The sequence below is a fragment of the Peromyscus maniculatus genome, chromosome 1 (assembly GCF_049852395.1).
Source record: "Peromyscus maniculatus bairdii isolate BWxNUB_F1_BW_parent chromosome 1, HU_Pman_BW_mat_3.1, whole genome shotgun sequence".
Lineage (NCBI taxonomy): Eukaryota > Metazoa > Chordata > Mammalia > Rodentia > Cricetidae > Peromyscus > Peromyscus maniculatus.
In genome coordinates, this window is record NC_134852.1 from 76,806,065 (window position 1) to 76,950,243 (window position 144,179).

Sequence of the window (144,179 nt, forward strand, 5' to 3'; positions counted from 1 at the left end):
TAGAAAAAGCAAGAGAGTGGTGACCGTCACTCGAACTGGCCACTGGAGCCGAAGAGATCGTTCTCTTTACTGCTTATGTTCTACATTCCCCGCAGGGAAAAAGGAAAGCAATGTTATTATGCGTCGCTTCGTTCTTAGTCCCTACACAAATGTCAGGGCACGGACAGATGAGGCTGCAGGAACTAGAACTATTTAAGAAGAAAATGGAATTTTTACTTAAGGATATTATGTGTGCCGAAAGGGGGAAGTGTGGACTGAGTGCCAGATGGGCGAGTCATTTTTATATTATCTTAATTTTTCATTCCTTAGCAGTGACTCCCCCCTTTCTGCTTGTCATTTACACACATGCTTAGGAGGGGGAGGACCAGGCATCCTGCCCTCGGCCCGGCAGGAGGTTGCCCAGGGATGCCTTCCTTATTCACAGTTCTTTCTGTTTGGCTATTTCTCTGAATGCTTGCTTCTGGCTGTTCCTCAAAACCCATGCAAAGTCACCCGTGATTATGCATCTCTGCTCGGAGTGTGGGCCCAAGAAGAGGAGGACCTGTGCCATGATGAAAATCACCCCACAGAGTCTTGTGGGCATGTCGTGTCATTGGCCGAGTGTTAGGAGCTAACCCTGAGCTCAGTGGCTCATTGGAATGACCTCACAGGTACTGAGACAGTCAGAAACCCCTGGCAAGGGGCAGGTGCTCGTGAGTTCTGAAGTCTTATCATAATTTTTTTCCTTTTCTTTTCTTTCTTTCTTTCTTTTTTTTTTTTTTTTTTTTGGCTTTTTTCGAGACAGGGTTTCTTTGTGTAGCTTTGCGCCTTTCCTGGAACTCACTTTGTAGACCAGGCTAGCCTCGAACTCACAGAGATCCGCCTGCCTCTGCCTCCCGAGTGCTGGGATTAAAGGCGTGCGCCACCACTGCCCAGCCGTCTTATCATAATTCTAATACACAGCCAGGACAGGAACTATGACTGATAAGCTCCTTAGTCGCGTCACTTCTGGGAAATCCTCCTGCTTTCTTCTAGTTGACCCCCTAGCTTTGCAGCCTTCCCACTGGCACCTACGTTTATGGAGCCTTGTACCATCTTTAAAATTGCAGCCTTGTTGTCTTTAATGTGCTATCTGCTCTTGAGAGTAGGGACCATCATTAAAAAATTTTAATTAATATTTCGACACAATCATATAGGCATATATTTTATCACATTCACTCCCCCATATTTCCCCCAACTCCTTCTCTCTCTCTCTCTCTTTCTCACACACACACACACACACACACACACACACACACACACACACACACAAATCAATCTCTCTCTCTCTCTCACACACACACACACAAATCAATCTCTCTCTCTCTCACACACACACAAATCAATCTCTCTCTCTCTCTGTCTCTCTCTGTCTCTCTCTGTCTCTCTCTCTCTCTCTCTCTCTCACACACACACACACACACACACACACACACACACACACACACACACACATTTTAAAGTAATTCACCTAGCCCAGTATATGCTACCTGTGTATCCACGGGTGTGAGGCCACCCAGTGGTGAGTGGTTGACCTACCAGGGGCCACACCCTTAAAGAAAACCAACTTTTCCTCCTGGAGTAGCCATCAACTGTCAATGGCTCCTTAGCTAGGGTCAAGGACTCTTGAGCCCCTGCCCATCCATGCTGGAGTGCTGACTGACTTGATCTTCTGTAGGTCTTGTGCAGACAACCACAGTTGCCTTGAGTTCCTGAGGGCAGCTATCCTGTCCCGTCTAGAAGACGCTGTTTTGGTCTAGTCCTCTTGACCTCTGGCCTTTTCTGTGATGGAGGAGGAACCATCTCTATACACTGTGTTCCACTGATTTGTTAATAGTACTCAGTAAATAGGCATTCAGAATTTTTACTTACTTTTATAAATTATAAATTGGTTGTATTTTTAATTGGAATATATATATTTCTACTTATGTGTAAAATATATATAAAGGTTTTCTTTTTAAGGTACTGAACTAAATGCTTGGGGGATATGTTCTTTCATAAAGGAAGTAGGAATAGATGACTAAATGTAAATATATTTTACAGCTAATTAAATTTGCAGTTTATTCATTGAATATGTTCCTTATTGAAGAGATCCTTATCTACATAATCAGCCCTCTGTATTCCTGGGTTTTGTACTCACACATGTAAACAACTGTGGATTGAAAATTTTAAAGGAAAAGGTTGCCTCTGTCCTGAATGTGTATAGACTTTTTATTGTCAATTATTCCCCCAGACAATATAGTATAAAAGCATTCACATTGCATGCAACATTGTAAGTGGTCATGATTTATACATGGGAGGATGCTTACTAGGTACATGCAAATGCTATATCATTTTACAGGAGACTCGAGCCCTGATGGGTTTGCTCTCTGTAAAAGACCCTGGAATCATCTTTGCACCTTTGACCTGACACACATATTCAGATGCCAGACTGCCTGGAGAAGCAGCTTTTGTTCTGAAGGAGTTACTGAGAGCTGAACTGAATTAGGACTTGGAGAACCATCTCTCTGACTCATTCATCAAAAATGAGCTAGGGATTTCATCTATGCATTACAAACTGGAATAAAAATGACCTCGTGTAAATAGTATGGGATTTTTTTCCAATGAGAAATGACCCAATTTAGCAGTGCAGAGTGAAGTTAGCTTCCAATGCTCTCTGGACTGAAAGGACTGTTTTCTTGGGTGACTGAGCCCAGCACCAGCGTCTATCAGAGGAGCCGCTGGGAACTATAGTGCTTGAATAAACAGTGTAAGCCACAAGCCAGCTGCTTGAATCCCACTGGTAAGGACCACGCTCACCCCATCTACCAAAAGCATTCTTTCCATGCAAGACTTAGCGGTGAAAAGAAACAAAGGCCTGTGCTGTCAACTACAGGTGTCATGAAGAATGGCCAACTTCAGGTTTGTCCAATGCCATCTCCCTTTTCTTTGAAATTTCCTAGTTGGCTATGAAAACTATTTCAGATCCTTGCCATATTGTTTAACTCAAAGGCAATTATGGAAGAAATCAAGGAATCAGCGCCTCTTCTCCAAAGTTCACATTTTACTTAACCCAAAGAACATAACCTTTGAGATTTTGTTGGGATTTAGCAGAAGTAATGATGGGAAGGACAAGAATGTATCAAGAGTAATTTATTCTTTGAGAAAGAAAGAAAGAAAGAAAGAAAGGAAGGAAGGAAGGAAGGAAGGAAGGAAGGAAGGAAGGAAGGAAGGAAGAAAGGAAGAAAGAAAGAAAAAGAAATCACTGCTAAGGTGAAGCTTGACCAATGTGGAATTTAATAGTACCATCTAGTGGTGATATACCTCCATCCTCGTATTAAGTGAGGATCGTGGTTCATTTAGCCTCCAACTTACAATCCAGTCAATAGCTTATCACACACACTGACTGTAAATGCAGGAGGGTGGAGGGTGAAAGACATCTTTTATTTGAATTTTGCCTAAGGAGATGAAGTGAGTTAATATAAGGAACATCTGTAGCTCATAAGATACAATATTAAAATTTAAATGCTTCCAGGGATCAGGCATATTCTATATGGGTTCTCAATAAACTGCAGTTTTAAATACTGAATAAGCACTGTAGCAATTGGTTCTGGATTCTGTCATGAAATTCTGAGTACTTTTTTTTCTTACTATAAAGAATTGTACATTATATATTTTTTCCAATAAATGTAAGATGAAAATAAACTTTGGTATGCTGTGCATTGCTAGAAAGCGATGATCTTTGGTGGGTACGGAGGGCTTGCTGGCCAACCTGCCTAGAATTGCCAAGTTCAGTGAGGGAACTCTTCTTCAAAAATAAGGTGGAATGATGGAGGAAGACATCTAACATCTGCTTCTGCCACCAACATCCCCCAGAGCACCCCACATGCACATGAACACACCACATCACACACATCATACACACATGAACACAGAGATACCATACACACACACACATATATCTACACACACAGACACCACATACATACACACACAGAGAATGAGAAAATGGGGCCATATCCACACAAAATAAGATTCAATGTGAATTTGTAATTTTATCTCTTTTCAAGTATTTTTTATAAAGGTGACACTGGCTATTTGGTATGTATGAGCCTATAATTTAGTCTATTAGATGCCACTACAATGATAAAGGGTCTGAAAAGGCAATGTAAATATTCAGGTGTGTGTGTGTGTGTGTGTGTGTGTGTGTGTGTGTGTGTGTGTGTGTGTGTGTGCTTGTGCGCACACATGTGTGAATGCTTATGAGTGGAGCCCAAAGCCTGGTGTCTAGTATCTTCCTAGCTCTCCATGTTAGCTACTGAGGGGAAGGTCACTTGCTGAACCTGCCAGATTCTGGTAGTTCCACAGCCAGCTTGCCTAGGGGTCTCCTGGGGATCTCCACCTCCCACTGCTGACTACAGAGGGAGCTCCAGGTTCTCCCCGCTTTTCTGTGAAATCAGAACACCTGTCCTCAAGCTTACCTGCCAACACTTTTTCCACAAGCCATCTCCCCATCCCATCCCATGTATTTCTTTAGGATCAATTCTCACATCCTAATTTCCTTAGGATGAAAGAAAATGCCAGTGTTTAAATATTTCTATAAAAGAGCAAGAGCAAGAGCCGTCAAGATAATACAGCTTTCATTTCTGAAACAGCCGCACTTCTAAGCCCCACTACTTGCAAGGAAATTAGCTAAAATTACATGGCCCTTGGAGGAAACTAAGGTCTCAGAGCTGCAGTAGTGCGGCCGCTAATAACAGATGCAGTTTCCCTAACAGCACCGAGAACTCCTTCAGGGCAGGCTTTATTTTCTCCATGCTGCTTGTTATCCAGGGTCCCTCGGGGACGTGTTTGTGAGCAGTGGCAGAACATTCGCCAACTGCTACAGTAGGAGGAAAGTTGTTGGCTCACGGTCTGTCTTAGCACAGACCCAGAGTCGGACACAGGCTGTTTTTTCCCCCGTCACACAGCCCTGATTCTGCCCTTTGGGCTTGGCTGCATCCCTATCTGCTGCTTCCTTCTTAGCAGATATTTTTCTACCAAAGCCTACACAGCTGCATCAGGTCTGCACTGGGTATTTTCAGTTATGCTCCAGCTGCCGCCCCGAGCATCCCTTCACCAGCCTCAGAGCATTCCCGACACAGGCCTGGGGTGGAGTCTTCATCTCCTCATCTCATGCTTTCCTCTGCCTCGGTTTGCCTTCTCCTTTGGCAGCCCCTCCCCCAACCCCTGCCATCCACTTCCTGATAGAAGATGCCTTGCATAAAATGTTATGAGACTTTATATGTCCAGAATATTTCTCTAGCTTACCCGCATGCCTCGCTAATAGTTTCACTGATCTGGGAATGACTCTCAGTGTTCCTCACATGTGGCCCCTGTCTTTTCCCAGGCACAAAAGGGAGCCGTGCCTCCAGACTCTTTGCAACTAGATGATCTTGGTTTATCGAATAAAATTATGTTAAAGGTATGTTGTCTCCAGATCAAGGGCATTAATACCTCCATCTCCCCCAGGATCTCTTCCCCGGTCTTGGGATCTCTGGACTCCAGGTTTAAAAAGAACTATCAAGATGGGAGGAGCCTGGACACCAGAGCCACATGATGGAGGAGGGCCTGGTGCTCACCTACATTGTATCCAGGAGAAGTAAGTGATGTGCTAATCTGCAAAGGTGTCAGGAGTCTTTCCAGTTGCAACGTTCTGTGCTAGTAAATTTTAATCACTGTAACGCGATACTGGAGAAACCCCTTAGGTAGGAAGGGCCACTGTGGCTCACAGTTCAGAAGGTTCACTCCAAGTCTTGCTCCTGCCATTACTTTGGGCCTGTAAAGAGGCAAGAGCGTCTTGGGAGCTCGGTAGTTAGAGGAAGAGGCTTTTCTCATGATAGCCAGGAAGTAAAAAGAACGAGGAAAGGACCAGGCAAGGTGCATCCTCCGAAGACACACTCCAGGTGACCTACTTCCTCCCATCAGGCCCCACAGTCCACAATCCTCCCCCCCCCCACAAAGTCTATTCAGATTTTGAATCCATGAATGGATTAATCTATTGATAAAGGCAGAACCCTCTTGACTCACTCATTTCCCTAAAGCCCCACCTCTGAACACTGCCTTTTAGGGGAAGAGTTCCCATCCAAGCTGTAACACTTGCCTCAGTAGAATAAATACTTGTAACGCACAAATTCATATGAAGAAAAATTCAGAATGTCTTGAGCATCACAAAGAAAATTCACACTGAAATCTACATTTTCTGAAACATTGTCAGAAGTGGGGGGTTAAGAATAAGGATAAGGAGGGGCTGGAGAGGGGGCCCAGCAGTTAGGGGCATTGGCTGCTCTTCCAGAGGATCTGGCTTCAATTCCCAGCACCCACGTGGCAGCTCACAACTGTTTCTAACTCCAGTTCCACCTCATCTGATGTCCTCTCTGGCCTCAGCAGGCACCAGGCATGCATATGGTACACAGACACACATGCACACAAAATATCCATATGCAAATAAAAATTAATAAATGATTTCTCAAAGTGTAAGGATGATGGAATTCAGGCAAGTATACCAATTAGATTCTCTCTTCCTTTTTTTTTCCATATAGAAGTAATTTGACTCTAAAGTCAAAATAGGAAGGAAAATGGTTAATTCCATATCTCACACCTGATTCCAGGACAAAGTATAATTGATCACACAATTATATGTAAAGTGTAGTACCATAAAGTAATGGTACTATTCTTTTTAATTTATTTATTTTTATGTTCCCTGGTGTCAGGTCTCCTGGAATTGGAATTACAGACAGTTGTGAGCTGCCATGTGGTGTCAGATCCCCTGGAAGTGGAGCTACAAATAGTTGTGAGCTGCCATGTAGGTGCTGGAAATTGAATCCAGGTCCTCTGGAAGAGCAGCCAGTGCTCTTAACCACTGAGCCATTTCTCCAGCCCAGTAACAGCACTATTAAAGTAAATAATAATAATACTCGTTTAGAATAAAATACTGGCCAGGTGCAGGACACCTTTACTCACAGCTTTGGGAGACAGGCAGGCAGATTTCTCAGTTTCAAGACCAGACTGGTTTACATAGTGAGACCATGTCTCAAAAGAATTAGAATCAAATACCATGGAAGCTCTTCCTAGATATGACATAAAACCTAGGATTATCAAAGAAGAGCTGATGAGTCCATTACTTAAAAATAAAGGGGGAAAGTCTACATTCAAAAACTTTACATAGGAAAAGTCAGAGACAAGTGGTGAATCGGGAGCCAAAGTTTCCAAAGAGTAATTTCATGGCTGTCTGTCCACTTGTGAAACTGTAACAGGATACCTGTGGCTGGATAGTTTATGACAGATAGATTGGCTCACAGTTCTGGAGCCTGGATGATCAAGGCCCTCTCATCTGGGAAAGGACTTCATCCTTGTACCATGGAGTGATGGACGGCAAAAGGGACCAAACATGCCCTTTTAGAACAACCTCAAGCTATCATGGAGGTAAAGTGCTCAGGGCCTAATCATGTCATAATGGTCCTGATTCTTTTTTGAAAGTATTTTTATTTTATTATTATTATTAGTGTGTGTGTGTGTGTGTGTGTGTGTGTGTGTGTGTACATGCACACATACACACTCGTGCCTACACCTGTGTGCAGGTAAAGGTGGTGATCAGAAGACAATGTCAATCCCCTGGAGTGGGAGTTACAGCTGATTATAAGTGTTAGGAACCAAATTCCAGTCCTCTGCAAGAGCAGTAAGTGTTCACAACTGCCGGGCCATTGCAGTCAATCAAATTCCAGCCTGGGTCTTGGAGGAGATTAATGTTCAAGGCATACCATGATCCAACATGCTACTGAAGATGTGTAAGAAAAAGGCCAGGACACAAACACACACCACACATCACGCACGCACGCACGCACGCACGCACGCACGTACAGTATACTTAGGTTTACATGCCTACTTAGGTTTCTACTGTTGTGATAAATATCATGATCAATAGCAACTTGGAGAGGAAAAGGTTTATTTTGTTGACACTTCCAGGTAACCGTTCATGACTGAGGGGAAGTCAGGGCAGGAACTCAAGCAGGGCAGGAACTTGGAGGCAGGGATTGAAGAGAGCCCATGGGGGAGTGTTGTTTACTAGCTTGCTTCTCATGGCTTGCTCAGCCTGCTTTTTTATACATACCAGGCCCTCCTTTTTTATACTGTCCAGGGGTGGCACTGCCCACAGCGGTCTGGGCCCTCCCTCATCCATCCTTAATTAAGAAAATGATGCCATAGACATGCCCATAGGCCAGTCCGATAAAGATAATTCCTCAACCAAGGTTCCCTCTTCCCAGCACAGGTGACTCAACACATACTGCTCTCGCAAAGGACCTGAGGTCAGTTCCTAGCACCCACACTAGGCTCCTCACAGCTGCCTGTAACTCCAGGTTCAGGAAATCCAGCATCCTGTAGCTTCCTAGGGTAGCTATCACAAACACCCCCCCCCCCAAACACACACACTACTCCACACCACACACACACACATATCAACCACACACCACACACACATACACACACATTACACCACACCACACACACACCAACCACACACCCCACACATACACATATATACACACACTAACCACACACCACACACACATACACCAACCATACACCACACACTCCACACACACACACAAACACACATACACATATACCACACACACACCAACCACACACATACACACACACCACACATACCATACAAACATATCACACATACCACACACACACACACACACCACATACACACACACCACACCACATACATACCACACATATATATACCCCACACACACACCACACATACACACATCACATATACTACACACACACACACACACACACACACACACACCACACATAACACACACCTCACCCTACCCCCACTTTTTAAAACACAAACTTAAAAGAAAAAGAAAAGACCAGTAATCTAACAGAAAATGTGCAAAGCATATGAACAGAGAAAAATGGAAGACAGATGGATCTTCAGAGATGAAATCATGTTTGGTCTCACTCTAAACGAGAACTTTCCACATTGGAACTACCTACAAAGGCTGTCGCTTCTACCCTAGCAAAGACTCTCCAGTGTGACAGCACTCTGTGTCACTAGGCTCCTGGGAAATAAAACAATCATACTGTTTGAGGACTGTAAACTGGTGGAAGGCTTTACAGGGCACAGTTAGCTAATATCCATAAAAGTTAGGCATGCAAACGTCCTCTGAAGGCAGTTCCCCTTCTAGGAATTTATTCATGTTATAGACATAGTTGTGAGTCTCGTCATGACAGCAAAGACATGAGAAAAGCCAGACTTCAGCCAACAGGCGACGGTTTGAACAATGTCACCACAACAGGTAGTAAAGCTCTGTGTAACTGCAGAACTAAGAGAAGAATAGAAGTATCCTATTCATCGTTACTGTATACTGCTGAGCATGAGCACAATTCTCATAATCACTTCTTCTGATTAGCTTCTTCAGAGCAGCAGGTTTCTACGGCATTTTCATACTTTGTTATGGTGGACTCACCCCCATGTTTATTTCCCTTCGTATTGCCCCCCTTTCCTCAATGTGCCCCCCGTTATTCCCCTTCCACTTTCATATCACATGTGTTCTATTTCGTCCTCAGCTTCTCCCTCCCTTTTCCCACATCGGGGTCACTTTCTAGTTTCCTGGACTTTAGGAACAGTTAGTCCCACCTAGATATACACACTTAACATTTAGAAGCTAGCGTCTGCATATGAGAGGGAACTTGTGTTTGTCTTTCTTGAGTCTGAGCTGCCTTGCTTCCTACAACGTTTTCTAATTCTACCCATTTCCCTGGAACTTGTATTCTTCTTTATAACTGAATAAAATTCTGCTGCATATATGTACCCCTCTCTATTGTCCCTCTATTACCATTTCCTCCTATTATGAATACTGCAGCAATGGACAAGATGTGCCCCCCCCCCCTTTATAATTTCTTGATAGCTGCTTCATTTGGATTTGGCTTCTTGCTTTTTTTAGAGCTCTGAGGCATGTCATTAGGTTCTTTGCTCGAGATCCCTCTGATTTTTGAGTGTGAGCACTTAGGGCTACGAACTTTCCTAGTGGGACTCAGCTGTATCTAGCAGGTGGTACCCTTGTTTCCCATTTGAGTTTAGGAAAAGTTTTATGTATGTCTTCCCTATGTCTGGGGCTATTTTTCTTTAAGAACGAATTTTATATATGCAGAAAACAGTTTTGTAATGAACAAAAACATTTTTGTAACCAATGAAAGTAACTGTAGCTGTTCACAGGAGGTGAACTAAATAACGGAGGAGATGGGAGCGTGGCCGCTGCTCATGCCTCGGTTCCCTCACATTTTAAGTCAGGTAATATATTGTTTTTCTACAAGGACAGTTAAAGAAAATTAGAAGAGAACAATGGGAACCTGTGGTCTACCCTGCAGTGCTGCTCACTGTGCAGGTTAGGGGTCGTATGTAGGAGGGGCGCCTGCCGAGTCTAGCAGGTTAGGGGTCGTATGTAGGAGGGGTGCCTGCCGAGTCTAGCAGGTTATGGGTTGAATGGATGAGGGGTACTGCAGAGTCTAGCAGGTTAGGGGTCGTATGTAGGAGGGGTGCCTGCCGAGTCTAGCAGGTTATAGGTTGAATGTATGAGGGGTACTGCAGAGTCTATCAGGTCACAAGTCGTATGTATGAGGCATGCCTACAGAGTCTAGCCTCTGGGCAGTTTTAGAGACTCGCCTTCTATGGTGGGTAGATACAGTGTCCTGTACTCCATACAAGGGCGTGGATTTGGCCTTCTCCTTGCTGATCTAACATTAGGCTGATGTAGTCTGAAGGACAGAAGTCGTAACTGGTGAGCATTAAGAGAACGGTGAGCCTTCTAGCTGATTGACCAAGTTCACACACTTATCCTCATCCCTCCTAAGACCCATTGCAAGACCAAAGAGATAGAAAGGGGCAGGAGAAGCTAAAGCCACCTTGGCGGTCTTGGAAGAGGGTTTTCAAAAGAGATCAGAAGACACAAAACTTCTTAAAGAAATAGAGCAGATGGAGGTAGGTTGGTGGCAGGTCTAGAATTTGTGTCTGGATTAAATCTGCCAGCATTGATTAAGAGTAAAAGAAGAAATAGTGCTAAAGGTAGTGTTCTGGATGGGTTCTGGGGCTGGGGCAAGAGCCAGGGCCTTGGGCTGACAGTTGCTCTGGGGGATAAAGAGGATCCATAGGGAGAAGTCAAGTGATGGCAGAATCATCACTCTACCAGTCACCCGATCCACTGAAATGCAGAAAAGCAATCAGCGCTGCAAGCAAGCGCGGTTTAACAGTTTCTCAAATAAAGAGACAAGTGGGTGTGTTTCGTAGAGAATTGGCCTGACTAAGCAGAGACCCGAAAGGATGCATAATGAAGTGCTTCCTGAATGCAGTGCAAAGTAAGGCGGAGGGACAGCCCTCAGCAGTCATAATGACTGTGACTCGTGCTTCTGCAGTACTTGGGTTCAAATCCCACCTGATTTCAAACCTTGGGTAGGGCACATGAAGCACTCAGACCCTCTGTTTCTTTAGCTTCTGGGAGCAAGCAGGGGGATTCCCTCCTAGGATAGGCTGGAGAATATGTGAAGTGATGGATAAATCGCTCCGGAGAATGGCTGAGGTACAGGATACAGAACTGCTTAGCTATTGTTCTGCTATTAGTGTGACTAACAGACTGTTGGGCATATGAAAAATAAATTATAACCACAGCTATTTACAAAGGTATGCATAAAATAAAATGCTGAAGAAAGGCAGGGGAAAATGATGACAAAAAGTCATGTATTTATAAAAAAAAAAAAAACAATAAAAGACAAAACCCAAAAACAATGGAATCAGAAAACTAACTCAAAACCCAAAGTAATAGATTTTATACTTATAATTAAAAACACGGAGACAGTACAACAGCCTTGTACCTTTATGACTGAACAACAAGTTAATGAAATATATAAAATATTTTATATTAATAATATAAAATATTCAAGTCAATAGGCAAAATTAAAGAGTTTAACAACTTTCTCAGGAAAGGACTAAATAGATAAAAAAAATAAGCAAAAGAAGTTTTAAATATTGAGATCAGAAATTTGACTCAGTAGTAACAAACATTTTTAATGCAATATGCAGTATAGAGCATGCATTCTTTCTAAGTACATATGAAATATTTATAGAAATTGACACAGTCTCAAACCAGAAGGCCTACATTTCCTTCCAAATGTGGAAAACATTCAGGCTTTTTTTCTAATCACAATGCAATAGTAACAGAAATGAGAAATAACGCAGAATAGAACATCCCCAATCTAAATGAAAAAAAAAAAAAAAAAAAGAGAAAGCAAGCTAAAGCAATCTGCACCTTGAAATAAAAGCAAAACAAAGCAGAGGATCCTTCTCTCTTGGGTGCCACAGGAAGTCACAGGTGGCATTGCCCACAGTCTAGTGCACAGAGGAGTGTGTCCAAAAGTCAGAAGACAAAGAAACAGACAGGGTCTCTAAAAGCCGGCAGGCAACTCCAAACATAGAGAGCAGCCAGGCATGGCACATGACCGGAATCTCGGCCCCTGGGAGGCAGAGGCAGGAGGATCAAAGGTATCCTTGGCTGCTTAGCAAGATAGAGGCCAGCCTGCACTACATATGACCTGTCTTTAAACAGGAACAACAGACGAACGCTAAAGGGGAAACAATATAATTTGATAAGCCTCAAATCAAGTTCTTTGAAAATAACTAAGAAAACTGGCAAACCATTGGTCATCCAGTCAGGGAAGAAACAAAAACAAACAGAAAACCCCCAAACCATAACCTTAAAGAAATGAGAAACTTTCAAATTGTAGCTGACCCCACAAAAACAAATGTGAAAACTGGAAGAAGTGAGGATTTGTAAGAACTATCAATGATCTATTCTAAAGTATTCAGAACGAATTCTTAATCCCTCTGTTGAAGAAACTGGAAAGCACTCAGAGGCCCTACCCTAAAACAGTACCTGGGTTCAGGCAGTTTATGGACTGATGCTCCTGAGCTCTCAGGGTCCTGGTGACCTTGATGTGCAAGTTGTCAGGGCTTATGGGCAGATGGGACATTCCCTTCTCATCCCCAAGTCTAGGCAAGTCCTGATGCTCAAACTCATTTGAATGATAAGCATCTGGGGTAATGCATATGCTAATTAGCTTGATTTAACAGTTCCATAGAATGCATATTTAAAAAAACATTGTGTATGCAATGTCTACATATGCAAATCTCGTCCCTTTAAATAAGTCAAAAGGAGACTCACTTGCAGGGAACAGTGGAGTCTGCAGGTGAATGTATTCAAAAGGCTCCTTCAGCCCTAGAATGCACAATTGGCATGTTCTGGGTTCAGTCCCTGAAAACAGACTTAAATCAAAGCCAGACCACATCTCAGCACAGCTCGACCCTTTTTTAAAATTTTTTTATAAATATGTTGGTGGATTAATTAACTATGTTATACTTTTAAGAAACAATCTTTAATGTCTTCTAAAGTCCTGGCAACAGTCCAGTTTCCCTAATTATACCAAGATTTCTTTCCTTTTTTTTTACTGAAAATTTTTCCCATACAATATATGCCATGTTTTTTTTAAAGCATTCTCTATTTTATCTGTTAGTACTTTTTGAACCAAAGAGGGGGTCTATATTAGCTGTGGATAATCTCTCTTTCTGTGGGGCCAGAGACTTTGGGTGTTCCGTCTCTTTTCTAACTGTTTAACCTTGGTGGCTAGGCTGAAAGCCACATAAGCAAATAGGTAACGACTCATCAACAGTGTAAAACAGGCCGTATGTTTAGTTCACTCCCAGCCTCTATTAGTGAAGAATTCCGTATTTTGATATATTTTATTAAACCTCTGCCTGAGCTCTTGTTCAGTTTTTTTTTTAATTTTATTTTATTTATGTATTTATTTTTTAGGTATGAGTGCTCTGTTTGTATCTATACCTGAATGCCAGAAGAGGGCATTAGATCTCATTATAGATGGTTGCTGGGAATTGAATGGAAGACCTTTAGAAGAGCAGCCTGTGCTCTTAACCACTGAGCCATCACCTTGATCAGCTGTTGTTTTGTTTTTAGCATCATAAGCATGAGCTCTCTTTCTTTTTTCTTTTTTTTAATTAAAAAAAATTTTAAGTCACTTTACATACCAACCACAGATCGATTCCTCTCTCATCCCTCCTCCTGCTCCCCGCCATCTCCACCTAAGCCTTGAACACACACACACACACACACACACACACACACACACACACCCTGCCAGCCCACCCCTCATCCTTTTCTCCAAAAGGGTAAGTTCTCCCATGGGAGGCCAGGAGAGCCTGGTACATTCAATTGAGGCAGGACCCAGCCCACCCCACAAAGGGTGAGCAAGGTGTCCAACCATAGGTAATGGGATCCAGAAAGCCAGCTCACACCCTAGGAATAGATCTTAGCCTGTCTCCTATATTCTTCACATAGCTCCAGAAACTAGGGGCGTGCCAGTGAATAAAACCAGCTGTCCTCAGGGAGGCATCATTTCCTGGAGCAAAAACACATAGAGCACACTGAAGATACATGTCTGTGAGATTAACCCCAAGAAAGAAACAAAGCAGAATGAAGGCTGGATGGGGCTGGGAGCTGGGCTGGATGGGGCTGGGAGCTGGGCTGGATGGGGCTGGAAGTTGGGCTGGCTGAGGCTGGGAGCTGGGCTGGATGGGGCTGGGAGAGGCACTGCCTTCCATGTCTTCTCATGGCCTAGCAACCAGGGAACACCATCCCAGGCCCCTTGGGCTCTAGAAATACAAGGCAGATCCTTTTTCCTTTTGTGTGTGTGCAGGGAGGTAGGGTTATGGGAAACATCTGGGGGAAGGGAGAGAGAACAAGACAGAAAGGGGTCCTGTGTGTCCTGAGAAGCCGCAGAGTGCGGGGACAGAGCAGGGCCTTACACCATTTAATGTTATGTATTTACTATTGCGTGTGTCTGTGTGTGAGGGCTGGTGCCTGTGCCACACCATGCATGTGCAAACACATTTGAAGGTGTTTTCTCTCTTCTGCTGTACGTTTCTTGGGATTGAATGCAGTCATCTTGTTGGCCCAATTTTTTTTTTCTTGTTTGTTTTTTTTTTCAAGGCAGGGTTTCTCTCTGCAGCCCTGGCTGCCCTGGAACTCACTCTGTAGTCCAGGCTGGCCTTGAATTCAGAGATCTGCCTGCCTCTGCCTCCTGTGTGCTGGGATTAAAGGCGTGCGCCACCATTGCCTGACGTCTGTTGGCCTGACTTCTAAGGGAAAAATATACAGTTAAAGTATTTTAAAGAAAAATCACATAGTCGTGGCCTAGCTGAGCTTATCTTCAGAAAGGATAAGGGGGAGGGTGTGGGATGTGGAAGAGGTAACGGGGAATGTACAATCTCATTTCAAACTGGAGTGCATGACAGGTGAGTGTCTGGGAAAAAATGACACTTGAGAGGAGAATGAGTCCCCTTCTAATACCCCCCTCCTAACTGCATACACTGGAGTTTGAACTGTCCTTTCTTCCTAGCAAACCCAAAAGCACACAGAACTGCTTGTCTGCCCACCTTCTTCAAAAGGAAGAGCTCTTATAACCCTAATCATTCTTAAACCAAAAGCAGATTCATCTCATATCCCACTTTCCCCGACACCCAATTCTATCACCACATTTTTTCCACTCTGAATGAACTTCAATCTATTTTCATTGTTTTGTGCCTTCTTTCCAAGGCCCCTCCCCCAAACATTCACCCATACCCCATTCATCAAATAGTCCCCTACAGCTATTCCTTAGGTCCTAGGAGCAGACCCAAGGATTTGTAAGTCAGAATTGCCGTCTCCTATACCCACACCTCCTTGGGTCCATCAAGTCAAGCTCTGATTGGAATGATAACACAACACAGCCTTGTCTTGTTCTTCCCAGCCTGGAAACACTCCAGAATACACACCCTCAACAGGCTCCCAGATAGGCTACAATAGGGTGGGTTTTGAAATATGACTCCCGGGGAATTAATCCGCCAAGGAGTCTGGATCCCAGGCATATGTTGAACATATGTTGTTGCCATGGTAACTGTGCTTCAGTTTGCTGGACCAGGTTGGCTATGGCTTGACTGTTTTCTACCCACAGCAGATTTTGTGGTAGACAGGAGTGGGAAATAGGTCTCTTTATTCATCCTCAGTCTTAAGAGCTAGGGTGGCCACATTTATCTGTGTGGGTCTTAGATATAGTGCTCTTTATTGAGATACACAGGGTTTTTAGAGATGATGGGGTCTCCAAAAAGAAGAAAAAAATGTAGAACCTAGAGGAAGTCACGCCCTCTTTGAACCTGTTCCTAAACCTGGGGCTTCTGGATAACTTCATACAAGGGAGATGAGAATAACATGTTGGAAAGTCCTTGTGGATTTTGCAGACTTGTATCAATGATAAGAAATGTCTCAATATTCCATGGATGTATCTAGTCCAGTGGTTCTTAACCCTCCCAATGCTGTGACCCTTTAATACAGTTCCTCATGGTGTGGTGACCCCCACCATAAAATTGTCTTGTTGATACTTCATAACTGTAATTTTGCTACTGTTATGAATCATAATGTAAATATCTGTGTCTTCCGATGGTCTTAGGTGACCCCTGTGCAAGGGTCATTGGACACTCAAAGGTGTCGTGACCCACAGGTTGAGAGCCACTGATCTAGACTCTGAATTATCAAGTCACCAAAGGGACACAATTCTTGAGTTACAATTTTAGGTATAAATTATGACCAGCATTGTGTCAATGCTTTTTCCCAATGCATTTAGGTTTGCGGGGTGTGGCTCAGTCTTGGATATTGCAGCCTTGTCTAGATGAGGTCTGTCACTGGCCTCTCATTGGTAGATCCTAGGTCCTAGATACAGTTGCCTTGGTGAATTCATACAGATATGTGTGGGTAGGGACAGGCTCTTCAATTTATTGTCTCCTCCTAAAAATTGAGGTTATCCCCACAGACACTTCAAGTGGGTTGTGGCATGCCCTGACCTCTGTTTTCTTTTTCTCTCATGTATGCCTCTACAAGCAAGGAAGGCTGCCATTGTTTGGGCGACTGAAAGAGCAGGAAAAGAAGAAGCAAGTATCTGCCGTGTCCCAGTTAACTCCATTCTTTCTTAGCCCTTCAGCCATAGGAGAAAAATCATGTTTCAGGTAGCTGAGCAGGGATGAGGCCCTCTTTGAAGGACTCCTGCTGGCCTACCTTTTATGATTGGTACTGTGGGGGAGGGGGTGTCAGCTCCTGTTCCTCTGCCTTCCGATGGTGAGCTCAGGGAAGTAGGAGAGCATGTGGTTTCACACCGAGGGCATGGAGGGTGGCTTGTACAATGTCAGCAATGTGTGGGTCCTTGAACGTCCTCTAACAGGCCAAGGGAATTAAAGTTGAGTTTGATGTTAATATAGTAAAAACCCACTCAGGAAAGTAACTCGCAACTCCCTTATAAAATTAGGCCCCGTAGTAGTAGTTCATAATCTAAACAGGATGGTGTGTGTGTGTGTGTGTGTGTGTGTGTGTGTGTATGACTTATCTGAATTAATGTTCTTCTCACGAGCTGTTTTGAAGGGATGATGATCTAGAAACTTTATAACATACTCTCATTATTAGTGTGATAACCCAAAGAGGTGGAAGAGGAAGTTTAGGACACTGAATTCAGAAAGAGAAATAGTTGAGACTTGTGCCAGCACAGAGCGAGCCCAGGTGAACACGTCTAGAGTCCTCCAGCGCACTTTGTAGCCCACAGGCACCTATATTAACCCAGATACTCAGAGAAAAGCCGGCGACAGATGTGGAACTTAGGAGTGAAAGGAAAAGAAAAATAAAAAGGTACAGCAGCCCTTCCCCAGGAATCAGAAAGGAAGCCAAGTTCAAGGGACTGCCTTGGAGCCCCGGCTTCTATATACTTGGGATCCAAAACAGATGTGATTGAGCACTGTTTTTATTTCCACTTATACATACAAACAGAATGGGAGAGAGAGGAAGGGAGGGAGGGAGGGAGAGAGAACAGGAAGAGGAAGGGAGAAGATCAAATGCAGTTGAACAGCAGAATTTTTTGTTTTCAAAGGAAAGTCAGTCTTTGTTCTGTTCATCTGGCCTTCAGCTTATCTGAGAAGATCCACCCACAAATTGTGTCTTCTAGTTTATTTGAAATCTAACAATGTAAATGTGCATCCAATTCAAATACAGTTGGCAGAAACATCCAGAATAATGTTTGATCAAATATCTGGACACTGTGGCCCCGCCAAGTTGACACAGTGTCACTCTATCCTTACTTTATCCTGAGGTGCAGGTCCAAAAGAGAAGAAAGAAGGATCTAGAACTCAGGGATGAATAAGCTATAGTCAGAATTCAGGAACATGATCCTTCCTCCTAAGACAAGACATCAGAATCTAGAAAACGATGAATAAACTATAGTCAGAATTCAGGGACATGATCCTTCCTCCTAAGACAAGACGTCAGAATCTAGAAAATGATGAATAAACTATAGTCAGAATTCAGGAACATGATCCTTCCTCCTAAGACAAGACGTCAGAATCTAGAAAACTCTACTGCTTGTGGCACACAGAGTTTAAGCAGGTTGCCAAGGTTACACAAGGCATGTGATGCTTAATTTTAGGTCATGTTTGCTGGGTTGTAGTGCCTAGCTGATTACAACCTAGAAGTTGCTATGAACTTATTTTTAGATGTGATTAATATTTAAATCAATAGGCTTGGGGTGGTGCATATTGTCCTTTGTCGTGTGGATGGGCCTCATCTAATCAGAGAACATGAGCACAAGAGCAGGGGCTGAGGTTTCCTCGGAGCTGCCTACGGAAACCACTGCCTCCAGATTCTGGAGGCTCCGAGTCCTGGTGGCAACACCAACTCTTGCCTAAATTCCCAGGGACCAGCAGTCTGGGGACTTGCCAGCCGCCAAAATCATGTGAACCAATTCCTTAAAGTCAGACTGTTGGTGCGTCTGTGCTATGCCTACTTATAAATACTGCTTGGCCCTTTCTGTTCACTGAAAGATGACAGAAAAGAAATACAAGTCCCCGCTTTCACAAATGCTGGAGGCATGGGGAGTCCAGGACCTTGAACAGGAAGGGGTGTGAGCAATGGGGCCAGACCTCATCTCTTGGACAGGGCCAGATGGCCATGTTGCTCAGCATGGAGGGAGCCAGCCCTGAACCAGCAAGCTAGTTCCAGCCTGAGCAAGTTTCCTGGTCCTGCAGGGCACCCAAGGTCAGGTTCAGGGACCACTGTCAGCTTGGCTGCGAGCTGCACGGTCTCTTCCCAGGGTGAAAGCCAGGATATGCTTCAAAGGGAACAGACTGTGGCAGCAGAGGCAGCAGAGGCAGCAGGAAAAATTTACAATAAGCCTGACAATTTAAACAGTCAACACCGGCTTGTGCATCTTCTCGACGATTTACTGATCACATCTTAGATACTTAGAAGAGATAAGCAAATTAAAGAAACTGACGGCTAATACACCTTCGGCCTCGCATTTCATGCTTTGGAAGATCAAGGAACATAGAGGGCCATTTTAATGGCTGTTTTCAATTCCCACTTTAGGAAAATCCTTCCTCTCAGGAAGCTTGTACCTGCAAGGAATGAACACGAAGTCTAACCACGGGTCAGGCCTTAGTCTCGTCCACAACACGGGCAATTTATAAAGCAAAAAGACAGATGAAATCCATATATGTTGAACAATTCCAGAACGTTCTACAAGCAATTGAGAGAGTCTGGGTTTTTCTTTGAAAGAAGCATCAGCACGCTTTTTAAAGGACCACTGATCAACTTGTAAGTCCCGCTCTGATTTTAGAATTAGCCCTTTGACATGTATGGTTGTTTGGGATGCTGTGAAGGAGCCAGGCCAGAGTCACCTGCCTGCAATCAGATCGCAACCTTCAAGTACCATTCTTCTGTTATACTATGACAACCAAGAAGTCACACGCTGGCCTCGGCACACCCTACAAGACATGGACCTCAGCAGAACTCTTTGTAACGAGCTGAAGAGCACAGGGGAATGAGGATCCTGAGAGGAGGGGAGAGAGGGGGAGACGGGGAGGAGGAGGTGGGGGAGGAGGGGGGATGAAAAGTGGAAAGGCGGGATGTTTTAAAGGTTGCAAACACACTGAGAACGTTAACATACTTGTGGAATAACCGAACCCTTTGCTCTTCGGTGACGGAGACATTGCTGGGGTCCCGTTGAGCTCCAACCCTCTCTGCCTCTTCTGCCACAAGCACGTCTTGTAGGATCCTTTGGGTCTGCTCTGCATTATAACATAGGTGATTGTCACATGTCTGACAGACACTGGTGTGAGCCCACTCACGGCTGCTGCCCCTCTTTTCTTCTCTAAGGCTGTAACAACATATGACTCTAGATTTGGCCGTCTCAGATTGTACGTCAAAGGACAAACAGGACCCAGTTCACATTCTTCTGAAGAAAGATTCTGTTAGTTCATTTTAAGATGATCCAGGCGTCAGGGCCCATGCTGTCATCACAGCTCTTGAGGGGTGGAGACAGAAGGCTCAGGAGTTTAAGACCATCTTCCAGTTAGCCAGTTCAAGGCCAGCCTGGGCTACATGAAGCCCTGGCTAACACAATCATTAACTGTTGAAAATCAATACTTGCCTGTCTTGACTAGGAATAGTCAGTTTCTCTCTCTCCCTCTCCCACCTCTCCAAGAGAATATACTGGCATTTTTTTCTAGATATAGAGGTTTCGGGGAGGGGGGGGGAATGCCCATTTGGGGGCTAGTGGTAGGCTCAGTGGCTAAGGGCGCCTGCCATCAAACCCGAGTTTGATCCCTGGGACCCAGAGGGCAGGACAGCTCTGACTCCGTAACTGTAAACTGTCCCCTGTCCCCTATACACACAGTAAGTAAAACATATATTTAATAAATACCAGTTTTCCTTGACTTAAAAATGGGAACACGGGGAGAAGGAAACCATAGTGGCATCAGAATCCCTTCCAAGCATGGCCTCTTCGGTCCCTGACCAGTGATACTCATGCCTTTCCTTTCTTGGCCTGGCCTGGGAGCAAGTGTCGCAGGGAGGGTCCCCATGAAATTCACCAGTGGTATTCATCTCTTTCTTCTTTCTTCTTTTTCCTTTTCCTTTTTTCTCTCTTTCTTTTCTTTCTTTCTTTTTCTTTTTTGTTTTTTGTTTTTTGTTTTGTTTTGTTTTTGGAGACAGAGCTTCACAATGCAGCCTAGAACTCTCTATGTACACCAGCCTGGCCTTGAACTTACAGAGATCCACTGCCTGTACCTCTCAAGTGCTTGGATTAAAGGCATGAGCCACCACACCCAGCTGGAACTAATTCTCTACCTCTTCAGAAAATGACCATGTTTTCTACCTTAGCTTGGGCCATTGACTTCCCTCATGCTGGCCTGAGAAGCAATGGTACCCAGCAAAGAGTTGATGATACATCAGTTACAATGTTTTGTCACCCCTCTTGGACATTTGATGTCATTTCACCAACCTGTTCACCCACCCCCGACCTGCCCTGCCCCCAGCCCACTCACACCGTCCTCTGCCTTGTCTTCCCTTCCTTTAGCTCTTGGAAGGCAGCCTCTCTCCTCCTGTGATGGTTTGAAGGAGAAAATGTCCCCCTTAGTCTCAGGTATGTGAATACTTGGTTCCTAGTTAGTGGTGCTGCTTAGGAAGGTTTAGAGGGTGTGGCTTGCTGGAGGAGGCATGCCAGGAGGGCTGGGTTTTGAGAGTGCTTCTCTTCACCCTACCTCCAGTCTGTTTTCTCTGCTTCATGCTTACAGTTCAAATTATGAGCGCTCAGCATCCAGCTCCTGCTGTACGCCTGCAGTGTGCTGCTACACTTCCCGGCCACGATGGACTCTTAACCTCTGGAACCGTAAGTCAAATAAACCGTCACATCACGTCTATACATTACCTACATCATAGTGTTTTAGCACAGTAACAGATAAGTAACTAATACACACATATGAGCCTGACTCCAGGCTTGCCCATTGCAGACATATGACTTGTGAGCTATACTAAAACCCGTGGGAGGAGAGGCTCACCCTGGAGATGAGCTATAGGAGAGGTGGACGGGGGTGGGGGGTGCCCTCCTGGCTGTCCCCTCATGTGCTCACACCTGAATTGTCCCTCCAGCCCCACCCCTCTTTCCTCCTAGACAGACTACTCTGCCTCCCTCAGAGAGGGAGCTCTGCCTGAGAGCTGCTCACTCAGGCTCACCTGACCGTGAGTGACAGCAGCCAGCCCCTTCTGTGTTATAAGAACTGCCAAGTCTCTCTGCTGTCAACATGGGCTGAGGCTACTCACACGCAGTGAAAGAAAGAAGGTGGATGTCACTACAGCTCACCATAAAGTAGCCCTGTTCTGGGCCACCAAGGGCAAGCCGTTGAGAGCAAGATGTGCCACCCAACTCTGGGGGGACGTGAGCCTTTGCAGATAACTTGCTTAACAGTCCAGAATTAGCCCCAGGTAACGTCCCTTCCACAACCAGGCTGAAACTCCAATTCTGACAGTCAGGTGCTGAGGGAGCATGGACATTGTTTTTGATTTTAGTTTTCAGAACTAATGTTAGAAACCAGCTCTCCACTGCTGGGCATGCTGACACAGCCTCTAATCCAGCACTGGGGAGGCTGAGGCAGGAGGATCACGAGTTTGGGGATAGCCTGGGCTCTATAATAAAACCCTGTTTCACAAAATGAAAACAAAAATCACTCTCCAGTCCCATTTTGATTGTGTCGTTGCTATTATTTTTCCTTTGCAACTTTGTTATTTTTAAGTCATTTTGGAGTTCTATAGAAATTTCAAAAATAGCATGGAGAATTCCCAGGTAGGCTTTTCTCAACTTTTCTGAATAATAACATTTTTTTTATAACCTTACACTGATTAAAATCAAGAAATTGAGGCTGGCACACACAACACCAAACTACAGATGTTATTCATATCCCTTGTGCTTTATGGTGTTCGTTATGGTGCATTTGTATTTCCGTAAGATTCTATCAGGTGTACAATTAGTGTAATTATAATCAGATTATTTCATTTTCAAATAAAATGGTATTTATGTGTGCGTTTATTTATTATTTATTTATTTATTATTGTCTCTGGTATATGATAGGGGGACGTGCCATGGTATGTGAGGCCAGGGACAACTTTGTGAGGTTGCCTTTCTCCTTCCACCTTTACTTGGCTGGTGAGACTTGAACTCGGGTCTCCAGGCTTGCACAGGAAGCACTTTTACTCCCTGAAACATCCTGCCACCCTTCAAACTAACTAATTAAATAATAAATAAATAAATAAACTTCTTCATTTCATTTATTTATTATTTATTTTTACTTTGGCTTAGTAACATTTTAAAATGTGCGGGAAAATACAGAAAGTAATGTGATGGGGACCCATGTTTCTAACTCTCCCCTCTTTTGTTTTTTTCAAGACAGGGTTTCTCTGTGTAGTCCTGGCCATCCTGGAACTCACTCCGTAGACCAGGCTGGCCTCGAACTCAAAGATTCATCTGCTTCTACCTCCCAAGTGCTGGGGTTAAAGGCATGCACCGCCACACTTCAATACATATGCTTTAGAATTGTCTTAAAGAGTAATACATTAAAGATACAGTAAACATCTCAACTGAACTGTTTTCCTGGCTCTCTTCCTTCTCAGCCACGGCTATTTCTTTAGATTAAAAAAATGTAAGCAAATGAACCAAACTCACTCTATGTTTGTCCCTCGCCTAAAATATTAAATAGTCACTGCAATAAGATATCTAGCATATGTTAAATTACCCTGTAAAAATATTTATCGGTTTTCAAAACATTTACAAATATTTAATTACAATAAAGTACTTGACACTATAAATTGGTTTCAGTAATCATAATGCATTAATACAGAGTAGACACTATGAAGTCAGTCAGAATAATGGATAAATGATCAAATCCACACATGTCTATGACACAGAAATTCAGAGTATGTTATATCCTAATGTAAGAAGATTTTGATTTAGACTTGATTTATCTACTATCTGTATATTGACTACTTTATTGAGAGCTACAAGGCTGTAGGATGGGTGACCTACCATAAACCTGAAATCCACAATGACGATCCGAAAAGCTAAGGACACCTCTTTGCCTACAAGGATAAATCTTAAAAGACACCCCGAGAAAGCTGGGCCCTTAGGACTCGGTCATGGAGAAGTGTCATGAACAAATGGAACTCAGCAGCCAACACCACTTCCGAACGTTCAGACCTCCTGTTGCAGGCCCGTGCAAGCCTCAGCCTCACGAACAGCAATGCCCTCCACTGGCTCTGTCCCCACTGGTCCTGCAGCTGCCCTAGACGCATGTCACTGTCCTAAACCAGACTTGGCCTAGTTTTCCTCCTTCAGTCCATCCTCCTCATTTTTATTCTCGTGTTAGGCATCCCAAGCACATCTCAGCAGTGTACGAGCCTCTCATTGTAGAAGGAAGAAGTTGAGAATTTGGGAGACTCAACTACAGGGAAGACTGAGAGAAGAGAAACAACAAATATTTGCATGATTATTTTTAAAAGCAGCTCCCTGCACATGTAACTCACACGCCATAATATTTCCCCTTGCTTTTCGGTGTTTTTACAGGGGTGTGCGGCTATCAGGACTAACTCCAGAGCATTTTCATCACCCCTCCCCCATTGCCCCTACATCCAGCTCTAGTGACCAGTAATCTGCTTTTTGTCTCTATGGGTTTACCTATTTGAGACTTTTTATTCTTCGGTGCTGGAGACTGAACCAGGGCCTGATACATGCTGGGCAAGTGCTCTACCACAGAGATACAGCTCCAGTGTTTCTCTGGACATTATATAAATGTAATTCTATGAATGTAATTTCATGGCATTTTGAGTTGCTTCTTTCTTTTCCGTAACGTTTTTGAAATTCATCTGTGTTGTAGCATGCACGAAATCTCCAGTCCTTTTAATGTCAGGATGATATTCTATTGTATGGACACACCACACTTCGTTCACTCCTCGGTTGGTGAACATTTGGGATATTTCTGCTTTGGGGCTGCCGTGAGCAATGCTCCTGTGGATATTGTTATGCTGGTCTTTGTATGGACACATGTTCATTTCTTCTGGGTGGATGCCCAGGAGTGGAACTGTTGAGACCTATGATAACTTTGATAGTTTTGAAGAAGCATCATAATATTTGTGTCTTTCATGAATAAAATTTCAGCCCGATTCCTTAACCCATTAGCACTTTATGGCTTGCACTTGAAATTACCACTGAAACAAGAAAGATATTTTAGATATTTAGACACCCCCTCAGGCTGTGTCAGGAGCTGTGCATGATTTTCTTTTGTATCATAGCATCCGTTTCTACATTGTGAATTTTTTTTTTTTTTTTTTTTTTTAGAAATCTGGACATTTTTAGTAAGCTCTAAATTAATGCTGCTTTGAGACTCATTCCTCCGTGGTAGCTGGGTTATCGCAGATGTCTGGATCCGATCATAATTGTTACATTTACTATCTCTAGAGCAAATCGTGTCCTTACCTTGGTAATAAAGGAAAAGCAAGGTGAGCAGGTAAGGGCTGAACTCCTCCAGGTGAGAGCAGAAGGCGCAGAAAGCGCCCGGACCTTTGGAGAAAAGCCTCAGGAGAAAGCAGTCCACTCTTTCTGGGTAGCAGTCCCGAGAGAGGATCTCTCTGTATTCTCTCAGGGAGAACACGCCGTCGTACACCAAGTAGGGGAGTACCCGGCCCAGGTGGAAGTCCTTCAGGATCTGCTCTTTGTACCTCATCAGTATGTCTGAGAGCCACTGACTCCTCCTCTCCTTCTCCCTCTGTGCCCTTGTTCCACAGGAATAAAACCAAGAGTTGGCTCCTCTCTCCAACATGCTGGGTCCTGTAGACCTGGGGACTCGTCTCCCTCCTGGTGGCTGCGGCTCCGAGGCCCCGCAGATGGGACCCACACACTCAGACACCTGGAAACAAAGGCATCCCGCTGTCTGGTGTTAATATAGATCTGCAGGGAGAAGTGGGGTGGGGCATCAGATTAACCCCAGGGAGAATTCAGTGAAGACAGTCTTGGCTCAAGAGGATTGTGCTACATACTTTAATCGTCAACCCCTTATAGCAGCCAACTTCAAAAGATTAGCAGGAGACAGCCTAGATAAAGTCCATCGAATTCACGGTTTTCCCTTTCACCTCCAAATAACCATTTTCCTAGCAGTTCACTCCCCACATGACTCCTTTTGACATAATGCATCTGCCATGCCCTCAGACTGAACTTAAATCATATATTGGTAGCGATATCAGTTGGCACACTGCTACCTATATGTGGTGGGTACACTTCCCAGCACGCATTTGGGGGCTTGAAGCCGCCTTGCCGTAAAGCCGTAGGAGGAGAGGTGAGGAGTAGAAGCCAGCTGTCATTGAACAGCCTTCCCCCTTTGTGACACTGTCCCCTGCGTGCTGTTTCTTAAGATCATAGTCCTTTCGCTTTTAAAGACATTTAAAAACTTCGCGGTGGTCCTTTGACGAAGCAGCTCCGTCCCACAGAGGACCCCACTCCTCTGCTCTAAACCTCGTGCCCATTTAATGAGACCGGATTAGAAGAAGGGATTATCGCCGGCTTGGGGCTGCCGGCTGCCACAAACAGCGCGTCGTCACTCAAGATTGTGCGGCTATAATACAGCTGTGCCCAGCTCGCCTTCACGTTTACACCCACCTGGATACTCCCTGTCCCCGGGGTCACCTCGGGGCAGCACCCTGGTTGGCTGCTTCGTGCAGGCCGACTCTTGTCCTGGTCCTTGCGCTTCTGCAGACAAGTGAGTCAGGGCCACAGGACCCTTCCTCCGCTCTCAGCCCTTACAGGGCCACAAGCCTGTCATGAGGAGTGATTTGAAGCTCCAGGGTTTCGGGCTTTTTCTGAGTCAGGGAACTGGTGGACAAACTCTACTGCTATGATAACATTCTTGCTGGTTTTGGGGTTATAGAAGAAACTAGATCTTTCTCTATAGCATGTGTATGGAGGATTTGCTCGGCAGTAAATCCGAACTCCCTCGAGTGATCTGAGGGTTCACAAGAAAAGACTTCTCTTGGCTATTGTTTTAACCTCACGTGTGACCTTGGGTTCACGTGGTATGACATTTTGCCTTGCTGACCCTGGAGAGATGCCCCTCCTAGATTAGACAACTCCTGGAGATAGCGAAAGAACTTTCGGGAAAGTTTGCTTTTTATGAGCAAACCAACCAATGCAGAGGCCACCCCTAATCACCCATTTACCGGGCTCTTAGACGTGGGGCCACTGTCCCCCTGCCCCCATCACCCTAGGACCAGGTACCAGACACGAGGAACAGCCCCTATACTTGCCCCAGAGCCCTAAAATTATTCAAACCTGCTAATCCTAAACCAAACGCCCTGCCTCCGTTGTTGCCATAGAAACCACAATAAAGGCTCCGGCTGCATCTTCCTCCTCCTGCCTCCTGGCCTCCAGCTGGGATGTGTCTTCTCTGGGGGGCTGTAATGAGCCGTCTTCCCAATAAGGTTGTCGGTTGATCTGTTGGCCTCACCTTATCTGAGTAGTAATATAATCTACACTTAATGAAAACCCATTGAAAGTACACAGAGCGGCTGGGCTGGGGCAATATGGTGAAGGCCTGTGAGCTTCAGTGCCAAGGCAGAGGAAGCCACAATCCCAGCGATGTTCTCAGCACCAACAACTTCCCTGATTGGGGTCCTCATTGAAACTGCTGAGAGAAATGGCGCCACCTGGTGGTATTTTGTGGCCTCTGGTCTCTTAGCTTTGTGGTTGGTTTTTAGTTATTTTTATTTATTTATTTTTTAGTCAGTGATTTGCAGCTCTCTTGTACCCCCAGCAAAGTTAAGAAAAAATGATGGACTTTCCACATCCCTCTCCACATGCGGCCTCACTTTCTGTCCACATCCCTGCCCACAAGTGGCCTCACGTGCGGGCAGCATCTCCCAGCAGCCTGCATTGTTCTGGTGATGTCACTATCCAGGGCCCTGGCACAGTCAGGTTCGAGCTGTATTGTGCGGTCCATGTGTTTGAAGAATGAACAACACTGGCCACCATTGTACTGCCATGGAGAACTGTTTCACTGTCCTAGACACCTCTGTTCTCCGGTCACACCCCACCCCCAGACCCTGGCAACACATCTTTTGTTGCAGGTCAGTTTGACTCAGAGGCTTTACAGAGCAACCCTTTTTATTTGTGTTGGATGCATAATAGAGAATAATGGTGAATAATACACTCTACCTCCCAGCTGCACAGAGGAAGTAAACGTAGGGTCAGGTAAAAATCAAGTAGGTAAATGCATGGACTAGTGATACCACACAGCTGGAAAGAATATGGGCAGAGCTACCTCAAATAGAGTGGGGAGGGGGCATCTAAGCTAAAGCCTCCGGGATGGAAATAAATTAGATACTGGGCTGGAGAGAGGGCTCTGTGCATAAGGGTGTTTGCTGCCAGGTCTGGTGACCTGAGTTCAATCTGGGACCTAAATGGTAGAAGGAGAGAACTGATCCCTGATGGCCTCTGACTTCCACATACAATGTACACACAAATACACACACACACACACACACACACACACACACACGCACACGCACACGCACGCGCACGCGCACGCGCACGTGCACGCACACACACGTACACACACACTACACACACACACCTACATACACACACACCTACACAACACACACACACACTACACACACACCTACACAACACACACACACACCTACACAACACACACACACACACACCTACACAACACACACACACTAATTTGAGCGAAGTTGAGAAGAAGTCAGATACTGGGGGAGGACAGAAAATATTAATGAGCGCCTAGAAAGAGCAGAGTTGAGGATCTGAGAGCTTGATGAATTAGCACAGGGGTTCATAGGGTGGGGTGGGGTCGGACACAGGCCGATGTTAGAGACCACTGGGGACTTGGTCTTGCTGGCATAGTAAGTTCTGATAGGAAGCTATATGTGATGATGTTATCTCAACTGATAACCTGCTGAGATATAGAGTCACATGAGATCTCTAGGGATTATTTTGATTCGATTCATTGATGTTGCAAAAACTGTCCCCTATGGGTGGCACCATTTTTTTTGTCCTAAGATCCTAGACTATAAAAAGGGAGAGAGTGAGCTAAGCTTCGGTATTCATCACTCTGTTTCTTGACTGTGGACACCATGTGACCATCTGCCTTAATTTCTGGCCTTCCCCACCATGATGGGCTGTACCTGTGAACTTTGAACTGTTTATCTCGAGCCAAAATGAATCCTTCCACACTTAAGGTGCTTTTTATCAGTCTGTTTTTATCACAGCAACATCAAAAGGAATTAACATGCTTCATTTGCAGTAGAAAGCTCTTGAAGCCTTTACCCACAGGAGTAACATAATCTGATGGACGTTTTAAGAAGTGTGTTGTCTAATTTTATGTCAACTTGAGGCAAACTAAAGTCATTTGGGAGGAGGGGACCTTAATTAGGAAAATGCCTCCCTAAGATTGGGCTGGAGGCAAGCCTGTAAGGCATCTTCTTAATTAGTGATTGATGTGGGAGGGCCCAGCCCATTGCAGGTGGGGCCACTCCTGGGCGGGTGGTCCTGGGTTCTATAAGAAAGCAGGCTGAGCAAACCATGGGGAGCAAGTCAGTAAGTAGCATCCCTCCATGGCCTCTGCATCAGCTCCTCCCTCAAGGTTCCTGCCCTGTTTGAGTTCCTGTCCTGACTTCCTTCAGAGATGAACAGCAATGCTGAAGTGTAAGCCAAATACACCCTTTCCTCCCCAACTTGCTTTTGGTCATGGTGTTTCATCACAGCAATAGAAACCCTAACTAAAGACAAGAAGCCTAGACTTGACGCTACTATTTTACCTTCCCTGCGCCATCTGTTCACTCTCCTACAATTTTCTTTCTTGAGCCTTTTGGACATAAGTTACATGGTGACTAGATGTAATTCCTCAGCCTGTTTTTTTTTTTTACAAAGACTACAGACAGTGTCTTATCTAGCTGTTTTAGCTTGCTCTCTATTACTGGAATAGAATGCTCTGACCAAAAGCAACTTAGGGAGGAAAGTGTTAAGTTCATCTTATAGTCCATCATGAGGGGAAGTCAGGAACTCAACACAGGAACCTGGAGGCAGCGACTGAAGCGGAAGCCGTGAAGTAATGCTGCTCACTGGCTTGCTCCTCCTGGCTTGCTCAGCTTACCTTTTATACTGCTTGGGGCCATCTGGCAAGGGATGGTACCACCCCCAGCTTTTATCCCACCCAGGACTCAGTGTGTGATTAGATATTGCATCTGATTGTCACGACAACAGTTCTCTTTAATTTGGAACTTTTCTATGGGCTTAGTCTTTTATGATATTAGTATTTTGAATTAAAATGCTTATTTTTATTTTATGAGGTTAAGTGTTTTGCTTGCTGATTTTCCATTTAGTCTTTGACATCAGTCTACGAACTAAGCTCTGCTTCTCTTTTGGTTTCAAAGAATTATTTGTATGAATATATGAATAACTATTTTTCAGTGGCTTAGAATTCATTATAGTACTTAATTATGTTCATGTTCAAATGGCCCCAGTTTGGTTAGTCAAAGCCTTGGGAGCTGGTTCCTGTCTTCCTGGGACAAATTGATGTCATGTAGTGCAGAGCCCTCCCTTAATCTCCATCAAGACAGGCTCCTCCAGTCTTATCTCACGCCTGCATGCCCCAACCTCCCCATAACCCTTCCTCCCAGGAGCTCTGGCTCCTCTACTGTGGAGAGGTGTGAGAGGTCAAGACCTTGACACCAGCTGTCCTAACTGCTACTGGGTATATACTTCTTCACTCTTCTCCTTCCACAATAGCTTCCTTCTCCAGTGAGAACGCCACATTCCCGAGTCAGTTCCCTCAGTCTTGTTCATGTGAGCCCATTTGTCCTAAAACGAGGTCAGCATTTCTTCACAGTTCTTCCACCTTCCTCGGCCAAGACTGTTTAGAGTCACTCATTCCTTCTTCCTCTCTACTGTCTTCAGTTTGGATGACGGTAATTTGAATTTGTTTGCTTCAATTTTCTCTCAGTGTATCCCGTGCTTTTTCAGTTTTAAATACATAGACTATTTCAAGCCCTTGAAAAGTCAAGACTACAAAGGATGCAGCCAGAGAAGTATAGTTCTCTGTTGTCGCTCTCGCCCATTTCTCCTCGCCTGGTCCTTTGTAGATAGCTGACTTCACTGCTTGCTGGTTTACCGCTCACTTTCTCTCTGTACCGGTTGGCAGATGCAGACACGCTCTGTTTTCTCTTCTTTCTTGCATGGCATGTAACATGTCACATAATCTCTTTTGAACTTAGCTTTTTTCATGTCACAGTACCTCCAGGAAATGACTCCGTATCGATTTACAGAGATCTCCCTAATGCATTTTAAAGAGCTACCCAGTATTCCATTGGGTCTGTGTATTAAAACTGACGATGCCAATCTCCTTGTGGAATTTTACAAGCACAAATAACCCTGAGTTGAGTTTTTGTACAAATGCTTTTTTGTGTTCTTAGAAATGTATCTTCAGAGTTAATTCCCAGCAGTGAGATGGCTGGGTTGGAAGAGCCATGTGTACAATAACAGGTCCTTCCTCCATTTCTGTTCATTCTGCTTCTGTAGCTCACCAGACCCCAGGCTGAAAGTATTTGGAAAGAATGGAAGCTGTACACCATGGACACACTTCTCTTCTCACTCCTTTCTACACAACACTACAATTTACACTGCGGCTACATCTTATTAGATGCTGTATGTCACTACAGATGATGTAAGGAACACAAGATTGTGTGTATAAGTTAAATGCAAATATTTGAACATTTTATGTAAAAGACTTAAACATCTATGGGATATCTTTGGGGAAGGGCTCTTCCCCATGAACCAATTACCCATGAACACGGGGGAACAACTCTATGTAGTTTTCTTTGATATGATCACTGTTTTGTCTTGCTGGCCATTTTCTAGAGTTTTTAATTGATAACTTCTGATTTTTTGTTTTCGTCAATGTAGATGTTAGTTATTATATGTTCTCAGATGCATGCACTCCTTACATTCTTAGTATTTCATTATCCTCATTTTAAATTCTGTACCTCTCCTCCCTCTTCCTGCCCTGCTGTGTGTGTGTGTGTGTGTGTGTGTGTGTGTGTGTGTGTGTGTGTGTGTGATTCCTCAGGAGTCCACTGTCTTTTGTCTTTTGAACAAAGCCTTTCACTAACACTTAGACTTTCCATTCAGGATAAGCTGGCTGGCCAGCAGGCCCCGGGGATACACCTGCCTCTGGCCACCAGCGTTGTGTTAAGATTACAGGCACACACCACCTCATGGTGTTGGGGGTCAAATTCTGGTTCCCATGCTTGCAAGACAAGCACTTTACCAAATGAGCTATCCTCCTCTCCTCTGTTTCCTCCTCTCCCTTTCTTCTATCTTTCCTTTCTTTCTTTCTTCCTTCCTTCCTTCCTTTTTTTTTTTTTTTTTTTTTTAAATCTTGGCAGGATCTTGCTATGTAGCCCAGCCCAGCTCTGAGCCACTGATGTCCCTGCTTCTACCTCCTGGAGTGCTGCTGTACAGGTGTGTACCACACCCGACTGCGTTTTGCTTACTGGGTGGTTTTCAATCTCCACATGGCAGACAAGGGGCTCTCTTGCTAGGAGTGGTCTGTGATTCCAGTGAACTTAGTTCCTCAGCTCCTTCCACCCAATTCTCTAGAGTAACATTTGTCCGCTGCCTGCCTGTCCACCTTTCTGACATCACCCAACTGTCATTTTCCAGAGCCATTTCTCACCCTCTGATCCACCCCAGCCCAAGAGAAACCTCATTTCAGAACTTTTGTGGTGTTTATTACCCATATCACACCACAAGACATGTTTGACTAAATTTGACCAATTGTGAAAGACACCAGAGTAGCTGCTTAGACCTTGGCACCAGACGTCTGGGGTGGAACCCAGCCCTGTACACAGTAGCTCTGTGACCTTGGTCAGGTGACGGACATTCTCCGTGCCTTAATTTCTCCATTATACTTGAATATAAATGACGTCTTATGATGAAGATGTAAGGAGTGACTACTTACAAACAGCAAGGCTTGGCATATTCTAGGACTTAAGAACAGTAGAAGTCAAATTGTGTTCTTACCACGGGAAGCTTCTTGCTCATGGTCATAAGAGATACAAAGTCACATGTGAAATTATCACTGGAGTTGTTAGAGCCAAAGCCTGGATGCTGAACGTCTCAACAAGATAAGCTCGGTTATGCTCCTGGAACATGCCAATTAAGGGGGCAGTGAACAGTGGAAAGCAGAGAAAGGGGATTTGTTCATTGTGGTTACAGTGGGAGGATGAACTCACTGCAGTTACTGCACCCAAGCCCATCTCTGGGGTACTAATATGAGATTTAGGTTTGAAGTAGAGGACTAAAGGTATACACAATTAAGCAGTGCTGCTGGAGGCATGCCCCCATCATTGACTCAGGTCCAGTCTGCCAGCAAGGTGGTCTGGTAAATGTGAGAGCTATGTGAACTCTCTCCCTAGATAATTCCTCCTTTCGGGGGAGTGTAGCAGGGCTTCAACCTTTTCCTTCTCCAGGATGAGCTGCCTGGGGTGTGGGGGAGACTTAATTCTTTGCATACTATTGTTTCCATAGTCTGATAGCACAAATATTTCTACTTAAAATAATCTTCCTTCTTGTCAGGACAGTTACAGACAGTATTTGTTCTAGACCCAAATAGTCAGCAATGTTGTGCTGGTCAGGCTGGAGTCTTTGTAGTGCCCTTCTATGTGTCCTTGCCAAGTGGCTGCTGTATTTGCTCAGCCTTTGTGGGCATGAAGGTCCGTTTTTCCGTGGCCTCTTTTCAGAACCTGTTTGCACACTGTGGAGATTGCAAGAACTCAAGAGGGGAATAAGAGAACTCCATCAGGCTTTGCCAACACTTTGGACGATTTGGTCAAGCAACATACCTCCTCTGTGCTTCAATTTCTCCAACTTCAATTTCAACAGACTGAGCACACTTCCGGTAGCACCTGGACACGCCTCCGAACGCTAGAGAAGCCCATAAAGTAGTTCCACTCCTAGTCCAGAGCGTAGTCCTCAACTCTACCGTGCACCCAACGTTGGCCACATCCCTGCCCGTGGTCCCCTTCCCCTGCCCATATACTCCTTGCTACCTGAAGTTTTACCCAACCATCCCATCGTCCTCAGCATTGATGCCTATACTCCAGCTGGGTCTTCACACTTGGTCTCTGCAATGTTGCCCCGCCCTGACCCCGCCCACTCCCCGCCCCTTCATGATGCCCGGCTCAGGCCCCGCCCCTTTACGATGCCCGGCTCAGGCCCCGCCCCTTGACCTCCGATAGCCCCTCCCCTCATGGGCCATCGCCCCGCCCCCTGCGCCGTTGCCTAGACGCGGCTCCGCCTCCTGTCCGCCCATCGCTCCGCCCCTTGCAGGGATACCCAGCCTCAGGCCCGCCCCTCTTCCTCCGTCGCCCCGCCCCGTGTGGGGATGCTCCCCCATAGACACCGCCTCCCGGGGGCTCTTCGGCTCCGCCCCGTCGCCTGGTCGCTGCAGCTGGGCCGGCGGGCGCGGGTGACTTAGCTGCCATGGCGGCCCAGGCCCTGGCGGCGCAGGCCGTGGCCTCGCGCCTGCAGCGGCAGGAGGAGGACATCCGCTGGCTGTGCGCGGAGGTGCAGCGCCTGAGGGACGAGCAGCTGCGCGGGCCCGAGCGGGGCCAAGCCGAGGGCCCGCGCCTGACGCGCGAGGTGGCCCAGCTGCGGGCGGAGAACCGCGACCTGCGCCAGCGCCTGTCTGGCCTGCGGCTGCGCCTGGCGGAGCAGCGCGACCCCGGGGCCAGGCGGGCGACGGCGGCGCAGGAGGTAACCCGGCGGGCTTCGGGGGACGCGGCCCAGGCGCACGCACTGGCGGCGGTCTCCAACTCTCTGCACCCCGGCGCGGGCAGGGCTGCAGGGTGTGTCCCCGCCGGCGCCCTGCCCGCTGCCTACGGCCTCGGGGGAACCGCTGGGTTTTCACCCAACCTCCTAACGGACCAGCTGGGGCAGTTTCTCAGCTCTTGGTTGGAGAGACTTGCAACACTTTTTCCCCTCCAGTGGCACAAACGACTGAGGGGGCACGCCTCGAATCCAGAACACTGCGTGGAGGCTGAGGCAGGAGAATGACTGAGAGTCTGAGTAAATAGCGAGTACCAGATCGGCCAGGGCTGTGTAACAAGACACTGTCTCAAATAAAACTTTTTACAAGACCGCTAAAGTGTTTAGGATTCATGGTCTCCCTGGGGGAAGAGGACCAACGATTTCTGTTCCCTCTGCTGGCTGGTTCTGTGCTGTCTATGACAGGTTATTTTTACTGTCTTGTTTTGGCAGTCTACTTTGAGGGCTTATATGTGTTAGCAGGATTATTTGATTGCACTATTTCCGTGTTTTGGAAGATTATTAAATAAGTAATTATAAGAGAATGTTTCTAAGTTCTGAAGGCTTTCTAAAACTGAGATGTAATTTTGTTCTTTGCCAAGGGTAAGCATGGTGCACTGGCCACATCTAATAAAAAAGAGTCTGGTGGCAGGCAGACTGTGAAAGTCTGGTGGCAGCCACACATTTTCCAGTGACATTATTTAAAGTTTGGTGGGGAGAGAGAAGCGCAGAGACGTGTATTCCAGGGTCTGGCACCCATGGCTTCATGCATGTTGGGCAAGTGCTCTACTACTGAGTCACACCCCCAGCTCTTGATTTGAGGCATTTTGAAGTCAAAATATATTTCACATCTTGGACAGAAAGGGCTGAACTCTGTTTTTTGTCTTTGCTTTTATTTTTGTTTTTTCGAGACAGGGTTTCTCTGTGTAGCTTTGAGCCTTTCCTGGAACTCGCTCTGTAGACCAGGCTGGTCTTGAACTCACAGAGATCCACCTGCCTCTGCCTCCCGAGTGCTGGGATTAAAGGCGTGCGCCACCACCGCCCCGGCTAGGGCTGAACTCTGAAACTTGATCCCTGAGGGTTGTAAGTAGGTCTTGGTTCCCACAGCCCAGCAGGGACTCTCAAACCTTGGGGCTCCTCCCCTGAGCCGCCTGGCTTCCCCCTTTCCTTGGGTTTCAAATGTGTTGCTCTTACCTGTCATTGACGTGCCATTTCTCTTTCAGCCTCCTACTCAAAACCAAGAAAGGGACACCAAAAAGAAGAGACTGAGAGAGAGTGAGCCCGACAGGGAGGTAAGTCGTTGCTATAGAAACAACACAAACTATTCGCTGTCATTTTAAACACGGGTCTGCAGGACTTGGGGGAAGAACATAATTACTGATGAAGTTACTGTTTGGACCACATCAGTAACCTCTTGATGTAGAGCCAAGCCGGAGTCAAGCTAGCCACTGGCTGGATTCAAAGAGCTCTCCACTCTTTTTAAGGTGAAATAACAGCTCTTATTTAATATTACCTGCTTTTTTTTTTTTAAGAGAGTATTAAAACAACCAGCAAGGGTTTATGGAGACTCAGCACTTGTTAGGCACAAAGGAGGAATATCTAGCCTCAGAGATATTAGTCTAGTTATGTAGACCAGACAGATGCAGGACAGACACTAGAGAGGCACACTGAGAGGACACAGCCTCCTCCATATGCATGTACATGTTCCTCGTTTGTGGATTTTTAAATCCAAAAATACTTGTGAAAAACGCTTCTGTACTGACTTTGTTGGTCGTTATTCCCCAAACAGGACAGTATAGCAAGCTATTTCCCAAGCATTGTATTTTGTTTTTTTAGTAATCTAGAGATGATTTAAAGTATATGGGAGGATGTGAGACGATGTATCAATACTATGTGACTTTATTTACTAAGGACTCGAGCATCCATGGGAGTCTAGAAACCCAATCCCGAGGATACCAAGGGTTGGATATTAAGAAGTGCACTGTATAACCTTGCATAAATCTACTGTAAACAGTAGGAGAGGGAGAGGTCTGTGCAGTGTTCAGAGGTGTTGGGTAGGTGGGTGGGGCTCTGCTGGAGGGGTGTGGACAGAGGGACACTGCTGGCAGGGGAAGTGGGACTGAGCAGCCGGCTCAGTAAGCTGAGTCGTCCACCTGACTGTAAGCGAATGACTTTCAGGTGAAGCAACCGACTTTTATAAAAGAAAGATTGAAGCTCTTTGAAACATTGAAGACAGATCATCAGCTCTTACCTGCTGCTCAGGAAAAAAAGAATGCAAGCAGTGTGATCACCGTGAGGGTGGCTGGCGGGAAGACAATGCAAGGAGAAAGGTGGAGAACGACACCTTACCAAGTGGCCGCCGAGATTAGGTAAGAACCCCTCCCACACACAGACACGCGTGCACACTTAAGCACGCTCACATGCACACATGTACACATACACACATGTACACATACACCCATGCACACATACTCCTTGTGTATCTATCTGCCTCCTTCCCTACCTGTTGTGAATGTATTTGGAGAGGATATACTATAGTATTAAGTAGTTGTGCCAGAGCCCGCTGGAAGGTTTTTTTAGACACCACTGAAATAGTTTTTTTTTCCTGCCGGAGTCCAGCTCTGGATAAGGGCAGGGTCTGAAGCGGGTGGATGCCAGAGCGGTGATGGAGAAAGCAGACATGGGACACTTAGTTTGGTTTTATGGGAGACAGACAGAGAGGAAGCACATCTCGGTATGGCTGGATCTACTCTGACAACCTGCATCTCTCACAGGCTTTATTTATGCACAAAATCATTTCCGAGTAGATTTTATTCATTGATTACAAAGCCTTTCCATGGTACATACTTTCTCTAAATTCTTCCTTGATTATATAAGCATATCAAAGTAAAAGAAGCAAAATGAGCAAACAGCAAATGTCATGACAACTAAAATCTAACATGATAAAATCAATCCTTTTAACTCAGTGACTTTTTCCTTAAAACCAGTGTTGTAAAGCTTTGCGGTTACAGAAATGCTAGACAGGATGTCTCTAAGTTAGACTAAGTAATAGACATAGAAGTAGAAGTTATTTCCTACTGCCTCTTATATCAAGCCTCTCTTGAATTATTCTATTAATACACTATAGTGAATATCTGATCTTCCTAGGGAAACCCAATCCCTCAGGCCTGGTTTAATTTTTCTTTTCTTTCTTCTGTTTTCTTTTGTATCTGACATGAGACCACCATCCTTTCCTCTGACTTTTGAAGTGCTGCTCTCTGCCCTTTATTCTTTCTACAATATCAGAAAAGTCCTCATCCGACAAGTCTGCTCAGGAAGTCAGGCAGTTCACTGATCCAGAATATTTCCTTTTGTGTCACTGTCATAAACCCCTGTCTCAGTATGGTCCCTATCTTTTTTACAATCCTGCAAAGGATAGAAGAACACCAAGATTCCTAAAACTGCTGACTTTGTCTTCAGGAGGGTACCAAGGCTTGTCATTAATTTTATAATCAAAATCTTTTCCTGTCCATGCTAGTTCTGTGGTTCTAAGGCAGAACATGAAAACGTAATGATCCAGTTATAGTTTGTCAGCTTCTAAATTTTCCCTAAGTTTTTCTTCTTTAATGATTTTTTCCAAATCCTATGTCTCATGCTTACTAATGCCGTTTAAGTAATAGGGTCTAATGAAGACTCAGTTTCTTGCATAGCTGATTCTCCTGAGGAACTGCCATAAGTTTTATTCTTAACATCCGCTTCTATAAGAATTGTTACATTATCCCAGCTCTAGCCTTCGGTGAGGGCCTCTTAACAGGAGGGAATGCAAACCCCAAGACAAGGGCAAGAGTTGTGTAGCAAATTCCACCAAGGGCAGTGAAGGGTGAGTCCCAGCCATCCAGACACTAGAGCTTTGTCAAGCAGCACCTTCAAGACACTTGGCATCACCTTTGTTCTTATTCAACTAGCTAACTAAATTAAATATAATGACTATTTCCCTCTGACTCCTAAAAAGACCACATAATCAAATGCAAGATCATGATCTCTTCCTGTGTAAAAGGTCCAGATTTTAAAGTTCTAATAAAATATATACACTAGAGAAAAAATTGTACCCTTGACAGGCCATCCACACTGGCTGTATTCATGCACCAAGTAATTTTCATAAAGTTTTACAGTTTTTCAAGTTGTGATTTAAAGATACAAGTTGACACTGTTGTCAGTCACAGAACAGTACTTGTCCTTCCTAGGAACTAGATACATTAATAAAGTCCTGACTGATGGAAGTTCCTGCTCACCCTATTTGCTTCCTGCTGCTCTGATGAACACAATTACTGAAAGCAACTTGGAGAAAAAAGCAAGGGTTTCTGGCTTACAGGTTACAGTCCATTGTGAAGGGAAGCCAAGGCAGGAGCTCGAGGCAGGAACTAAAGCCGAGACCGTGGAGGAGTGTCGCTTATCCTTGGCTTGCTGGCTACCTTTGTTACCCTGCCCAGGTCTACCTGCCCAGGAATGGGACTGCCCACAGTGGCTTAGGCCTCCTACAGCAATAAGAGAACACCCACAGACTTAGCACAGGCCAATCTGATGGAGGCAGGACCTCAACTGAGGTCCCTCTTTCTAGGTGTGTCGAGGTGACAACCAAGATGAGCCACCACGCTGGTGTTAGTGGAGATTATTGGAGTCTGGTGGACACCTGCCAGATTTCCAGATTCTTTTGTCTAGGAGCAAAGCCTTGGGCTTGGACACACATTTACTAACAAATGGCACACTTCCAAGGAGGGAGTCACAGGCAGAGCTAGGAGAAAGGTTAGACACTTAGTGGCAAACATAGAACAAAACTGGGACTTTTAAGTCCCCTATCACACACAGGCTTTTGGATCACTGAATCACTGGCCTTTCTCCATTGTCCTTGGTGGTAGTCTTTTTTTCCATCAGCAGGTTTTCGGGTGCTAATTTACAGCCTAGCCTTCAAACACCCTACTCTCCACCTTACACTCCTGCCTCAGTCACCTCCTGAGAGCTGTGTCCTGGAGATCCTTTGGGGATGCTGAAAGAAATTGATTCATTTTCTATAACTGCTTACACAGTGATTAGGGACATAGCCCTGCCTAGAAGGACCAGGAAACTCTCACCCTGTTCTAAGTTTGTGGAGAATCTAGGGTGTAGTAGGAATTTACTGGAATCCTTGCATCATGAGGAGTCTAGTCTGAACTGGTGTATTCCAGAAGATACACATTTTACAAGGGTGCTACAAACACTGGTCCAAACAAGAACAACATGGTTGTGCCAAAAAATGGTCCCCAAAGGGCAAGAATCAGAAAAGCCATGGCTACAATTGGCCCCTGAGAGCAATCTTCATATACTTTGTTCCCAAGGGTGAGATCCCTTGGTTATATCAACAACGTGGCAAAACACAAGAGAACAATTTTAAGAAGGAATCAGGTAAAAGAGCAGAGTATCCAGGACAGAGTAAAGGGAAATGGTGTGAGGTTGTAAGCATTGAGTACATATTGTATACGAACAGTGGCAAGAGCAAAAGAATGAAAACTATATATAAAGGCAGGTTACAGCTACTGATAGACTTGTAAATGGGACTTACCTTTGTATTTAAGAAGTTTAGGCATCCTTGTTTGTTTCACAGAGAATTTCTATATCATTCAAGAGTTTGCAGGTAGAAGACATCTGTGTTCAGGATGATTTTTGAAGCCGTGGAAACTTGGAAGTTTTATTCTAGAGAATAAATTTGTTTTAGTCCGAATGAGGTAGGCTTCTGTCCACCCAGAGAAGGTGTCAGCACCTGTCAGAAGATATTTAAGTCTTTGAGAAGGTTCATCGACTTGCTTTGCTGTGGGTTCTATAGGCTGTAAGTATCTTAGATGACCACTTGTTACAGAATAGCTGGAGAGGTTAGCCATGGCTCTAGGGATGTCCCCTGACTTTGAGATGAAGTCTGCCCATGTACATGCCATGCTGCATTATCAGGCCACATTATGGAGTGAGTCCTGAGACCCCAATGACAGAAATAAGTCCTTTGGCTTTTGGGTATTTCCATCTGTATCTGCATCTACAAGTTCATTTGGTAGGATATCACGATGGTTATCTGCAGTTGTTTGAGTGCGGAGTTTTACCAAGGCACCTTGGAAAGTATCGGTCTTCGAGGGCCACCCTCATTGGAGATGAAGGCCCAGCCTCTCTTTAGAGCAGTGGTTCTCTACCATCCTAATGCTGTGACTTTTTAAAACAGTTCTTCATGTTGTGGTGAGCCACAACCATAACATTATTTTGTTGCTACTTCATAATTGTAATGTTGCTACTGTTATGAATCATAATGTAAATATCTGTATTTTCCAGTGGTCTTAGGGGACCCTCATTAAAGGGGTTGGTACCTGCTGTTTTAGAGTGTAATATTCTCCTCCCCAATATGGTTCCCCTCTGTTTAGAGGGGCAATGCCCTGTTTCTTAGAACTCTGCTGAGGTCCAATACCATGTCCTAGTGCCTAGCTTGAGAGCAGTGGAAAGGCACTCTGTGCCTCTGCTGTTAGGAAAGTTTGGCATTGTATTCCAACAGAAGCCGTTAGCACTTCATTGCCCTTGACATCACAGTTTTACTTTGAATTTTTTCCTGAGAAAAGAATGGCTACTAACGTGTGTGTTCAAGAATGTTTATTACAGCAACAACAAACCAAAATCCACAAAATATAACCAAGATGTTCAGCAAGTCTTGGTTCTCTTGTAATGATTAAATAATGTGCTTTGGAAGTCTGTCCACCGATAAAGACAATGCCATAATTTATTGTTAATTTTACAAAATGGGTTACAAAGTAACATATACAAAAGGATGATATTAAAAATTTTATATTGGTATATGTATAAAAGATTATGGAAGACCATAGATCAAACTGTTAACAGTCATTTTTGAGAGATATGATTACAAATATCCCACACTCCCGTCTCGTGCTTTGCTAGGTTTCTTCTTATAACTTTATAACTCAGTAGTTTTCAAACCATGAAAGTTATTTTAAAACAGGAAAGGAGGGAGGGAGGGAGGAAGGAAGGATGGCCAGTCTCTGTGGAAAATAGGTAAAGGAAGCAGACAGTTCACTAAAAGTAAATTAATCATCAAATCAAAGCACCAGTCTTCAATATCCCACTGACAAAGATTTGAAAAATCATGTAGGGTGAGTGCAAGTGTACTAGACTGTATTTATCATAAATCTGTGGGGGTGGCTGCCCTCAGCCTGCAGTTCTAGTTCTGTGCACTTACAGGGGCACAAGGAGGCACGTGCTTCGAGGGCGGCGCGTGTCCCCTAACAGCAAAACCTGAGGAGACGAGAGCGCAAAAGCAAGGGCTTCCTCAGTGAACAGGACACCTCTAGGCTGTGTGGGGTCGCGAGGGCTTCCTCAGTGAACAGGACACCTCTAGGCTGCGTGGGGTCGCTGACTGATAGCATGGCAACAAAACATAGACTATAAAACTATGTTCATAACTAGTTTTTCTTTTAACATGGATAAGAAGCTGATATAGAAAAAGACTAGATAGTGATGTAGCAAAATGTTATGAACAGTTATTTCTAGGAATAAGGGGTAGGATTTGTATGAGATTTTAACTTTATTATTTGTGCCTTCTTTATTTTTCAAGTTTTAAAAATAGCAAATGTATATGACTTTTATACATAAAATAATTGTTACAAAATAAAAGATCTCTATCCTATTAGTTCATATTTGTACTTTCTAGCTTTCCTTTTGAGCCCTGAAAATTATTTTAAGCTTTTCTTATAATGAATTATAATGTGATAAATGTTAACCTCAAATGATTTTTCTCCTACTAGTCGAGAATTGGCTGAAAATACAGTAATTGCCAAAGTGAACGGTGCATTATGGGACCTGGACCGCCCCTTGGAAGGGGATTCCACTGTTGAGCTGCTGATGTTTGACAACGAGGAGGCTCAGGCTGTAAGTATTTAAAAACCAATCTGCCAGAGTCGGGTCTTTATGATATAAGAATTACAGGAAAAGCCAGACATTGAAAGCAAGGGTGGTGACACTTCCGCTTCTCAACATTTAAAATTACAACATGGCACTTAATGATAGCTAATGAATATTCGCAAAATGTATACTCAGATAAGTAGCCCATGTTTGTTATTTCTTAAAATAATCGTTTCCTTAGGTTAAATGTTTTAGCTATTAAATCAGTGTGTATTCAAAATTAATTCCTAGTCAGCTCTTAAATGTATGCACCTGTAATTTAATATCCATGGGAGAATTTGGACAAAAATCCTTTAAATAGTTGTAAATGCAGTCTTTTATATGATAAGTGCCACATTTTGTATGTCTCCGGTATGCATATCACCTTAGCTTGTAGCCTCCTTTCAACTGACTTATTGCCTCTGTAAAAACCCACCTATGGTTAGCTGAGGTTATATTATCATGCTTTCTGGATGGTAAAAACTGTGTAACTTCTGGTTAAAATATGCCACGGTTATTAGTTATTTTGTGTCACTGTGTTAAAACATCATGACCAAAGGCAGCCTATGGAAGAGTTTCTTTTGGCTTAGGGACCTAGAGGGGCAGTCCGTTATGGCTGGGAGCCGTGGCAGCGGGTGGCTGGAGCAAGAAGCTGGCTGATCACATTCCCATCCACATGCTGGAAGCAGAGAGAGCAAACGAGAAATTGGGCAAGGCTATGAGCTCTCAAAGCCTGCCTCAGTGATGTGCCTCTTCCAGCCAGGCTTCGCCTCCTAAAGGTTCTGAGATCTCCCCGAACAATGCTATCAACTGGGGACCAAGTGTTCAAATACCTGACCCCAGGAGGGACAGCTCTCAGTAGACCGCTACACCAAGCCTAACCATCAAATTGTTAAGCAATGTAGTATTAATAAAGCCATGTTCAAAAGTGATTCTGAAAAACGAAAGTCCGTCAACTGTCCACATCTTGCAGGTGTACTGGCACTCCAGTGCTCACATCCTGGGGGAGGCCATGGAACTTTACTATGGAGGCCACCTGTGCTACGGCCCACCCATTGAGAATGGATTTTATTACGACATGTTCATGGAGGACAGGTAAGGCTGCCGAGTGCTGAGTTCTGATTGCATGTGTACATGCCATTGTTTTATAATGGTTTCATATTATAGATCAGTCACAGCTCATTGTGTGGTTATCAAGTGATTAGCCAGTTATGAAAATTTTTATCATATGAGCCTAGATTGGAGAGTAACTTTCAATATATTTGCCAGATCGTGTCACTAATTCAAACCAGAGTCATGTGCTCCATGCTAGAGAGCAGTTGTCCACTTCTGCTCACGATGGTCGAGGCACTGTCAACTTCACTGAACGTCTCATGCATGTGAGTGCCAGGTGGTGGTTCACAGGGGTCTCACACTCGGTAGGCCTGGGCTAGAAATCATAGCCCTGTAGCCCTGCCCTCATCCACCCCTGCTCTGTCTCCTTCCCAGTTCCCAGGGACACCACCAGTGGCCAAAACTGAAACCTCAGTCCTTCTAATTCTTCCGTGCTCCCTAACACCCCCATCTAGCAGCCCTGTCCAGTTCAGATCCCCTGTGCCCCTCACCACCCATCCAGCAGCCCTGTCCAGTTCAGATTCCCTGTGCCCCTCACCACCCATCCAGCAGCCCTTCCAGTTCAGATCCGCCATGGTCCTCGCCATCCATCCAGCAGCCCTTCCAGTTCAGATCCGCCATGGTCCTCACCACCCATCCAGCAGCCCTTCCAGTTCAGATCCGCCATGGTCCTCACCATCCATCCAGCAGCCCTGTCCAGTTCACATCCGCTATGGTCCTCACCATCCATCCAGCAGCCCTGTCCAGTTCACATCCGCTATGGTCCTCACCATCCATCCAGCAGCCCTTCCAGTTCACATCCGCTATGGTCCTCACCATCCATCCAGCAGCCCTTCCAGTTCAGATCCGCTATGGTCCTCACCATCCATCCAGCAGCCCTTCCAGTTCAGATTTCTGTCTTCTTTCACTTGTGCTTTCACTCAGGCTCGCAGCATCTCTTGCTTGGGCCCTTCTAGAGCATTTTGACTTTGTCCATCACTCTCAGGCTGTGTAATGGCCTCCTGAAGAGTATGTCTGGCAATATGTAGCTGGGGTTTTTATTTCTTTTTTTAATTTTTGTTTGTGTATTTGTTTTTGAGACATGTCTCACCATATATCCCTGGCTGGCCGGGAGGGAACTTACTTTGTAGACTAGGCTGGTTTCCACATGCTGATATTAAAGGCATGTGCCACCATACCTGGCTTATGTCACTATTTCTTACAGTCTTCTCCCGTTTTCACCAATAAGTTTAGAGCAGTAGTCCTCAACATGTGGGTTGCAACCCCATAGGGGCGCATATCCAGATATCCTGCATATAAGATATCTACAATACAATTTATAACAGCAAAAATACAGTTATGAAGTATCAATTAAATAATTGTGTGTTTGGGGGTCACCACAACATGAGGAACTGTATTAAAAGGTCAGAGCATTCAAAAGCTTGAGAACCACTGGTTTAGAGTATGTTTATTTATAATACTTTGACCCTAAGTATATGAGTTTTTTGTTTTCCCCATGTAACAACTGATTCTCCAGCCTTCTGGATACCAACCAGTCATTAACCCAGACCTTCAACTCAAGCCTCAGGCCTATAAGGTGGCCACTTGCTGATGCCAGTCTCAAGTTGAGGCTTTCTACATGTCTGATCCACTACCTGAGTTCAGTAGTTGGTAAACTGGCTTATAGAAAACTATTGCTTTATTGTCAAGGCTGTTCCAAAGGGTACAGATGAGCAGCCAGGAAGGGTGTGGTGCTTCTCATGTCTCTTGGGCTGTACCACCTGCTTCACAGCTCTTGGAGCCTTGTTGTTCAGTGATTTTCAATGGATGTTTCATAACATGCACATATTCATTGTAATCACTGGCCATTGTTAATAGAGTCCTCTATCCCTTCTCCCTTTCTGGAGTGGGGTTTGGGGCTAAAGTTCCACACCTCTATTAATGCCTTCGTCTTCATGTCTTTAGTACAGTGAAGGCATGGATACAGGTCGAGACACTCTGTTATCACAGTAGCATGTATAGTGTCCTCTCTGTCACCATACCCCAGTTTCATGTGGGCAACAAGAGCTTTTTCACTGTTTACCTGACAATCTAAGGCAGTGGCTCTCAGCCTTCCTAATGCTGCTCACACACACCTTCCTGTGAGGCTAGCTCCTGCCAGCCAACAAGGGCAGGGATATGGGGAGCCCATCATACAGCTCTCTGAACAGAAGTGTACGTGCCTGAAGCCCCAACTCAGTTTAGAAAGCAAATCAATTAGTAGTGAAGGCTGCAGGACCAAGGAGGAAGGGGTGGGTGGCATCTAGATCGTACTGAAGTGCAGGGTCTCTTCTTTGGTTTTTAGAGTAGTATCCAGCACTGAGTTGTCTGCCCTGGAGAATATATGTAAAGCTATCATCAAAGAGAAGCAACCGTTTGAAAGATTGGAAGCCAGAAAGGACTCACTCCTGGAAATGTTTAAGGTAACTAGGAAAACTTAGCATGAAGTTCTCTCACTAGGAAGGAATGTTAAAAGCTATTAACATAGACTAGCTTCTTCTTTCCTGTTGTTTTTCTTTTGGCTTAGCGGCCACACCTGAATCTACTGATATTTTAACTACCATTGTTATGCCCGGATCGTAGGTACCCCAAAAGACCACCATGGAGACCGAATTCCACATGTAAAAGCAGAGAGCCTTTATTTTCAAGCTCTGAGCTTGGTCTCTCTGTCTGTCCCACACAGCAGCTCAGCAGCGGCATGAGCAGAGAGCCCAGGGGGTAGGGATTTTATCATAACAGAGATTGGGGTGAGGGGATTTCCAGGGTTCAGGACCCTGATGGGCTGACATTTATCTAGGTGTATCGGGAATGTTTGGGATGTCAGGTATTTCCTCTTAGATGTAGGCCCTCCCTGGGTGAGGTCAGCTTATGCTTTTCCTGGGTCCAGGTGTTGCCTGCCAGGAGCTGTGTCTGGGCTTCTAAGCCTGTCATGGCAGCTGTGTGGTCAAGATGTTTTGGCGCCCCCTACGCCACCTGTGCCCCACTGCCCTGCAGTCAGCACCCCCTGCTCAGACCACGCCTGGTGGGATTTCTCATCCCACTGGCACTGGCTCGGCCACAGCTACCAAATGTAGGGTTTGGGTTTCTTTTGGTTTTTGGTTTTTTTTTTTTTTTTTTTTTTTTTTTTTTTTTTTGAGCCAGGATTTCTTTGTGTGGCTTTGGTGCCTGGATCTCGCTGTGTAGACCAGACTAGCCTCAAACTCACAGAGATCTACCTGGCTCTGCCTCCCAAGTGCTGGGATTAACCACTGACCAGCCAAATGTAGGTTTTTAACTAAGTCTCTATCATTCTATTTACCAATAAAGACTCAGGAGTCAGATGTTGGGGTGAAAACCTGCTACCTCAGAGAAGCTGAGAAGCAACCGGCTGACCTTTCTTTTTGGTGGGAGACCCAGCAAGAGAAGCATCTCTCCCCTCATCCCAAACAACAACCAAAAAAAGACAGAAAATCTCTAAGTCCCTCCCTATTCCTTCCTGTGTGTCTCTCTATCCGTGTTCTTCAATCCTCCATCCTCTCTATGGCTAATTCCTATCCACTAGTTGCTGGCTCTGCCCACTGACCCAAGGTTAATTTTATTAACATGGTTTTGGAGTTTCACAGTGTGATGTATCTCACATGTCCCTCCCCGTAAATAAGTGACTATTGCCCAGCTGCCAGTTGTATATTCTGGAGAGCTGTTGTGAGGTGTGAGCGGTCACATGGACAGTCTGCAGAGCTGTTGTGGGGTGTCAGTGGTCACATGGACAGTCTGCAGAGCTGTTGTGAGGTGTCAGCGGTCACATGGACAGTCTGCAGAGCTGTTGTGAGGTGTCAGTGGTCACATGGACAGTCTGCAGAGCTGTTGTGAGGTGTCAGTGGTCACATGGACAGTCTGCAGAGCTGTTGTGGGGTGTCAGTGGTCACATGGACAGTCTGCACAGCTGTTGTGAGGTGTGAGCGGTCACATGGACAGTCTGCAGAGCTGTTGTGAGGTGTCAGTGGTCACATGGACAGTCTGCAGAGCTGTTGTGGGGTGTCAGTGGTCACATGGACAGTCTGCAGAGCTGTTGTGGGGTGTCAGTGGTCACATGGACAGTCTGCACAGCTGTTGTGAGGTGTGAGCGGTCACATGGACAGTCTGCAGAGCTGTTGTGAGGTGTCAGTGGTCACATGGACAGTCTGCAGAGCTGTTGTGGGGTGTCAGTGGTCACATGGACAGTCTGCAGAGCTGTTGTGAGGTGTGAGTGGTCACATGGACAGTCTGCAGAGCTGTTGTGAGGTGTGAGCGGTCACATGGACAGTCTGCAGAGCTGTTGTGGGGTGTCAGTGGTCACATGGACAGTCTGCAGAGCTGTTGTGAGGTGTGAGTGGTCACATGGACAGTCTGCAGAGCTGTTGTGGGGTGTCACTGGTCACTTGCTGTACCATTTCCCTCATATTTCCTGAGACATTTCAGGCAATCATTGGCAGGTAAAGAGCCAGGAGAGTAATTTTTGTGTATGTTTATAGGTCTGATTAGTTTGGAGTATGAATAATATGGCACTGCTGGTATTACTGATCCACTTGGAGAATGACATCTTGTTTAATAAAGCAGAAAGTATGGCCAATTAACAGTTGAACTAAAACATCTGACCACTGCTCCTAACAATATCTATTTATAATCCTATACAAAATCCTCCAGTCTACGTTCCCTCCCTCCCTCGAATTGTTTATGTGAGTAGGTGTTACCTGAGTGTATGTCTGTGCACCATGTGCATGCTGTGGCTATGGAGGCCAGCAGAGGGCATTGCAGACCCTGGAACTGGAGTTACAGATGCTTGTTAGCTTCCATGTGGGTGCTGGGAATCGACCTGGGTCTTCCGCAAGAGCAGCCAGTGCTCTTAACTGCTGAGCCAACATTTCAGAAGCCCCTTTCTGAGTTCTTAATTAATTTTCTTGTTTGTTTTAAATATCTAACCCAGAGTGACTTGCATAAAACTTTAAGGGTGTCTCTTTTTTTTTTTTTTTGACCAATGCACTTAAATAAATTAGATTTTTCCGGCCAGGCATGGCGGCAGGCAGATCTCTGTGAATTCGCAGTCAGCCTGGTCTACAGAGTAAGTTCTAGAATGGGCTCCAAAGCTACACAGAGAAACCCTGTCTCAAAAAACCAAAATAAATAAACACACAAACAAACAAATAAATAAATAAATAAATAAATAAAAATTAGATTTTCTTTTCAAATTACACATATCAAAGAAAACCCATACTTTGAAAGTACAGCATTGTCAGCTGAGGGGCTTGACTTTAAGAGCTAGATGGTTTTGATTAAAGGTACAATTATTCCTTTTTGTGTGGGAAAATATGTAAAAGTAACTGTCTTAGCTAGGGTTTCTGTTGCTGTGAGGAGACACCATGACCATGGCAACTCTTGTAAAGGGAGACATTTAATTGGGGTGGCTCACAGTTTCAGCTGTTTAGTCCATTATCATCATGGTGGGACATGGTGGTGTGCGGGCAGACATGATGCTGGAGAAGGAGCCGAGAGTTCTACATCTTGACCCACAGACAACACAGTGGTTTGAACTAAGCATAGCTTGAGCACAGGAGACCTCAAAGCCTGCCTCCACAGTGACACACTTCCTCCAACAAGGCCACACCTCCCAATAGTGCCACTCCCGATAAGCTCATGGGGGCCCATTACATTCAAACTACCACAGTAACATTACCATTTTAACCGTTTCTGAATACATAGTTCTGTGGCACTGAGTAGATATGAAAACATCAGCATGGTCAGCTCACAGAATGGTTTCACCTTCAGAGTGGAAACTCTACCATTAAGGTCCAACTCTCCACTCCCCCACTACCCACCCTGGCATGCAGCCCTCTGCTTATTGTTCTGTAAGTTTGAGAAGAACCTCACCCACTTCAGTGAATCACACACTGTCTACCTGTGACTGGCTTGTTTTGCTCACTGTGAGGCCCTCAAGAGTCGCTAGTGGTGCAGAGTATGCCAGTTTTCTTCTTCTTCTTTTTTTTTTTGTAAAAGCTAAGTAATAAACCCCCCTCTGTGTGTGTGTGTGTGTGTGTGTGTGTGTGTGTGTGTGTGTGTGTGTGTGTCTTTGTGTTTGTCGGTTCATCTGCCCATAAATACTGGAATTGCTTACATTCCAACAATTGTGTATATACTGATATGAATATGAGCATAGAGATTTCTGATGATTTTTACTTCATATATGTATATACATACTTCACACACACACACACACACACACACACACACACACATATATCAGAAATGGAATTGCTGGATCATGAGGAGCTCTATTTTCAATTTTTTAGGATGTTCCATAGCATTTTCTATGGCAGTCTCACCATTTATAGTCTGTACAGTTTTTCCACATCCTTACCCACAAATCTAGTTTTCTGAATTTTGTATTTTGTAACAGCCATCCACTGGGTGTGGAGTGGTGTCTCATTGTGTCTTGATTTGCATTTTCTTAGGACATGACGATACCGAGCCTCTTTCAGGGCACTTACTGGCCATTTGTATACATTCTGCTAAGGCCCGGCAACTGTTTCTGAATGATAGCAGGCTGTTTGCGGGTTGGGTTGGCATTATAACAACTTATATGTTCCTGGTGTCGGTCTGCACATCAGCCAGTCACAGATGTTACTTCCATTCTGTGGGCTGCCTTCACTTTTCGGCTAACTCCTGAGAACTAACCATACCAGCTTTTGTGAAGGAGGATGGCTTGACTTGAACGTATTGGGATGAAGCAGTTACATTGTACAAAGGCAGGCTTTTTTCTCCCAACAACTTTCCTTAGTTATTTAATATGAATTAATACTTGATACTGTGATTATTGCAATAAAAACAGAGAAAAGGGTGAATTACCTTAGTATGCTCACTATAATTAATGATACCATGTCTTTTTAGCAAATGAAATGATGTAATGTAAACTTGGTTTTTATGAAAATCATGGAAATGTGCCCTAGGAATTGGCTTTATTTTATGTAGTTAAAATGGGATCTTCTAGAAGAGTACTGTTCAATAGAATCTGAGCCAAGTGTATAACCTTGAATCACATGATAGCTACATTTTAAGAGTAAAACAAAGATGGAATTAATTTTAAACACATAGCGGATATAAAAACACGCACACCCCACCTCTGTGGTCCTCTGTGTTTATACTCAAGGCATGGTCGTAGGTGAGGTTTTACCAGCCACGTGACTCTGGAGTCCTGTACTGGACAGTGTCGCTCTTTGCTGTGAGCACAGCATGTCCATAGTGTCCCAACACCTTCAACAGAGTAGAGTGTCTCTCAGAGCTTCTTAAAAGGAATAGTTTTCCCATTAAAACATTTGTGTAATAATATGTAAACTTTTTTTTGTAGTACAATAAATTTAAGTGCCGGATTCTGAAGGAGAAAGTCGACACCCCAACGACCACTGTTTACAGGTCGGTGTGCACCAGCTTTAAGTGGCCCAGTGGGGTCTTGGAGCTTAGCAGCAGCTGCCCTGTGTCCCGGTGGGGAACAGAGGATGGCTTTCTGGTTTATCACAGTGATGGGACAGTTAAAAGGATGTCTCCGCACACAGTGCCTTCAGAAGATCTTTTGAGCTGTTGGAATTTGCATAGAGGCAGTGATCTGTGATCTGAGGCTCGACGGGTCGTTCCTCTCACTGACCCTGAATGAAAGCTCGCCCCATATGTGTAGACAGTGCATCCTTTAAAACCTGTGTGTCCTGGCTGCCTTGCCACGGCTGTAAGAAAACATACTGAGCAAAAGTCAGTTAGTGGAGAGAATGCTTTATTTGGTTTACATCTGTGGGCCACAGGCAGCCACTGAGGGAAGTAAAGGCAGGGATCCAAGCAGGCACTTGAAGCAGAAACCACGCAGAAGGAAGGCAGATGCAGGCAGAGCTCTGTCTTCAAGGCCTGTCTGGTCTACATATTGAGTTCCAGGACAGCCAGGACTGCATAAAGAGACCTTGTTCCAAAAAAAACAAATGAACAAACAAAAATAATGATGGAGGGATGGAGGGAGGGAGGAAGGAAGGAAGGAGAGAGAGAAAGAAAGAAAGAAAGGAAGGAAGGAAGGAAGGAAGGAAGGAAGGAAGGAAGGAAGGAAGGAAGGAAGGAAGGAAGGAAGGAAGAGGGAAGAAAGAAACCCTGCTTCCTGACTTACTCTCCGCTAGCTTCTTATATGGCATGTGACCATCTGCCTAGGAAGGTGCTTCCCATGGTGGGCTGGGCACTGCTATATCAATTAAGACAAGACAAATCCCTCACAGACAAGTCCACAGACCAACCTGATAAAGGCAGTTACTCAGTTGAGACACTGTTTCAGTTGATTCTAAGCTGTGTCAAATTGATAGTTAATGCTAATTGGGACAATATGATAATGTGGCTTATAATAAACAGTCCAAATATAACTATGTCTGGGCATGTCTTAATCTCTCGTTATAGGTGTGGTCCACTAATCGACCTTTGTAAAGGCCCCCATGTAAGACACACTGGAAAAATTAAAGCCATAAAAATTTTCAAGGTAAGGATTTTTTTAAGTTTAGAAATATAGCAAACAAGGTAAACTACATAAGGGATTTCCCTCATGTCTGCTGTAGTTTGAACATGATGGTATTTTAAAACTCTTCCTTCTTATTTCACTAAAAGTAATGTTTTAGAATCTTGATAATTAAAACACTATATAGCTTCTGATGATTATTTAATCTTATTCTAAATAGTATAATGCATATCTTTTTATATGGCCATTTCTTTATTTCTTTATTTAATATGTATATAGAAGAGGGAACCAGATTTCATTACAGATGATTATGAGCCACCATGTGGTTGCTGGGAATTGAACTCAGGACCTCTGGAAGAACAGCCAATGCTCTTAACCTCTGAGCCATTTCTCTAGTCCCTATGGCCATTTCTTAAAGCTTGATTTTTATTTGTGTGTGTGTGTGTGTGTGTGTGTGTGTGTGTGTGTGTGTCCCTGCAGAGGCCAAAAGTGTCAGATCACTGAAGTTACTGCCTGAGGTGGGTGCTAGGAGCTGAACTCAGATCTTCTGCAAGAGCAGCAAGTGCTCTTAACTACTGAGCCACCCCTCTAACCCTCTATAGTTTTTAAGTATACTGTTCCTTCTTTAGATGCCCCTGTATCCACAGGTTTCACGTCTATGGACTTAGTCTATGGAAATATTTGAAGAACAAATTGTGCCTATGCTGAGCATGTATAGACAGACACCTGCATAGCTTGCATTAGGTACTCTGGAGATGGCTTAAAGCGTGCTTATACAGGCTTGCAAATGTAGTTTTATAGAAGAGACTTGAATGTCTGCAGGGTCAGGTGCCTGTGGAGGAGGGAGAACTAGCCCTTTGCAGTCACCAAGGACAGCTATGCAGAGGATTTCTTGGATTTCCCAATGAGAACAAGAGCATCCTTCTGCATGTGAGAATGATGTACCATAGTTAAAAGAGACAAGCAGAAGGGGTGGAACCCTGCCCTGGTGATCATAAGCAGCGGGGCTGACTTTCAGGTCCCAGCCTTTCTGCACTTTGGTTTTCTCAAGGTGAAACACAGGTTTGAATTACCCATCACCCACTGATGCTCATCATCTCAAGCCATAGACTAGAGAGGCTGACACTCCCATGAACCTCTGGCCTTTTCTGGTTCCAGCTTGGTGATCACAGCGGCTCCTCAGTCTTCCCTCCTTCCTGTTACCTGTCACTTTCATTCCTAGAAGTCACAGCAGACTTTTTATGCAATTCACTGATTACTGCTATAATTTGGATGAAAAGTTTTTTATTAGACTCAGTTTGAGACTCTTCCAAGCACTACAAGGAAATCTGTAACTGAGCATGGTGGATTTTAGAATGGAAAATTGCATACATGTTGTAGAGTGGTGTTACTGCCTAGTGTTTGGTTGTTTTTGCTTAGAATTCCTCAACATATTGGGAAGGCAATCCTGAAATGGAAACATTGCAGAGGGTCTATGGAATATCCTTTCCTGATAGCAAAATGATGAAAGGCTGGGAGAAGTTCCAAGAGGAGGCCAAGAGCCGGGACCACAGGAAAATCGGGAAGGTATGCCCACACCATCGTCACACAGACACCCCTTTGTTGCCCATAAGTGCACCTCACAAAAGACAGTCTTAAGAGGGGTATTTCTTCTTCCTTTGTGTTCCGTTCCATTGACACTTGTTGTCTGCAGCTGAGTTCTTCAGACCCACACCAAAAGTTGTTAGCCAGTTCCCATCCTCTGTCTTCTGTGGGGTTTAGAAGCTCTTGTGAGAGTTTACTTTATCATGGTATAAAAACAAGGTAGGTGGACCTAGGGTTTTAATCTCCATCCTGCCAGGATTGAGCTGTGCCCTGTGATGGGCAGAACATTCGTTTATGAAGCTGTCCACATCTGTGGTGAGAAGTGGTTGGCGGTGCTGCTGGGAGACACCCTGTGCAGAGGGCAGACTCTCAGGGGTTGGCACCGTGAGAAGGTCACATCACCTGAAACCCACCTTCTGCAGTGGACTTTCTTTCTCATCTTATTATGTTGTCCCCGCATGAGACCTATGTTCTAAATGTCTGAAGAAAACTCAGTCAATTAGCTACTGACTTACACTTTAAAAAATTAGTAGTGAAGAAGAAAAGTAATTATAAATGTAACTGACAATTTTTCATGTGCTATTGTATATGCATTATATGTCTGGATAGACACTGAGGGACTTTGGGATGCCTAGCAATAAACGATGGGAGGATAAAATGACATTTTATGACTGTCACATCAGATATGATAAACATTAAGCAAGAGATGAAATTTGAAATGCAATTATTGTTTCAATCTAGGAACAAGAGCTTTTCTTCTTCCATGACCTGAGCCCTGGAAGCTGCTTCTTTCTCCCCAGAGGAGCCTTCATTTATAATACACTTACAGATTTCATACGAGTAAGTTAGTTTTTAGAAATATTCTTATTTATCTACATTCTACATCTTACTATCTTCTCTCATAATAAGGGTTTCCATTAATTTTTAGTAATGTAAGAATTTTGGAACTAAAAAACAAAATGCTAGATTCTACCTGAAGACATGGAGATGGTTTACTTTCTTGAATTTCATAAAATACAGGCATTGTATCCTAAGTCTCTAAGGATGTGGAACATTACAATCTACTGAGTGTAGCTCTCCTGTGGCAGAGAATGCTGCTCTGAGAGGCACTGCTTCTCCAAGGTGACTAGTGGGCCCCAGTGCCTTCTGCTCACTCGGCATAACTACCAGGTAACCAGACATCTCCAGGAGGGGAGTGAAGTTGTGTCTGCCCCCCATGGTTGAGCCTGCTTAGTGTTGCAGGCGTAGGCTTAGGGCTTTGAAGATACTGCTCAGAGGTGGGCCGTTTGGACTGCTGGAGCTAATTTTCCAATCTTCCCTTGTTTAGTCTTTCCTATAACAGTTACTGCCTTGCACTGTGGCATGCTGTTGACATGTGGTGGTGATTCCTTAAGAGTGTGTTGTCCAGACTATAGTGGGCAGCCTTATGGTCCCATGGTTTTCAGTTCCTGTTGTTTTCTTAGTTTGTGTGAGGGGACTCTTGGGTTCCCACAATCAAACTGCCCCTCAGTGCATTTCTCAGAATATACCCAGCAGTGAGTGAGGTGGAATCTGCCTAAGTTTTGCTGCCTGATTTCTATGTACTGATCACTGATCGCTCTCAGACTCCCTCCAAAGACCATTGTGCTCTCTACAGCTCATTTGCAGAGGTTCCACTTGGCTCAGTAAATATTTCCTTCATATCTGTTATGAAGAAAACACTCCAGACTTACCTTCATGCTTAGACCCTTGGGACCTCATGTCTTACTTAGCACCTCTTCCTCCTGTTCCTCTTCACCCTGGTTGCTGTCTTCATGTCTCAGATTTTGGAATCCTTCTGTTCTGAGCATGTCTTCCTCTTGCCTGTTTCTCCCTAACCCCCATTCGAGGGATCGCTTTCTTCAGGACCTTTCTGGGAAAAGGGGCATCCATCAAATGTGCTGGGCCGTCGCTATGGCTACAGCTCTTCCTTCTCTTCCCTCCCTTCTTGCACTGTGCCTGTGGAGGCTGAGGTTGACCTCTATGGAGTAGCACTTGGCCTGCATTCCTTGCAGTAAGGACAACCACTGTAGGCATTAGAACAGAGGCAGGGGAGTGAGGCCTGAAGGGTGATTGAAGAGTCTGGAGGTTTGGGTGGGTGGTAGTGATGACTCACTGCTGCTTCCCTGTGCTCTTTGCTTTGGCATCAGCATAGCCCTGGTCCCTGAAACTCCAGGCTAGGTATGGATGAATAAGCACAAAGCCGTTCTGGTGGCCTTAAAGGGCTCTCTTGTCTTTTATAGATGCAAGACAGACATGGCTGATGGTCAGGCCCAAGTCTGATTGCGTGGGTTGCTGCACTAGAAAGCATTTAAATACACAACCCCAGTGGTCTCTAATGCTAAGGGAAGGGCTGAGCCCCTTAAGTTCCCAGATACCCTTGTGTGAAGTCATGGTCTCATCATGCATAAAAGAACTTCCAAATGACCTCAGCTAGTTTTTTATGTTTGTTTTTTACTTGCTTTTTTCTTTCAAGGGACTCATGTAGACCTGGCTAGTCTTGAACTTGCTATATATATAAGGGTAGCTGAAGTTCTGATTTTCCTGCCCCACTTCTCAAATGCTGAGGTTACAGCAAGTGCCACCATGCCCAGTAACCCCAGCTAGTTGTGACCCTAATTCTCAGTCATGTGATTTTGATTCTTTCCTCCTCTAAAAATTTTTCAATTGTGTGTCTTATATAATACATAAAATAACTAGAGAGAATGATGCTGTCTTCCTGTGGGATGTTCACCCTCTGCCAAGATGGAAAACAATAACTCAGTGACCTGGTTTATTTGTTTGTTTGTTTTATCATCTTGAAACAAGCTGCAGTCATCTAGGAAGAAGGAACCTCAATAGAGAAAATGCCTCCATCAGACTGGCCTGTAGGCAAGTCTGTGGTCATTTTCTTGATTGATGATTGATGTGGGAAGGCCCAGCTCACTGTAGATGCTGCCATCCCTGGGCTTCATGGTTCTCTATGTCTCCATTTGACAGGCTGACAGGTCTGGGTCTCTCGTCAGCTCCCAAAGACTCCAAGAAAGCAGCTCTGCCCCATTCTTATGTTCTGCTACTGAGGAGCAAACTATTAGAAGTCTCATCTGGTTGACACACCACTGAGTGTCCAATAAGATCTTGTTTGAGAGCAGATGAGGTTCCTTGGTATCAAGTACATTCCTTCTCTATCTTCAGACCTTTGAGTGAAAGATCCATGACACCTCCTGGCCACCTCCTTCTTCCCCCACATTATATAAAGATGATGGAGGGAAAGGATACAGAAGACAGTTCTCTTCGGAGATGGCAGGAGGGTAGGAGGCACTTGGTGGTGGCCATGGCCAGGCTGTAGAAGTTCTGATGTCTACCACTTGTCTCTGCCCCCACCTGGTCTTCCCTCTGTTCACAGATGTCAACACAGATTAGCGTTGCCTGATCTTAAACTTCATGCAAGTGGGATCACATTGTTGTGTTTTGGTGCTTCTTTTGTTCAACTTTGTGTCTGAGATTCAGCCAAGCTGTGGTGGTGTGTTAGGGGTTGGTGGTGTTATTTCAGGTACTTCATTTTGTGGGTGCCATACATGATAATCCATTATGCCATAGGTGTTTAGATCACTTCCAGTTTAGAGCTACCATACATAGTCCACCATGAACTTTCTTGTTTTTTGGTACATACAGCTACTCACTTCTGGGAAATAGAAATCACAAGACAGTCGTTTGGACTAAGATTTTATACTAGACTAACAAGTCCAGATGGAGTCAACCATGCTAAGGTTCATCACCAATCAAGGGCCCACTGCTTACCTCACCTTCAGAGAGACCTGGGTCAGAGAGGGAATAGCCAAACTCCTTAAACAGGCCGTTGTCTGTTGGCATGAGAGTGACAATTCCCTCTGTGTTCCTTCTTAAAGGAAGTAATATTAGTGAAACAGCCAAGGCTACCGCAACAGTTGTTTTCTGTTCCTTGTTCCCTCCTGGCAAGGGAAATCATTTTGAGATGAGTGCTTCACTTTGGGGTTTTGTTTCCTTCTTAAATCTTCCTCTGTCCTTGAAAGTCCTAGAGCAGAGAGTAAAGCCATTGCAGATAACTAAATTGCTGTAATTTTGTCTTTGGTATTCTCTAAAAATAGAATTGCTAGGTCATGGGGTATTTTTATTGACTGTAGATTGATTTTGAGTCACAGTCTTCTATATCTACATCAGTCTCAGACTTGCAATCCTCCTGTGTCAGCCTCCCATTTCTGCATATTAAAGATGCATACCACCACACCCACGTAAAACTTGCTTTGCACAAAACCAGATATGTAGATCAACAAAATAGAACAACAACAACAACAAAAAACAACCCAGATTTAAGTTCATGCAAAGATGCCACAAAGAGTGGAGAAAAGATAACATCTTCATCAAAGATGTTGACAGGTAAAACTGGCTATCTGCATGTAGAAAAATGAGACTAGATCCCTGTCCCTCACCCTGCACAAAACTCAACTCCAGATGGATCAAAGACCTCAACATAAAACCCGAAAGTGAAACTGCTAGAAGACGCTAGGGTGTATGCTACAGGATACATGTAGGCATAGGCAAGGGTTCCCAAAAGGGATGCTGGTCACTCAGGAAATGAGGCCAGCAGCTGACAGATGGGGCTCAGGAAACTGAAGAGCTTCTGTGTAGAGAAGGGAATAGTCAAACAAGCAAAGAGGTGTCTGGGAGAAACATTTTGCCGGCTACCCCCCCCCCCGCCCCCACCCCTGCACCATGTGCTCCAGGCTATCTGGTCCTCAAGCTCTGGGCGGTTCTCCCGCCTCCACCTCCCATCTTGAAGTAGGAATGCTGGGATTACAAATGCTCACTGTGGCCTCTGGCTTTTTTTTTTTAAAAAAAGCGTGGGTTTTGGAGATCAAGCTGAGGTTAGCAGGCTTATCTGACAAGTGCTTTTCCTCTCTGAGCCATCTTGCCAGCCCAGTTTGGCTATCGATTTCCCTAAAAACTAAGGAAGTATTAACATAATATAGCCAGTCATCTCTTTGGGTTATATAACATAATATAACCAATCAATTCTTCTCCTAGCTGTGTATCAAAGAAAAATGAAAAGTTGTTGCTACACAGTGACCTGCACTGGGCTGTTCCTAGCTTTCTTTCCTAATGGTGCAGAAAGTCACCAGCTTGTGAGAGGCTGGGCATCATGCTTGTCTAGTAGACCACTCCTCAGCTGAAAGGAGCAAGGTCCTAAAACTGCAGTGAGAAAGCAACCTCCAAACATTATTGAATTACATACTTCAAACTGGTGAACTTTCTTGCATGTAAATTGTACCCCAATAAAGTTGTTTTGTGGTAAAATATAGAATCAATATTGACAATTTAGGCATTTTAAACTTACAACTCCTTCTCATTGAGCATGTTTATATTGTTATATAGCTATCACCATCCTTCCCCAGAATTCTTTTCCTCTTATAAAACTCAAAGTCTTCAGGGTTTTGTCATGATCCCAAATTGAAATTCTGCACTCATCAAACACTAACTTTCCTTTGCCCTCCCCAGTGTCTAGAGCAGTGGTTCTCAACCTTCCTGATGCTGTGACCATTAATACAGTTCCTCATGCTGTGGTGACCCCCAACCATAAATTATTTTCATTGCTACTTCATAACTGTAATTTTGCTACTGTTATGAATCGTGATATAACTATTTTTTGGAGATAGACGTTTTCCAAAGGAATCACGGCCGACAGGTTGAGACCCACTGGTCTAACGCCCCCACTCTGCTTTCTGGCATTGCTCAGAAGTGAAATGAGAGGACAGTTGACTTTTTACAGACTTTTTTAGTCTGTTTTGCTATTAATATAGGCAAATGAGCTCTCATATGCTTTAATTTACATAATGTCCTTATTTTCTTCCTCTCTCTGTTTCTTTACTTAAACTATATCTTTTGTAAGAGGAATGTTGTGTAGTTCACCTTCCTGTATTTGGCTACCTATGTCTTCTTTGTCCTGTGTTCTCCCTGTGAGCCTCTGTTTTTGTGAATTATTTTTCAGGAGAGGGCTTGCACACGGGGCAGGTTCTCAGCAGTGCCAGGCTGCCGAGACCGTCTGCCGGCCCGATAGCAACAGCCTCTAAGCTTGATGCCAAGTCCTCGTCTGCCCAGGTGAGGGCAGAGAGATAGGGATGTGTGGTGTGAGTACAGTGAGCCTCTGTGGAGGCAGTGTGGGCAGGGCCTGTCCCCCTCAGAGCTAAGGCTGCCTTTCTGTGGAAGACCATACAGGCAGCCGAGTGGGCTGGTCGGCACATCTTCCAGACACAAAGGAAACTCCAGAGCTCTGAAGTCAGATGACTCTGGCTTGTAGTGAGTAAAGGTGAGGCACCTTTGTTTGTGTTGGCTACCAACTATCTGGACAGCAGATCATGCATAAACAGTGATGCCCTGGCACCTCTGCCCACCCAATTCTTCTCCCTTTCATCTTGGAAATTGTCTATCCACTGCCTCTTCCTTTACCCCTCTCACCTTTAAAAGAATCGTTTTAGCCGGGCAGTGGTGGCGTACGCCTTTAATCCCAGCACTCGGGAGGCAGAGGCAGGCGGATCTCTGTGAGTTCGAGGCCAGCCTGGGCTACCAAGTGAGTTCCAGGAAAGGCGCAAAGCTACACAGAGAAACCCTGTCTCAAAAAACCAAAAAAAAAAAAAAAAAAAGAATTGTTTTTATTTCAAAATTTTGTGCGGTGAATTGTGCTTTTTGATAACATGGGAAATTGTGTTAACACTGTAACAATTAGGATATAGAATAGTTTTATCATCTCTAATAGTTCCCTCTTGCTACCCATTTTGAGCTGAACCCTCCCCACCCTCAATCTTAGGTAAACTCGGTGGATCCATTCCCTATCCCCAAACTTTTGGTATATAAATGGGATTATAACTGTATAGCCTTTTGAAAATGACTTTGTATCTGTTTGGTTTCTCAGTGGTCCACCCTTTCCTGCTGAATGGTATTCTGTTGTTCAAACACAGAACAGCTTATTTATCTTCTTCCTGACTGAAGCTCATTTGGATATTTGTTCCCAGTTTTGACAATTGTAAATATTTTGCTATAAATATTCATGTATGGGTTTTTGTATGAGCATAAGTTTTCATTTTATTTTAGCAAATATCTAGGAGAGTCATTCCAGGGTCTCATGGCAAGCTATGTTGAACTTTAAAAGAAAACATCACCCTAGCCAGGCAATGGTGGCGCACACCTTTAATCCCAGCACTTGGGAGGTAGAGGCAGGAGGATCTCTGTGAGTTCGAGGACAGCCTAGTCTACAGAGTGAGTTCCAGGACAGCTAGGACTGCTTCACAGAGAAACCCTGTCTCAAGAAAGAAAAGAAAAGGAAAGAAAGAATCACACCAGTTTCCATTTTTAGTGACTATTATTTTTGTGTTCCTTGCAGCACTGTATGAGGTTCCCTTTAGGAATCTTGTCAGTCCTGTGTTTTGAATTTCCAGATCTGCTTGACTCACTGAGATTAGAGACATAGAAGGAGAGGTTCTCATCCTCAGACTTGCTCACCTGTTGGCCTCCTCTTTCCTCACAGTGGCAGTGGATTTCTTTGCAGACATGTAAAGTCTCAGAGCACTATCTTTCCATGGGGGGGGGGGGGGAGTCCTGAGGGATGCACTCCGTGGTTTAGCTGAGAAGAGTCTGCTGAAGGAAATAGTGACAGAGGGGTCTGTCTAGTCAGGAGGGACTACAGAGGGACAGTGGAGCACACAAGGATGACCCAGGGGGAGCTGCTTCGTCTTCCCTGTCAGGTCTGAAGATGAGAGGATGAGTAAGATACCCAGAGAGCTGAAAGCCACAGAACAGAACTTAAGTAGAAAACAATGTCAGGACCAGTGTAAACTCAAGGCAGAGAAGGAGCAGGGAAGGAGGCAAGTACCCCAGCTTCCCTCTGCTGTTCTTGGAATCTTCAGAGTTTTCTATTGGCCAAACCCAGCCAGAAGTAACAAAAGAAGTATTAAAGATTTGCCTGAGAAACAGACCAATTGGGTACACAGAGGAATTGCTTGCTTACTGTGCGGAATTGCCATCGAGAGACGGGGTGATGTAAACCCAAGTCCAAGGGCAGGAGACTGCCTCTACCAGCTCAGTAGGCAGTCAGGAGCCAAAAGAAGCCAAAGTCTCCCTCTTTCGCCTGCTGTCCTTTTCACACACTCAGTGGATTAAATGATGCTCATCCACATCTTCAAGGGTCATCTATTTACCCTACCAACTTCAGATGCTGGTCTCAACCAGAATCTCGTTCTTCGATGCACCCCAAAGCAGTGTTCCATCTGAGCACCCCTTAGTGGAATCAAGCTGACAAAGAATTAACCATCACAGCAGATGGGGTGGGGTGGGGTAGATGGGGTCAGTGAGCATGCCCAGCACCAACACCCCTTGTGCCTCAGCACCCATTCATTCTGGGCTTGGATAGTGGCATTTGTTCCCCACAGTCTCAACCATGTGTCATCAAGTGATCTTAGTGCAATTTCACTTCAGATCTGAACTGTAGGTTCAGCAACTACTGGTGTGGGAATGCACAGGAGTGGGCATCGGCACCACATACACACAAATAAACAAACTTTATAGTTATTTTAGTGGAACTTTGTGAAAGAGCTATCGATGCAGAATTGCTTTAGCTTTTATAGAGAGAAGATATGTGAAAACTTTTTCAATAGTACTGATACTTAGGGGCCACTGAGATGTGTTTGAGTGACCAGGTCACTAGGCACAGGCAGAGAGATATGACAGGAAACTGTTACTTCAGGAGGCAAATGTGGTTCTCAGCACCCAGTCAGTCATCAAGATTCTGCAGGAGACCAGATGGAGGTGCCTGGATTATGGGCAGTGCTGGTGAGGTGGCTAGTCTTATGTCAACTTGACATAGGCTTAGTCATCTGAGAGGGGACCTCTCAATTAAGAAATGCTTCTATAAGATGGGGATGTGAGCAAGCCTGTAGGGCATTTTCTTAATTAATGATTGATGAGGGAGCCCATTGTGGTTGGAGCTATCCCTGGACTGGTGGTCCTAGGTTCTATAAGAAAGCAAGCTGAACAAGTCATGGGAAGCAAGCCAGTAAGCAGCTCCCCTCCATGACCTCTGTACTAGTTCCTGCCTCCAGGTTCCTGCCATGTGAGTTCCTGTCCTGACTTCCTTCAATGATGGATTACGATGTAGAAGAGTAAGCTCAATAAACCCTTTCCTCCCAACTGCCTTTGGTTGTGTTTAATCATAGCAATGGAAACACTAACTAAGACAGCTGGGTCATGAGCTTGCTCTTTCTCAGCAATTGCCTTTCTTTGCCCTTGAGAAATTGACAGCATAGTGTCAGACATATTTTCCCTCAACTTTTTCTTTTGAAAAGTTCAAATCTGTAGAAAAAGGTGCAGTGAGCATGCACTGTTTTCATTGGGATGTATCAGTAGCATTTTGAATTTGTGCTATCCTATACGTGATTCTATACTATGTGTATGTTATAGAGAGATATATATATCACCTATGTGTTAATATTTTATATTAAAATGTAGAATCTGTTGATTTCCAGGCATGGTGGGTATGCCTGGGAGGCCAAGGCAAGGAAGATTATGAGTTTGAGGGCCAGCCTGGGCTGATGGTGAAGCCCTGTCTAAGCAGCAACAAAAGGTTCTTCCTTAAATAAATGTAGTATCTACTGATGCTTTGCTTCATAGAAAATTGTCTTATTTGGTCCTGTGTGCCATAACAAAGTTCTAGGGACTTAGTGGCTTATAAATAATAAAAATCTATTTCTCACAGTCCAAGGGTTAAAAGTCTCAGATCAGGTCCCAACAAAGTCAGGTCTGTTGAGGGCCTGCTCTAGGTTGCAGACTGCTGCCTTCTTCTGGTAGCTTCATAAGACAGAAAGATGCCCAGGAATCCCTTTGTTAGGGATACTAATTATTTAATACCTTTATGGCCCAATCAGCAGCCTGAGGCCTCACCTCGTAATGTCATCTTTTAGGGTTAAGGTTTCAGTATATGAATTTGAGGAGAGAATACAAAACTTTATTCAAGAATAGTTTGACATAATTTCCAAACACCTTGATAAAATATTGATATCTAATATGAGTGTATTCATCATGGATAACTTTTTGAACATCTCCTTAGTTCAGCCTTAGAAGAGGTCTCTAATAAACACAATACATACTCACATGCATATACACACCGACTTTTGGTTTCCAAGATCATCTTTATTTAAATGTATAGAACTTTTTCTGTCATAACCACAAATAATTACCACCATTCATATGACATACCACTTTGTCAAGGATTTCTAATCTGGACAGACATGAAGGATGGGTAAGTGCCTTGCTGGGTAGCTGAGGTCCAGCATGTCCATCATTGTCCTGGGAAATGTGTTCTGCTGAAAAATACCAGGGGCAGCTCTTTCCATCATAAAAGTATGCCTTTTTAAAAAATATATGAGAAATACTTTTTAGCTTGTTTGAAATATGGTTGTCTAGATTTGTGTCATGTGTTCATTAAATTTTTTACAAATGATTTATGAATATCTAAGGAATAATCAACCAAACTGCTATGTTGAAATTTAAAAATAGAAATAAAACTTTAAAAATACTTGGGGGGTTCTCCTCTCTTAGCCCCATGGATTTAATGAAGGAAGCTGCTAATAGGTGGGAGAAACTGCTGTGGCTTAGTAGATAACACTTGTTGTGTTACACATTAAAAGTCTCAGTTTTATTGCTGCTTAAAATTAAATGGGTCAATACTATAACGTGGAACAGGGCATTCAGATTTACAAGTTTTAAAATTATTAGGTCTTCTAAATCATAGGGAAAAGTGTTATAGTTTATTAGACTTCAAAGTTTTTAGTTATAGTGAAATAAGACACTAAGTATATAGAATTTCAGTTACTAAGTTTGAAAACACTGAAACATTTGTGTCTATACTATTTGCATCTGTTTGAATTTTTTTTTCTGTAAGATACCGGAAACAGTTTAGAAGAGGAAGGACTCATTTTGGCTCCCAGCTCAGAGAGCCCATTGTTGGCTGGCTCTGCCATCTGGGGAGCTGTGCTGAACCAGAGCATCATGGTAGAAGGCTGGAGGAGCAAAGTGACTCACCTCCTGACAGCCAGGAACAGAGGACAGAGATGCAGGGGACCAGATTCAGAAGATGCAGATCCCAAGGAGACATCCCAGGGATGTACGTCCTCTAATTAGGCCCTGCCTCTGAAAGTTTCCATTACTGCCCAACAGTGTCATCAAATTAGGAATCCACTGATGAAGTCAGAGTTCTCACGGCTCAGCCATCTCCCAATGCTTGAGTCCACCAGCTGTGGACCAAACCTTCAACACATGAGCCTTCTAGGGGATACTGAATGGCAGTACTGTGGTATGCTGTGAAATAAATATACTAATGCAAGGTTTACTGTGAATATGCAGACTTTTTGTTCATAATCCACAAAACTGCCAATCTTAAACCTGTCACACCTGAACCTGAGGAAACAGGAATTAATAGAAGACATGACTTGAGTTTTAAAACAGTAGTTCATAGTGTTAGTCTTCTTGGAGTTGTGCTCTAACCTGGCAGATTTTAACATCAACCATGTTTGTCTTCAAGGAGGAGTATCACAAGCGTAACTTCACAGAAGTGCTCTCTCCTAACATGTACAACAGTAAACTCTGGGAAACCTCAGGCCATTGGCAGCATTACAGTAACAACATGTTCACCTTTGATATTGAAAAGGACACTTTTGCCCTCAAACCCATGAACTGTCCCGGGCACTGGTGAGTATTGGACATGAAGGGGACCCTGCACATGTACATAGTCCTTCATCCAAGTTAGCTTTGCATGTTGGTACTTTGCTTTTTAAGTGATTTCCTGTAACGGGAAGTGTGGAGGCTATTAATTGCCTTACCTCATTATTTCATTCTAGAGAATGAAGCTCCTTTTTAAAATGAGCCTGACAGGCATGGAATGTTAGCTGGGAACTGTAGCTGGAAGTTTTCCTGTGTCCTGCCAGGCCCTTAGGTCCCACAGCTACTTACAAAATAATCACTCAGAAGCTTATATTAATTGCCAACTGTATGGCCTATGGCAGGCCTCTTGCTAGCTAGCTCTTTCATCTTAAGTTAACCCATTTCTAGTAATCTATGTTTTGCCACGTGGCCGTGGTGTTACTGGTGTCTTGTTGCTCCTTGGGCAGCCAGCTCACATCTCCCTCGACTCTGATCTTCTTTCCGCATCTCTGCTTGGATTTCCCACCTGATTCTAAATTGCCTTGCAATAGGCCAAAACAGCTTTATTTATTAGCCAATGGGAGCAACACATATTCACAGCATACAGAAAGACATTCCACAGCAGGGAACTCTCATTTGCTGTACTTCTCAGAGGCTAATAGTGTGTGTTGATTTTATAGATCATTATATTTGCCTTCCTAATTATAATATACTTCAAAGATACATGTTCATAGGATATTTAATTCTTGCATACTGTTTGGGTGATTATAATAAGATCCACAGAGTCTTGATCAGTGGACCATTCTGGAAGTACCTTTCCCTCTACATTTCAATGTCTCTGGACTGTGATACATCTTAGAGTTGGTGGTGTGTTAATATTCATCACAATATCAATCAACAGTTACTGTCTAGGGCTGGGGAGGCGGCTCGGTGGGTAGAGCACTTGCTGTGCAAGCGTGAGAACCTGAGCTTGCATCCCCGCCTTCATCCCTAGTGTCGACATCAAAAGCTGTGCACAGTGACACATGCCTCTAATAGTCCCAGTATTTGGGGACAAGGAGAGGGCAGTTGTTGGCATGCCAGTTTGGCCAATGAGTGAGCTACGGTCTCCTTGAGATATCTATTCTCAAAATTAAACAAACAATGAAAAGGTGGTGTGTGATAAAGATGATACCCAACATTATCAACCTCTGGTCTCTACATGTGACATCTGCATGCCCATAAAGATGTGCGCACACACACACACACAGAGTTTTTTTTTTTTTTCCTTAGTGGCACATGAAATAAATGTATGTCCTACAATCAGTGCTGTTTTGGATTCGATGAAAGATTATAATTATAAAGTTAGCATGCAAATTCAACCTCCTAAGATAAATGGATTTTACAAATAGAAGTGAATAAACACAATCTTCTACACACACACATTCCCAAGCTTATAGTTTTTCTTAGCAACATACATAGTTTCTAGTACATTGACATCAGAAGCCAGCTATCAAAACAAATCTCTAGACATTCAAGAAAGCCTTCTGCCTTTTAAAGAAAAGATTAAAATAAATTAGAATTTATGATGGAAGCACATAAAAAATGTGTTTGTAACTCTAATGTGGAAACTGTCTGTAGATAATCTCCATCCTCTTCCAATGAAGTGGGGCCAGCTGGTGCCCACAGCATTCGCAGAAGCATCGTTAATTCCTCAGGATCCCTTCCCAGTAAGTTCCATTTCAAGCTGTAGCCTGTGGTCCCAACTCTAAGGAAGGCTGAATGAAAGCAGAGAATGTAGTGTTGCATCTTCCTGCCTCAGGATAAGAGACTGGGAACACGGTGGCTGGATGGTGATGAGATAAGGGAGCCAGGAGTGTTTTCTATGGAAGAGGATGCTCTCATTCGGCCGAGAACCTTAGTTGAGCATGTCTCATGCTTGGTGCTAGAAGTCATTAAGACACATTCTGTTTTCTCCTGGAGCTCAGAGGAGACCAAGAACAGATAGGTAGATGATAGTGTACAACAACAAAACTAGACCAGCACCAAGTCATCCTGCTTGAGGTGTTGCTGGAACCTGAGGAGAAATCACCAGCCTGCCGGGGGCAGCATCCAGGGGGCAGTCACTGAATGGATGAAGACAGGGGCAGCATCCAGAGGGCAGTCACTGAATGGATGAAGACAGGGGCAGCATCCAGGGGGCAGTCACTGAATGGATGAAGACAGGGGCAGCATCCAGGGGGCAGTCACTGAATGGATGAAGACAGGGGCAGCATCCAGGGGGCAGTCACTGAATGGATGAAGACAGGGGCAGCATCCAGAGGGCAGTCACTGAATGGATGAAGACAGGGGCAGCATCCAGGAGGAGAGAGTGGCCAGGATTCTTTCTCAGTGCTGCTGTGATGGCAGTTCACAGATGTCTTCTAGAAGAGGCCTAAGGTTGTCAGTCACTTTATATGGCACATCCTTAGTATGTGAGGCGTAGGGTTCCATCTCCAGGTCAAAAAGATAAATAAAAATAATCACAGGAGGAAAAAAAAAAAAGCCTGTTGATCTAAGACCCAGCACAAATCTAATTGATTTAATATTTGCACATCTAGACACTTAGTGTCAGAGTGTTAGATGATCACTTTTCTCTCCACCATGTAAAGTCTGTTCAATTCTATGTCTTTTCAAGTCTAATGTTTGCGCATCGCCCACGATCCTGGAGAGAAATGCCTGTTCGATTTGCTGATTTTGGAGTTCTTCATAGAAATGAATTGTCAGGAACTCTAAGTGGCTTAACCCGAGTCAGGCGCTTCCAGCAGGACGATGCTCACATCTTCTGTATGGTGGAGCAGGTAGGCAAGGACACTGGGGAGGGCTGGCTCCATAGACCACACTCAGGCTCTTCCAGTGGCTGTGCAGTGTGATGTGTATGTACCCTTGTCTCTGCACAATCACTGAGAGAAACCTTCCCTGGTCCTCTGGTTTAGAGTTAAGAGGCCAATCATTTCCCAGAGTGGAGTTTACTGTTTTCCTTCACTTACTTTATTAACTCAACTTCCACAAGTGGGGTATTTTAAGGGAACTTGGGGTGTTTGTTTTCAATGTATTGCCTGGAACTTAGTTTTATCTTTTCAGTTCAAATTAAAATTGCCATGCAAAGGTCATTGTCAGACACTGCCAGACAGTTTGACCTGGCATAGAACAATAGCAGGTGGAAAGTTAGCCAAGAGATTCTGTGCTGTACGACAAGTCTCAGGAAACTTAAAGGATTTGTTAAAATAGAATGTTTCCTGATTACTGAAATCACTGTAAAAACTAATATCAGTAATTTCTTTGGAAACTTTCAAATGACCCATAGATCAAAAGAGAAATCCAAAATAAGATTAGAAAATATGATCTATGCAATAAAAATGAAAACATGTGTATCACAAATTATGGGATACCATTAAAATGATGTCTGCAGGGACATTTACACACCCCAGCTTCTACTTAAGAAGCCAGGAAAAGAAAAAGAGCCAGTTACATCCAGTGTAAGACAAGGAAAGAAAGTACAGTGATAATGAGTGTGCTGGCTGGTTTCTATTTCAACTTGATGCAAGCCAGAGTTTGGATGAGGAATCCTCAACTGAAGAAATGCCACCACCAGATGGGCCTGTAGACAAGCCTGGGGTGAATTTTCTTAATTTATGGTTGGTATGGTAGGGCCCAGCTCACTGTGGGCAGTGCCACCCCTGGGATGATGGTTCTGAATTCTTATAGAAACTGAGCACGCCATGAGGAGCAAGCCAGTAAGCAGAACCCCTCCATGTCCTCTACTTTAGTTCCTACCTCCAGATTCCGACCATGGCTTCCCTCAGTGATGGACTGTGACATGGAAGTGTAATCAGAATAAACCCTTTCCTTCCCAAGTTGCTTTTGGTCATGGTGTTGCATCACAGCTATTGAAAGTTTATCTGAGACAATGGGCAAACAAGAGACTATTATTTGGTTCTTAAATTCCCCTCAAGTTTGTCACTGAAGGCTTGGTCCCCAGCTGGTGGTGGAAACATTAGGAATTAGAGCCTTAGGAGGTTAGGTCGTGGGGTGTACCTTAAAGGATCTTGAGTCCTAACCCTGTCCCAAGGTCATAACATGCAGCAGCCTTGCCCTACCTACTACAGGCTCCTTGCCAGGACGCTTGGACTGGTACAGTGACAGAAACAGCAGAGCCGACTGAAAACAGACAGATGAAGAGAACACCAACAAACCCAAAAGCCGGTTCGCTGAGACAATCGCAACATTTGTAAGCTTTTAGTCAGGTTTAAAGGAAAAACGCGAGTTTCCAGCCTTAGGAATGAGAGGTGTGATTGGTACAGACTCCGCAGATACTCAGGAGATAAGGCATATATTTTTATCACTGCAAAAAGACTTTATTAGACCAATAAATAAATAGACTAAGTTTAACTATTTGGTTAGAAAGCTACCAGGCCTTTTAAAGCTGCCAAAGTCCAGAGTCACATGCTTCAGGCATATTTATGAATAACCTTATGCCAATAAATTTGGCAACTCAGATAAGTAGACAAATCATTGAAAAATGCAAATGACCAGCCTTTGCTCAAGTAGAACTCAATGAGTAGCCTTTGGCCATCACAGAAATCAAATTGACAGTGCATGTTGGTTTTACTGACTCCAAACACTGAAGGAAATTCTAGACAGAATCTTAAAGAAAACTCAAGAGTCGTTATCAACTCCTCCTCAGAGGATTCTAGTACTCTGAAACAAAGCATGACAAAGACATTTCTAGAAAAGACTGATCTGGGTGTGGCACACAAAGGACAATGCATCTTAAGCAAGTAGACTCTGTCCTAGAAATGGAAGATATATAATATTAGATACAGGTGTAGTATTATAAAATGAGCCATTATAATTTACAATATTATCCAACTGAAAAAAAAAAGACTTATCTTGAAGCTGAAGAGATGGCTGGGTGGGTGGTCAAGCACACTTGCTGTTCTTGTTCATTCCTAAGAGCCCCGAGTTTGGTCCCCAGCATCCACATGGCCTCTATAGACACTGCATGCACATGATGTACAGACATCCATGTGGGAAAAACACCATAAAAATGATTTTAAAAAAGAAAGAAGGCATATCTCAATAGTTATTCTATCAGTGGATGCTAGAAAAGCACAGGGCAAAACCCAGCATTTGTTTCCCATTGAAAACTCTTTTTTTTTTAAAAAAAAAAAATTTATTTATTTATTATGTATACAGTGTTCTGCCTACATGCATGCTTGCAGGCCAAAAGAGGGCACCAGATCTCATTACAGATGGTTGTGAGCCACCATGTGGTTGCTGGGAATTGAACTCAGGAACTCTGGAAGAACAGCCAGTGCTCTTAACCTCTGAGCCATCTCTCCAGCCCTAGGCTCCACCGAAAACTCTTAAAAAAGAAGGAAGAGAAGAGGACTTCCTCAACTCAGTGGTGGGCACTTCTGAGAAACCTAAATCAGGAGTAAGATAAAGATGTCACCTCTCATTGGTTCTATTAGTAATTATTATCCTGGGGAGTCTCTTGATGTGAGAGAGATAAATAAGCAAATAAGCAAGAGAGAAGTCAGCAAACATCCAGATTAGGAAGAAAAATGGAAATGTTTTACTTGCAGATTATATGACCATGTCCAGTAGTGTTGAACCAGCCATGTACTCTCCTGTCTAGAGCCAGAGGTACCAAGCCATTGAGCAGCAAGGAGGAGCCCATTCATCCTTGGGAGTCCTGAAGAAGAAACTCCACTCCCACCCAGGAGTAACCAGGCTGGAACAGTGTTAGTAAAAGCAGCCAAAACAGTTTTCTGATCCAGAATCTTATGCTAAATGCCCAGGACTCAGAAATTAAAAACACTCATTGTGCTAACAATCAGGAGAATCTCACCTTGAGTGAAAAAGGACAACCCTTGAACAGCAACACTGTTCAACACTGTTCTCTCTCTTGCATCAAGAGATTCCCCAGGATAATAATTACTAATACAACTAATGAGAGGTGATACTGTTATATTGCTCCTGTCTCGGTTTTTCAGAAGTGCCTGTCATAAGGTTGAGGAAGTCCTCTTCTCTTCCTTCTTTTATTAAGAGATGACTGCCATGTTATCATTATCTGATGAAGGCTTTCAAGATTTGTGCTCTCTCTCTCTCTCTCTCTCTCTCTCTCTCTCTCTCTCTCTCTCTCTCTCTCTCTCTCTCTCTCGTGTGTGTGTGTGTGTGTGTGTGTGTGTGTGTGTGTGTGTGATATACACACACAGAGACCAGTAGAGGGTGTCAGACCCCCTGCTAAAGTTACAGGCAGTTGTGAGCTTCCTGATGTGGATGTTGGGACTCTGACTTGAGCTGTCTCTCCAGCTCCATGACAAAGATATTAAAGCAACCATTATAAGAATGTTTTGGGGAACAGTTATGAAACCATTTCAAACTAATGAGAACTATTCTAAGACTCAGAAAAGGGAAAATTCCAAGGAAGAAATAAAGATCATAGTGAAGAACTAAGTAGAAATTTAGTGAAATGTGTAATTAAAAACTAAAATAAAAGCTTAGTAATTGGATTCATGAGCAGAACAGAGGAGACTGGAAGAATCTATAGATATAAAAATAAAAATAGAATCCTAAAGGCAGGAAGTGAAAATGGGGAAGGGACTGGCCATGATGGACCTCCACCTGACCTCATGTCATCACCCTCTCTGCAGGGAGATGGGAGGGGATGGTAAAAAATGGCTGAGAACTTGTCAAATCCATTAAAAGACACAAACCTCCAGACTCAAGAAGCTAAGTGAGCTCCAAACAGGACATACCCAGAAAAATCTGTGCTAAAATGTGAGTTAAATGTGAAAAAAATTAAAAGACAGAAAATGGAAGGCAGAGCAAAGGAAATGAGTTACCTCAGAGGAGGAAAAAAAATCCAACTTGAATGACAGCTTCTCACATGGGGGTCAGCAGTGGTCCAGCCTTTTCAAGGACTAGAAGATAGGACTGTCAACCTAGAATTCCCAGCCTAGAGAAAATATCTTTCAGAAGTGGTGAAAAAGTCAGGACATCAGCTATCCCTCAGAAGGATGCTATGGGTAGAGAGTGGTAGGCAGAGTCTTAGAACATGGGGGACTTTAAAATTGTGAAAATAAAAATGGGCAAACATTCTGTTTTCCTTCTGAGTTTTCTAAGTCATGCTCAATGGTTGAAGCAAAAATATACCCTTGCCTGATGTGTTCCTAAGTATGTAGGGAGGAAATGCTTAATCAAATGATGCTGTTAATGGAGAAGGGTAACAGGAAGTGGAGTTTCTACACACATTTGAACTTGTAAATCATGATACCTGTAGGTTACAGTGCTATATAGAACCCAAAAAGAGACTACTAAAAACTTATGTGCAGAGATATACTAAGATGCCTGTGTATAAGTCTAAACGAAATTCTAGTCAGTGTTAGCAATGGAAGGTGTCATCTGCTGGTATTAAAGCCAGGCTTTGTGGGCCTGGAGAGATGGCTCATTGGTTAAGAACACTGCTGTTCTTGCAGAGGACCCAGATTCACTTCCTAGCACCCATATCATAGCTCACAACTATCTATAATTCCATTTCTAAGGGATCTGATTCCTGCTTCCAGCCCCTGTAGACGTCATGCATGCATGTGGTGCACATACATACAGGCAAACACTCATATTCACATAAAAAATTTCTAAAAAGCATTTAAAATCAGTTTTCATAACTATTTGACACAATTTATTGTTAAAAATACTGTAAATGAATGTAAGTTGGTGTTCCTCTTGAGTGTTTCATCTGCTTTAATTTCAGATTGAAGAAGAAATAAAGGGGTGCTTACAGTTTTTGCAGTCTGTTTACTCAACGTTTGGCTTCTCCTTTCAATTAAACCTGTCAACACGGCCTGAGCACTTCCTAGGAGAGACTGAGATGTGGGATGAAGCTGAAAGGGTAAGTATTGTGACAAATGCCTGAGAAACCACGCTTCCCTGGGGATTTCAACTGAGGAGTCAGGGCGTGAGTGTGCAGACTGTGGCCTGTGGCTAGCCAGTTCTCACCGCTACAGTGAGCATCTGTTCCACACCTGGAAGCTGACGTGGGTTTTCATTTACAGTCTTCAGTGCTGGTCCACCTTTTCCTAGAACATTCACAGAAGCTAAGCATGTACCAGGAGGCAGGAGAATGTGGGGCACTGTATGGAGAGGGGGACTGTTACTTTCATGTTGTCAGGCAGAGGTCACAGACGCAGGCAGGCTAGGCTTGAGCTGTAATAGGGTCTCTTCCTCATATGTACGCCTGCCCTGTGTCCTAACTACACTATTCTTCCCTCCCTTCTGAATGGAGAATCAAAGTCTATTGAGATCTCCTCCCCTGGGAAGGATGCTGACTCAGTTTACCTAAAAGTCGCATGGAAGTAGAGAGAGACAAAGAGGGTGCAGAGCATGGCTCAGCATTTCCACCTCCTCACACATGTCAGCTGTGGGGAACAGCATCTCTCTAAGGACCAGGACTGAGATGAGATGTGATGGTGGTGACTGTGCTCAGGAACTTCAACGAATTCATGGATATGAGCTCATAATGTGCAGAGTGCCAGGCAGGTGTGCAGCTGGTCTGTGTCTTCATAGTCCAGGCAGATGTGCAGCTGGTCCGTGTCTGTGTCATCATAGTCCAGGCAGATGTGCAGCTGGTCTGTGTCTGTGTGTCATCATAGTCCAGGCAGATGTGCAGCTGGTCCGTGTCTGTGTCATCATAGTCCAGGCAGATGTGCAGCTGGTCTGTGTCATTATAGTCCAGGCAGATGTGCAGCTGGTCTGTGTCTGTGTCCTCATAGTCCAGGCAGATGTGCAGCTGGTCTGTGTCTGTGTCATCATAGTCCAGGCAGATGTGCAGCTGGTCTGTGTCTGTGTCATCATAGTCCAGGCAGATGTGCAGCTGGTCTGTGTCTGTGTCATCATAGTCCAGGCAGATGTGCAGCTGGTCTGTGTTTGTGTCATCATAGTCCAGGCAGATGTGCAGCTGGTCCTTGTTTTGTTTTCATAGTCCAGGCAGATGTGCAGCTGGTTCTTGTTTTGTTTTCATAGTCCAGGCACTATGTCACCATCTTCATCATTCTGACTCTAGTCATTTAGAATTGGGTGGGTTATAGGCATTAGAGGAGGGATGGACCTGGCATGGGAACAATGGGCTGGAAGACTTGACGTTTTCTCTTTTTGATTGACATGCCTCAAGTTTAGCAGGCAAGCCTGAAGTCTCCCAGGAAAGTGGCGTTACAGGATAGACCTTTCTCTACTTCGGGGCTTTATCCCACACTGGCCACCTTTGATCATCTGGGAGTCAGTGACATGCACACCTAAGGGGTTTTGTTTATTGTTGCTGCATTGTTCATCATGGCTTTCTCCACGAGTCTCTGATGGCTTGAAAGCAATCCAAGCTTTCTTAGGTCGCTCTAGCCAGCTCTGCTCCCATTGCACTGTTCATCCTGTCCCCAGAGGCCTGATAACCATGTGGTGACCTCTGCTTCATAGTCTTCTCCAATCCTTGGCCTGTCTTTGGATTTTTAATACTTGGGGAGCTCCAGGACTCTCCAATTGCTGTCACAAGGACTCAGTTTCTCTGTCTAGTACCCCTTCTCCTTCAGAAACAGTACAGTCAAATAGGGACCTCCCAAGCCTGTGAAGTACCTCTGTGCAGGTGGTTTTTCTTGGTCCTAAGAGAGGGGAGGCTGCTCCTGTAGAGTTAGGTCCACTAGGGATGTTGCTGACATCTCAGGAATGAAATTCTCTCTGTCAAGAACACACCCTGACTGGGATCCTGGAAAAGCCCACCATGACCCCAGGAATCAGTTTCTTGATAATTTCAACTGCAGCTCAGAGGTACCATTGTTGCCTTGACTTCCCAAAGAACCCCTGTATTACCAAGTGTCAAGCCCTTCCTTAGCTCCAATATATGGGATTATGACAGGAACCTGGGTGGAGTTTTGACATATTTTGTCTCATGCTTTCCAGGGAAGCTGACCCAAGGCTTCTTCTATTAGTACTTATCTGGACACCCATTCACTATAAGTAAGTGCCAAGCATCTTTACCATAGGCTACGTCTAAAGCCTGAACTGGCCTAGGCTGAAGGCTGAAGTGAGGTTCCATCCCCATACCCCAGTAACTCATAAGAGTTGCCCCCCAGTTGAAGCAGAGGCCAAAGAAACAGAAAGGGAAGTATTGGCAGTCTTCTGTCTCCACATCCCACCCACCACACACACAGTGAGGAAGGGGAAGCAGGGCCCAGGCTCTCATGCCTCATCATGTGTGAAGCCCCACCTCCAAGGAGACAGAGGTCTCAGACACATCACAAGAGACACATTGTTCTGCTTTGTTTTTATCAACTTGTCACAAACCTAGACATATCTTGGGAGAGAGAATCTCAGCTGAGGAATTACCTCCATCAGATTGGCCTATAGGCATGTCTTGTGTCTGTGGGACATTTGTTTGATTGCTGGTTGATGTGGGGACCCAGCCTACCGAGAGTGGTGCCACCCCTGGGCAGGAGGTCCTGGAAGGTACAAGAAAAGTAGCCAAATATGAGCCTCAGAGCAAGCCAGTGAGCAGTGTTCCCCAAAGGCCTGTGCTTTGGTTCCTGCCTCTTGGCTCTGACCCTGACGTCACTCCGTGACGGACTATGGCCTGGGACTTGTAAGGTGAAATAAACTGTTTCCTTCCTCCGGTTGGTTTTGACCATGGATTTATCACAGCAACAGAGAAGCAAACTAGGAGACACCTCTGTCAGTGTGCAGGACAGAGAGGCCGCACTGGAAGGAGTGCCTCTTCTGGAATCCCGGACCCTTTATGAGAGAGTGCATTGTTCCAAGTGAAATGTACACACACGTCAGAGCCAGAGCCATTGTGACAGCCGTGCACTGCCCTCACTCGGCAGTTGATTGAGGGCCAAAGACAGGATGTAATTAATGTGTGTAGGTACTTATGAACTATGTGGCCAAAAAGATGAATATGTAAAAAAGTAGAAGTGTTTAATGATCTCTTTTTTAATATAAAATAGCAACTACAGAATAGCTTGATGGAATTTGGAAAACCATGGAAAATGAACCCAGGAGATGGAGCATTCTATGGCCCTAAAGTAAGTAGAACATGTGCCTAAAAAAGAGAGAGAGAAGGTTAAAAAAGTGAAAACTGTCTCTGAGCAAGCATTATTTAATTTACAGATTGATATACAAATTAAAGATGCTATTGGCAGATACCATCAGTGTGCTACAATTCAGCTGGACTTCCAACTGCCGATTAGGTTTAATCTCACATATGTCAGGTGAGTGATTCTAATATCTTCACTATTTGTCAGAAGATCGTGGGCACTATTGAGCTCTCATGTCTGTGTTACGCACTATGCATTTGTTTACTTCTATGCAATCTGGGATTTTCCTCACTCATCTATATTGCTAGGTCAAAATGCTCAAGGCTGGGTACGTTATAAAGCAACGAGACATATTTGGCTAAAATTCTGGCAGCTCTAAAGTCCAAAGAGCATGGCAGAGGCATCTGGCACAGGTCTTCTCCTGCTTCTCAGCATGGCAGAGACAAAGGAAAGGAAATAGCTCTGTGTAGAAGACAGCAAGTGCAGGAGTGCCCTGCTTTATACAACCTTTCTTGAGAACTAACCTAGTTGGGTGAGATCTACAGTAATCCATTCCTGGGGCGTCCCCCTTGACCTAATCACTGGACCTCTTCAATCTGCCGCCTCCCCAGCATTTTAGTGATAGAGTGCCTGCTTAGCCTTTGCCAGGCTTTGAATTCAACACCCCCCCCCCAAAGAAAAACAAATGTTTCCCAATATTTCTAATGTCCAAAGAGTTTTATCAAGGATTCTGTTATGCTGTTTTCTTTAGCTTATTTATAGGGTAGACGGTGTTTATTTAGAATACTGACCCAGCCTTGCACTGCTGAGATAAAGCCCACTTGATCTTGACCTGCCGTTAGTCTGTTGAGAGTGTCTGAGCGCATGATCGTACAGGAAAGTGCTCTGTACTTTTGTTTTCCTGTACCAGCCTTGGTAGGTCTCAGTATCTAAGAATGCTAGTCTTTTAAAACAAGTGGGAAGTGGTCCTTTCTGTTCTGTTTTCTGAAAGAGATGAGGTAAATTTGGTGTTATTTCTCTTATAGATAATTGGTAGAATTTCCACTGAAACTGCCCACAGCTCTAAATTTCCCTTTTGGGGAAAAAGAGTTATTGTCATGTTTCAAATCCTGTAATTTTCATAGAATATTATTTCCCATCAGGGTTATTATAATAAACAACAATAAGCTCTTTTCACTGAGGGATGAGTGAAGGGCAACTAAGTCATCCATGCAAGCTGTCCATCCTAGGAGTGCATGGAGGGTAGAGAGTAGGAGAGCATTGGTCTGTACACAGATCAGAGGTGCTGGTGGTTAGAAGCAGGTGGTGTCAAGGAGATGAACCAAGTGGTGGTCTTTGTGTGTCTTCTGGAGAAGGGCTGATGTGATTTGTTGAGGCCTAGGGAGTAGCAGAACGAAGCATCACCATGACTGCATGCCTTAAAATAGCAGGGGTGGGGCGGGCGGGCTTACTGTGGAGACACACCACGTTAACCTATTGCGCACACAGCCTCGCAGAAGGAGGTCAGACAAAAGTCAAGAGCCACCCTGTGAAATGATGCAAATACATCTCCCAGTGATGATAAGGAGCATTTGTCAGCAAACAACAACAGCATCTCAACAGAACCAGGGAGGCGGTGAATATGTTCCCTGTTTTATTACTGTCCAGAATTATCCCAGGAGTGCAGATAGTCAAAGCCTTTGTGCAAGCTCTCATGTCTAAAATCCTGCGAATCAAATGGAGAGGAGTCAGAGCTAGTAACAAAGTAAGGGAGCGATCAGTGACTCTGGAGTGGCCTATCCAGTCTGCCTCCCTGCATGTCAGCAGTCAGCTGCTGAGAGAAACAAGACAAGATCATTTCAGAAGTGACAGAGGGCGTGATATTTAATGGCGCTCCCATCGTGAGATTGTATCAAAGGCAAAACAGTTACTTAAGAGAGGTTCAAACCACGTTCTTGGAATGGGAGGAATCAGTCTGGCGGAGTTACTGGCTCTCTTTTAATCTACATACAGAGTCTAATCCACTGAGATTGTTTGGAGAGACTCGGTGGGTATGCTAAGGCTTGTTGGCTAACGTAGGTATGTAAGCATGATTTTCTGTTCTAGTCGACTGAAATGATGATGAGACAGAAAATGTTGGATCCACAGAGGCCTGCAAAGAGGCTGTCCTACTTCCCTTTCACTTCCTACACAAAGCAGCAAAGAACATTTAGGAATATTCCATGCCGCTCCAGCTGTGGAGTAGGTGACATCTGCACAGGTCCACACAGGACTGAGTTCAAGCTGCTCCTGAGTGTCTCCTCCCCACACTGCAAGCTCTCTGGGATCTCCACAGACTAATGCCTGAGCCTGCAGTGACTGCAGGAATGATCAGCAGTGACAGTGTCCAGTTTTAACACATGTGAATTGGGGTTAAGTGAGGACCTCTCCGTATTTGTTTGTCTCGGGTGTGTTTCAGAAGTAGCTAACTGCTACAATTTTGAGATAAAGTTTCTTGGAAGAACTTCTTCGGTGTCGTGGATTACACGTGCTGAGCAAACTGAGCTGTACCTTCTGAGAGTGCGCTCACAGATCTTGGTGCATCTTGCTTCATTGAAGTTGGCAGACACAGTTGGCGTCATCATTTTTTTCCTCTAGGGGAATGATGAACTGTAAAGTCCATGTCATGATGGTTTGTGGTCTGTGAGGTAATTTGACTGGTGGAGTTCCACAGTAATATCAGGAATATGTGGAAAAATAAGGCTTGCAGTGGGGCAGTGGATGAGGGGAGGACTGGATTAAACAAGGCTGGCTGTGAGTGGACGTCTGTGGAGCTCAGAGACGTGCGTGGGGTTCACTGTACCACTCAGCTTTTGTGTGTTTGCATGTCCACTAGTAGAGTGATTGAAAAGTAGGTGGAAAAGGATTAGTGCGTAAGGCAAAGTCCCGAGGAGAGCTGCCAATAAAAACAGTTTCCTGAAGGAGACACCAATGAGTAAATAACAGACAACGGAGAAGAAGGCAGGAGAGAAACTTACTGCCGGCCTTAGGAAAATACCTAATGTGCGTTTTTCGTTTTCCAGTAAGGATGGGGATGACAAGAATAGGCCTGTGATCATTCACCGTGCCATACTGGGATCTGTGGAGAGGATGATAGCCATTCTCTCGGAGAGCTACGGGGGAAAGTGGTAAGTGACGTGGAGGGAACGAGGGGACTCTCCAGAAACCAGTTCTCAGCTAAGTTTCTTCCTCATAGTTAGCAAGTGTCCACACAGCAAATGGAGAATTCGTGTTCCATTTGCAGACTGAAACAGAAGAACGCGGCCAGAGTGACATAACACTGTGCTGGTATCCTTGAAGGAACTCGGACTCTGTTGAAGAGTTCTTTCCCCCTTTCCAAGCCCACCAGAGGTTCAGGTGTTGTCAGGAGAACATGTCCTGTCTCCCATGGTTCCATGTCTTACCTCTCTGCCTTCCCTTTCAACTCTGATGGTTACCTGGGGGATCCCTGTGGCCAGCGGCCCACATCTGACACACACAGTACCCCAGCACCCGTGCAGAGAAGCTGCCCCAGCAGTGTGGGCCCAGTGAGGAAAGGGAATGTTCTTGGGGGCCCCAGCTTCGGGTCCTCTCTCCTGGATGGAGAGCTGGCCATAGGTGCGGTGAGTGGGTGCCATTCTGATCGCAAGGCCAAAGATGGAGAAGTAATCAGATTGAGAAATGGGTGACCGGCTTGGGGGAAAGGAATGGTGTTGATATCACCCATGGGCATGTGCTGGATGGTCTTATGTCAACTTGACACCAGCTAGAGTCATCTGAGAGGAGGGAACCTCAGCTAAGAAAAAGCTTCCAGATCTGGTTGGAAGGCGTTTTCTTAATTATTTCTTAATTAATGGTAGGGAGGACCCAGCCCATTGTGGGTGATGCCACGCCTGGGCTGGTGGTCCTGGGTTCTATAAGAAAGTAGGCTGAGCAAGCCATGGGGAGCAAGTCAGTAAGCAGCACCCTCCACGGCCTCTGCATCAGCTCCTGCCTGCAGGATTCTGCTCTGTTTGAGTTCCTGTCCTGACTTCCTACAGTGATGGACAGTGACTGACGTGGAAGTGTGAGACAAACCCTCTCCTCCTCAAGGTGCTTTAGTCATGGTGTTTATCACAGCGACGGAAACTAAGACAGCGCTGGTGGTGGCATTGCCCAGTGAGCGGCTCTCACTGTTGAGGAGTTTTTGAATATTCAAGAGGACCCAATCAGTGGTTGATGAACTGTGACCAACAGTGGATATTCATGGACTCCACCTCACGAGTGTGACCTAACTAGGTTCCACATTGCTAAACCTCTTCTGAGGACTCAGTTCTGATCACTAGTGACCAGTCCTAATCCAGGGGAGCAGCAAGCTAGTTTGGGGCAGTTGATTGCTTTGGGTCCCTTTCATCATGCGAGGCCAATGCCGAAGGATAGTGACTTCCTTAGAAAAGCTGGCAGCCCTGGCTGTTGCTTCGTTCTCTTCTGCCAGCAGTGCCCTGGGGCAGTTTCTTAGCAGAGAAGTAAAGGAGTGAGCTGGCCTCCCTGGACTCGCCAACCCCCGTGCTTAGAGACAACTGCCTCACCAACAGCCATAGCACCGGCTGGTACCAACGGAACACCCTGGGATGCTGATGCTGCAAACCAGCACCCACTCATGGAGCATTAGCTCCCCACTGCTCACGGAGCTTAGTTCTGTCCTCAGAATCTGCTGTCTCCAGAGCTACGGTCCCTACAAACAGTCCAGCTCCCACAGTGGACAGCGGGTGCCACTGCCAGGTCCACTGCCTCAATCCCTCTGAAAGCTCTATGTCATTGCATCAACCTTGCCAGGCGATGCTGCCTTCTCCATAACGCTGTCCCCAGGCAGCATGCTGTGCTCATCTGTCTGAGCAGTAAAAGTGAGCTGGGAAATTTCTGAGCTGAGCATCTCGCAAAGGCCCTGCACAGCTGGGTGTGTCCCTAGTAACTGCTCTAGAGCAGTGTGCTGTGGTCTTGCAGAGCTTCTGAACTGTTAGTTCTGCAAAGCCGAAAGTGCAGGCATGAGGACGCGTGCTTCTGAGTATGAATTATGTTTCTATTTCTGGTTTAAGTGGGTGGAAAGAGGCGAGGTGATGGTGTCTTGTACTAGAATGGAGTAGTGAAGTGGGCCAAGACCTAAGGGACGCTGGTGGCATGGGGACCTGCAGAAGGGGACAGAGGGTGATGCTGTGTGGAGTGACCAGGCTCTAATCCTCACACCTTGTGCATTAAGACTTCAAATACCTGCCAGATTCCTGATGAAAATGTCTCTGAAAATGAGGTTCCCTGGGGGATGTAGGATAGGGATAGGGTGAGACCAGAGCGTAAAAGGAGACATTTACCTTTCACTTTATACACTGCTTATGAGTTTGCCATGTGATTGATTATGTTTGTTTTATGTATGACTTTATTTCTGTAATTTAAGAAAAAAGTATGTGACTGTGTGTATTCATAAAGCAGCAGCTGGCAATAGTCCCCACTGCACTCCATTCCACCCTTAAACTAAGTTCTCAACACCCCGAAGAAGAAGGGAAATGTGACTCGCATTCAACATTGCCCTCTATATTTTTTAAAACAGCACTGTACTGTGACACAATCATAGGTTCACATGTAGTTGTAAGAAGTAATACAGAGAGAAGTATAATTTGCCCCCTTCCCCCGTGGTTACATGCTGCAGAATTATACAGTACCTCACAACCAGGACATAAGCGTCAATGCTGCCAGCCCTGTTCAGATGTTACCTTTCCACCTGTGTTCAGTTCTGTGCACGGGTGTGTTTAGTCCATAAGATTGAGTCACAGGTAAACATGAAGTCATCGTCACCAGTCATGGTGCTGACTGAAGAGTGCCATCATTGGCAACAACCACTTGTGCTGTCCTTTCATGGACACACATGCTCTATCCCACTGCTATCAACGAGTCCAGCAACCATACCCCTGGTTTTCTCCACAGTTCTGTTAGTTCAGGAGTGTCACATAAATGGGGTTGTGCAGTATACAACCTTCTGACTGCTTATTTTTCACTCTCTAGAACTCGAGAGCAGTCTTCGCTCTGTCAGTTCACTGTGGTTGCTCTTGATATTCCGAACTGTGGTTGACCATGTTGGACTGTTCCCATGCTGAAACACGATTGGCTGTTTTCAGCCTGGAGTGTTCTGAGTAAAGCTGCTGTGGGTATCAGTGTGAAGGTGCTGTGTAGACACAAGGCTTCTGGGATGGATGCCGAGGGAGCGCAAGAACATGTTCTTTTTCCTCTCAAAATTACAGGTTTCCTTTTCCGTCTTTTCTTTTTTTTCTTTGTTTTTTCTTTTTTCTTTTTGAGACAGGGTTTCTCTGTGTAGTTTTGGTGCCTGTCCTGGATCTCACTCTGTGGACTGGCTGGCCTCGAACTCAGAGATCTGCCTGACTTTGCCTTCCGAAAGCTGGGATTAAAGGTGTGCGCCACCACCACCCAGCTTTTCTGTCTATTCTTATTATGTCTTCCAACTTAATAAAGTTTTGTTTGCTTCTGCGCCGTTTTACCAATACCTCTGTCTTATAACGCTCACCTTGAGAAAGTGTTGCTTACTTTTAATTGAAATGGCTTTGAACATACATATTTTACATATTTTTCAGGCCTCTCTGGCTGTCTCCTCGCCAGGTAATGGTCATCCCTGTAGGTCCAACTTGTGAAGATTATGCACTTCAGGTAAGATTACAGACATTTAAAGTGTACAGTAACTTGTCATGTATGCTCTGTAGGTCATTGACTTGAAGTGTCTTCCATGTTGAGGGTAATGTCTAACCAGCGTGTGGATGACAGCCTGTGCTCTGAGTCGTTGACGTCGGCAGAGCTGCGTCAGAAATGCTTTCTTGATGCTTTGGAGAAATGGGTGCTGTTGAACACTTCCCACTTGCTCTTTCCCATGTCTCTTTACTGGGGAAGAAACCTTGTTATCTGCAGCTTTTAACAACAGATATTTATTACCTTACTTTCAGGGGAGAGATCAAGAGTGGGAGGAGCTTAGCTGGGTGGTTCTATTTTTAAACTTTTTTTAAAAAAAAAATATTTATTTATTTAGTTTGTTTTGTTGTTGTTGTTGTTTTGTTTTGTTTTTTAAGACAGGGTCTCTATGTAGCACTGGCTGTCCTGGGACATAGACAAGGCTGGCCCTGCCTCCTGAGTGCTGGGATTAAAGGCATGTGCCACAACACCTGGCCCATTTATTTTCTATGTACGAGTGTCTTCCTGCCTGTCTGTATGTGTACCATATTTGTGCCTGGTGCCTGGAGAGTTTAGAAGAGAATACCAGAGCTCCCGGAATTGGGAGAAGCGGGTCTTGAGCCATGATGTGTGTGCTGGGAACCAAATCCAGGTCCTCTGCAAGAGCAACACTCGCTCTTAACTGCTGAGCATCTCTTCAGCTCCCTAGCTGGCTGCGTCTAGCACGGCATCTCCTGAGGCTGCAGCTAAGGACACAGGCACCATGCCCATGTGTGAGCTGCTTCTCAGGCTCTTGTAACGCCCTCCGGAACAAGGGATCTGGAGAGAGTCAAGTGGCAGGCTTTGCCTACCTAGATTTAGTAGTAATGTGCCCTCTTTTCCACGCCTCTCTGTGACTCCCATAGACCAAGTCTGAACAAAGTGGCAGTCGCTGCACAGGGTGTTAGTACTAGGAGATGGGCTGCTGTGGAGTCTGGCTACCATAAATGACAGAATGACAGAGATCCCTCTTTCTTCTAGGTGTCCAAGGAATGCTTTGAAGAAGGCTTTATGGCCGATGTGGACTTAGATGACAGTTGTACACTGAATAAGAAAATCCGGAATGCACAGCTGGCTCAGTATAATTTTATTTTGGGTAATTTAAACTCATACATTTTTTTTCAGATGCTTGACTTGAGGCTTTACTTAAAGAAAAAAAAAAAGGAGGAATATGGTGTAACCACTTACCACAAATTGACTGTTGAATTGTAGTGCATGCAGAAGTGTCCTGCGGCTCCACGTGGAGCCCACAGTGCAGCGTCCCTAGCTCCACATGCACTCCGTGGCACAGCGTCCCCAGCTCCACATGCACTCAGTAGCACAGCGTCCCCAGCTCCACATGGAGTCCGAGATGCAGCATCCCTCACAAAAGTAGACATTTAAGCCCAAATGGAGACAGGCGCCAGGATTACTTCTGCAGTGGGATTGCACTGCTTCTACCGCCCCGAATGCAAAGCCCAGATGCTCCCCTTTGATTTTCTGGTTTATTAGAAGCTTGGGTTAACTATGTAGATGTAGAAAGATTCCACGTTTTAAATGATCAAAAGAAAAGATGAATACATAACATTATTAGAGACATGAAATTGGGCACAAAGTCCAAAAATTTGGCTTTAAAAAATGAAACAAATGAAAATCAACCATGAGAAACCATGAGAAACTGATTCTGACGTGCCTAGAGGTGTGGTATGGCTATGTCCTGAAAGTTAAAAGGTTCTGTAGCAGAAAGAAAAGAGAAAATGCCCGAGTTCTTCTGTCACTGGGTGTTCCCTGGGGAAGTTTGCCTTGTAGAACTGAGATGTTTCCATCGGGCTTTTTGTTGTGTTAGAAATCTCGTATTATCTGATTGGAAGGGAACCAGAGTGACGGCTGACAGAAAGGTGGGACTCAGAGCCAGGCTATTGAACGAGTAACCAGGAGCTCAGCCCTCGCTAGGACCGCGTCTCTCCGTTTCTGTTCTGGTTTGCTCTGATCCTTTTTACTTTTAAATAGCTTCTAATTCCACTTAACAGTTTCTTCTTCCTGTGTGGAAAGAAACATGGATACTGATTCCTGCATCTTCTCACAGTGTGGGTTACTAGAGAGAACAGGCTTTCCCCCACATTCTAGAGAATTCTGGTTGGCTTGCCTGGATCCAGCCACATGATATTTCCTTGGAATCACCAAATAGGATAGGAAGAATCAGATGTCCATAAACACTCCCTTCCCATTTGTGTCCCAAGACCACACAGTGTATTCTGGAGTAGACAGGAGATGGGCTTAGACACTTAACTACTGAGGGAGACCCTGATGCTCACTAGACTGAAATTGAGTAAGTAATATGGAGGGAGAAATCAGGCGTGTATCAAATGACTGTTAACTTAATGGTTGGTAAATTGTTAATTTTAAAAATGTTTCTTTTACTTTCTTTTCTACAGTGGTTGGTGAAAAGGAAAAGATAAATAATGCGGTCAATGTTCGAACAAGAGACAACAAAATTCATGGAGAAATTTCAGTAGCTTCTGTCATTGAAAAATTGAAGAACCTGAAAAAATCACGTACTCTAAATGCTGAGGAAGACTTCTGAAGCCTGTTCCTTGTGCGTCTACATTTTCCTAACCACTTACAATATTAGTACTCTAAGAACCTTGGGGCCACCGGTAGGCCTTGAATGAGTTCACCTAGAAGTAAAATGATTATTTGATATATTCAAATTTTTAATTCATTGTGTTCTGAGACTAAATAGGAGAAGCTGGAGAAATTCACAAGAGCTCAAGACTTCAGAGAACTCACTGGCAAATGGTATTCATTCGAAGAGGGAAACACTAGTGAGAAGTATCAAAAATTATGCTGTGTTCTTTTTCAAAAGACATGCTTCCAGCTTGGGGGGCTATAGGTTTGTGACTAGAGCATCTGCCTGGCGTGTATGAGGCCCTGGACCCCATCCCCAGCCACGACCACCTCTCACCCAACAACAAAAATATACTTTAAATAAAAGCCCACGGTCCCTTTTGAACATGGGGTTGGGGATCTTATTTTCTAATATACATGTCTCAGGTATTTTTATGGCTGTTTTACTAAAGTTTGCACTGAAATTTCACTTCCAATATTGGAATTGTTACATCGTTTAGCCGGCAATGATAAGAGAAGTACTAATATTGTGTTAGTGGCAATGGACTATGAACCTCAAAGAAATTTTGTGGAATCTGTTATTTGCATTGTAGGTTAAGAGTTGCAGTTTTAATGCTTCTAAATTATAATTCCTTATTTATCGTTAGAAAAAAATAAAGTCCCAAATAAAATGCATCACGTGGTGTTCCTAGGACCTCTACAGTGTATATGCCATGCTAGGTTGCTTTGCTAGGGTTGGATTACTGCTTTCATGGGGTGTTTCACTTATTTGCTGAATCAAGTGTATTTCTGACTTTTTTTTTTTTTTTAAATTAGACAGGGTCTCAACTATATAGTCCTAGCTGGTCTGGAACTCAGAGATTTGCCTGTCTGTGCCTCTGGACTGTATTTCTGATACTTTTTATTTTATTTTATTTTGTGTGTGTGTGTGTGCGTGCGTGCGTGCGTGCGTGCGTGCGTGCGTGCGTGCGTGTGTGTGTGTGTGTGTGTGTGTGTGTATGACTGTTTTGTTTGTATGTCTGTGCACTTCAGGAGTGCCTGGTGCCTGCAGAGGCCACAAGAGGGTACCAGATCCCTGGAACTGTATGGATGGTTGTGAGCAGACACGTGGTGTGGGGAATCGAACCTAGGTCCCCCGAAAGAGCAGCCAGCGCTCTTGACTGCTGATTCACTCTCCAGCCCCTGTATTTCTGATTTTAAATGAAAGGATTTAATTAGGTCCAAACTGTACTGTCTTGGAACCTAATTAAAACAGCTTTATGCCAAAGAGAATTTAGTCACAAATTTATTTCAGTAGATGCTGCAGACTTCAAATTAGATGCAGAAAGGAATCTGTCTTTAACATATTAATCATCTATCTTCCTGGGAACGTGAAGAATGAAGCTTAAGTTAGTGTCATAGATGAGATCAGTGTGATGGTGTAGAGTGGAAATTGTGACGATTTTTAAAGCTAACATTTATTTCGGGGTTTGTTGAATGCCAGACACCATTTCATGTAATTTTTCACTTACCAGATGTGCAAGTGGGGAAATGGGTAGTTTGAGGACCCCAAAGTGCATGTTAACAAAATACAGGCATAGAGAAGAGAGGCAGATCAATAACATGTTTCCTGAGGTATGAGTGATGGAAACAGTGCAGGTCAATGCGAGCAGCTCTCCTCTCCATGGTTGGTGGTCTCTCATGGTTGGTGGTCTCTCATGGTTGGTGGTCTCTCTTGGCCAGGCAGGGCTGGGACTCTCTTACATGAAAATCCCAAACCCTTGGCTCTTGTCCCAGGCCCCTGAGGCCTGACCTGCTTTTCCCAGTCTCAGAGGAACTGTATGAACCGCATGTCTCCTCAAAGTTAGACTGGTGAAACCTAAAGCAGGCTCCTGGTTCCTGGCGCCTGCGACCCCAGCCACCTGTCCCTCTTGGAGCTACTTCCCTAGCTGCACTGGCCAGCCGAAATAGAATGGGTTAACATTCCCACCGTCTCCCAGACGCCCAGTGGAAAGAGAGGGACGCCTCTTCAAAAGGCGTGAGGGCAATTCAGGTCCGAGCCACCTCCTGCCGCTGCGGGGCCCCAGTTCCACACAATTCCCCTGACCAACAGTACTCAGGTTTGCCATGGCTGAGATGCCACCCAGCATCGGTGCAGAGAACCTGCGATGCCCGCGGGCGGAGCCCTGCAGCAGTGCGCCTGCGGGCCGCGCCCGGCCACGCCCCCTCCGGCCCTCCCCGCAGCCCCGCCTCCTGGCCCGGAAGTGCGCACGCGCACCGGCAAGATGGAGGCTGCGGCGGAGCCGCTGCGGTCTGTCCGCCGTCTGTCCCGCGTGCTGCTCTTCCTCTCCCAGTGCTACATTCTGTCGGGCGATGGTGAGTTCAAGGCCGGGGGCTGCACCGGGCGAGCTGGTGGCACGAGGGCCCCAGGACCCGCGGGAGGCCGGCGACAGACGACCGGGCGCCGCAGCCCTCCGGGCCGAGGCCGCGCAGCCGGCCCAGAAAGCCCGGTGTTCCCTAGCGGAACCCGAGTCGACCTGGTTGTTTCCGTTTCATGAACCGTATCTGCCCTGCGCAGCCCCTACCTGTTAAGCACACAAACCAAGGGTACCATATCCCAGGATAACGTGTTTCTCTAATTGTAGGATCCTTAAATTTAGAGCATTCGCAGCCGCTGGCTCAGTCAATAAAGGATCCGGGCCCAACACGCACATTCACAGTAGTCCCCAGGGCAGCAGGTACTAGACGTTTTCTATTCTAGTAAATGTGCATATTTATATCGAGTAGGTTTCCCTCTTCTCTCTGTTTTCGATAAACGTTTCTTCAGTATCCGAAGTCACCTTTTGATTTTAGCTATTTGATGTGTTGTTGTTTAGATAAGTAAATTAGGGGCAGATAGCCGCTTTCAGTGGACCGTTCTGATATTGATACCTTTTTGAAATCTACGACTCACCTCTTCATCCAGCTCCACGCTCCTCATTTCTATTTATTATTTCCTGCTGTCTCCTAGTTCCTTAACCACTGCTGTTTTCCTTTGCATTAAAAAAAAAATCTACAATGCCTCCCTATTGCTGTGCATACACAGGGATAAGAAGGGCCGGATAAATACCTGGAGTATAACCCGGGTGGGGTCGGGCTGTTGGGAGTTTGAGGCAATTACGCTCTAGGGCCTTCGTTTCCTCAATCTTTCAGGCCACTGTAGTTAGCATGACCTATGGTCATTTCAGTTTTGCCATTTGAACCGTTCAGCCTCAGGCCACATGGAAATAGGGACAATAGGGGGAAATGATATTTTATAGAGTTGGCCATGTTAGGGCAGTTTTCAAGTATTCCTGTTTTGCTAAACGGATGCTGGTCCTGTAGGTTCATCTCTTTGAAGTTCCATTATTTTGGTGACTTGGACTTGAAACTGGCAGAGGTAGTTCACGATTTTTTGTTGTTGTTGTTGTTGTTGTTGTTGTTGTTTTGTTTTTTGTTTTTTTTTTCCTAGACAGGGTTTCTCTGTGTAGCTTTGCGCCTTTCCTGGAACTCACTTGGTAGCCCAGGCTGGCCTCGAACTCACAGAGATCCGCCTGCCTCTGCCTCCCGAGTGCTGGGATTAAAGGCGTGCGCCACCACCGCCCTGCTGTTCACGATTTTTATTTGGGCATACATGCTAATAAAAGTATTTTCTAGAATTGGGTGCCAGTGACTTCATTTTTCTACCAATAAATTCGGACGTTGGATTGGATTTGAAGAGATGTGTGATCCGGTTCCAGTTCTGTCAAATACTCCCTCTGGGATTTTGCAGACTCTGCCTTGTCCAAGCTTTAGTTTTTCATCTGTGCCTGTAGCTGCTGAGTCTTGAACTTGGACCCAGCACTTTCCCTGAATTATCTGTCAATGAGCACTTTGAGTTTTCACAACCACTTGGGAGACAGGGATGAAATGCTTTTTCCTAATGTCACACAGGTTACCAGGTCATAGCTAGCTGGTGACAGAACCCTGTTAGATCCCAGGTGTCCCAGGGTCCCAATGCTGTTTACATTCCAGTACATGCGTCATTGCTAATGGTTGCTCTCTCCACCTTAGAAAATTGTCTTTCATTGCTAATGATTGGTCTCTCCTCTGTCTTCCACTGTTCTTCTGCTCACTCTTCATAGAAAGTACTGAAATCCCCCCTTACATGATGAAGTGTCCAAGCAATGGTTTGTGTAGCCGCCTTCCTGCAGACTGTATAGACTGTGCGACCAATTTCTCCTGTACTTATGGGAAGCCTGTCACTTTTGACTGTACAGTGAAACCTTCTGTTACCTGCGTTGTAAGTATTGCAGTTTACTTATTCCAACTGCATGGAGTGTAGTGTTAAAAATGTAGCGTACACTGGTCAGACGTGTGCCAGGCTATATCCGGAAATGATTTGATTATGGTCTGTTATGACTGCACTACAGAGTATTATTTAAATGTTGCACTTGGTTTTAGGAGTATATCTCACTGGTAGAACACATGCTAGCATGCATGAAGCCCTGCCCTCAACAACCCCTGACCCATTGCCATTTTATTTTTTCCAAAAGTGAAAGTCCTGGGCTGAGAAAATATCTTACTTGGTAAGGTGCTTGCTATGCAAGGACAAAGGCTGGAGTTGGGATCCCTAGCACCGTGTAACTCTAGACATGGCTGTGTGGCCTGTAATCCCAGCGCTGGAGAGGCAGATACAAGAGGACCTTAAAGGCTGGCTGGCTAGCCCTTCTAGCTGAATCTACAACTTAGTCAGTAAAGCAAGTGCTGCGCAAACCTAAGGACCTGAATTTGGAACTCCAGGTTCCGTAGAAAATTATCAGGGAAGATGTTGGATGTCAGCCTCTGTCCCCCACACGCAGGTATACAAATGCACACACGAGAACACACATACCACACATGAGAACACACATACCACACACATTGAGATAAACAGGACTATAAATAGTCTTCCCCTTCCTTCCACACCAGTTAGCCCTGTGGTGCGAGTTCTAATGTTAAGACAGGCTGTTGGGCACCAGTGTTGCTCTGTGGGGATGGAAGGTGTCAGTTTACTAACCTAAGTCCCTCATGAGCTTCTGTGTTCTTAGTGAGAACTGGGCCTCAGAGGGATGGTAATGTCTGTTTACCACAGGTGAGCTTACAAAGGGATCAGTCTTGTCGGTGGGGAAGCAGCATAGCACTGTGGCCAGTGCCCTGCTAGGGACCTCCCACTTAGATAAAGCCATATCCATGACTAGACCACAGAGAAGGTTCTAGGCCAAGCCAGAGTGAAGCAGTGTTTATTAAAGTAGGGATATGTGATGTGCATGTAGACTTCAGAATGGGTGTTGAGAGAGAGTCAAGAAAAGGACACTGTGTACTTAAGACAGTGTTGCTCTTAGGTGTCTTCACAGTGGCTGTGTAACTTTCTAAGTTCCATGATTAAAGGCTGTCATTTACAACAAGATTTGAAGACTCCCTGGTTAAAATTTAAATGCAAAGTATGAGCTGGTTTACTTAGTTCTCCTACAGCCTGGCCTTTGAAATGAACTTGTGCAGTGGTTCCGTGGAGTGTGCTACTTAGAGCTGGATGGAGAGGAGTCCTAGGAGTCCTGATGGAGGTCCAGTCACGGCCTCGAGTAAGGAAAGGACACTGCCTCTGTGGACAGTTTGGGTTTTAAGAGCTGTCAGCCTGCAGGAAACAAACCAGATCCCAGAGCAAGGGGCTTTGTTCCCTCCCCCATGTTCCCATAGGTCCTTCTTCTCTCTGTCCTGTCTCATTCCTAGTGGTGTAAAGATGGGTTGAGGAGAGGCATGGGATACCTGGCAGCTCTCTGGGAAGTAAGGGAGTGAACCTGCCAGGTAGATGGAAAGGTCAGGTGATGGTCTTTGTTGAGAGACACTGAGCTCTGGCCCCAGGCTGGTCCTTATGTAAAGAAAGCACATGCAGGGCCTCACCTCAGTTCTGAGCTGCATCTGCTCTTTCCTGACTCAGTCTTTTGGGGTGTTACTTACTCCATGAGCCCTTGACACGTCAGCTAGAGTGCAGTCCAGCTGAGAGCCACATGATGGCAGTAACTCAGGCTCTCCATGTTGTGTTTTTCCTGAGCCCTGACATGCTGAGGTGACATAGAGCGCGTGCGCTCTCTCTCTCTCTCTCTCTCTCTCTCTCTCTCTCTCTCTCTCTCTCTCTCTCTCTCTCTCTCTCTTTCCCTCTCCCTCTCTCCCTCTCTCTCTCACAAACACACACCGCTTTCTTTCTCTTCCTCCTCTGTCCTTCTTCATTTTTTTCAGTGAATGGGTGTTTTACCTGCATGCATATCTGTGCAGCCACATGACTCTGGTGCCCTTGGAGGCCAGAAGAGGACATCAGATCCTCTAGAACTGGAATTAGAGATGGTTGTGAGCCACCATGTGGGTGCTGGGAATGAAAACTGGGTTCTCCAGAAAAACAGCCAGTGTTCTTTTGCATTTTTTTTTGGGGGGGGGGGGAATCCTTTTTTAATGGAAAAAAAATTTTTCTTAATGATATATTCTGATCATGCTTTTCCCCTGTTCCCAGATCCTTCCCACCTCTGACCCCACCCAACTCCACACTCTTTTTTTCTCTCTTTAAAAATAAGCAGAAACCCAAGAAACACATGTGCGTGCGTATTCTCTCTCTCTCTCTCTCTCTCTCTGTCTCTGTCTCTCTCTCTCTCTCTCTCTCTCAAATAAAATGCACACACACAAAATTGGAACAGATTATTATACAAGCAAAAGACCAGTAAGACAAAAAATGTCCAAACAAAGCTATTTGAGACAAAAGGTCTACAAAATCTCCATTGAGTTCGTTTTGTGGTTTTGTGTTGGCCATCATCTACTCCTGGACGTGGAACCTCCCTTGAAGCATAGTCAGTATACCAAAGAGACGGATGGGGAGGAGTAATTTTTCGCTTGGAAATGGGTGTCAGTTGCAGATAGTTCCTTGGTTGGGGTGGGAGCCGGTGTCCACACCCACTCTGCACCCTGGGACCCTGTCTGCAGCCAGTGTCCTCAACCCGAGCCGTTTCTCCAGCCTCCTTATGTATTATAAAACTAGGAATGTGCATTATTTAAACGTTAACGAAAGTGATGAACTGCCACTCTGAAATAACTCTTTCCGGTTCTTTTCTCTGTGTAGCCTTAGCTGTCCTAGAACTCACTGCATAGGCCCAGCTGGCCTTAAGCTCAGAGAGCTGCCTGCCTCTGCCTCTGCGGTGTTGGGTGTCAAGGCGTACGCTGCCATGACCCTTTACCCTTGTCCGTCCTTTCTTTTTTTGTTTTTGTTTTGTGTTTTCAAGAAGGGGTCTCATTATGCAACTCTGACTGTTCAGGAATTCACTGTGTAGACCAGGCTGGCCTTGAACTCACAGAGATCCACCTGTCTCTGCCTCCCAAGGGCTGGGGTTAAAAACATGCACCACCACACCTAGTCCAAAGCCGTTTTTCTTTAGGTAGACTATATAGATGTTTTTTCCTCTTGATGCTACTTATGAACCTGCTTCCTTTACTTACTGCTAGGTCCTAAATATAAATGTTTTAGAGATGTGGTGTCATGTGACTGTGGTCTATTGATGTTGTAGCAAGCTGCCCTATTATAACCGATTCACTTTGTGCTTTCGTCCTTAGGATCAAGACCTCAAACCCCAGAGGAACTTCATCATCAACATGACTTGCAGGTTTTGCTGGCAGCTTCCCGAAACAGACTATGAGTGTACCAACTCCACCAGCTGCATGACAGTGGCCTGTCCTCGGCAGCGCTATTTCGCCAACTGCACAGTGCGAGACCACATTCATTGCTTGGGTAAGGAGCAGAGTTCGAGGGAACTGTGAACCAACTATCTCAGGCTGAAACAAATTGAAGCTCACGGGATTAGCCAGCGCACAGTACTGATGGCATGTTTATCCACCTGAGGGCGTGGCTCGCATTCATCCTCTTGCTCTGTCTTCACAGAGGTGACTCATCTTCTGGACCTAGTCCCTGCCTCCTTTCAGGAGTGTCCGTCTCCCCGTAACTTGGTCTTCCAGAACGGCTGCCGCCGTTAACGTTCCCAGCAGTGGATAGTCCGCACTGCTCTTTTCCAGTACTGCTGTCTTCTACCGACAGCGGCTGGGGTGTATTTACACTGCTCGGAGAAACCTTCTGTAGCCCAGGTCCTTTTCCAGGCTCTGAACTCCATTTTCTTTGGAAGGTCTTTGATAAACAGAACATTGTGTGTTGGGGTGGAGGCCTGGGACTGGTGTTGGTGCCTGCCTTGATTACTCTCCACTCTGTTGAGGAGAATCCAGTTCCAGCTCTGGCTCATCAGCTTGGCGGGTGGGGCTCTCCTCTCCCTGCCTCCTCAGTGCTAAGATAGCATGCCTGCCCCGCTTTTTGATGAGACCTGGAGATGCGAACTCTGGTTCTCATGCTGTGTGCACGTCACATGCACACTCTATCCCTGGAGCCATCTCTCCAGCCCTCACAGACAGAACGTCGAAAATGCACTTAGGGTCAGAAGTTTAAGTTACTTTCAGAATCAGCCCTTTACCTTGTGTTTTTATTGGTTTCCTACTCTGGGTACATAGAGATAAAAGGCATTTTCTTTTAAAACCCAAGTTTGGCTTTTCATATTTAGGTCTCTAATCCTTCTGGAATTCATTTGGTAGATGGTATAAGGTAGATTCGGTTTTATATCTCTCTCCACATGGTTAGCCCTAAGTTAACTTATGTAGGCACCGCATCTGTTCAGTAAATGACGAGGATTTTGTTTTATGCTGTTCGACGTAGTAAATGTTTTTGTAAGGAGACTTCAACTGCTTTCAAATTCTAAATTACAAGACCATTGTTCATACGTAAGTCCTGTGAGAGTAGTATTTTATGTGCCCGTGTTTCAGTATAATTTTTTTTTCTCTAAGGTAACCGCACTTTCCCAAAACTGCTCTACTGCAACTGGACCGGAGGCTATAAGTGGTCAACTGCTCTGGCTCTGAGGTACGCTTTGGTCCTGCTGAGTTGAAATGCTCCTGGGATTTCTTTGGGGTCCATGGGATCTTCCAGACGTTATACTCAGCCGGGCTCGTCTTCACCCGAGCCTCCCACGTAGGGTAGGTAGATGGTAAGAGACAGTGGTGGGACACTCTGTGGAGGGCAGCGTTAGCTTCCCTTCACCCCCAGATGTGACATGCTGGAACTCCTGTGACACTTTGTCACGTTGTTAGAGACAGCCAGGGTTTCACAGCCTGAACCCACCTGAACCACTAAATACTTAGTGTAGACTGTTTGAAACAGGTCTGTAATGTATATTGTAAGTAATTTACTGTAGAGTAGAATGTGCTCGAACTGAAAACTAGGAAAAAAAGAAAATAATTTAAACATTTTGGTTTTGCTGTGTGTGTGTGTGTGTGTGTGTGTGTGTGTGTGTGTGTGTGTGTGTATGAGTGTGTATGAGTGTTTGCACAGCATACATGTGGAGGCCAGAGAACAATCCTGTGGAATCGTTTCTCTCCTTCCCTTTTTTCTTGGGTTCTGGGGATGAGCCCGGGGTCACCAGACTTTTGAATCAAGCACCTGAAGCCACTGAGCCATCTTGCTGGCCCCAAAAAAAGTTTTACATTACCTATAATTCTACTGTCTAGACAGTTGTACACCTACAACTCTTGCCTATAAGTGAGTGCGTATTGGGCGGGAGATGGACGGTTCAGTATGTGGCATGCTTGCTGCATGAGCCTGAGACCCTGAGTTCAGATTCCCAGCACCCACTGCAGCAGCCAGTTCTGGGTCCCGGTGCTTCCCGGGGGCTGGTGTGAGCCTCGGGTGCAGTCAAGTGATACAGTAATTACCAATAGAGCGAGGCCGCTGAAGTGAGCCTCTGGCCTCTGCTCTGCGCGCGCACACACACACACACCATGTACTACACTCAAAAAGGAGAGAAAACACACTCGTGTGTTACTAAATTGTTCACAGTGTGGAAGAGAGTGGACCAGCTCTTCCCATGAAAGGAGAAACCGGGAGGGACGTCAGAGAAATGACTGATGGGAAGTTGGGCCCTTCACATCTGAAGTCTTGGATCAGGCCCGAGACCCTGAGGCCTGCAGTGTGACACTGGGCAGTGCTCCTTATCTGTCCACTGCTGATTCTTTGTCTGGGGCTGCCCTGTACCTGCTGGAATGCCTGCTGGCAGTTGTCAGGACACCCAGTTTTGGTGATCAGACTCTCCCTGGGCGTCGCCAGAAGTCCCTTGGTGACGACAGTGCCTCTGTGTTAGGATCTAGGCTGAGGACAGAGGAGGACCTGTCAGGGAAAAAGGTAATTGAAAGCTAACCGAGGAATACACGGTAAAACTCAGAGCACAGATACGGTCCAGGAACTGGCTGTCCGTGGGCTTTGTCTGCAGTGACTGAGATTAAAACGCATGGCTTTCAGGATGCTCTGTTCGTTCACTTTGCTTTTTGAGATAGCTTCTTGCTGTGTAGTCCTGGCTGGCCTGGAGCTCACAACGCTCCTGCCTCAGCCTCCAAGTGCTGGGTTACAGGTGTGAGCCACCAGGCCCCGTGAAACAACAGACCAGATCTCATCTTAATGTAAAATAATCTAGTCTGATGGAAAAAATGCAAACACGATCGAGAGTTCCCGTGACACCCGTCACCTGGGATCCCTTACATCGTCAACATTTTACAATGAACAGTGACTGAAATCATGGAAGCTTTTTGTCACAGCTCAACATAGGTTGTTCAGAACGTTCACTCTCAAGAGAACACGTCTGCGGGTTTGCTCCAAAATGCTGTTGGTTCCGCAGCCCCCTGATCTCAAAATCCTGGCGCTCAAGTCCCTTTTACCAAATAGTGTAGTGCTTGCACGGACCCATGTACATCCCATCTCGTCCCCTTCCATGGAGACGGCTTACGCTGTCCAGTGTGAACGCTGCTCATTTGTTGTTTAGGGGACAATGACAGGGAAAGGTTGTTCTTCAATATAGACGCGGGGCTTTTTCTCTCGAGTATTTTGGTTCAGTTGGCTGAGATGCAGAACCTTCCTGCGGATACAGACTGCTCTGCACTGGGGGAGGGTTAGGACACCAGCAGACTTGGCTGTGGGTGGGTACCTGTCAGAGCTGGACCACGGCTCCTCTCCTTTGCACTGTTACGTATGCTTTGGGCTTTTCCGTCACATCCCAACCTTGTTAGATCTTAGAATTTAAAGGGACTCTAAGACTCGGTGCTAAATCTTGAGAGGGAAGTAACTAAGATGAGGTGACTTGATCTGGGTCTGTCAGGAGTCAGTGCCTCCGGAGTCAGTTCCTGACTCCACACCAGCACTCTGCAGGCTGGGTCCCTGCTGCGAGAAAGCAGTGATTTCAGCAGAGTTCAAAATTGTGTGTTTCCTGATTTCCCCTGCTACCAAGAATCGAACCCAGGGTGTCGCACATGCTGAATTCTGTTTGTCATTGGCAGTCTTCTTGGCCATGATGAGTTGGTGGTGTAAATGTGTAGTTGTGGGGCTTAGATCCTCTCAGAGCCCTTTCCTACTGTGGTGGTAACTACCCGGCTGCACTTACGGAGTCGGGGCCATTCTGTGTTTCTTTTGCAGCATCACCCTTGGGGGATTTGGAGCAGATCGCTTCTACCTGGGCCAGTGGCGAGAAGGCCTCGGCAAGCTCTTCAGCTTCGGTGGCCTGGGAATATGGACGCTAATCGACGTCTTGCTGATTGGAGTTGGCTATGTAGGACCGGCGGATGGCTCTTTGTACATTTAACTGTGATTATGTGCTTCAGAGAGCAGCGTGTAGAACAAATCCTTCGTGTGGAGATGGATGTGGTGTGAGAGGAGTATTTATGTTTTTAATGTACAGCATCTGTACTTGGCTTGCCTTGATGAAGGTAAAATAAAGAAATGGAACACTGAATCACAACCTAGAATTTGTTTTTTTATTTCCCCAAAACCCTTTTTGTTTTTTTGTTTTTCCTGTGAAAAAAGTTCATCTTAAAGCCAGAAAAACAAAATGGTGGAAAGTCCACTGTTGACAGTCCTGCCTGAGTCGCACGCACTCTGTCCCTTCATCTCCCACCTTCAAGTCCTTCAGCTCAGCCATCGGAAGGGGGCGGGGCTATTCTGCCAGGACAAGTTATTCCCATAGACTTCCATCATCTGTAAGGCGTGAGTGTAACACAGTCACAGTATGAGCTTTCCGTAGAGTATTCTGGGTTGACTTTGCCGTGTTGGATTCTATCAGCAACGTAAGCAGATGCAAGAGTACTGAAAATGAATAGAATTGTAGACCACAGTAAGTCTAGAACAGCTTTTTGTGTTCCCCATGTTGGAATGTCTTGAATATTATCATGGCTTGCTTATAGAAGTAAAACGTTGATTTTTGTTTTCAGCACATCCCTCCATTCTAACAGGGAGTCGGTCATAGTTATCTGGATCATTGACACAATGGAAGTGTGTAAAAAACAATGTACTTCTGTGTGACAAGTATTTTTGAGTGGTTACAGATCTAGGCCTTTCACAGGAGAGAAAAATAATAGCAATTTAGTCCAAAAGGAGCCTTGCTTAGCGCTGGTTTTATACGGTCTGCACTTCATATCTGCACAAGACTGTTAGCCAACATGCCAGATCTAAAAGCTGTAAAACAGCTCTGGGAAAATTTCTGCAAGTCTCAGGGGTGGCTGGCTGTGCTACCTCGTGCCTTATCCCGGCACTTGGGAGGCCGAGGCAGGGAATATATCCCAGGGATTCTGAGGATAGCCTGGATTACATAGTACATTTCAGGCCGGACTGTCTGCAGAGACAAACCCTGTCTCAAAGGAAGAAAATCCCAGAGACAAACCTTCTGGAGATGATTTAGTGAGTGTAGGCTGCCTGCAAGTGCCATCAGGTCACTGTGGCACAAGGATCCTTTAAGAACGGGAGTCATCACATCTCTGACTAGGGGTGTGGGTGTAGCCGGGAGCAGTTCCAGTTCTGGTCACTAGAAGGCGCGTGTCCCTTACGTTTATGTTCCAGTGCTGTCTGCTGACATCGCCAAGCTGAGTTTCCTTTCACCCAGGAGCCCGCTGTGTGCAGACCACGGCGGCGCCGGCGGTTGCTTCTCCGAGAGGTTGCTTGAACAGGTGTTTCTGTAGAAAATAACTTTTTTTCAAGAGGCAGCCCCTTGCCAATGATCTCCTCCTCCCCTTCCTTAGCTCAAGACTGTAAGCCTTTCCTTTTGGACAGGCGCAGGAGGTGGAACAAGTCAAGGACTTAACCATGGTCATGAAGGAAATAGTGAGCAACGTGCTGGACAGGTGACCATCCTCATGGCCTCATGTCTCAGGTAACGAAGCAGCAGTTTAAAAGGTGGAAATACAAACACTCAGAATCCATAAACAGAGTCCTGCGGGAACTTCTGCCCAAAAGCCTAGTGTGCTGGAAGGGACAGCTTTGGGCACCAGTTGGACTGTGGTGTGCTCAGAGGTCTGAGACAGAATCTTTCAAAGATGGTTTAAATAAATTCACAAACAATGGGAGTCCTGAAACACAGCGGTGAACTCATGCCTGAACCCCGAAGGAACCCACAGAAAGAACCACACTTGCGGAGGCTACCAGCCTGCTGGTGACGGGAGCCAGGTTTGGGTTTGACTCTCAGATTCTCCTGTGCTCTCATGGACTGCTCTCACGAAAGGTGTAACTAGCTTGCTCATAGTTTGTCCAGTTGGAGGTCTTGGTGGTCCAAGATCAAAGTGCTGGCAGATAGAGGGATACTGAGGCCCCCTTCCTGTTGGCATTGCCTTCTGGGTCTTGACATCGTGTTCATATGCAGGGTCCTTCTGGGGCTCCCGAAATCCATGAGGGGTCAGTCCCCTATGCCCTAATCTCATCTTATAGGCTCACTTCCTCAAATCACCTAGAATGTTGAGGTTTCCTCGGGTGTGGAGGTGGGAGGATACAAGCATTTATACGCTAGCACGTGGGCCGTGCTTATTAAGAAGCCAGGAGTCATTTCACCTCTCCTGAGGCAGGACTGGTCTCTGCAGCATCCGTCTGTCACATCATCCCTGTCTCCTCCGTGCTTCGTCAGCACATTCGCTTTCGGCCATAATTCCTCCTGGGAAGGTGTCAGTGTTAGTTATTTCTAACACCCCTTTGTCTGTAGCATGACATCTTATTCGCATAGGCCCTCCATAATATCTGCTGAGTGAGTTAGATCCAGGGGTGCCTTGAAGGCATCCTCCAGCACTTCAAAGACTGGCAGTTGAGGTGTCTGCTGGGAGATAAGACATACAGGTTGGCTTTGGGTAATATCTGTCAGTAACACCATGTCTATCTATCTATCATCTATCTATCTGTCTGTCTATCTATCTATCATCTATCTACCCACCCACCCACCCACCCATCCATCATCTGCCCCTCCCTCCCTCCCTCCCTCCCTCCCTCCCTCCCTCCCTCCCTCCCCCCCCCCCTCTCTCTCCCTCTCTTTCCATCCGACCTCCCTGTCAATGCCACATCATACAGGGCTTCCCCCCGAACCACTGTCCAGCCCGTGCTAATCTTTTTTCTGCAAATTGCTGGGGAAATTTTTGGTTTATGGTGCTCGTAAGAGAGACTTTTAAAGTGTGCAGACATCGCTGCGCCACTTCTGAGGACGAGGCGACCTCCCTCCCTTGTGCCATAATTGCATTGATACCGGTGCAGCAGCACATCGGTTGCTAAGGAATCGGCTTTGAATTCAGAAGCAACAGTGGAAATGAGCTGTGTCTGCAGAAGTTTTCCAGGTATGGGAGGAGAGCTCAGAGTGATTATCGATCCCTCGTGATGTATCCAGTTAAGATACTCGGGGTGTGGTGGTTTGAAAGAAAATGGCCCCACAGAGTGTGGCGCTATTAGGAAGTGTGGACTTGATGGAGGAAGTGTGTCACCGTTGGGGGTGGGCCTTGAAGTCTCCTATGCTCAAGCTGGCTTAGTATGTGGCCTACAGTTGCTTCTGCAGCCTGCGAATCAAGATGTAGAACTCAGTTCCTTCTCCTGCACCATGTCTGCCTACATGCTGCCATGAGGATAATGGACCAAACCTCTGAAAGTATAAGCCAGCCCCAATTAAATGTTTTTCTTTATAAGAGTTGCCGTGGTCATGGTGTCTCTTCACAGCAGTAGGAACACTATTAAAGACACCGCGTTAAGTATGACGTACCATAAGACTGTGGGGGGATGGCTCAGCTGTTAAGAGCATTGGCTGCAATCCCAGAGTTCCAGAGTTTGCCTCCTAACATGCACATGGCTGCTCACAACCACCTGTAACTCCAGAACTAGGGGATCTGAAGCCCTTTTCTGGACTCTGTAGGTACTCACATTACACACATACACACACACACACACACACACACACACACACACACACACACACACATTAAATAAACCTTTTCAAGTGTAGAAGGAATTTATGTTATTTTTTCTCTTATCATATTTGTATGGATGCACTCAACTACGGAGCCACATCCCCAGTCCTTAAATTTTTAAAAATTGCATATGTTGATAATATACATGGTACGTTGATATAAAGAAGCCAAGAAAAATTAGCATACCTACCCTCACACACAGTCACCTTTATTTTTTTGTGGTAAGGCCATGTAAAATCTACTCTATAAATTTCCAGTCTAGGACACAGTAACTAGTTCCCACATACATTGTATATGTAAGCTATTTTCTTTTCTCTCTGGTGGTGCTGGGTGTTGAACTTGGGGCCTTGTGTATGCTACAAAATGCACTGTCAATGAATTATGTTCCTGGCTTGTGTGACCAAACTTCTGACAGAGATGATTGATGAGGTGTATTTTAGCTCATGATTTCAGAGGGTTCAGCCTGTCAAGTTCAAGTTAAAGGAGGCAGAGACACAGAAGCAGCCCCACCCTTTGCAGTGGGAGCAGGATGGTACACACGGGAAGAAGCAGGTCGGAACCAAGGGTAGGTGTAACTTTGAAATGGCCACACCTAATGACTGATTTTTACCCACCAGGTCCCACCTTCTAAAGATTCCGCCAACTTCAAAATGGCCCATTAAGGTGGGACTGAGCATTCAAACCTCATGAGGAATATTTCACTGTAACACTGTACCTCTGCCCCCCCTCCCCCGAAGGCTTATAGTCATCAAAATGTATTTAATCCAACTTCACAAGTCACAATGTTTATATCGTAACACTGTTCAAAAGTCCAAAGTCTCAGGATCAGCAGGTAAAGGTGCCTGTATCCAAGCTGACCCTAGGACCTACATGGTGGAAGGAGAGAGCAGACTCCCTCAAGTTATCCTCTGCCTTCAACATGCACTCCATGGCACATGCATGTGCCCCTCCACATAAATGCATGTACACACATACACACACACACCAAATATAAATAATCAAATGCAATTTAAAAAATTAAGTCCAAAATCTCTTCTGAGACTCAGACAAACTCTGAAATGTGGACCCCTGTATCAAAAAACAAAATATATTTTTCCAATATACAATGATACACATGCAACATTCCCATCCCAAAAGGGAAATGTTGGGTCACAGATAGGAAAGATCGGACCAAAGCAAGATCAATATTAATCTTTGTCTGGATAAATAGTAAATCCATGTTCATGTTCCATGTTCAAATATGGGGCACATAGTGGCATCACCCATGCCCCAACAGGGTTGGGTGGCCCTGCCCTATGGCCCTGCTTTCTGTAGCACTCATGGGTTCTCTCTTGGGCTGTATCCACTCAATGCCTACAGCACACATTCCATATTTCTGGATCACACATAGGTCACTGGAGCTTCTGGCCTGAGGTCTGACCCTTCCGCACATTGCCTGACGTCACCAGCTTTTCTCTGGAACCTTAACACAAGCCTCCTCTACCCCATCACTCTTTCATTCTGTATGTCTAAAAATCTTCTGTCGTGGTGAAATGTAGCCATGGCCCCCTTTACCAAAGCTGCATTGATCTCTGAGTGCCTGGGCAGCTGGACATGGGAAAACGCTCCCCTGTGTGGCACTTTTCCTGCTGCATACTCTGGAAGTTTCAAGTGAATTTGTATTTTTATACCTTAGAGCAGTGATTCTCAACTTGTGGGTCATGACCCTTTGGGGGGGATCACCTAAGACCATCGGAAAACACAGATATTTACATTATGATTCTTAACGGCAGCAAAATTAGAGTTATGCAGTAGTAAAGAAAATAATTTTATGGTGGGGGGGATCAGGTCACCACATCAGGAGGAATTGTATTGAAGGGTCATAGCATTAGGAAGGTTGAGAACCACTGATCTAGAGCCTTCCATGGAAGAAGTCTCATCCTCGGAGCACCTTTCTGTTGCCCAGTGTAAAGGTACTAGCTTCCTTTGACCAACTACAGAAGCTTTGTCCAGACTGGGCTTTGTCCCCAACTTCAAGCATATTCCCTTACTTTTTTTTTTTTTTTTTTTTTGCCAAACTTCATGTTTTCTACATCTTTCTACTGTGGTTTTTACTCTCAATCCTCACTATCGTCCACCTCAACGTACCCAGCATTAACTGCACTACAGCCTGAGGACTATGCCATCTTGCAGTTTTCTTCTCCAAATAAGTTAGCTCATTAGTTTCAAGTTCAGCTTCACTCTGATTTTCAGGACACATCACTAGAGCAGTATTATTTGTTAGAATGTAATGTAATCGGCCTCCAGCCACAATCCCAGTTGAATCCTTGTTCCCATCTAAAACACCGTGAGCACATTCTTCACCGGCTGCATTTCCATTAGCCTTCTGGTCTACCCGTAATTACCCACTAAATGAGGCTTATAGCATCCAAAGGCCTCTCTACCCCACAGACCCCAACTCTTCCAAGTTTCTCCTGCAAGCCAGTTCCAAAGGCCAGTCCTGTGGTTAGGTCATCAAGCCAGCAGCCCGTTTCTCCTGTACCAATTTCCTCAACAGTTACTGTTATTCTTACTGTGACCAAACACCCAAAAGCAGCCATGTTGGAAGGAAAGACCTGTTTTGGCTCCTGGTTCCACAGAAGTTTCAGTCCACCAGGAAGATGTAGCATCTGGAGTAGCTGCCTGCATCGATGCAGGAGCATGAGGTGGTGGTGGTTCATAGGGTACAAACAGGAAGCTAAGAGCATAGCCTAGAACCAGATCTAGATATGTCCTTCAAAGACGGGCCCCCAGTCACCGACTTTGCCAGCTAGCTTACAGCCTAAAATCCATGCAGCCTCCAAAACAGTGCCACTAGTTAAGGAATGAGTATTCAAAACATGCGCTTCTGAGAGACAGTTCAGATTCAATCCAGAACACCTTGTATATTGACTTGATAATCTATAGAAGTTTGGTGGACATTCTTGAATCGTACCTATTCAACTTACCTTCTATAAGCAGTGTTTGCTTATAAAATAATGAGATTTAGCTGGAGACATGTGAACAGAATTTATGCAGACGTGTAACATAATTTACATTCCGGGAGAACAGTAAGACTGGTTCCACTCTGCTACAGCCCACTTGAGCAGTACCTGGCATAAGCGAGGTACACACTGGATAACTGAGCAGTGGACCACTGGGCGTATCTGAGAGTAAGCTGATACCTACAAGCACTGCTAAGATTTTTGAAAAGGTGATAAAGGGCTAGAGAGATGACTCAGCGCTTAGGGCACACTGCTGTTGCAGAGGTCCTGAGCAAGGTCCCCAGCACGCATGTTGGGTGGCCTAAAACTGCCTGTTACTTCGAGCTCCAAACAATCTGACGCCCTCTTTCGGACTCTGCAGGCACCCAAATACATACACAAATGTGTGCATACACACGTACACATAATTAAAATTAAACAAATCCTTTTTTAAAAAAAGATTTTTAAATGCTGGTAGTGAACAGCTACATCATAACATCTCTCTGTAAGAAAATAAATAAATAAATAAATAAATAAATAAATAAATAAATAAATAAATAAATAAATAAATAGAGAAAATAGTGGAAACCAACACACCGTTTCCCCAAACATGTAAGCGAACAGATGAAGACCAGCAAAATAAATAAATAAATAAATAAATAAATAAATAAATAAATAAATAAATAAATAAATAAATAAGAAAAAGACAACCAAATGACAAGAAAAGGTGGTGAAGAAAGAGGGAAAAGATGATCAGGGCTGTAAAACTACTGCAAACGGTGCTGGCCAGCACATCCGGGACTCTCACTGGCAGGGAGGAACAGATTGATTTGCTGAAGGAGACAATGTTTTTATCTTCTCTCTTCCCGCTGAGAAGAAGCCAGGGAGAGAGCTGGTGAACATGGGGATGGAGACTCTGACACATGTGGAGTCGCCAGGAGAAATCAGAGGCAGAAGCAGCAAAGCCTGGGGTGAATGCTATCAGTCATGAAATCCCCTCCCAACACAAGCGAGGGAACCTTGGTTCAGCACAGTTAGAAAATGCTGGCAGGAAAGTCAGGGCTCATATATTATAGTAAAGATACTGCTTCAGCTTCTCCGGGTCACCTCCGGGCTAGCTGTTAGCCCACAGGATGCTGAATGGACGCCGTGAGAGCCCACAAAGATCCCAACTTGTGGTTTGACTCAAGGTTGGAGAGTCAGAGTCTATGTTGCTCTTCAAGGTTGTATAGCAGGGTGCAAAGGCGTGATTACTTCAAAGGGGTCTTGTACTTCAAGGCCTACTCACAGGACGCTTTGCCGTGGGGCGTGGTTACCAGGTATTTTGAAGGGTCTACACTTGGTTGTATATTGTGCTTTGATCTTGAAAGGAGGAGGCCTTTTGCCTCTCCCCTTGCTGGTGTATAAAAAGCCCATTAGGAATAAATTCGAGGCTGCTGGGTATTGACCCCAGCACCCCTGCCCCCCGCAAAGCTATCCTGTGTCTCTATCTTTTTTCTTCCTCTACTTCTATATTTCCTATCTAGTATTTATCACTACCTCACTCCCCGCTTCAAGGGACCCTTTGATAGGTTGGGACTGAACCCTAACACTGGACCCTGACAGAACACAACAATTCTGAGAGAGAGAGAGAGAGAGAGAGAGAGAGAGAGAGAGAGAGAGAGAGAGAGATGAGTTTATTAATACAATATTATGAACTTGTCTGCATCACCCAAGGACAGGAATAAATATCATAAAAAAAAGGAAAATAATGAGTATTGGTGAAAATGTGGAGAAATGACAACCCTAAGATACTGTTCTTGTGGTTATGAAATGAGTCAACCATCTTGGAAAACTGCATGACAGTTCTTAGGTGTGTTAAATAGAATGACCATATGACTGGGGAATTATATTTTGAGATGCAAGTCCAGGAGAAGTAAAACTATACATACACTCAAAACCTTATTCATTGTGACATTATTCCTAATGGCAGCAAGGTAGAAACAACCCAAATGTCCGGCTGATGAGTAATTCATAAACTTAAGTTCAGCACTAGCTGAGTAAAGTTATTGGCACTTGATGCTGGGAAAGGGAAAGTCGGGTTGTATTTTTTCCCAATGGAGTGATAGCTGGTGCATCAACCACCCTAGGGCAGAGCCCATACCCAAGAGTAGTCAGCCAACGCGAACTGGGACTCAGTGGTTTGTTGTTTTGAGAGAGAGGTGGAGGGGGAATGCACATGAAGTTGAATGGGAAGGGAGGCAGCTGGGGCAGGGATGAATATGATAACATATTCATACAGTCACCCGTTTCCAGGCCTTCAGCCTTGGAGTAGATGGCATCATTGCCTTCTCTCCCGAGGCTTCCATCCCCGTGGAGCAAGCATACTAAGGTTTCCCTTGCTTTCCTGCCTGCACGGGGCCACTGGAGAGTGTTCCACCTCTGATGCTGCGAGCCAATCTATTCAATCTCTCATCATTGTCTGTCTGTCTGTCTGTCTATCTATCTATCTACCTATCTATCTGTTATCTATCTATCTATCTATCTATCTATCTATCTATCTATCTATCATCTATCTATCTATCTATCTACCTATCTATCCACCTAATCTATTTTTTTCCTAGTGGTTCTCCAAAGGCCCCTAACTAATACATATACTTTCTGCACTCTTCATTCCTGTTGCTCTGAGGTTCCTTCTGCTATCAACATCCTTTCTGTTTGAAAAAAGAAATCATCTGAGCATATTTTGTTTTGTTTTGGAGTAGAAAAACGCACTTTCTTCAATTTCCTTCACCTGACCACACCTTTATTTTACCTTCATCCCTGGGAGATGGTTTTGTTGACTACCTATTCTGGGTGATGAGTTTTTTATGTGGGCAGTCACCTTTGCTGTTCTGCACAAGGTGCACCTCTTCTTTGACAACCTTCAAGCTTTATTCTTTGTAAGCAAGGGTGCAGTGAAACCTCCAGACTGGACCACTCCATGGGTGGGAACGTTTATTGTAAATATGAAACTTGTGTGTAACTGTCTCTCAGGTGGTAGAGAGAGAATAACTGGAGACATTTGGAGGACTCCAAAGCTGCCATGGCTACTTCTTGGGAGGCAGAGAGGAGTAAAGGCATGTTCAAGGGGGTGAGGTGGTAAGGTGGGGTGGGTTTCCGGTTATGAAAAGAATGGGGCGGGGACTAGCTGCAGGGAGGGAGTGTGCCAGCTAGAAGAGCCTGGGAACCGCCTTTCCTGCCAACAGAGCCCAGTGGCTTTGATATGCATTACAGGTACACTGTTAAAAGGAGCCTCCAGTTAGCTAGGGCTTTGTGTGTAACTAGATGCCCCATTTGCCTGAGGGAGGGAGACCAGGGAAGTGGCTCTTGTTCCTGAGGATTCTGGGTGCCAGCTTTTATCTATCTGGCCAGCAATTTTTCTTTTTACCCTGTCAGCATCCAGCCTGAGCTGAGCCCAGACTATCATTTTGGGGGTTTGGGGCCTGACATTTTTTACCGTCAGCTTTAGGCAGCTTGGCATCAATGTGTGTAGAAGTGTTATGGGTGTAGTGTAGTAGTGATATACTGTGGTATGTTGCTGCTTTTCTTTTTGGTATTTGGCTTTGGGTCCTCTGAGATGTGTGGCTCTCTGGTTTATTGTTACTTTTGAAATAGCTTTCACTATTATCTCTTCAAAGTATAGCTTCTGCTCTGTTCTCTCCTATCCTTCTGTGACTCCAATTGCATGTATGTTTGACTGTCTAATTATGTCCTATAGTCCTTAAATAGTCTGTGCTATTTTTATTGTATTTTCTCCTATTGGAGTGATTTCTATTTTTGTAGTTTCAAGGATTTTGTTTTGTTTTTTAAATTTACCCAAAGCTGTGTTTATTCTACTTACATGTCTAACTTTCACTGGTGATATATATGTGTGTGTGTGTGTGTGTGTGTGTGTGTGTGTGTGTGTGTGTGTGTGTGTAGGCATAGTTTTCCGGTCCCATACCCACTCTCAAATAACTGACTCGGGGACTTAATATAAATTATAAATGCTTGACCAACAGCTCAGGCTTATTGTTTTAGCTAGTTCTTAAAACTTAAGTTAACCCATTTTTATTAATCTATGTGCTGCCCCAAGGCTCATGGCTTGTTACTTCATTTCATACACATCTTGCTTCCTCTGCATCTGTCTGGCGACTCCTCTGACTCCGCCCTTCTTCCCAGCATTCTCTCTGTCCCCAAAATCCTGCCTAGCCATCAACCAATCAGCTTTTTGCTGCAGAGGCAAATGGAAGGAAGATGAACTCATGTTGAAGGGAGGTACACCATGTGGCAGAGGGTAGATTAAAAATATGGGTTAATTTAAAATGTAAGAGTTAGCTAGTAACCAGCCTGAGCTATTGGCCAAGCATTTATAACTAATATTAAGCCTCTTTGTGGTTATTTGGGAGCAGGACAGGAAAACTCCACTTACATGCCCTGCCAAAGGATGCAATAAGTGGCTTGAATCCAGTTTCACAGTAGGGCCAGATCCACCTGAAATTCATCTTATTTGATGGCTTACATCCCCAGATCTCTGCTACATCAAAACAAAGAAAGTATAATTTTGGTGTATCCTGCTTATTTTTTGTCACTGATTTCTGCAGCTTTCCCAGTTCTACATGGATGGGAGCAAAAAGGAAAGGTTGTAAATCAAAATTGCTACCACTGAAACTTGTCTGAAGATCTATCAAGAACACTGTACTATTTTTTGTTTGTCTGTTTTTCTTCAGTTACATTGTTCTTGTGCAGTGGTTCTCAACCTTCCTAATGCTGCGACCCTTAATATAGTTCCTCGTGTTGTGGGAACCCCAGCTATAAGATTATTTTTGTTGCTACTTCATAACTGTAATTTTGCTGCTGTTGTGAATTATAATGTAAATATCTGTGTTTTCCAATGGTCTTAGACAATCCTGTAAAAGGCTCTTTGGACTCTCAGTGGGGTCGCAATCCACACGTTGAGAACCTCTGTTCTAGACTGAGAAAATACATTTTTAACAGAGTTTTTTTTTTAAATATGGCTGTGAATGACATGCTTTTTTTCTCATTTTGCAGCCTAGGTTGTCAGCAAGAGCCAGGGGTGAAGATTATCCCTTTGAAAGAAATTTCTTCCAATCATGTGTCAACCCTGAGATTTCTCTTTGCTTTGGAAATTCTGAAATTGTCTCATTTAAATTTATGTGGGGTCTCTGCAATCAATGAAGGCAGCATGTCCCACAGGTTCTTAAGAGAACCTGAAATGTGTTGTCTTTGGTTTTTTAGAAAATATTTATGCGTGTTTTAGATTTGCCTACCTGACCCAGCTAGTGCTGGAGTCATTTTTGTGTTTGCCTAATGTCCCAACTTCTATGGGTATGTAGCAAATTACCTCAAATCTTAGTGGTTTAAAACAGTCCTTTATTTTCAAAGATTCCTGTGGATTGGGCATTTGAATAGGCACAACAGAATGGTTTATCTCTGTGACCCCACAGAGAGGGAGACTCAGAGGCTGGAGCCATAATCATGTGAAGATGTTAGTCATGTGCCCGGAGGCTCCTCTGCATTGGTCTCTTCTCGTGGGTATGGTTTGGCTTAGCCCTGGTGTGGTTGTGCTTTGGCCCCCTAAAGGTTGGTGTGCAGGAAGCTTGATCCCAGTGTGCAGATGTTAAGAGCTGGTGAGGTTTTCAGGAGCCAGAGTCTAGTGGGATTTGTTTAAGTTATGGGGGCGGGTACTGGCCTTGGAGGGACTGAGGTAGTTTCCATGGGCTCCTGAGTCAGTGCTTGCAACAGTGAGTTATTATAAAGGAACGAGCCAGACTCCGGAGTCATTCTCTGACTGTTTTATCACCACGATCTCTCCCTTTTGCATATGTGCCCAGGATGCCATCCACCATGATGTCCTCACAAGAGCCAAGTCAACAGCAATGCTGTGTTCTTAGACTTCCAGAAACATGAACTGAATGTTTGTTGGGCTTCCCTCTTCCGTAGTACTCACCTCAGATGTTTCTTGTCATCATAGGAAGCAGGCTAGTGCTGTCGGCTAGGGAGCAGCTGTCTTGCCTGTCCTAACTCAGCTCCAGAAGTCACACATCAGCGGTCATTCAACAGACCATGACTGATCCAGTTACAAAGCCCCACCCACATTTAGGGGAAATAGACAAACCCTAGCTCTTAATGAGGGGAATAAAAAGATTCAAGAAAAAGTCACTACAAAACTAGAGCTATCATAGTGGGCATTTTCAGAAAATACAGTTTGCTATATCAGTCTTTAAGGGATGGAGAAGATGAAGGAAAGCTGACCACCTTTGCCTAGGAGCCTGTTCAGAATCCCTTAGGATTTTCTTGCTGTGGGATGTTCTGTATGGCAAATGTGTTGCTCTGATTGGTCAATAAATAAAACACTGATTGGCCAGTGGCCAGGCAGGAAGTGTAGGCGGGACTAACAGAGAGGAGAAAAGAAAGAACAGGAAGGCGGAAAGAGTCACTGCTAGCCGCAGCCATGACAAGCAGCATGTGAAGATGCCAGTAAGCCACGAGCCACATGGCAAGGTATAGATTTATGGAGATGGATTAATTTAAGCTATAAGAACAGTTAGCAAGAAGCCTGCCATGGCCATACAGTTTGTAACCAATATAAGTCTCTGTGTTTACTTGGTTGGGTCTGAGCGGCTGTGGGACTGGCGGGTGACAAAGATTTGTCCTGACTGTGGGCAAGGCAGGAAAACTCTAGCTCATTTTCTGTTTCTTTTCCCCTTAGAATTTGTTGTTGTGAGGCTTCTGGGAGACATTAAAAAAAAGTCCATTTGCCGGGCGGTGGTGGCGCACGCCTTTAATCCCAGCACTCGGGAGGCAGAGCCAGGCGGATCTCCGTGAGTTCGAGGCCAGCCTGGGCTACCAAGTGAGCTCCAGGAAAGGCGCAAAGCTACGCAGAGAAACCCTGTCTCGAAAAACCAAAAAAAAAAAAAAAAAAAAAAAAAAAAAAAAAAAAAAAAAAAAAAAAAAAGTCCATTCATCTCAGATAAGGACTGACAATAGACCAAAGTAATGATTCTTCCCAAGTCTACATTAGTGAATCAGGAGCGTAGAGAACTTACAGGTAGCTGGATCACTGAAAAACCAATGATGAGTGATAAGAACACATAAAGGCTACAACTCTGGACCTCCCTGATCAAATTGTAGTCAGCTTGACAGGTCAGACAGTCTCTTTTCCCCAGCAGTCCTTACTGTTGATGTCACCCTGGGGAGGAATCAAGCATGAGTCCTGTATACTTTAGGAACTTCCCTGAGATTTGTGAACGGTTTACTTCCTGAATCTTAAAAGCCCTCCATAGCCAGGCACAGTGGCATACACTTTTAATCTCAGCACTCAGAAGGCAGAGGTAGGCTGTTCCCCTTGATTTTGGGACCAATCTGGTCTATAAAGTGAGTTCCCAGAAAACCTCCATGATGGGATGCACATAGATGATGTACTAATTTCCAATTACTCTTTTGTTTTCAACAGCCAGTGTCCCTGTCAGGAATTCCTAGTTCATTTTTGTTTTCAAGCATTTGTTAATCCCATGTCATATTTCAAGTCATGTCAGTTAACCCACTTTTGTCCAAGTTGTGTGGATGAAATCAGAAGGGGCTAGGATGTGCTTGCCTGGCATAACTACCTCTGATCACAGAAACTTTTCTTCATTGACTGAAACTTAGAAAATCTTTTCAGCAAATACTTTTAGAGTCTGAACTGAGTTTAGTTTTCTCATATCAAGAGAATAACATAGACCAGTGGATTGTCCAAATTTCTTCTTTCTGTTTGTTTTTAAGATACAGCCCCTAATAATAATAATAATAATAATAATAATAATAATAATGTCTCTATCAAGAGTTATCCAAAGTAGACACTGCAACTTTGAATTGTCCTTGATGGTATGTAATGTCCCTAGGGAAATACAACCAGTCTTCCACAGTCCACACCCAGAAGTTCAACCAACTGCAAATTGAAAATATAAAAAACAAAACCCAAACAAACAAACAAGAAAACAAAACCCAACACCTGTGTCTGTACCAAGCATGCACAGGTTTTTCTTTCCTTTCCATCATTTGCTAAGCCACCATTTCCAAAGCATGTATATAGTGCTCATAACACGTCGGGTATCATAAGCAATCTAGAAATGAATTCAGATATATAGGAGGGTGATGGATGATATGCAAACACATCACTTACCTAAGAAGCTTGGCGGTCTGTGAATTTTGATATGGGTGTGTGTAGGGGCGGATATTCCTAGAGTCAATCCCTCCAGGCTGACGGATGCCATTCACCTGAGTTAGAGTCATTTTGTGAAAGTATTGGGGCAAACTAGCATCCTGCCTGAAAGAAACCCTGGCTTGGATCAAGACCAACCCCGTGAGAACACCAGTGGTTGGTAAGAAGGGAGTGTCCAGAAGCCTCGTCTTCAGAAACTGCCCTGTTACAAGTTTGGATGTAAGAACTCTCCTCTTCTCCGCCTGCTTTTTGTGTCTCCAGGGTTACCTGTAAGAGGCCATCTATAGAGGGGGCAGCCTGGCGAGCTGGCTTGAGGAGAGCCTCCTCTGCTCCTCTGCCTAGATGGGCGACGTTCAGTTCACCAATGGGTTTGATGAAATTCTTGGATCTTAGCCTCAAACTTACCACCAACAGATAGTGCTCAAGGGATCCGTGATAGTGAATATCGACTATCAACCTGACACAGTGTGGAATCTCGTGGAAGGCAAACTTCTTGGCGTGAATGTGGGGGAGTTTCTGGGCTGGGTTCATTGAGATGGGAAGACCCACCCTAACTGTAGTGAGCACCATTCAATGGACTGGGGTCCCAGAGTGAATAAAGGAAAAGGGTGAGCTGAGCACCAGCATTCCTGTCTCTCTGCCCTTTGCGGGGACAATGTGAACAGCATCCTCATGGGCCTGCCGCCATGCTTTCTCTGCCATGATGGACCGTACACTCAAACCAGGAGCCAGAACAAACTTCTACATCCTTCAGTGGCCTTTGCCAGGTGATTGTCACCACGACAAGGACACTCACTAATGCAGATATCAACTGTGCGTGTGTGTGTGTGTGTGTGTGTGTGTGTGTGTGTGTGTGTGTGTGTGTGTGTGTGTGCTTTCCAAGTCAAGACCCCAGTATGTGCGACTGGGGGGAGGTCTCAACTGTATCACATGGAGCCATCACCTGCTGCAGCCCACCGACTCAAGACCTGGAAGAACACATCTCCTGAAGTCTGGGGACGCCCCCAAGTTCGTCCATTAGAAACTTAATCTTTAAGTCTATTTGTTGATGTATTCAGAAGGACCTGACTCCGGTGGTTCATGAGGGTAGGGGTCCCAGGATGGCACCAGTGCCTTGACCAGGAGGAAGACAGACCTGAGCTAGCACGATTATTCTGTCTCACCATGTGATGTCCTCCATCATGTGATGGTTCAGCACCCTCACCAAACACCTAACAGACATGGGTACCACACACTCTTGGACTTCCCAGCCTCCAGAATAGTTAGCACAGTTAACCTCTGTTCCTTTACTCAGCCTGTGGTACTCATACATAGCAAAAGAAAATAAATGAAGACAACATCTTTCACTGAAGAGGGAAGGGTCCTCAGCCTGCTGCAGCGAGGAAAAACTTCCTGTGGGTGAAGCTGACCCCTGAGTGGCACACTTACTGGGAGCCTGAAAATTGCCATTGACTACAGGGAACTGTGGGGTGTGGATGCAGTAAGAGGGATCCCTAGGGTCCCCCCCAGTGCCAGCTTCAGAGGCCAGCCATGGCCACCAGCTCTGCTTTCCAGCCTGGACACACTGTGCCTAGAGCTATCATGTCCGTATTTCCAAAGTTACCTCCTCAGCCCCAGGGGTCACAGCTGCTTCCTGGAGTTTTGAATCATTTTTATTCACTACCCAGCCTTGTGTTTTCCCTTATTCCACATTCTATGTGTGGATTAGCATCCTTTGGCTGACTCTCTGAAATGCCTCCAAATGCCAAAGCCTTTTGAGCGTCGACGCAGTACGCAGAGGGTGTCAGATCTGGGAGCATTTCAGATTAGTGACACTCAACCAGTAAAGACTATGCAAATAGTTCCAAATCCAAAACCTCCCCAGCACTCCTGGTCCTGAGCATTCCAGACAAGGGAGACTCTCCCTGAACTTGTATTAACCCCTTCCTGTTTGGTGCACCCAGTGCAGTTTCCAGGGTTTGTTTGCTTTTCTCTTTTAGAATGGACCCTGCCTGCTGCTTCCTCTGGCTTCAGTGGAGAGGGAAGAATGACCTCTGCCACAAGGTCCCACTCAGAGAGAAAGAGCAGAAAGATGGCTCTTCCCTGAGCACACGATGGCGCTCCCACCCCAGCTCCAACTTCATTTTTCCACAGCAGAAAAAAAAAAAATCCTTCCTTGTTTAAGCCACACTTCAAAGCTGTTTCTAGCTGAGCTGACCTCCAGCTCCAGCGTGTAGCAGGGACGGACGGGCGATGGGTATGTAACACATGAAAGGGGATTCCTGAGGAAGCAGCTCAGCGAATGTGAGGTCCCCGGGAGGGAAGCGTATTGTGGGTATACAATGAGGCCAAATGCTTCAAAAGGCTTTACCAGCCCATGACACTGGTGGAAAAGGCTACAGGTTTTGTTTTTCCTTGGTTGTTTTTAAGACAGGGTGTAACTGGAGGCAGAGCGTTCTGTCCCATAGGCCTGATTATATCCGGCAGTCACTTCCCAAATTACTGCACAGAGGCTTATATTAATTAGAAATGTTTGGCCTGTGGCTCAGGCTTATTATTAACTAGCTCTTACATTTAAATTAAACCATTTCTATTAATCTATTTATTGCCATGCAGTCTGTGGCTTACCTGTCCTCGAGCATCCTGCTTCTTGGGTGGCTCCCTGCTGCGGCATCTATCTGGACCCACCCCTCTTCCTCTGAGCCTAGTTTGATCTTCCACCTAACCTCATCCTGTCCCGCCGCTGGCCAAACAGCTTTATTTTCAACCAATGAGAGCAACACATATTCACAGCATGTAGAAGGGCATCCCACAGCAACAGAGTCTTTCTATGTAGCCTTCACTGTCCTGGAACTTGCTGTGTAGACCAGGTTGGCCTCGAACTCACAGAGATCCACCTGCCTCGGCCTCCCAAGAGCTGGGATCAAAGGTGTGCCCACGGTTGCAGTTCACCCTATTCCCCAGCCCCTCTCTCTTGAAGTGAAGTCAGAAACTTAGTGGGGGTGTCAACCTGACCAGGAGGCGGGGGGGGGGGGGGGGGGGAGGCAGTGGAGGAAAGCAAAGAAGATCCAGAGCTTTCGAAGACATGACAGTGATCTTTAATGCCTCAGTCTCTTCCTCTGCATTCCGGGGATGAGCCAGCTCAGGAGTTGATGTGAGAATTCAACAAGACTACTTAAAACCCAGACACGGTGTCCATAATCCACTCTAATGTACAAACTCAAGGAGTGCCCATTCATATCAGTGATGACTGTCTCTGCTCATGGCTTGCAGTACCCTCCAGGGTGACATGGCTTACATTACCCTCCAGGGTGACAATAGTCACCTCAGCATTGCCTCCTGATTCTTGAGATTCTGCGGGAGAATCAGGCTGAGGACTGAGATAGCTCTCCGCTTTGTGGGCATGGCCCCAGACACAGAGCAGGGCAATGCTGGGGTCTCCATGAATAAGAATGACTACCTGTGGCAGGTACCCCAGGCCTGGAATTTAGGGGAGTCCAAGGGCTGCCAGTGAGCGAGTGCCCCAAACAAGGCAACAAGGGTTTGCCCCTTGAGCCCTCCGTGGACTATAGTGAGGCAAGCCCTTCCGAAGCTCCAGGAGCCTGAACGGTCTAGAAGGCAGTGACATGTAAACCCGGCCAGAGCTGGAAGAGGCTGCCTTCCCATGAAGCACCCCGCCTCCTCCTTGATTCCAGCTCCAGCCACTCTCACTGCTCCTGCAAACCTAAACTGATGGATTACAAGATTGATTGCCTGTCAGCTGCACCAAAACAATTCAATTGATTACGGCGATGCTCACCTCGGCTATTTTGTGATAACTGACCCTCTTGGATGTTTGTAAATTGCTGTGGTCACACAGTTCCAACTGACCATTAAAATGAGAACTGATATGTGAGGCTGACAGATGTAGCCACCTGGAGCCTTTTTGTGGGAACCAGATGGTCACACTTAACTCATCCTCATCGTACCCCAGGGAACAGCTCAGCTTTCCAAGGAGGACCAAGGGTCAGGAAGGAAAATGAAATTGTGTTTTCAATAGTTTAGTTAAGGTTAATTTTTTTTTCTGATAAAAATACTAATTTGAAAGTTCGAATGATTTCAGAGATAATTGCCATTCCCTGGCAGGACTGAATTAATGAGGTGCCATTGTGGTAAAGGCCCTCTTTCCTTAAGCTCTCCTTTCGGGTGTTTAATCTGAGGAGACAGACTCCAGAGCCAAAGCTGTTCATCCTGTGACTAATGGATCCAGCTGTGTCTGCTGACCACACATCCATGTGGATATAGAATAAGGGGATATCACCTATCCTGTGTCATGGATGTCGTATGCCTTGGCTTACATGCACACCCATTCTCACACTAGGCACACACACGGATCCACCAAGACACCATGTCTCCACGTGGCAAGTGAGGTAGTGGACCTCTGATGTGACCAGTCAGGGAACCATGCGCATTATAAACAAGGCTTCCAGGGTCTAGTTTGTGATTTGTTGGTGACAGTGGTTGGAGAAACGACTCAGAGGTCGAAAGCACATACTGCTTCTGCAGAGGCCCTGGGTTCCATCCCCAGCACCCACATCAGGTGGCCTACAGCCAGTTGTAATGCTAGCTCCGGGGGATCTGATGCCCTATTCTAGACTCTGTGAGCACCTACTTTCACATGTACATCTCCTGTTACACACACACACACACACACACACACACACACGCACGCACGCACGCACGCACGCACGCACGCGCGCGCACACACACACACACAACTAAAAATAAAATTAATCTTTTAAAAACGCGTAAACCAGGAAGAGGGCGGGGAAAGTGAGGAGAAGGGCAGAAGGCTTGAGATGAGCGTTCCTTATGACAATCAGGTGCCACCGTTGCCCCCGAGTGGCCCAGGCACATTGAAGTGCAGCTCCAGTGCCACATATGTGACATGGGATCCCAGGAGCAGTACATGAAACTGGGCAGGTTGCCTCATACTATATTCTTCAAAATGTTACGTGGCTGTGCCAGTTTTGGCTAGTGTCTGTTTAAAACCTGGCTTCCCTGGCATTTTGGACAGTAGAGTTCTGTTTTGAGGCAAATATATATATACACACACACAAAATAAAAACAAAAACCAAACAAAGCAAAAAGCAAACTGCTTTCTACACTTGCTTTATGCAGCCTGCAGAGAGTCTGGTGGACAGACAGACTGAGTGAGAAAATGGGGTTCTGGTGAGTGGTGCATCTGGCTAACATTTGTGGACACCCCAAAGCCGAAGAGTGTGAGTACACTAATTGACATAACTAAGGGTGTGTGGTTAGAACCCTGGTTTTGCCTCTAGCGCCATTTATACATCTTTGGGTGATCTCGGCCAAGATTCCAGGCTAAAGTCAGAGCGTCCACTCAGTGGGCCCCAGCGCCAGGGGGTGCCCCAGGCAGGTTTGTCCACTCTCCAGCCTCCTGTCCCATCAAAGGGAAGGTGCTCTGTGGGTGGGTCATCAATGCCACCACCCATGCTAGTGTGGGGGTCATCAATGACACCACCCATGTCAGTGTGGGTGGGTCATCAATGTCACCACCCATGTCAGTGTGGGTGGGTCATCAATGTCACCACCCATGTCAGTGTGTGGGGGTCATCAATGCCACCACCCATGTCAGTGTGTGGGGGTCATCAATGCCACCACCCATGCTAGTGTGGGTCATCAATGCCACCACCCATGACAGTGTGGGTGGGTCATCAATGCCACCACCCATGTCAGTGTGGGTGGGACATCAATGCCACCACCCATGCTAGTGTGGGTGGGTCATCAATGCCACCACCCATGTCAGTGTGGGCTCACGTCTACAGCCTCCTCTTGCATTGTCTTTCCTGCCCTGGAGAGCTGCTCCCTCCTCCATGTTTCTGCTCCTGAAGCCTCTGAAGATCGCTGTACCCACTTCTTGAGCCCTCTAGGGTCATATACTGCCTCCATTGAGCCACTTTGTAGCAGGACGCACGCCCATCTGACTGCAAGGCACCCGGGACTGAATGGGCATGGTGTTCTTCAGGACACTGTTGTAGCTGGAAGTTTTCCCATGTCCTGCCCAGTCCTGTAGCTGCTCAGACTCAAACACACAGAGGTTTTTATTATTTACAAACTGTATGGCCATAAGCTTCTTGCTAGCTAGCTCTTATAACTAAACTCAGCCCATTTCTATTAATCTATATGTCACCACATGTTCTGTGGTGTTCCCTGTGTGCCATTACATGCTGATCTCTGGATGGATGGTTGGCATCTCTCTGCCTCCACCTTTCTTCTTCCTGTCTGCAAGGTGGATTCGCTACCGGTCAGATCAGAGGATGACTTCTGCTGTCTACTCTGTTCTGTAATCATGAATGTATTTCCTCAATTTATATCTTAATAAATTCTGTTAACCATTTAATAGACTCACGTGGATTGATCGTAATACACTGTCATGATCTGCTGGGGTGGTCTGGTGGGGTGCGGGAAGGCCAGACTAAGGGATTAGAAGAGGTGAGCTGTCCAAGGCGGGTCTCAGAGTGGCCAGATAGGAGAGCAGGTGGAAAGGTGGGATGGCTGGGAAAGGGTGCTATATTCCTGCTATGCTGAAATTTTACGAAGATCCAAGCAGAGGAAATACCACATCAAAGCGTAGCATATAGAAGGGTGTATGGCTGCTCATGGAACTCAACCAAAGACCAAAAAGCCCTTCCCCCGCCCCCAGACTACGATGCCCACAGCCTTTAGGATTCTGAATCCCTAGAGCCGCATTATAGACACTGAAGGCAGCTGTTCTTCTGATGGGGTCTAGAAGGATAAGCAATGGGCTGAGCTGCCCAGGCAGAGCTGGAGAGGTTATAGCCCCACACAATGCAGAACTCAACTGCCTTTTTGAAAGCACCAGGGTTTCCCAAGCCATGTCTCCCAGGCTGCTTATACGCCTGCTCACTGGAGGCGGTCTTCTCGCCCACAATTAACCTCTGCCCACTGCTTTTTCCAAGAAAATGAGACTGAAGACATGATAAGCACATGAAAAATGCTTAGACGATAAGGTTGACGACATGATAAGCGTGTGAAAAAATACTAAGAAAATGAGGCTGGTGACAGGGTTAGCATGTGAAAGTCCTGCAGGGCTCTCTCCCAGCCAGGTCGTGGGGATTCTAAAGACCACCGGGACTCAGCCAATAGAACAAAGCAGTCGCCGAGGTTGTTGGTGCAGACTGCATCTGGGGTAGGAGGGCTCACCTTTCTATTCCCGTTAGCATGTCCCTACACAGCCCAAAGCCCCTCTGCAGGGCTCTCCAGGACCACCTCTGCCCTGGCTGCAGCACACACAGCTGGTGTTGTCCACAGGCCAGAGTACTTTACACCAATCTGAACTCTATTGTCAGAATCTAACTGGGGGTCTAAGAGAAGACCTCATCTCTGCACCCCTCTCTCCTCTAACCTCGTCTCTCTTTCCTGAGCCTCTCCTCCTCCATTCTTCCACCCCTCATTCCTGCACCCCATCATCTTCTCAGTCATCATCCCTGTGCCTCATGGTTACACCCGTCATACCTACTTCTTCTTATCCTCCTCCTGCCTCATCCCTCCAACTGAATCCTGTACCCCCTGCCTCATTCTCCCAACTGAATTCTGTACCCCCTCATCCTCCCAACTGAATCCTGTACCCCCTTGCCTCATCCTCCCAACTTCACACCTGTACTTTGTGTTCCTCCTCCCCTACTCCCTCATCCCATGGTCCTCCATTCTGTATCCCTGTATCTTCATCCCAATGGGATCAGATGATAGAAACTGGTCCAGCAGGGCAAGGATCCTGTGGTGCTTTGAACAAGAATGTCCCCCATAGGCTTTGGCATTTGAATACTTAGTTCCCAGTTGGTGGCACTGTTTGGGGAAGCCTAGGAGGTGTGGCTTTGCTGGAGGAGCTTTGAGGTTTCAACACCTCACACCATTGCCAGCTCACTCTGCTTCCTGTTTGCAGTTCAAGATGTGAGCTTGCTGCTCATGACTCCCTGCCTGCCTGCTGTCACACCTCCCTGCCGTGATGGTGATGGATTCTAACCGCCTGGCACCATAGGTCCGAATCAACCCTTCCTTCTATAAGTTGCCTTGGTTGTGGTGTGTTGTCATGGCAACAGAAAAGCAACTAACACAGACCGTCAAAGCAGCAGGTCAAGAGTGCCCCTCCTGGAGGAATACCAGCAGAGAGCTCTAGTCTCCACTTCCTTGTTAACTCATACCATGCACTTCTGCCCAGAGGCTGCATCCACGCGGCCACAGGACAAAGACTGAGAACAGGCACCTGGACACCTCTGGGCCAACTGGACTGACTGGATCATGTCCATACCCCACCCCAGTTTCTGTCCTAAGTCCTTTAAAGAGCAGTTAGATGGTACCCTATTTTAACTCTCACCTGTGAATCTATGATAAATTTCTCTCAGAACCATTCTCTGCCATTCATGAATTTCATTTTTCACATGAAATCACAAGATAATACCCCAAGTACCACCAGTTCAGGATGGCTTTGGTGGCCATTGAGTTGGCAGGAACCTCGTTCCCTAAGAAAGGCTCTTTCATTCTCCAGGACACTCAGTTTTCCCGTATCCATCCCTATGTCTTCCTCTGTCCCCTCCTGACCCTCACAACCCCTTTTTCATCTCTGCCTTTGCTTCTTTCCTCTTCCTGTCCGTCCTCCTTCCTCCTTTTTCCTCTTCCTCCCTGTCCATTAGTTGTTCTCACCCTGCCCCTCCCCAGAGGCCACAGACATGGCAACCTCTTCCACCAGATGCTCAAAACCAGTTCTTCCGTGGTAGACTTTTGGGATGCAAAACCTCTCTCTTGTACCCGCAGGAGCTGCCACAGCTCACATCACCCCTTGCTGGTGTCCCTTGGGTCTGCAGGTTTCCTCTGGAGCGGGATCTGTCTGCTCAAGATGACCTGAACTCAGGTCCCATGGGCAGCATCTCCTCCGTCCCGCTTTGGGACAAGTAGGTTATTCCTCTAGGGCACGTCTCTACTACCAGCCACCCCCATCGTCTACACCATGAGCTCCCTGGGCCTCCTCACTGCTCTTCTTCCTGTCTTGGGAGGTGGTAGGACTCTTCCTGTAAGCTTCTGCACTGGGCTTGATGTGGGGTAGGGGTGGGGAGAGGTAGACAGGTGACCCCTTTCTCCACTCCCTAGAGTGGGAGGAAAGATCTTATCTTAGAGCTCCTGTCGCGTGGCTTCCAAAGTTTCTGAAAAAAATCCTGTCTCTCCCCAGCAGCCTGCCTAGACTCACCCTCCTCAAAAGGTTCCAGGAGGTTTAGGGCCTTGTTAACAGGTCTCCATCGATGGAGCAGTACTTACATGTATCGCCCAGTCTGCTCAGGGTGCGCCACACTCTAACAACCGATTGCTCTTTGCTATGACAAAGTGGTTAACTTATAAGGGGGGAAGGATTCGCTTAGTACACAGTCCTGGAAGTTCAGGACGCGGTACGTACAAGGGCTCAGTTCCGGTGAGAACCTTGTTGCCAATGGCACTAGTGAGGACTGCTTCGCTGTGCTGTAAGTTTCTATGTGCTCTCCCTTTTAGTCCTGTGGCCCTGTAGACACCGCCGCTGGGCAGAGGTGCTCATTTAGGCAGGAACAAGGAGACAGAAATGTGATACAACCTTCAGCCACCTGAGGATTGGGAGCTTCAGTTTAAGAATTGCCCCATCACAATGGTCCATGGGCATATGGGGGGGCATTTTCTTGATTAAATATTGACGTGGGAGGACCCACGTGGTGGGCAGTGCCACTCCCACGCAGGTGGTCCTGGGCTGTATAAGAAAACAGGCATGGCAGGGCAGCTAGAGCAAGCCAGTAAGCAGTGTTCCTCCATGGTCTCCGCTTCAGTTCCTGCCTTGGGTTCCCTCCATGATGGATTGTAACCCGTGAGCCAAAGAAGCCCTTTTCTCCCAAGTTGTTTTGGCCAGTGTTTTACCACAAAAAAGGAAGCAAACGGGGCCACTCACCAACTTGAGCCAGGAGCAGAGAGATGAGTGACGCCAAACTCAGATGTTTTATTTGTTTGTTTGTTTGTTTGGTGTATTTTGTTGTTGTTGTTGTTGTTGTTGATGATGCTGTTGTTTTCAGAGAGGGTTTTTCTGTGTAACCACCCTGGCTGTTCTAGAACTTGCTTTGTAGACCAGGGTGGACCCAAACTCACAGAAATCCACCTGCCTCTGCCTCCCGAGTGCTGGGATTAAAGATGTGTGCCACCACTGCCCGGCTAATAGTTTACCTTTCTTTTTCCTCTTCCAAGACAGGGTTTCTCTATGTATCCCTATCCAGGCTGGCCTCGAACTCAGAGGTCCACCCGTCTCTGCCTCCTGAGTGCTGGGATTAAAGACGTGTGCCACCACTGCCCCAGCCCAAACTCAAACTTTCATAACAATCCTTTCATGGGAATTACCAGACAGTCAGTCCCATGAGAACCATACACACCCAGTAATTAAAGACTTCCTGCCGAGGCTTCTACCTTCCGCATCCTGTCACCTCTCAATAGCACGGAGTATCTTACAATCCAGCCTTTACCACACAGGAGACATTTCATGGGCCAGGGGCACAGACCACAGTCAAGCCACAGCAGACCCTCAGCGCTGTCCCAAGCAGGGTAATGGCTGCTGTGAGACAGTGGGGCCCCATCACGGTCTGCTGTGCACTGTAATCGCTTGCCGGGGCTCCCTTCAGGACTGTGATTGGTCTCAGCACCCACCCTCCATCCTTTCACTAGGAAGTCACTCTTTCTAATGGGTGTGGAGGCTTTCCAATTTTTCCTGACTCATTTAACCAGTCTTGCCTGGGCATGTAATTAGATGTCACATTGCTGGGATAAAAATCCCGTGCTTACTCATTTGGACACGGGTACAGACCTATCAATGAGAGTCCTGAGCATAGCTCCCCATCTCACTTGCTGGTAACTTGCACTATGTTGATATCACCAGTCCGGGCTCATCGGTAGGCCTGGCTTCCTCTGGCCAGCCCCACAGAGTGAAGTGCTCCTTCACTAATTTGGTCTTAATCAGGGTGGGCAAGGCCGGTCTGTGCTTGAGGTAGCCTCACTCTGGCTACTTAAAGAAACTCTTTAAGCAGACTCTGGCTGCTTAAAGAAACACTAATGATAATGAGCTGTGGTAGTTGCCAGCAGAACGTGTTGAGTAGCGCCAGATGGAGTCCTAACCCCCTAGAGGAAGGAGGAAGCGTGGAAGGTCAGTTAGCATGTACCACAAGCAGCACATTTTCTCTGACTGCAGCCGTGGTTAAACACACGAGGCCTCACCATGCCTGATCCTAAACAATTGCCAAGAACCTGGAAGGGAAAGCAGCGCCCTGGGAACTGGGGGAAGGCACTGTGCTGGCAACTGGACACAGACTGGGTGCTGTCGTAGACCGGCAGCTGGAAGGACAGGTTGTCGGGAGCCGAGGATTTGTGGCAATCCGAGTGCCCTAGATCTAGGGTCCTCGCAGCAGGCACCTAAGCATGGGTATTCCTGGGCCTCTGCAGGACATGCCAAGTGCCCAAGAATAAGCCAGTGCCCTGCCCCAAGCATACATGTATGGATATGTATAGATACATGGACATACATGTGCATACACACATTCATGTAGGGCTGTACATCAATGTGTGCACTGGTATATTTCTATCCATCCCTCCTAAATAACCTTCCGGTGACTTGGACTTACTTTTCATCCTTTCATCTGTCTTTCACTCATGAGACCAAGAAAAGGCTGGTTGGCTAACAAGTCTGTGGACCACACTGGGATAAAGGCAGAGGTGAAAAGAGGAAGAGCTGATTATACAGGAGGCTCCCTGGACAGCAGGATCCCACAATCTGGCCATTCCTGCCGGTCCAGCTTTCTCGGACTAAACCAGATGGGGTTTTAGGGATGTGTTGGGGGGGGGGCGCTTAGGATGAGGCCAGGAGACGGGGTGGTGCAGACAGGGCAGGGGGGGTAGGGCATGGAGGGGGAGACTAGAAGCCAGGGCGAGTCTGGGGAGGGGGAGTCTCTTCTGAGACCTTCCCCTGTGTCCCCTCCAGGTCCTCCTGGGTTTGATTTGCCAGAGGAAGACCTTGTTCCTTTGAGGACACGGCGTAGTGTGGCGTTTGCTAAGGCCTGGACTACACAACCTGGGATGGGCGCCAGCCCCAGGAGGGGGGAAGCAGGAAGGAAAGGACCTAGCAGGGAGAAGGGGACCATCTTGGCAGTGACCAGGGGCTCGGGGCGGGGCGAGGGACACTAACTACAAATCTCTAGGGTCTCTGCCTGTGTTCTTCTGAGGTAACCTCACAGGCATGCTCAGGGATCACTTTCTCAGAACCTTTCCCTAGCGCCTTGCCAAGGCACAGCCAGGCCAAGGCCACCTTCTCACTGGCCCTGCCCAAGCTGGACCCTGGACAGTGTTTGTGAGGTTCGGTGTAGCCTAATTCCCTGGACAGCCCAGGATCCAAGCAGGCAGCAGGCAGGGAACCTCAACCAAGGCATCTCAGCTCTGTTCCCAGCCAGCTGGCCACAGGGATGCCCTAGAAGGTCATACGGATAGGCACAGGGCATGTTTCTATCTCTACGAGGGAATAGCTCATCTGGAGTTAGATGTTAGAGGCTCTTCAGTCCCTGGGAAACATGCAAGAATAAGATCAGATGGCTTGCCTGCGTCTTGCTTTCTGTGGGGGAAGGCTACGCTATCTGATATCGTCCTGTGATCTGGACCCGCTGCTGGTTCCCAGGAATAGGCTCTCCCAGGGAGTGTGCAATGGGCCCCCGCAGGGCTTCAGCTCTCAGGCCCTGTCCTTGCTTCCTAGTGGTCCCACCCTCACTGGACCCCGGATGCACTGAGTACGCATGGGTGCTGGATGGTTGGCTCAGAGTCCCTTTGCCAGCCTATAGTGAGGCGAGGGCTTTGCATACCTAGGTATGGTCGCCTGCTAACAGTCGTCTTTACCAACCACACTTGGGAGCAAACCAGCGGCCACCAAGGCACTCATTGCTCTAAGATGCACAGAGTATGGTAACACTGCTGTCCAGGAGTGCAGCTGCTGCCAGGGTTGATGGGAGGTAGATACGGTCACAGAGGAAGACCCAAGAGACAGGTGTATTCAATAGAGGCTCCTCCTGGCCCAGGTTCTATCCCGGGGCACGGGGGGGGGGGCATCAGAAGGCCTGCTTTGTGCCCTGCAGAGGCTAGCTGTGGCTGGAAGCATTGTCAGAATCCTCGGCATGTTGCCCAAGGCCTCTGTCCCAGGGCCGGCCTGCAGCTGGTTTGTGTTGCTCAAGGAGAGCCAACTCCCAAGTGGTCTGGAATTTTGTGAACCAGTTGTTATACACATGCAATTAATTATGTGAACTTGCAATTAAGAATGTTAGATGAAAACAAACACTATGAAAACAAACACTTCCTAATTATTTTGACCACATTTTTTTAAAAAAATTACTTAAGCTTAGGGCCTGTATCTCTGTGTATTATATCAATTCAATAGAAATGAGATAATGGCCACAAGACCATTCTAAACCCATGTTCTGTGATGGGTTGGTAGCTGGAAATTGGCAGTGAAAGGGAGATTTACACCATGGAAATTGGCCAACACTACAAGTGAAGGCTTAGATATTGTTTTGTTGATTTTCTAGATTGTGATGGGAAAACAGTAATACAGATTCAGCTTAAAAGTTGATCCTGGAATCATACATGGTAGGCTGGATCTAAGCAGCTGACAGACCTCACAGGGTGGGTGGGTGGGGGTGGAATTAATATAGAATCATTAACCACAGTAAAAGGAAAATTTATTGGGGGACTTAAGGGAGCTACCCACACATGACAAAAGTTGTCCTGGATATAGACTTTGCTGCACGGAGGGAGACTCGGCTACAGGATGGTAGAGCAGGGATCCACTTTGCGGAGACCAAAGTGGCCAGGCCGGAAGTAGGTAATCAACAACGGAAATTCTGGGTTTGTGGGAACTCAGTGGGAGCTTGCAAAGGTGCCTGAGGCTACTAGTGTGGCCTGAGGCACCAGGCAGGCTTCATGGTGGGGCTAGGGACTGGTATCTAAGCAGGGAGAGCTGACCACCATGTTTGCCAAGCAAGACTACAGATGGTAGTGATCTAAGCCTGATGCCCTGGCACACTGCCCCAGATCTGAGCCTAATGCCCCAGCCAGCTCTGCCAGATCTCCTCACATCTGCTTTGCTGGCTCCTCCTCAGTTACCCAGAAACATCAGGAAGCCACAAACAATCACGATCTTGGTGGCTAAAAATAATGCACATAGATTCTACTGCAGTTTTGGGGATCCGAAATTTCAAAGCCCTTTGGCGGAGTAGTCAGGCAAGGTTAGGAGAGCCCCTCCCTCAGGCTCTCGGAGGGGGACCATTTCCTTGCCTTCCTTGCCCACTAGGCAGCTTGGAGTCACATTTATATTGTCAAAAGTAGCAGCTTTGGGCAAGGCCAGATGGCTCAGTAGGTAAAGGCACCTGTTTGCCAAACCTGACAACCTGAGTTCTCCACCAGGGCACACAGGGTAGAAACAGAACTGACTGAAAGGACATGGTATGGTGGAGGTATGGTGGAGGAGAAAGTTAATTCTAGGTAACAGGGAGAGCATAGGCAGAGACAGACATCCGGGAGAGTCCAGAGTGAACACGACCCTGAGCTCACTCATGTGAGGAGAGCGGGGAGGGGAGAGGAGAGAGGAGCTGCCAACTAAGAGAGGTAGCCTGGGCCAAGACAGGCAGAGCCAAAATGGCTGAGTTACACAGGGGCCAGAGGATCTGCGGGGAGGGAAGCCCAGCCCAATACCTGGGCTGGAGAGTTCAGGGTAGGGTGTGGGGTATGCCAGCCAGGAGGGCCCTGTAACAGGTAAAGACTGAAGGATGCTGGGAGAACCTGGCAGCCAGTGTCAGCTTGGATATGTTGATGGACATCTCAACCATTGTCCCAGGTTTGAAACTGTTAAACCCACTGCTTGAGAATAAGACCACTACCACAATTTTGAGTCAAAATTTGAAGCAAGCTTTAATTAAATCCTGGCCAGGATGATGGGTTCTGGCCAGGACCATTCCAGGGTTCTCAGAAAATGGCCATGAGACACATTTTGCAGAGACTTATAAAGGAAAACCTACAAGGCTGTGCATTTCCCACCAGATCCAATGGGGGCAAGCAAACATCCTGATGTATTTCCTGCCCATGAACCTCCCACCCACATGTGACCAAGCACATCTGGTGCAGATGGGTCAGACAAACTTGTCTAGGGGAGTGAAAACATGTGGCTTGTTATCTTCTATAAACAATGGCCTCCAGCATTTCAGGAAGTATCTGTCCTTGCACAAGGGGCTTGCAGGTTAAAGACATTTTTGTTTTATGGATGTCTTAGGCACAATAATTAAAACTTAAAACATAACTTTGGTTCTCACAATTTCAAAAGTTGTCCTCTTACCTCCACATTCATGCTGTGGCATGCATCCATACACATACACCAAATATATATACTATTATGGTTTTTGAGTAGCAGGTTGGCTACATTTTCAGCCTGCCTCCTCTGTGTCAAACATCTCTGTGCCCCTCCTTGGAGAACACTTCTGACTACAGTTAAAGCCCACTAGGTTGACCCAGGATAATATCCCTGTGGTGGTTTGAAAGAAAATGGGCCCCAAAGGGAGTGGTACTATTAGGAGGAGTGGCCTTGTTGGAATAGGTGTGGTCTTGTTGGAGGAAATGTGTCATTGTAGAGGCAGGTTTTGAGATCTCTTTTGCTCAAGCTTAGCTCAGTGTGACACACAGTACTTCCTGTTGCCTTTGAGTCTGCATGTAGCAGCTCCTTCTCCAGCGCCTTGCCTGCCTGCATGCTGCCATGCTCTCCACCACGATGATAATGGACTAAACCTCTGAAACTGTAAGTCACTACCTCAGTTAAATGTCTTCCTTTATAAGAGGTGCCATAGTCATGGTGTCTCTTCACAGCAATAGAAACCCTAAGACCACCCCTATTTGAGCCTTAATCTAATGGCATTTGCAAAGTCCTCTTTGCCATATACAGTAACAGCCACAGGTTTTGTGGGTTAAGACCTGTCTATCTTTGGGGGACACTATCTTGTCACATATTCGAACTAGCACAATAAAAATGAACAAATAGAAAAATCTGAGAACATACAGTGACAGCTAGTTTAGAAAATTCCAGAAGACTCTCCTGAAGTCATCACATCATTGATGTGAAGTTCCAACATTTATTTATTTATTTATTTATTTATTTATTTATTTATTTATTTATTTATTTATTTAGAGGAGTCTTCCAGGACCTTATAAAATGATCTAGTATTCACATATAACCTATAATAATACCCTTCCATGTATTTTACATGATCTCTAGAGAACATATAATATTAAAACAATGCTGAAGTATAAATGATTTTATAAGATATTGTTGGACAGTAAATGCAAAATCCTCTCCAAGTTCTCATCCCTGAGATGAGAAAGACATCACTAGCTGGTCAGTAACTGCAGAACTCTTCTCCACCAAAGATGAACTTGAACTTTGACATACTTAGTGAAGCTGTCTGCGAACCCCACTGCCACTTTTGGATACATTTGCGAACTTGAAATGCAAAAATTACTCCAACTAGATCTGGTTTGTCCAGTAGTTGGTCATACCATGGTCCCATGTGATAGGTGAGAAGCAGGTGTCTTCCTGTGGTACCTTCTGAGGTCAGCCTAGACCTTCCTTAGTCCCTTAAAGGCCTTGGGGGTTGGGTTGGAAGTCGGAGTCATTGGCACATAAAGCAAAGGCTACCCCCTCCCTTACCCCAAGTTCCTTAAGGGCATAGAGAAAGAGAGTGTCAACAAACGACATTTCCTTGTGGATGGGCTCCTCATCCCCGATGAGCTCGGAGTATACTTTTAAACTCTTGAGAATGTTTTAAAAAGGAGGTGATCTCTTACGCAAAAGCACCATCTCTCCAAAAAGATGATGTTCTCACGCCCTGCTAAGAGAGACACAAATTAGGGTTGGAGATTTAGCTCAGTAGTAGAGTGCTTGCCTAGCAAGCATAAGGCCCTGGGTTCGGTCCTCAGCTCCAGTTAAAAAAAAGACACACACACACACACACACACACACACACACACACACACACACACATACACACACACACACACACACAAATTTAACCCCTAGAATCCAAAGGGAAACCTTGAAACTTAAACAAGACAGAGCTCAGGCCACAGATTACCATAATGCTTTTTTAGAAATTAAAAAGCATGTATTATCCCACAGCTTCTCCAGGTTGGAAAGCCAGGTGTGTTTTTAAATGACTTCTGACTCCCAAGGCTACACTAGGTGCTGGCCGAGGCTGTGGTGGAATCCAAAGGCTCCCTTGGAGGAGAAATACTTCCAAGCGGGCTCAGTGACAATCACTGAGGCCTCGAACTCAGGTTGTCAGGCCTCCATGGCAAGTGCTCTTACCTGCTAAGCCATCTCTTCACCCCGCTTTTCTCTTTTTAAAGCTGATAATTTCAGGTATCTATTAGTGTTGTAGTTCCAGGAAAGCTAATAGAATAATTTCATATTCTTTTTCTTAAGGGAACCTTTCAGTTATATGAATTTTTGAGTTCTGCAAACCTAGGCCTGTTCATGCAGAAGTCATTTTTTGGACCATGGATACCAGCTAAGGGTCTGGTTAGAGCTTTCCGGAATCTATTGGATTTGGCTTAGGGAGAAGAAGATGAACTAATGAAATCTATAAAATCTAGATGCCATAGCTCTGCAAAGAATATTAAAAGAGATGGCTCAGTGTTTATGAGTACCTGCTGCTCTTGCAGAGAACCCAGGTTTGGTTTCCAGCACCCACATGGTGACTCATAACCATCCATGACTCCAGTTCCAGGGGATCTGGCACCCTCTTCTGGATTCCTCTAGTACCAGGCATGCACACGGTACACTTACATAAATGAAGTCAAATACACACACAAAATAAAACAAATCTTTTAAGAAAAAAAGAGAAGAAGACTTGGGGGCTGGGGACATGGCACAGCGCAGCAGTTAAGAACCCTTGTTGCTCTTGCTGAGGACCCAGGTTGGGTTCCCAGCACCCATAAGATGGCTCACAACCATCTACAACTCCAGTTTCAGGGGCTCCCATACCCTCTTCTGACCTCTGCAGGTGCACATTCAGGCAAAATACCCACACATAGCATAACATAAATAAATCTAGCATATACATACATACATACACATACACAATATATATGTATATGTGTATGTGTATGTATGTATATGTGTATGTATATGTATGTGTATATACATATGTGTATGTGTGTATGTGTATGTATATGTATATATGTGTATGTGTATGTATATGTGTATGTATATGTGTATGTGTATGTATGTATATGTGTATGTATATGTATGTGTATGTGTGTATGTGTATGTATTTGTATATATGTATATGTACGTATATACTATGACTAGGGAGGTTGAGGCTCCAGAACCATTGTATTGCAGAGGCCCAGACATTCTCTGTGCAGATATTTGCCTTGCCTGGCCTGACATTCCTTAGATCCTTCGTAGTCTACCTAGTCTATCACAAACTCCATGCAGTGTCTCATGGGAATCCACAAGCCTGCTGGGAAAGGCAATTGCTTGGAAGGTAGCACTCACAAAGTAGAGGTTGTGTAAAACACATAGAGAATATTTAAGAAAATATTATAGGGAGTCCTCAGTGTGACTCAGGTTCTCCAGAGAAACAAAACCAAGAGGAGATGCATATGCATTGTGAGGGCAGGGATTAGATTTTGTCACCTGATAAATGCTGAGGAGATCAGTGAAAAGCCATCTTCTGAGGGCTGTGGGGGGAGCCTGGTCCCAGAAGTAGTGAACCTCAGAACCGCACAGACCAATGATGTGGTCCCAGTGTGAGGCCAAAGGCCCAAGAGCAAGTCCAAGGGCCAGAGCCCCTGGACGCTGATATTCAAGGGCTGCAACTTGAGAAACATACCTGGTCTGGAAGGAAGGAGGGAGGGAGGGAGGGAGGGTGAAAGGAGGGAGGGAGGGAGGGAGGGAGGGAGGGAGGGAGGGAGGGAGGGAGGGAGGAAGGAAGGAAGGAAGGAAGGAAGGAAGGAAGGAAGGAAGGAAGGAAGGAAGGAAGGAAGGAAGGAAGGAAGGAAGGGGCTGTGGAGAGAGGCACAAACAGAGAAGCTCTCTTCTTCCATCGTTCTGTTCTGTCAGGGGACCCCCCCCCCTCAACCCTGTAAACCGAATGGTGCCCCACCCAAACTCAGGAGGCGTCTTCTTCACTCGGTCTGATGACCCACATGCCAGTCTTCTTTGGAAACATTCACTGTCACACTGAAGCGTGCTTCCCAGCTCCCTTGGCATTCCTCAGTTCAGTCAAGCTGACATCCCATATTAACCATCGCACTTAGGGTTGTCCACTACATTTACTACATTATATAAATAGTGAATAAACATATAAATCTGCTGGATTTGGAGTACACATAGGTAAATGATGCAGGGTTTCAAGTCTCAGGATTCCCAAAAACATGGGACAGACAAGCAGCACCTGGACCCTGGGAGAACATAATGGGCCCACCAGAGACACCCTTAACAATTTTGATTGACAGTCTCGGAAGGGAGGACCACTGGCTTTGACAATTTTCTAATTGGTTCATTCTGGGGCGGGGGGGGGGGGGGGGCAGGAACGGCGAGATGGCCTCACTGGCCACTGAACAGATATCTCCAACCTAGAGAACATGTCGCTGCTGGTGGCGCTTCAGGAATTCTCGGCTGCTGGTAAATGTTACATTCCATCATATTTGCAAAGAAGAAGGGAGGTTTAAACCTACAAGTGCGACACGTATCAAAAAAGCTTCTTCTTGCCTCCCCCGCAGGAGTCACAGAATATAAATGAAAGTGTTCTTTTGGGTTCTAAATTTATATGTGTCTACAAGAGCAAAATAATAATAATAATCATGATGATGATGAAAGCCTAAGTCACATTTCAAAATGCAGCCCTCAGTAGATGACACGAGGAGCTTCGTCAGAAACGTTGATTCAGCCTGGGGTCGGAGGTATCCCGGCAGCAGACAATAACGATGATGACTTCAAATGCAAAGAGACAGCGGCTGCAGGTAGGCAGGCGTGGTTAACTTCACTGGGTGCTCAGAACGCTTTTGTGATCTGATGTCTGCTTTCAAAAGGCTTTAAGGAAATAGCATCTTTTATTTATGATGGGTGCTAGGTGTATCTCGTCTGGCGCTTGGAAATGATGGAACGCGATGTTTCTGAGCCATTCTGATCTTTAAATCACTCATGTCAGCTAGTCCCTAAAGTCCACTTACCAGATCTCAGGTAGAGACATCGGATCTGAAAACTGCAGTCACTGGACCTTTGAGGTAAGAGAGATGAAGTCTGTATTTGTGGGGTGCTTGCTCGAGGCCAGGCGTGGAGCCTCAGTATCCATGAGTCCTCCCTGGGAGGGGCTTGATTATAAGATGATTTCTCATTTCAGGGGCAAGGCAGGCAGGCACGGGCAGAGAAGTGTTCCAGCCAGTGGCCACCCACATCTGGGTCTGTCTGGATGTCCCACTCATTCCCTGCTGCCCAGTGCCATCCCATGAGGAGAGGCGTTTCTACTGGGTAGGGCATAGGGAATGGGATGCTCACTTGTATGGGCTCAGTTTGTAGCAGAAGAGATGTAGGGAATAATGCCCACCAGGCCTCTTTTCAAATTTTCATTCAAGTATTTAGCATGCAGAATAATGAATTTCATCATGACATTTTCATACATATACACCATTGTACTTGTTCGTATTTCTCTGTTAGCTCCCCTTGTTCCCGCTCTGTGTCGTAGCATGCACACACAACTGAGGAAAAGGGGGCAGCATAAAAGGACACCTCCCCTCCCATTAGAAAGGAAAATCAACGCAGTTTTCTAGACGATGCATCCTTATACTTTATTGGCCAGAACTGGTCACACGCTTGTTTGTAAACCCAGTCGCCGGTAGAGGGACACATGATTTTTTTCAAGGCTGATCATTTTGCTACTTGCTTTCCTTCTTGCTGTGTCAAAACACCTGGCAGAGGGAACTTGGGGAAGGAGAAGTTTGTTGGGGCTCAGAGTTCGAGTTCCAGTCCATCATGGCAGGAAGGCTGGCAAGTCGGAGCCCGAGGCAGCTGATCACATCGCTTCTGCAACTGGGAAGCAGAGAGGAGGGGGGGGATATGCTTGTGTTCTGCATACTTTCTCCTTTTGCCTCGGTCTGGGAGAAGCGCATGGCGCGCTGCTGCCCACCTTCAGGATATGTCTTCTCTCCCTGTTTGAACCTCTCTGAAAAACACCCTCTCGGACATATTCAGATGTATTTTAATGGGGATTCTAAAACTGGTCAGGTTGATCAGTGTGCTAGATAGTTCTGGGTCAACTTGATACAAGTTAAAGTCATCTGAGAGGACAGAGCCTCAATTAGGAAAATGCCTCCATAAGATCGGATTGTAGGCAAGCCTCTAGGACATTTTCTTAATTAGGGATTGATGGGGGAGGGCCCAGGCTATTGTGGATGGTGCCATCTCTGGGCCGGTGGTCTTGGGTTCTATAAGAAAGCAGGCTGAGCGAGCCGTGAGGAGCAAACCAGTAAGCAGAACTCCGTGGCCTCTGCATCAGCTCCTGCCTCCAGGTTCCCAGCCTTCTAAGTTCCTGTCCTGACTTCCTTTAGTGATGGGCTATGATGTGGAGGTGTAGGCCAAATGAACCCTTTCCTCTCCACGTTGTTTTGGTCATGGCGTTTCATCGTAGCAATGGTAACCCTAAGGAAGACAATAACGAAGAAGAACCACCACACTGACTAAGTTGTCATCCTGGCACAACCAGAGTCCTGTTGGCAAGGAAACTGGAGAATGGATGGGTGGGCAAAGGATGGGACTCACCATGGTAGGAAGTATCCCCAGTCCCATAGAATGCATTGAGCTTTCTGGGTGAAAGGTCTACAGTTTGGGGTCTTCCCTCAGCACTCTTGGAGAGGATTTGCATGGTGTGTGCATGTACACTCATGGTATATGTGCATATATTGCAGGGTTAGTGCACAACCCTGACGACTGCTCCCATTCCATACAGCTGAAGGAAAAAATACCACCATCTTACCACACAAGAATGGGACATCATGGACAAGTTATGTGTCCTAGATAAGTGTCTTACCAACTACACCTCTAAACTCAGGAACAGGAGTTCTTGAGTTTCATCAGAAAATTTCCGCTGCAACACAGGCCTGCTGAGGTGGCCTGAGGATCGCATGACAGATGAGCATCCGTGAGATTAGCAGGAATAAGGAAGAGATGAGCTGGCTGTTGGCAAGTACATCTCATCTCTCTATCTCAAGTGAAGTCTTTGTGACATTCTTCTTCCCTCCCCCGGGGAGCTAGGAAATGACTGGACTCCCCTGTCTGTGTGTAGTTTAATATAAGTGCCCATTAAATTTCTTCTGCAATTTAGAGAACTCTATCTGATTGGTTGTTTTGGTCAGCTTTAGGATATTGGTCTGAAAAGGGGCCATAAATTTTGTTTTCAATTTTGTTTCTGTGCCTTTTATGCTTTAATATGCCCCTGCAGACTTGCTGAGCCTGATGCTCAAGCTGGGGAGAGAAATGGTTCCAGAGAAGAGTCATCCAACCTCTGAAAGAATTTCAACCCAAGCAAGAGTCTTGACCTTTAAAGACTTGAAGCTTAGTTGGGACTCAACTAGTATATGGTGTCGTGTTGAAGGTTCACATGTCTCATCCGACCACCTCCTACAGCAGATTCCTTCTGCATTCTGCCCATCAGGGCTCACCCCACTCTAGCTGCAGGGTTTGATATTTGATTCGGAACAGGCCATTAGAGAACTCACTTCCTTGGGGTGAGAAGGGACCACTGAAGCTGAGCCAATCATAACCTTCCCTGGAGCTATTGAGCGGCAGGCTGCCCATCCCATGGGTCCAGCTATGCCTGAAGCCCAAGTTTCCCCTGGAAGTTCCCATTACACGAGACAGTAAGTCCCTCCTGGCTCCCCTCTCCACCCCCTCCCTCCCCCCATAAGCATTTTGAATTGGAGTGTCATTGTTTGCACCTGAAATAGTTATGAACGACACAAATGGCACTTGGGTCCCTTTAAGTTCCAAATATAGTTGCACCAGTGTGCCTGGGATATCACTACTGTCCTCCACTCCCTGTTCTTCCATGGAAAAATGCTAAGTGGGTTGAACAGCTGCTGGCTTCCACCCTTGGCACTACACATGCCAAGACCACCCAAGGACTGTCCTCTGTGCCCAGCCTGGGAGCTCTGCTCTGAAAGGACTGCCTACTGTTGAGGATGGCAGACAGAGAAGTGGAACTCCCAAGCCCCTTGGAGCCCAAAAGATTACGATTGAGTCCCAGACACTGGACACTAGCTTTTTACGCTGTTTCATGAGGGTTTTGCTTTCATTGGTTCATAACTATATCCTGGTTCTTTTCTCTAGAAGTAAGAAGGCATTTAACTTTTTTTTTTTTTTGTAGACAGTTAAGAGACTTTGGATTTTTAAAGATAACTTGGACTTTGAAAGTGTTGAAAAATGTAAAACCGGGATTTTTAACATTGGACTGTGTTTTATATTGTGATATTAACATGAGATTTGGGGAGTAAGCAAGGAAGGAAAGGTTATGGCTGAATAGTGTATGTTTGTGTGTGAAAGGTGACAAGGGGTGAAATGTCATAGTTTTTGCTAACTCAACACAACATACTTGGAGAGAGGGAATCTCAATTGAATAATTGTCTCCATCAGATTGGTCTGTGGACCTGTCTATGAGACATTCGCCTGATCAATGTTGATATGGGGAGGCCCAGCCCACTGGGGATGGTGTCATCTCCAGGCAGGTGGTCCAGAGTATATACAGAAGCAAACTGATCAAGCCACGGGGAGGGAGCAAGCCAGTAAGCAGCACTCCTCTATGGTCTCTGTTTCAGTTCCTGCCTTCAAGTTCCTGCCTTGAGTTCCTGTCCTGGCTTCCCTCAATGATGAACTGCTCGTTACCTGGATTTGTAAAATGAAATAAACCCTTTCCTCTCCAAGTTGCTTTTCATCATTGTGTTTGTCATAGCAACAGAAAACCAAGTTTGTCTTCTAAAGACCTACCTTAGAGATCTATGGAAATTAAATGGGAAGCGGAAGAGAACACAAGTTCAATACCCGACAAGCCTTCAGATGTGTCTCTCAAGTTTAAAGAGCTCTAGCCTGGGAGGTTTGGTTGCTTTGGATGCCAATACCTAACCTGTTGTTGCTCTTTTGGGGGGCTCACCACCCAAATAAATCACACATGGAGGCTTATTCTCACTTATAAATGCCAGGCCTTAGCTTGGCTTTTCTTGCCAGCTTTCCTTCATTTAAAATTATCCACATCTATCTTTTGCCTCTGGGCTTTTCCCATTCTTTTACTGTAATCTTACTTTCACTCTTACTCTGTGGCTGGCTGTGTAGCTGAGTGGCTGGCCCCTGATGTCCTCCTCCTTCTCTTGCTCCTAGATCTTTCTCTCCTACCAGTTTTTTCTTTCTATATATATATATTCTCTCTGCCTGTCAGCAACCCCATCTCTCTCTCCTGCCTTGCTATTGGCCATTTAGTTCTTTATTAGACCACCAGGCATTTTAGACAGGCACAGTAACACAGCTTCACAGAGTTAAACAAATGCAACATAAACAAAAGTAACACACCTGAAAATAATATTCTACAGCACTAAACTCCTCATAACAAACTGGAATGTGGCTGCCCTTCCTCCCTCCCTCCCTCCCTTCCTCCTTCCCTCCCTCCTTCTCTCTTTCCTTCCTTCCTTCCTTCCTTCCTTTATTTTTCTTTTTGGTTTTTTTTGAGACAGGGTTTCTCTGTGTAGCCCAAACTTTTTCTGTAGACCAGGATGGCCTCAAATTGACAGAGATCTGCCTGCTCTGCCTCCTAAGTGCTGGGATTACAGGTGTGTACCACCACCATCCAGCTCTTTCTTTGTTTTTTTAAACAGGATCTTGCTATGTAGCCTAGGCTAACCTCAAATTCATAGTCCTCCTGCCTCAGCCTTCTGAAGGTTGGAATTGCAGACAAATACCATCATGCCCCAAACTATTTTGTTTTCCTGGTGAGTTGATACTGGCTGATTATTTAGAAATTTCTAAACAGTACAACATGCATGGGAAGGATGGATGTTGGAGTTCCTTTCTCATCTCTTTTGTTCAATCTTTGATGCTCCAGCAGAGATGGGGTTGAGGCAGGGACTCAGAGAACTAGGAGATAGGTAGAGTGAAATTTTCTGTTGGGCATGGAGGGCAGGGAGTGGTGAGGGCCATGCAGGGAGGGATAAAAGACAGGAAGACCAGACAGAGAAGAAGGCTGCTTGGAAGGGCTGGGCCCCATTGTCCTAAGCAAGCCCCGTCATCCATCCCTCTGGTGGATGGATGTAATCTGTGAAAGTTGCCAATTTAAAATGGAGTCACTTGCATCTGGGAGGCCATGAAGTGGAGAATCTCATGCATATTTTGCTGATGAGAACAACTACTGGAAAAGACTGCTGAGTATAACCTCGCAATCAAGACCATGCCTGTGAGGGCATCTGTCTAGTCACAGCCAGTCTGGACCATAACCTTCACGACCGTGAAGCCAGGGATATTCCTCTGAAGACATCTCCCTGGCCACACTGAGTTGCTGGGCTGTAACTAGCAATGGGCATGACCCCCAATCAGCAATACTCTTTCTGTGCCCTTGATCTTCATTTCCAAACAGCTCCCATGGACTTCTCTTTTTCCCCCTTTAAGTTTCTGCTTTCCTCGAGCCCCTGGGGTGTGATCAGTCATAGCGTGCATCTCTCAGATTATAGCCCCTTGCTCATTCCTCAACAGATTCGCTTTTCTCGGCAAAGTCTCTGGTTGTTGTTTAGGTTGACAAAACCTCCCACCCGTGACCAAGACCAGACCATTACCAGCTGCCATGCTAGGCTCATGACCGGACCTGCTGCCTTGAGCTTCCTCATTGGTATTCACCAGTCTTCCTTGCTGGGAAGTCTCGACCACAGGCCTGTCTTTGTCTCTACACAGCAAGCACACTTCAACCGGGGCATCTGCCTCCTCACCCTTTCCTACGAGCTCTCCCTCACTACCTTGCTTTCCCGCCAGTCTTCAAGCCCCGGCTACCCACTTCCATCTTTGCCATGCTGAAGGGTTGCTCAGGGTCACATTTTGATATCGAGTGTGCTTGCACACGTTTTCCTGCACCTGAAATTCTTTAGCAGATTGCCTGCTTCTTTGGTAGGTTGCCTACCTCTAACCTTCATCCACTTCTGGTAGGCAATTTCTTGTTCTTTCTTGTTTTGTTTTGAGGTCTTGCTTTGAAATGCAGGCTGCCTTCAACCTCAGTGCTCTCCTTCCTCAGCCACCTGGGGGTTAAGTGTGAGCTGTTTCTACTCTTGCTGGTGTGAGGTACCTTTTTTCCAAGGTTCTGCACATTAACCCTTGATCTACTGTCCATGGCAAACATTGTCTCTCAGCATATGCTTTTGGTTTGTTTGCTGCACACAGTTCTGTTTAGGAAGACCTGAGTAGGTGGCACAGGGCTCTCCCGTGTGTTCTCTTCCCCACCCTTCCACATCCCTTGCACTGTCAACATCCCCATGGGTGGACATTTCTAACAGTTGATGAGTTGACACAGCACTACAATGGTGTTGACACACTGTTAACCCACGGAATCCATCATTTACATGGGGGTTTGCTTGTGACATTGCATCATCTGTGGGTTTGGGTGAGTGTGTAATGCTGTGTATCCGCCATTCCAATATCATGAGCAACAGTGCCACAGCCCTGGCCGACTTCTGTGCTCTGCCCGCCCGTCACCCCTCCCCTAACCACTGGCCACCACTCATCTCTTACCTCATCTGTTTTCTTTTGGTTAGTGGGAGTTTTCCATATGGGTGGGGAGTAGAACACAGATTTCTAACTTCTGTGTACTCAGGTCTAGGTCTCCCTTTTATGGCCTCAGACTCAGAGACCCACCTGCTCCTAACCTCCTACTGCTGGGATTGAAAAGATGCACACTACCACACCCAGCCAACATGGCCTTCTTTTTGGATCTGCTACCGGTATCCCTGGCGCATTCTGAGAAATGGTTTCAGACTCTCTCGCTTTTCCACTATACTCAAACCCATGACACCTCTTAGGCTTCTTGGTATGTAAATCATATCTTGTCTATTCTGTGTGGAGGGTGAAAAAAATGTAGGCCTCACTCAACACAAACTTGTTAGTTCTCTGGGATTCCACACTGCTCAGGCCCAGTTTCATTCTTGGTCTCAATTCCTGCCCAGATGTTGCACTGATTGAGGCCAGGTGCTTCATACACAAGTCATGACGAGCCTTCATCCTCCAGCCTTTCCCTGTCCTTACATGCCACGCCTTTGTCGTAGCTTCCCATTCATCTGGGTCTTCAGCATATGGTTCATCTTTGCTATGGGTCCTCCCTCCCAGAGCTCTCCAGCCCTTGGCTCCAGTATAAAGTGCTTCACATCCAGGCTGCTGCTCAGACGCAGTCCTGGGGCTTCTGTCTGCCCGTCTGGATTTGTGGTCATTGGTTTCCCTTGGGTGGTTTTCTTTGACTTGCTTTACTAGAATATTCTCTTTCTTTTTAAGGAGAAAATGCATGATTATTTAATGGTTATGTTTATGTTTGCGCATTTGGTACGTGTGTGTGTGTGTGTGTGTGTGTGTGTGTGTGTGTGTGTGTGTGTGTGTGTGTGTATGCCTATATTTGTGTGGGTGCACCTACCCATGCATGAGTATGGAAACCAGAGGCTGACACTAAGCGTCTTCCTCTTTCCACCCAAGTATTTGGGGCAGGGTCTCTCACGGAACCTGGCCTTGCCATTTAGGCTAGCCTTGCTTTCTACCTAGTAAGCCCCCAGGAAACATCTGTTTCTACCTCCACAGCACTGGATTACAGATGCACAGCACTACATTTGTTCTTGTGTGGGGGTCGGGCCTCCAGACTCAGATTTTCTTGCCGGTATGTTCAGCAGGCATGTTATCTGCTGAGGCACCTCCCGAGCCTAGGCGAATGTTTTTAATTCAGAGGTGTCCCAGCGTGCATCCTCTCACTTGGCCTTCACTTTGGCTGCATTGTTGGGTTGACGCCATCTTCCTTCAGTCTTTGAAGTTTCTGTTCCGTAGTTCCCAGCTCCTGGCGAAGCCATAAGTCTTCTGCGTGTCTGATTCTCATTCTTTGGGGGGCTATCTGTCTTCTCTCTGCTGGCAGCTTTTTAGGATTTTCTTTTCTTTGTAAGATTTATCCTGGCTATTCTGAAAATCCATCATGTGTGTTTAGATGGGGATCAGTGTGTCCCTCCGAATGCTTTCAGCTGCAAGTAATTGAGCACCCACTGTGTGGCAACTTGAAAGATAAGGACACGGAGGATTGGCTCACACACTACCAAGCTCCACAGGGGTGCAGAACGGACTCAAACCCCACCATCTCCCTGGCCTCTTTCTGCTAGTCCTTTCCTAACCTCAGCTAACTCCCTTTCCTAACCTCAGCTAACTCCCAGCCAGTGCTAGCCCTTTCCTAACCTCAGCTAACTGCCAGCCAGTGCTCCCAGGCCTCACTCTCCACACTCTTGCCTTGCAACATCCAGAGCAGAAGAGGAGACTGCCTTTTCCTCGGGTCTTGTTTTAAGGACATAGAAATCCATCACAGAGTCCCTCCTGGGAGGTCTTCCTAGCATCTCATCATCTAAGAATTGGGTCATAAGCCTCTTCTATTCTTGTGGCCAGATCTGCCATAACTGGATTAGACCAGAACAGGCCCAGGCTTTAGGGTGCACAAAAAAATTGTGAAGAACTGAAAAGTCAAGGTTGTGCTATAAGGAAGGAGAGAAGATGTCTGTTCAGTCTAGGGTATTTCTTTTCAAAACGTTTTCACATTTCTTTAGTGCTTTCAAACAGAGTGAGTCAAAATCGTCTTAAGACGGTGCCAAACAGTTCTAAATGTTCAGAAGTATGTCTTTTTAGTTTACTCATTTAAATAATGGTGTGATTTGCATATGTGGTTTTCTTAGGGGCGAGGATAAAGAGACAGACAGATTAGGAACTAGTACCAGTTCATGTGTAAATCTATTCCCATTAACGTCTCCAACCAACCCTCTGTTCTCTTATTAAGAAAAATGTAGTGTTATCTCATTAAATAAAGTTCCATTTTCAGGATATCCAGAAAATAAATGTCTTCATCATACCCATAAGTTTTAAAAACATGTGATCACAGTACCAAGACTCGCTACTAGGAATTTCCCCCGTGCTGTTCCTATTCTTAATGCTCCACCACTGAGTACTATTGTAGAGTACCATCCCCTGCGTGAAACAGTTTCTCCCTTCATCAGATCAGCTGTGCCTGTTGACTGGTGACATTCTGGCATAGAAGAGGGGGTGGAGAGGGTCACTGGACCCTCACCAAGATTTCCCCCCTCCCTCCCGCACCTCCCAGTCACTAGTATGCAATTCCATCCTATGGCACAGGCGGGTGGCAGGAGGTGACTGAGTATGTCTGCTGGAGGAGACTAGAGGAATGGGCTCCATCTGTGAGGCAATGGGGGAGCCAGCAGCCATGCTGGGTGACGCCTTCACAGTGCGCCTGCTCTGGGTCACCCATACTCCTAGAGCCCCTCACTCACCCTGTGAGTAAAGCTGATGAACTCACTGCTGAACTTTGATAGAGTTGTACTTTGGTTTGTGGCTGGAACCTTGTAAGGAGGGGACAGACACTGTTTAAGTCTCCTGGGGTAGGAATTCTCACAGCGTACCCTGGAGGGAGGATGCTGAAACTGGACCATGGCAAACTGAGGTTCATCCCCATCCAGTATGTCCCTGCTGCTGACGCCCTGACAAGGGCGAAGAAAGCCCAGCTGTGCGGACACCTTAAAGTTAGAGGAAAATCCCCCTCCCCCCTCCTCTTTGTTATCTAGGTGATTTGTGAAAACTCTTCAGCTGGGAAAAGTTGGGGGCACTTCAAGAGGAAAACATGCCTTTATGGCTTTTAACTTTTGCTAAGCTGAGATTCAAAGCTGTCCCCTGATCCATTTCGGCCTGCTCTTCTCTACTTCTAGGATATTTTCTTGCAGTGTGTTCTGAAAATTAGATATATGAACTTGGTTGAAAATAGCCTTTGATTTTGAGTAGAGGTTATACATTCCTTTGTGTGACCAAGGAATCATTTTGAAATTGCTAATAGTGCTGCATATGTACTTCCAAAAATCAAAGACTTTACTTAATCTCATGATAAAGTCTTTCTGTGCTTCTCACATTAAACTCTGAATTTTCACTCCTCCTAAGGAACTTCTGGAAAGAAGTTTTTCTTGACTTAAATCCACATCTCTGTGTGACTCGATTGTACATATATATGTGTATATATATTAACCCACATTGTTCCAAATATTAAAAAGTCTGTCTCCAGGGTGGTTGTATTGAGAGGTGCTGTGTGCCTTTATGGTGAGGCCTAGTAGGAGGTCCTTAGGTCACTGGGTAGTCTGTCCTTAATGCTAGTGAGACATTCCTCTCTGTCTCTCTGTCTCTCTGTCTGTCTGTCTGTCTGTCTGTCTGTCTGTCTCTCTCTCTCTCTCTCTGTCTCTCTGTGTGTGTGTGTGTGTGCTTCCTGACTTGTGGCATGGGCACTTTCTCTGTGAGCGTGGTGTATCACCCTTGGCAAAGGCCTAACCCAAGGCAGCCCACAGAGTCTTGGATTCTAGCCTCCAGAATCATGAGCCACAACAAGTCTCCCTCCATTTGGAAGGCAGCCAATGTCAGGTGTGTCATTATAGAAGCATGAAGCTGCCTCAGAGAGCAGAGCAGATCTAAAATGGAGGTCTGGAGCTCTGGAAGTACAACAGTGAACAGGTCTCCCCTTTCCTCACTTTCCTCACCAGCATTTGACCTTTGCTTCCCTAGCAGCAGCTGCTCTGAGGGGGTGAGGGGGAATCTCAAAGCAGTTTCAGTGTGCATTTCCTTGACAGCTAAGGATGTTAGAGAATCTCAAGTACTTATTGGCCCCTTGCATTCTCCTTTCAAGAACTATGTAATTAGTTTCTTAGATCATTTATTGATTAAATGATTGTAATAAATATTTATTCTTATTTGTGTATGGGTGTGTGTGTGTGTGTGTGTGTGTGTGTGTGTGTATGTGTGTGTGTGTGTTTGTGTGTTTATGCCACATGTGTGCAGGTGCCTGTGGAGGCCAGAAGAGGGTGTCAGATCCCCCTGAGCTGGAGTTACAGGAAGTTGTGAGCCTCCAGAGCTGGATGCTAGGAACTGAATTCCAGTCCTCCAAAAGAGCAGGGGGGTGTTTGCAACCGCTGAGCCATTTCTCAGCCTCTTATTTGGTTTTCTAGTGTTTATTTTTTTTTCTTTTTGAAGGCAGGGTTCCTTTGTGTAA

The 144,179-nt window shown here is 45.5% G+C and overlaps 2 protein-coding genes across 4 annotated transcripts; both read left to right on the forward strand.

Moving 5' to 3' along the window:
• Positions 1–34,500: 34,500 nt before the first annotated feature.
• Positions 34,501–86,892, forward strand: Tars3 (threonyl-tRNA synthetase 3). 2 transcript variants are annotated; one of them, XM_076544441.1, is made up of 19 exons: positions 34,503–34,848; positions 36,123–36,191; positions 37,078–37,268; positions 42,705–42,828; positions 43,814–43,935; positions 46,277–46,394; positions 51,329–51,393; positions 52,405–52,483; positions 53,879–54,025; positions 54,785–54,883; positions 65,646–65,812; positions 68,421–68,583; positions 73,545–73,682; positions 76,780–76,857; positions 76,943–77,043; positions 79,911–80,015; positions 83,484–83,556; positions 84,592–84,706; positions 86,025–86,892. In XM_076544441.1, exons 1-19 carry the CDS (start codon positions 34,576–34,578, stop codon positions 86,171–86,173), a joined length of 2,376 nt encoding a protein of 791 aa, XP_076400556.1. In that variant the 5' UTR covers positions 34,503–34,575; the 3' UTR covers positions 86,174–86,892. The 2 variants fall into 2 exon arrangements, with proteins under 2 accessions (XP_076400560.1, XP_076400556.1); XM_076544445.1 differs by lacking the exons at positions 65,646–65,812; positions 68,421–68,583 and having other exon boundaries at positions 34,501–34,848.
• A 1,562-nt stretch (positions 86,893–88,454) lies between these two features.
• On the forward strand, positions 88,455–98,087 carry Tm2d3 (TM2 domain containing 3). 2 transcript variants are annotated; one of them, XM_006975832.4, is made up of 6 exons: positions 88,456–88,572; positions 88,842–88,934; positions 90,339–90,496; positions 93,826–94,000; positions 95,095–95,170; positions 97,766–98,087. In XM_006975832.4, the coding sequence occupies exons 1-6, from the start codon at positions 88,482–88,484 to the stop codon at positions 97,929–97,931; spliced, it is 759 nt and encodes a 252-aa protein (XP_006975894.1). In that variant the 5' UTR covers positions 88,456–88,481; the 3' UTR covers positions 97,932–98,087. The 2 variants fall into 2 exon arrangements, with proteins under 2 accessions (XP_006975893.1, XP_006975894.1); XM_006975831.4 differs by lacking the exon at positions 88,842–88,934 and having other exon boundaries at positions 88,455–88,572.
• Positions 98,088–144,179: the final 46,092 nt, after the last annotated feature.

What these genes read in the sequence shown, in the direction of transcription:
- Tm2d3 (XM_006975832.4), top strand. Translation starts at nt 88,482, where the DNA reads ATGGAGGCTGCGGCGGAGCCGCTGCGGTCTGTCCGCCGTCTGTCCCGC. An exon ending in CTACATTCTGTCGGGCGATG is followed by an intron (nt 88,573 to 88,841) that starts GTGAGTTCAAGG and finishes CTCTAATTGTAG; the next exon opens with GATCCTTAAATTTAGAGCAT. An exon ending in AACCTTCTGTTACCTGCGTT is followed by an intron (nt 90,497 to 93,825) that starts GTAAGTATTGCA and finishes TTTCGTCCTTAG; the next exon opens with GATCAAGACCTCAAACCCCA.
- Tars3 (XM_076544441.1), top strand. Translation starts at nt 34,576, where the DNA reads ATGGCGGCCCAGGCCCTGGCGGCGCAGGCCGTGGCCTCGCGCCTGCAG. An exon ending in CAAGTGGCCGCCGAGATTAG is followed by an intron (nt 37,269 to 42,704) that starts GTAAGAACCCCT and finishes TTCTCCTACTAG; the next exon opens with TCGAGAATTGGCTGAAAATA. An exon ending in ACAACGAGGAGGCTCAGGCT is followed by an intron (nt 42,829 to 43,813) that starts GTAAGTATTTAA and finishes CACATCTTGCAG; the next exon opens with GTGTACTGGCACTCCAGTGC.